This window comes from Agelaius phoeniceus, chromosome Z (assembly GCF_051311805.1).
Source record: "Agelaius phoeniceus isolate bAgePho1 chromosome Z, bAgePho1.hap1, whole genome shotgun sequence".
Lineage (NCBI taxonomy): Eukaryota > Metazoa > Chordata > Aves > Passeriformes > Icteridae > Agelaius > Agelaius phoeniceus.
This window is the reverse complement of record NC_135303.1, coordinates 27302628-27446806: the sequence shown is the minus strand read 5'-3', so window position 1 is coordinate 27446806 and position 144179 is coordinate 27302628. Positions and strand designations below refer to the sequence as shown.

Sequence of the window (144179 nt, the reverse complement as noted above, 5' to 3'; positions counted from 1 at the left end):
ATTAGCCTTAACAACTGTAATGCTAGACTAGAACAATCCCTGTGGGATTTTAAGACAGTTTTTCTGAAGATGGAGTTCCTTTATCTTGCCTGCATTACTTGCTTTATTACTTAGTACGTGCTTTTGTACTTAATAGTGTTAAAAAATATTTTAGTTCCTTGCACCAATTTTACCTGGGCATGTACATCATTCTTGAGCGGGACTTCACCTCTCATTTTGAAGAAAGTGCAACATGTGTTAGCCAGATGATAGAAAAGTTAATAATGAAAAAAGAATAAGTAAAATATCAAATGAAATTAATTATTAACAAGGAGAGCAGAAGTCAGACAGAAAGAGATAACATTATTCTCAGAAAAAAGGGACTGGCAAATTCATGTAGTTACCTAAGAAGAGAAAATAGGTTTTTGTTTGATTTAAAAAGAATTAGCTGGGTAATCTAGCCACTGAAAAACACAGTATTTGCCAGTCATTTGTAGGAAATTATTTAAGCAACAGAAAAGCAGCTCACCATCAAGTAAGTAAGCACTATCATTCTTTCAGCACTGCCACATCACCATATAAATGGAAACATGGTAATGAAGACACAATAATGACACCAACCCTCCCTTCTACAAAATCTGCACAGATATTTATGGAAATTGCATGGAGTTTTGAGCCATTTATTCAAAACACAAATCATCCTTCAATTTTACTTGGTGATGCTGTCTTAATCTACATCCAGCATATTATACAAGTGTTTTGCAATAGCCCGTGACCCTTGGTCTTGGGAAGTTTTTAGGTATTTTATATCCAAACTTGGAGATTTCTCTTCATTTTCTTACCAACAGTGGTTTAAATTGACTGAAGATGGAGCTGCATTGTTTTAAGGTTCTGCTTCATATCACCAGGTAAGGTATTTGTAAGACATTTGTTCCTTTCTTCTGTTGTGGGTGCAGAAACAGTGATGTGAGAAAAAAAGTTTGTACATTTGCAACTGCTAGGTTAACCAAGCAATAAAACATGGAGAGTGTAGCAACAGGTCATATTTAAGTAACCTGTAATTATGAAAAATTTCTTCTAAACTTTTTAAAGCCATGTATAATTTTCCAATTCTTACATAACTCTTCACTTGCTCATGCACACACATACATAAAAAAAAAAAAAAAGAAAAAAAAAGACTAAAAGAAAGAGGAAGGAGCTGACAAAATAGAGCAGCTCTCTACACAAGGCAGTTGTTAATTTCTGTCTTTTCTTAGAATAAATTGACCCAAAACCCCATTCCTGTTAACTCTGAGAGTACACTCACTTGATCATCAACTGCTATTCTCCTTGGAAAAATATGTGTCCTAGTAGAAGCACTTTGGAGGAAAAAATACCCAAACAAGATCATGAGCATATGGAGTTTTTTCACCAAAGTTTAATCTTCTAATCTGACATAAAAATTTATTTAGATTGCTGTCTAGATAAAATTCTGTCCTGGCTTTTCCAGCATTGCCTCTTAGCATATGAAAGTCTCTCACCTCAGAAATATTTTGGCTCTTGGGAAGTCATGGTTTGCAAGAGACAATAAATATCTGTGCTTAGATTAAAACCACTAGTAATTAAAACACAAGCTTTTAGGTTCCAAGTCTCCTTTGGGTTTGGAGAACCATAACATTTAGTTTCTTTTTATTATCTGCACTTCCTAGTTGGTATAATTAGGGTTTTGGTTCATAGGATATTGAGGTCTTGGATAATATTTCTTCTGAGCGTGAAGAGCTCCTTATATCGAACTGTTGAGCGGCTTTTTCATATTTTCTCTTTTCACTGTTTCATTTGGATTTAGATAGATAGACTCTTGAATTAAATTCTAGTTATTTCCTAAGTATCAGGAATTAAGAGACTTACAATAGTCATATTATTGTTATATATTGTAGTAATACATTACTTATGTAACTACTTCAGCACTGTTATTACCTTACTTATGTAATAAATGAAGCAATGCCTTAAACACAGAAACAAGCAAATAAAACTATGCAGTTTTATGAGTTCTACATTGCATTAATATGGTTTTAAATACTTCTCATTTGTGTGCCTAAGACATGAGCTCAGGAAAAAAGGCTTTTCCATTCCAGGAGAGGTATGCAAATAAAATTCATCTCTGGGCTAAGAGGGAGCATGCTATCTGTGTACAGTGTAAAAACCCATTGTCCATATTAAATAAACCCATGTGATGGCTCCTTGAGGTGAGTTTCATCTGCACCTAATGATACTTACACAAAATGCACAATGATCTATTAAATATTTGACCCCGATGTTTCCAGGAGTGTCCTACCTGGCTTCATCTAGCCCTCGCTGCTGGACCAAAGGCAGCAGCTGTGGCGTTTTACCCCAGAGATACCTTTGGCCAGCTGGATGCTGCAGCTAGGCACTCGGAACAAATCCAGGCAAAGTAGGAACTCAGTTTACCTCTGGTGGAAAAGGTTCAGGCGACGGTGAAGAGAAAAGGAGCGGGTTCTATCGTAGAGTCTTAATCCAGAGTTTTATTTTAGGGTGGTAGACCTCTGAGTGTTGTAACAGCTCCCAATAGAACTCCCAGCCCCATGGTCTCGTGTCCTTTTAAGCCCCAGGGACAGGGGGAGGGAAGGGACAGGTGAGGAGGGGAAGGCTCAAGGGATATAGATGCTTGGACAGGCCAATGAACCCAGACCTGAAGGGCATCTTTTGAACTTATGCCAATCACACGACGCCTTGCTGGAATGTTAAGATTGATTGACAGCTCTTAGGCAGGAGGGCAAAAGGGGGATGGGAAAGGTTGGCACACCTGAGAAGGTTGGTATAGGTAAAATAGGAAATTGCACTGCAACAATGATCCATTACTGACACCGAAAAGATATAGTTATTTATAATTATTCTCTTAAGAAATTACACAAAATTGCTGATGTGGAGTACTGTACTGTGGTCCATTTATTCTGATTTTATAGAGTGGAAGACCACCTAGGTTTAATGACAAAAAGAAGTAAGTTCAGCTATGTAGTGGAAATCTGGAGTTTTAACTTTGAATACTCCACACCACTGGGTTGGTTTGTGATGTTGCCAAATAGCACCAGGAAATACAGGTTTGACCAACCCTGCTAACTCTAGGAAAATTCTGTTTGAGCTGCAGAAGGAAACAAAGCAGAATTGCCAACAGCATAAACAGAAAAGCAGGAATTGCCAGTGAAAAGGAGTGTAAAAAAAAACTGAAAGAAAACAGCAAACTCGGAACACATTTCTGTAGATGATTCTAACAGCACTTTGATTTGAGCCACTTTCTGAACTGAACATGGTCTAAAAATTACGTTTATCTGGGGCATACAGGATGTGTGTGGTAGCTCACAGAGGGAGACTGTACATCAGAGGGAGAGCCTGAAGCAACAACTAGAAGGAGCTCCATAAATAGTTATATGGAACATTATACATGCTGTAGCTAGGTCTAGCATAACTGAAACCTTTTCAGAAGAAAGATTTTTTTAAATTCTTATGGGAACACCCAGCTTGACTTTTCAAAAGGGTCTGCATTGAGGGGGCATATGCTCAGCATACTTTGTAGGCTGGGACCTCTTCAGATTTGGTCAGTAAAACTGGAGCATGCAGATGACTTAGTCACTGCCAAGTTTTTGTGTAACCCTCTGGTTTTGATGGGATTCCTCACAGACTAACAAAGGACCTGGGTTGATAGACCCAATGCTTTGGCTCTTATACTTCAGATCTGGACTTCTTTCTCTGGATAATTACTTGTAAATAACTGCAGGTTGTTCGTAAAGATGAATTAACAGACTTATTTTTCTACTGAGTTGAACAAGATCTATTCCTATGTGTAATTCTAGCACAAGAAAGCACTATGCAATAACTTTTAAGTTAGCCTTTTTCTTTAAACCATGAATAAAACATTTCAGAACTAAGTCAGAATTGGTGACATAACCTTATATTTAGTTGTGAATTCAATGCAGTTTTTAATTAATTGGAATTCCCACCTTTTTGTCCAAGTGACTAAATCTCTCTTTACCCTAAAGGTGAAACACACTGAAGCAGCAAATTGGTTTAAAACATTTCTTTTTTTCCTACTAATTCACTACATCCACATTTTTTCCTGTGCTCAGTGTGGTTGAGTCTGAGTGAATCTGATTCCAAGGGAAAAAACATAGCAGTTGTCCAGCAGATTGGTAGACTTTTAGTTGTGTGAAATGGAGTCTGTCTAGACTGCTGATAACATAAAAAGCATTTAGGGTAACTCAAACCCTCTAAAAAGCAGATTGCTATTTCTCTGCTTACAAACACTACAATACTATATATAATTCTTGTAATCCTATAAATATCCCACTGTAAAATATAAAGTCTGTGAGACTGAAGCTATTTATCAGTGTTTTGGCAGTGCTACAAACAATGATGCTGCTATCTTACTGTGGCTTCTTAATAGTATGTATTGTGTCAAAAGCTCTTCTTGTCTCTGTTGGAAATAAATTTTATTAATTGACATATAATAATTAACATTGTAGCATATAGTACTAATGGTTTATTTCTTGTACAAGATGTTACTTATTTTATAATCTGCTTCTCTTGAAAAGGCAACTCTTTATCTGTTTTGCTTAGGATTTCAGAAATTTTGTGACTAAATTGGACTTTATATAATCTGTGGTTCCTGAGGGACAATTAATTTTTGTTATAGTTATTAATTCCATCACAAGTCCATCTCTCTGGTGCCAGTTACATTCACAAAATTAAAATGCCTCTTAGTCCATCTCAACACATCTGCCAAATAATAAAAATATTAGAGTAGCATTGTGCATCTGTCAGCCTGTTTTGACTTCTGTATAATCACACATTTTTTTAAAAAACTAGTTTTATATTATTAAATTGATTAGTTGGCTACTATTTCCTTTAGGATTGCCCAGTTCTTGCTCATTTCCATGCTATTTTCCTTTGAGACTAATTAGTTTTTTGCACAGTGAAGAGTACAAGAAATACAGTCTGTATCGGCAACATGAGAAATTCTGATAGATGGAAAATGCTGCCAAGGTGCAGTTTTGATGTATCTTTGTGAAGATCAATTGATGGAAAGAAGCAGGAAAGAAGTGGGAAAGAAGCAGATAAACTTTTCATTGTAACAGAATTCATTGTTATTACAAAAACTTACCAAGCAAGAAGAAATAAAACTTGATGTCATTTTATGATAGTAAACTAAGAAAAAATAATGTAGCTTTAGCATTTTGAAAGCTTTTATCTTTTTTCCATCTTTTGGCTGAAGTTCTTTATGACATAAGCCTTTACATTTTCCTAGAAGGCCCTCAGTGAGCTGCTTGTTAGTCTAAGTTGTTGTTCTGTGTTATCTACACATCCTCAGTCCTGCTTGTACCAGCATGGTGGCTCCTCTTGGCGCCACACAAGATGGTGCTAAGGCACCAAATCAGTCTTTGACCACTGCTGCGTCTTGCTGACATCTCTATTTAATGTATTTTTGCACCTTCTTTTTCTTTTTTTTGTACCCTGAGAGTCATCATTACTGTTACACAAATCCAAACCTCTTTTTTATATTCTCCAAGCAGTTTAAATGTAAAAAAATGGTCTTTGTTTACATGAATGCCAAAACTTAATTTGGCTGCATGCTCTGAAGATAGGCAGTGCCCCTTCCCCCCACCTTTGCTGGATAGAAAACAAATACTGATGCCAGTCCTGATCTCTGTCAAGAAGTATGCCAAACAATTTGTCCAAAAGCCATAGTTTGCTAAAACACATTGTACAGGCTGACAAAGCTCTTCTGAAGTTACATTAGATAGATTTGTAATCTTGAACAAGGTTACCAATTAGGTCAGGAGACATGACAAAGCCGTTATAGGCTTTTAACGTATTTTTGGTAGTTTTTGTGTTCCTCACTGACTGCAGCAAAGACTAAAGTTTAAATAAAGCCTTAGAGGGAGCTAAATCTTGGGTCATCACAGAACACCACATTACACAGAAGGATGTTTGAGAAATAGGTAGGAAATGGATTTAAAAGAAGTTTAGGCTTGCAGGTTTATTTTCATCTCATTCTAGAAGGTTTTTCTAGACCATGGTGACAGAGGGGATCAGAGCTACAGACCTACAGACAAGGTTTTTCAGGTGACAGTTCCAGTGGGGATGAAAGGATCTAATGGACACAAATGCTGTGGAATTTCTTTCCAACTCCTTTGCACTAAGCTTTAAACTCAGTTTCTCCTAAGCAGTAGATTGAGCCTTAGCTTGAATTCTTAAGCCCAACAGGAATCTATGAATACTTCCTTTTCCATTGTTTTCTTACATTCCCAGGATCCCAACCTCAGTCCCACTTTGAGATCTATTTCAGTAACCCCTTAAAACAAAAAACCCACAAACATAAGCATAAATTTTGACATCTACCTTGATTTCTTTAATATTTTAAAATAATTGCACCTCATTTACTTTTCCCATTTTTAACCACAACCATGATGTAATCCAAAATCTGAAGCTCTTTTCATCAGCCCTTACCTGCCAAGTCCTGGTAAACACTTAAGCACAAAACTGACACTAGAGTTTGACAGGCTCTATTCTCATCCTTTCTAAGCCTTAATTGCATATGTTATGTATCAAAATTATATATCAGCAATTAAGTTTCTTTTCCCCTTTATTTTTAGTTTCAAAATCATGTAGAATGGATAAATATCCATTTAGAAAGGGTTCTTTAATGCAAATGCTTTGGATTTCCAGTATTTGTTTAAATACCTATTAAAAAGCACCTAACACTGGAAAAATTGTTTTAAACTGTGGTGAAGTGAATTATTTGTTTTAGAAACACTGCTTCAGCTAGATCTTTGTGAGCCGTGTTTTGTGAAACACATGGAAAACCTGCATTTCACAGGTTTTGAATGCTCAGCATAGATTATTCCAAGATATCTGAGTCATAAAGGCTTCTTATATTCTGTAAGTGTTGGGCACACTAGGATACTGGAAACAATTTTTAAAATGGCAGAAAACACTTTACAGTGCTTTAAAAGAATTTAGCCTACCAGATGTAAGACTGGTAAAGCTTGCTTTCTGGTAGAAGAGAGTCTGACATGCCGTTTTTCTCACTGAAGCATTCCAGTTGAGAGTAACTTGACAATATTTTTAACCTTTAGCCCTTAAGTGTTTGCCTGCAATGATTTTTAGATGTAAAAATCTGTAGTGAAATATCAAACTTTGGTCTTTTATATTTTTCTGTGGCCTCAGCTGAAGATAGTGATTGATTTAGCACAATGTGATCCTTTACAGATCCACATTAATGTGAATGAAATAGCTAGAGCTTTAACTGGTAATTATTCTTCTAGTACATTGCAGGTATTGTTTGTATTGTTTGTGTGTTGTAATAGTTGTAGACAGTCCTAAGAAAAGGGATCTTATCTTGCAAAGAATTTTAGAGTATTTTCTATAGGGAGAAGAACAGTATCTCCTTGAAGAGTGACTTGCCCCACCAGTTGGCTCCTATGTATAAGCTGAATATCATTGTTGGGCTAGAAAGAGGGGGAAAGAGTTAAGTAGCACACTAAGAAAGCAGTAAATATAATATTGCAGTATTGCATAGTTAGCTGTTCCTTATGAAATGGGATGCAGCAGCAAGAACCATTAATCCTTTCTAATTCTTTGCCAATCTTGATGCTACAGAAGTGGTGGCAGTAGAACTAATGGAATTTGGATATGGGTATTAATTCCCCTTTTGTAATTTCCTGTTTAATTTGTTTTCAGTAGATTACTGTTGCATACAAAAGAGGAAACGAGACTTCTACAAGATATAAAACAAACAAGGATGCTAAAAAAAGAGATTAAGTAGTTCATAAGAATGAAGAACCACTCAAACAGAAGTAATTTTATATCTCAAACGAGAAATGTCTCATATTTATATCAATTTATGACAAAGAATTTTCTTTTTTACATATGCTTTTGTTGGCTCCTAAAGTGTCAGAAACCATGTACAGAACTCTTCCTCCTTTTTATTCACCCTACTATTCTCCCATAAACATAATGAACCTTGTATCATCATGTCCTCCAAATCTTTTTTCTCAGTCAATTTGCCACAATCCAAAGGGGATACCATAGAATACATAGCCAGCTTGGATTGAGTAGCTCTGTGATCTTTCTTGTAAGATTTTGACCCAAAAGACAACGTATCATCAAGTTCATTTGTTGAATTATGTTTAATTCAACCTTTTTCCTGCGAGTCAGCTCTGTTCTGAGAACTTTTGCCTGTTCCAGCTAGCAGCCAGAGGCAGGCAGTCAGGGGTTAGAAGTTAGAATAACAAGCCAAAGCTTGATCAATCAAGGATGACTTTGGAAGTGTCTAACATTATTTTAATGTAAAAAATTAACAATCATGAGTGGTTTTGCATATTTCCAAGTCCACTCCCACTTTTTTTCCTTCGATTAGGCGAGCTGGGTAGAAAAGAGATGCTAGCTGTCCTCAAAGGCTTGTCTTTTAGTCATGTCTTTTACCCACAAAGTTACTGACTTTTACCCACAAAGTTACTTTATTCATGTCTTACTTCATTCATGTCTTTTACCCACAAAGTTACTGACAGCATTCTGTGTGCCTGGCTCTCAGACCCAACCAAATGGAAACCCTAGCCTCACTCAAAATGCAGAGTTCCTAGATGCTATAACATTCTGGCTGAACTGTTTTACCCATTTGTTTTCTAATACACCTTTCTAATATGCTTTATACAAATAACAATTATTGGCTTTATGTCACATGTTATGCTTATGCTCACCAACTGTATTTAATAAGAAGAATCTGCAAGGGTTGTATTTGGGAGGATGGATTGTAGGAGAATAGATATAGTTGATAGATAGATAGTTGTAGGAGATAGATATAGTTGAGAATAGATATTGCTGAAGGCAATCTCACCCCTGCAGACTTGCAGCTGTACAAATTACCAAAGAGTAGGAACAGCCCTGCCCTTAATAGGTCACAGCTGTGTCCAGTAAGGATGGGTGTTATAAAAGAATGGGTTAGCTGGTTGAGAGGAGAGTTGGTGTTTGTTGGCTGTGCTGTGAGGAGGGGTGAGGATAAGGTGGTTGTGCAAGGGGTAGGGAGGAGTCAGCCAGCCATGCAGAAAGAAAAGGAGTCAGTGTTGTGAGAAGCTGCCTGTGGGAACTCACAGAGAAGGTATGAAAATTTTACAGTAATGATAAACTGATGGTAACAGTCAGATTGGTGCTAAACACTGATGCCAACAATTGGTGGCTTGTATGGGGATGAATCCTGACAGTTGTACCTGGAGGAATGCAAAAAGATAGCTGGGGAGGAATTATTTACAAGAGCATGTAATGGCAGGACAAAGGGGAATGGCTTCAAAGTGAAAGAAAGTAGGTTTAGATTAGATACTGGTGTATCTAATTGTGAGGGTGGTATGGTGCTGCAACAGGTTGCCCAGAGAAGTTTTGGATGTTCCACACTGAAAGGGTTTAAGGCCATATTGGGTGGAGCTCTGGGCAACTTCGTCTAGTGAAAAGTGTTTTTGTCCACAGCAGTGGTGTTGGACTAAATGTTCTTTGCAGTCCATTCAACAGAGGCCATTCTATGACATGTTTTTGGAATCTTTTAGGTGCTGTTTGTGTCATTGCATTGATCACTCATATCAGGATTTCATTGCATTGTTGTATCAGGTTTTTCAACCAGAAAGGTAATGTCAAAACAACAGGAGGATTTTGGGAATGTCAGTTTAGGGTTGTGGAAATGGAATACTGGCATTAAAAAGGTGAAAATAATTGTGTCCTATCTAGCATAATTTTTTTCACTCTGAGAAAACAAATTACAAATCATGCTTGCATCTAAAGACTGAAACAATTAAAAAAAGTACTTAAACACTGAAATAAGTATTGTCACTCAGAGAGCTCGATCATATTTCATCTTTAGTTGGAGGTATAAAATATGCTTTTGTTTGTGGAATAGCCCAGGGCCATGGTTCAAAAAGGCAACTCTTTAATTAGGTTTAATATGGGTGGACATAATACTCTGTAATGGCTTAGACAAGATTCACATAGGTAGGAGAGGTATTGACAAATCGTAGAGATGAAAAGGAATGAAGGAAGTTTTTTTACTTTAAATAAACCTGAAAGATTATTTAAATAGTTGGCTGCCTAACCATTTATGTTTTGAAAATGTTTGATAAAATATAAAATTTTATATCATGGACCCTAGATCCTGAACCAGTATCCTGAACACAACTTTTGGTTGTGTTATAACTTCTTTTGTTTTTGTTATATCTGTTTCCATTGTATGGAAGAGCTGGTTCTTGACAGACATTTCCCTAACAACTGATAGAAGATTTTTATTTTCATTTAGTTTCATTCACTGTATCCACACTATTACACAGAAATGGATGCTATCAGACTATCAAATACTAAGATCTTTCTGACCAAGACACCAAATATTTAGTATAAAATGAAAAAAGAACTAAGTTTAATTTGCTTTTAGAGTTCAGGAGAAACACAAATCATCTAATTATATTTGAAATCTCAAAGGTGTCAAAACCCATTTTCTTTTAAGATCTCTCACATTGATGTGTAGACTCCTGAGATCTGAAGGTTTAATTGTTTTACCTGACTTTTGCATTTTCCCTTTCATTGATGTCTAAAATGCAGATACGTCTTTTCACTAGGTGATGCTACAGAAAGCAGGTAAGTGTGCCCAACTGGATAATAAGAAAAATCAAAATTAAAGCTACCATGCTAGTAAAGGGATGTTTCAAAAAAACCCAAAAAATCAACACAAACAAAAAACAACAAAAACCCCCAACAAATCCAAAAAGAAACAAAACAACAGACAAGAAAAAAATTACCAAAATAACAATATTAAAGTTTTTCCAGCTTGGGACTTCTTTCAAACTAAGAGCACTTAGATACATTTTAAAGGCCCCTCATCTGAAAAAGAAACCCCAAATCAGTTGGATTTAATAGTCAATAAGTGTCAATAGAAGAAATAGACTTGTTGGACTACACAGTGAAGCATTGCAAAGCTGAATGCAATGTTACAGAAAAAAAATTCGTTCTTAAGAGCAAGGAGCTGGAATTTAAATGGGTTTAGTAATGGGCAAATCCTTCAAAGTTTACCTTTCGCATATTTTCTGTTACTAAAGAAGTAGTATTTTGGATATTGTTGAATGATGTTTTTTCTCAGTCCTTTATCTACTTAAGAATATCAGTTCATACTAATAACCATTAAATCTGGCTCTTTTCTCCATGTTGCCTTCAGGAGTAGCTCAGTAGAAACATGCATTTTAATAAATGTTCTTCTCTCTTTCATTTCTAGAAAAGAAAAGAGGAAATAAAGAAACTCTGCAATTACTTTGTACCAACTGTAGCAATGCCAGAAATCTTTGTAATCTAAATTACTTTCTTCTATGGGTGAAAACAGTTAACGGGGACTCCCTGTAGCTAACAGCAGACTAAGCACTGGAGCAGAATATTAAACAGTTGTACTTCTTTGTGGAATATGAAGGGTTTTTTTAGACCACAAAGCTAGCAGTACTGTACCTGTCATCTACTGTCTCCCACACACAATGTTTGAAACTGGTACCATACGCAGAGATGTCAAAATGGACTTACAGTAGCAAATTGTGATTTATTTCTCTCTAAATGAAGAAAAGAGCAAAGAATTTCTTACAAAACCCCAAGCTAGGGAGCACAAAAAGCAAGCCCTGAATTACCCTCCTTGTGCATGAGCTGCACTTTCCTACAGTTGCACTTCTTGTGAAGCAAGCAGCCACCACGTGATGCTGATGTCCATGCTCCTTCTGAGCACTCAGTGGCTGAGCAAGGAAAGGTGTTGTCTTCCTCTGGATCTTCATGTTTTCTAGATTGTTCTAAGGAAGCAGATCTTTGCCACTGTCCAGACAAGTGATAAAAAACTAACATAATGACAACACGATGGTTAAATTTTCCTCTTTTTCTCTTGGTTACAACTTCTCTACCTTCTTTGGAAGGATAGCTGGAATGATAAGGGCTCCAAGACAAGATCAATTTTAAAGACATCTTGTTACCATGCTATGTTGGAATGTTGGGGGACACAAGACAGGTGATGGACTTTGGACCTGGTTAACATAAGAGATTTGATAACATGATGCCTTGGCAAAAGCAAATGGAACTTTGAAAATTAGACCTAGATAGCAAGAAGATTTAATTACACAGGTTTACCGGAAAAGAAAAATCCTATTAAACTCTGCAAGCAAAAGATGTTGTAATATGGATAAGTTTATGTATGTGATTTTAACCGAATCATTGTAGTACACATTACTAGTCTCCCTGAAATGGTATAGAAGTGTTTTTATCCACAATAAAATTGAATTCTGATCATCAAGTCAGTCTCCTTGTCTCTCTCCATCGATGACAATGCTATGCAGTGAAGCAGTATCAGGCTTCATAAATCTCTGGAACACCTTCAATTATTTGTGAATGAGGTCTCCCATTAGATTACCCCCTGAATAACAGATGCGAAAGTGGCATCCAGTTGGCTCCAGAAAAACAGTGAAAATTGAATTATGTTATATATAATATTACATATTATGTATAATTTATATGTCTATATATGTGTGTGTGTATGTGTATATATATCTCCCAAATGAAGACTGCTTCAGTCAGGCTCCAGAATCTATCCTGTTATGGAAGGGAACTACCAGTTGTGGCTTATAAAATGTCTTTGAGGTGCTTTATGAGTAGATTTAATCTAATACCAGACAGAGTTTACAAAGTGTAATACTACAAAGTATATACCACGAATGGAGATTTGACCTGTTTCACAACAACCACAATCAGTGACTGTAATCCTCCTTTGAGGCTCTCTTTGGCTTTGCTTCATGAATGAATCTGATGGATAAACTTACAATTCTAACCAAGGCTTATTGCTATGAGAGATGAGCTATAGGGTACTGGAAAAACACCTGCATTTATCAGAACAGGGCTGATTGTTGATAGTTTCCTTACTGTGGACTCAGCAAGAAAAATGAAGGTTGATATAAAAAACTACTATGTTATAATTTTCTGGTAAAGAGAAACAAACATGGTATATAACCGAGGAAAATAGAGGAAAAAGTCAGCAAATAATTTAGTGGTTATTACTGCATTTAGAGGTGATTAATTAATTGCTTTACTAAAAAAGTAAGCAAAATAATAATCAGCAATATATTAATCTAATTTAACAATGCAGATTTTTCTGCATAACTGGCATGATAGATTTAACAAAACTTATCCTGTGATAAGTATCTCTGTGTATGAGCACCTCAGAATTCTCGGCATTTTGTTACAGTACTGAGTGTGACTTTGTTCAAATGTTGAAAATTCTTTAAAATTTGGAATATTTTTATTTCTTTCCCTTGGTGACATTTTTCGCTGCTTATTTTTTTACATTATTTGATTGCTCTTTTCCATATAGCAGTAGATATGAGTTTTTCCCAGACCAAGGAACCTCAAGATTGGAAAGGCACTTAGGAAGTGAGAAAATTTTTTCTTTTATCTTTATAATAAATTATAATCAGTGGATAAGTGGTTTTGTCATTTGAAGTCTGGAGATTATCAGTAGGGACAAGTAGGCTTGCAGAATAGAGGTAGGAATGGCTATGTCAACTGAAAAATATCAGAAGAGAATGCATCAACACTACTAATGAAGAAGTCATAAGCAATCCAATTGCAGCACTGGTGCTGTCATTATCCATGAAATTTCATTGTTAATTGCCCCCCTGTCTCTGTTTTGAACCACTAAAATGGGGTCCATCACAGATCCTCTCTTCCAAGAGCTAAAGCATCAACACTGGCTTTAGCACCAGTGAGCAGTACTTGTCCCTCTTTCATCTAGTGGTATAGACATAATGAGCTTCTTGAATTTCACCTAAGCTTGGTGTTAGCCCCAAGCTAACTTGTACAAGCCCCAAGCTTGTACAAGTTGTCCCCAAGATTACTGCTGCATTTTTTTTATAACACTTAGGGATGTATGGGTGAGAAGTGCTGTTCAAGTGCTGAATGCTGACTTATTGCTGTTATTAGAAACATTGCAAAGATTGCTTGCTGGATGTGTTCAGTGTGAGGGCCCTAATCACAGATAATGGGAGATGAGCAGGAAATGACATGGATTCCTGTGAAGCAGTGTATTGTGGTATGGAAAATGGGTTTTTTTTCCCCCTCCTAAAAACCTAATAGCTCTGTGTTACTGTTTATCGTCCCAAAATTGCATGTACTTTCAAAGGAAAAATAGTTGTTTTCTTTGGGTTTGTGTGCATTTAGAAAGGGCCTAATGTGAGACTGTGATAACAGAGGAAAGTAGAAGGAAATCCAAGGGTTACATATTCCCTTCTTAGAGAGCGTGAGCTTCCTAAGAGTAAAGGAACATAACTAACACAAGTTATACATATACTGTGCAGGGACTAGTATCAAAACCACAGTATGCTACTATAAAAACACAATTACTGACTATGCGATGTTACTCTGTATTGATTTGGGACTGAATTCCAGATGGAAAACAGTAAGAAAGTTTTAAATATGTCTTTGTAGTTAACAAAGTTGCAGTGATGGGATTGTGTGGAAAAAGATACAATAGAAAAGAAAGAGAAGCTTATAATGGAAGTAGTCATATGCAAAGAGAAACAGTTTGTTGCAGACTCTTTTAATAAAAATTAGAATTGTGCTAAATATGTTAATATTACTGTTTTCTCCACTTTCTCTTTGGTTGTTTTTTAATACAGTATGCAGTTTTTATATATAGTCTGATATGGAGCTGTTTTGCTTCAGATAATATCAAACAGTCACTTAAAGAGCAACAAGTGAAGGTAACACATTGTAGAAATTAGGATAATTAGCACTGCTCCTCCATGTCAGCACATCCTAAAAAATTATAACCAGTTGATATGAAGGTATAATGCCTCAATATTTTTTAAGAATATGAATACTTACAGAAAAAGGGTGTGTTAAAGAAGGTCCATTTTGAGTTTGAAAAGGCTAAGTGAAGAAATAAAGATATGTAAGTTCTCAGACAAAAGTACTACTAAGGAAAGTCAGAAGGCAGATTAGATATGCCAAAAATACAACCAAATAAAATAGAAGAGCACATGCTGATGTTAAAGAAATAAATGTTTCCTCAGGGCAATGTAGGTAGAGATTCCTTTGTGCCAAATGGAAAAAAACTCTGTACTTTTTGTTACTGCACTCACTTCCCTGTAATCTTACATATTGAATTTAATATTAGACCTTGTGCTCTTGCCATAAGAGGTCTAATTGTGAATTAATGGGCATGCTTGTAAGCATTTTGCAGAGGAGTATGCATTGAAATTCACAAATGTGCATTCTCATTAGTTTCAGTATTTTATATTTGAAGGAAACTGGGTCTTACACCCCCACCAAAACCTGCCTGTATATTCTAATATTCTATTCCATATTCAATACTGCTTAAGAGCGATGCCAGAGAAGAGCTAGTTCTCAAAATCTGTAAAGGCAATATTTCTATCTTTAGAGGTGGATGTTAGTAAAAGTGGGAACTTTTACATGTAGAGAAGGACTGTGGAGTCAGACCAACAAACTTGGGCTTATTTGTCCTCCTGACAGTTGCTGTAAATTCATGAAAACCACAGTGTGCCTACTGCAGTCATGGAGAGCAGTGGTGTCTCTAGGACCAAGCCAGCTCCTCTGTGGCCTTGTCACACAGGCAGACCATCACTTTTTGCAGTGGAGCAGAGAACCTGCTTGAAATTCCAAGAAGAAGAGAAATATCAGCCCAAAACTTGTTCTTTTCTCTTTTTTTTTCCTTGAAAGAGAGCTTATGAATAGGATATGAGCACAGGCTATACTACAGCTACAGCTATTAGCTCACTTTTTCCAGATATTAGTAATCCTGGTGTATCCTGAAAGGGAATTCAGAAGTTCCTGACATCTGAGGCACCTCATAAGCGTATTTAACAGTCCTTGATGCATAAGAAGGCAAATTGAAATACTTGTCAATCTTTGGTAATAGATTTGTTTTTGTAGGAGAAAATGAACCTGGAAATCTTCCATCAGTCCTTTTGCTTTTCAGTAATTTTGATTTCAATAATTCAACTATGAATGAAAAGTGACAGGAGCTTCCATACAGGTGTTTGTAGGGACGCATTCCAGATACTTTATTCTTAATTTCCCTGCATTTACTGTGTTTCCTCTTGTTTAAAGTTTGGTGGGAGGGTGAAGAGGAAGGAGTGATTGGCAAAGAAGACAAAGATTAACCACATCTTAGGTCAGTACAAATCTTTATTAAACAAATTTTTTACATAGTTGCTGTAACTAGAGCTTTCATTCCAGTGCTATGGACTTATTCCATATAAGTTAACATAAGACTGTTATTTCAGCCTTTCTTGCCCTTCAAATTGTACTCTTTCTCCCAAGAATCACACACATCTTTATACTTCCATACTAGAGACTAATATGTGTCATTTCAGCCCCATTTTTCCCTAAGAAATTATTTTTTTTTCACAAATGTGACATCCAGTTTTCATTTGAAATATATTGCTCTTTTCCCTAAACTTTTTTTTTTTTTTTTTTTTTTTTACATTGGACAATTTCTACTGTATTGTGCTGCCAGGTTCAGTATTTCTTACATTATGGTTTAGTTTTCTTAAACATGATCCACAGAGCTGTGGCTGAGTTTCTGGTTGGGTTTTTGTCATCAGTTTACCATCACTACAGGCTGCAAAGAGCATGTGCTTTGATGACAGAACTGCTTACTTTGCCATGTGATTTCTCTAGGCATGGTTTCTTGACATCATTTCACTTCAGAAATACATATTTACTTGTCGTGCATCCCATTCCCTTGTGTTATAAAGGGGACATTTTGTACAACAGATGATTTACCGAGTGCTTCACTGTACCTTTTCTCTTGCATTTTTACAGAATTTTCTGTTAGAGACAATTAATGAGCAGAAACATTCTTTGTACTTTTAACTGTGGCGTCCTAGACATGGCATGAGGAATAAAAGAATTAATATTTATGATACTAAAAAAACAATTCTGAGCAGTGCATTCAGAAATTTAATTTGGCCCAGTACTGTTGCGGTGTGAAGCAATATCCTGTTTCACATTTCCCAGTCCCTCAGGTGTGCCAACCTTTCCCTTCCCCTCCCCCTTGCCCCCTTGCTAAGTGCTGTCCATCAATCTTAACTTTCCAGCAAGGGCGTTGTCTGGTTGGTGCAGTTCAAAAGATGCTTCTCAGCCCTGGGGTCATTGGCCAGTCCAGGTGTCACTGTCCCCTGAGACTGCCCCCCTTCCACTTGGTTGGTGGCACACCTACCCTTTCCCCTTCCCCTTCCCCTTTCCCCAGGCTTAAAAAGACCCGGGACCATGCGGTTGGCTTTCTGTTGGAGCTGTTACAAGATTCAGAGATCTGTGACCCGGAATCAAACTCTGGATTAAACCCTACAGCAGAATCTGTCTCCTTTTCCTCTTCACCTCGCCTAAAGCCTTTCCACCAGAGGTAAATCTGAGTTCCTGCTTGCCAGGACTTGTTCCAAGTGCCAGCTACAACATACAGCCAGCCAAAGGTGTCTCTGAGATGAAAACACCACGCCTTTGGTCAAGCAGCAAGGGCCGGACGAGCCCAGGCACATTCCATCTTCTAATATTGGGATCATATTCCAATACAGTACATTTACAGGGAATAGTCTGGGGCTAAAGAGTTATGATGTGAAAATTTAATTTGGAGACATTGATAAGGGTGTGTTTAATCTCTGTCTAACTGCAAAGCTTTCTCACATAAAGATTGATCTGACTTTATTAGGCAGATCATGAGAACAGCTGAGGTCAGCAGAGGTAGCAACTGGATGTCTACAGCCAGAGTGTGATTGAATTCCTTCCCCAAGGAGCAGTGGAAAAATAGTCTGCAGGCCAATCATCTTGATTGGTGCAGGCATTCTTCCAAGCACAAGAGAAATTTTGACATACTAGGGGCTAGAGGCAAAGTAGGGAGATGATTAGAAGATAAATAGCCATTGGATGAGATCAGGCAATTTTTTGTATCAGTCTTGAAATCAAATGTTCCTCTGGACATATAAAATTAATTTCATCCTGAAATAGCACGGAACCCAGGTAAGTAGCTAAAAAGTGTCATGCAACCTCTTTTTTTTACTTTGGTCTTGTACTCCCTCTTTTAAAAGATATTTTATCTATGGATGAAATAGCATAATATAGATTCAATATAGTATCAGAGTTTTTCAGAGCTGCCCCTGGAAGAAAGGCAGAGGAGCCACCCATGGGCATGTGTGAGAGAATATTTACACTGCTGCCATTCCTGTGCTGGATGGGCATGCTCAGCCCTGTCTGGGAACTGGAAAGCTCAGCTGGCTTTCTGAGGAAGAGTGTTTGTCATGGTCACTGTATCTGCAAGTGTTTAAGTGTTCAGTCACTGGTGTGGATACACAGCCTCTGCACAAGAGCTGGCTTCAACCTGGCCAGCCTGAATACAGGTGGAATAGAATGTTCTTCACCCACACTTGACTACTAGAGGACCTATTCCTAACAACTACATATAACAAGTGGAAGACAGAGAGCTCTGAAAGGAGTGAAGTAATGGAAATAAGAGTAAATATAAGTACCTTGTAAAAGAGGAGAAGTAACTATAGCTTTCCAGTTCTTTCATTTCTATATTCTTTTGCTAAAGATGACTTGTAATGTTTTTCTAAAACAATTTGCACACAAACTTTAAATGGCTGAGCTGTTACTGTCTGGTGCCTTCCATGAGACAAACAGCTTGGTTCTTTATCAAGTTACTTGGTGAAAGTGTTTTTTCTTGGAAATTAACTATCTCCTATCAGGACAAAGAAGCAACTTAGAGGAGTTAAATTTTTTTGAGTTCTTGGAGGTTCATGTAGTCCCCAGACAGGTTCTAGACCACCACTCACAGCGCTATCAGGCTCAGACTTGGCATTAGGGGTAAAAAGAAGTTTTGTACAATAAAACTTGTACTATCACAAAGTAGTTGAAAAGCAATCAGGTTTGAACACTGATCATTTGGTAAAAGCTGCTTATTCACTCATTCTTTCCACTTCATCTCTGTAGCTGCTGAATATTTTTATATAGAGATAACATATCTCTGCTGCTTTATTATATCACTTCTTAGTCTTTAACCTGATTTCCATATGTGACGCAACAATCCAGCAATTATTCAACACAATTTATAGGTTAAGGTGTTGCATTACTTGCTACCACTTGGATATTGGAAATAGAAACAGCTTTGAGTACATTATAGACATATATAGACTATATTGTTAAGGGCAACTCATATTTTCATTTGGGACTTTAAGAATCTGGAGATTGCAGAAGTAATTTTCTTGATTGCCTAGATTTTTATATAACAGCATTTTTCTCATAGTCAAACTTATACCTCCATCATCATGTTGGTTTTTTTTTTTTAAGAAATTAAATATTGTACAATCATAGAGACCTCACTTAAACCTCTTTCTAAGTGCTTTGGTTTTTCTATCATATACACCACGGTAAATATTTTACCAGTGTGAGCTGGATTTATGCAGCAACAGTAGCAACTTGTAGTTGATAGTACTCTCTGCTTCTAGTGGAACAGTGGGAGTCCAAAAACTCAGAAAACCTGTGGATTCATTTCATTCTCACTTTTGCTCCTTTGGTGTCATCTGTTCCTTCTCTCTATTTTGCTTTTTGCTAGCAGACAGGAAATCCTTGCATTGTGAGTGGAAGCACTTCCTGAAGATTTTTCCTCATTCCTTTGTCTCCAGCTGAGAGGAAGTGTTGCTGTCAGGTAGATTCTCTACACACCACCTACTGTGGAACAGGAAATAACCATACAGATGTTTATTTGAAAGGCACATGAAACAGAAGGGAAAGTTTTTGAAACAGTACATTAGCATACAAGTACCAAGTAAGGATATTTTGTTTTATAAATAATGTCCTTAATGCTTCTGCCTCATTTCTGTCTTGAGGTAGTCTATACAGAAATCCTGGAAAATGCGTACTTCACATTCTGAGGCTATTTGTAATAAAACTGTTACTTGATGGTCATCATTGCTATCAGTTACCTGCTGGCCATCACACAGTGCTAAACATGTGACAGATAAACCAATAGAATGCTGAAATCTTGCTGTATGGTGTATTAACATAGAAGACTGTGAGTTGTATTCAGGGTGAAGACCTCTCTAGTGTGCCATGGTTGTTAGATTCAAAGTAATGTTGATTCAGATCAGTTGTCTTAGCTTCCTGGGCTTATTAGATCTCTTTAGGATTAGTATTGAAGAGAAAGATATTTTGACAATGTTTCTTGACAAATTGTCCCTCTTTATTTTGAAGCACATTCTTCAGCTTTGGAGGTCTGCTTCCTATTTTACACTTTTAACTGATTAAAAGTTCCTGCCCAGGAAGTGGTATTTAAAAGACCCATGCTTAGGGACGTGATTTAGTGGTGGACTTGGCCTTGTCAGGTGTACAGTTGGACTGAGTGAAATTGTGTCCCTTCCAATCTAAATGATTCTGTAATTTTGTGATTCTAGGTTTTCATTTGCCTACCTCCATTTCTTTGGTCAAGCATCATAACTAAGGTTTATCCAAAACTCTGCATGTATTCCTTTTCAAATAAATTACTAAGCTAAGTTCCCTGTAATCTGGATAAACTGTCAAGTGTTATACTGAGATGCCTAGGAATTATTCGTGAGCACTTACAGTCCCAAGGCATTCTGGTTTTAAGTATGTCACTGGCAACTGTAAACTCCATTGTTTTTTTAACCCAGCCATGCAGTTGGGTTTTGTTGAATTTTCTTTTAAAAATGCTGGTCTGTGCAATCTACTGAACAGCAGTGAGAAAACTGATTCAACATGGGACTTGAACATCTGCCTGACAATAAGCATTCAGTAATTCCACTGATTACAATTAAAGGGTTCATAGGTTTAAACTTAAGCATATTTAAGTGCTCTTCTGAGTGGTACATATTTTAAACTGATGTCACTCATCTACCAAGAACATAACAATAGGCCCAGAGATCCTTATAATTAGACTTATTAAAACAAATTGCTTAAGTCTATGATTTCCTAGGCAATGTAATTTCCCAGACTGTGCTTCTAGTCCTCTTCCCTTCAGTACAACAAAATCAGCATTGGAATTCCCCAGATTTCTCATTACAGACTTGTAGTGTTTCTGCTTTTTTATATCCACTTTCTGACTTTACAGTGTTAAGGTGCTGTCTACTTTTCTTTCTATAAAAAGCCATAATGTATTTAATTAACCTATTTAAATGTGCTTGTTATCTAGACTCGGAAAGGCCTCCTGCTTATTGTCAAAACCAAGTAATCATTTAGACTTTACCCTCCAAGTTGTCATGCAGGGCATCCTACAGCTGCAGAAACAAGCAGGGACTTCAGTTAGAATAATTCATGTATGCCATATGCCACCTTTACTTGGAACTGCAATTTTCTGGCATGGGATGCTTGGTTTTTGTTCTTTAATGTCAGCTTCCACCTCCCCACATACCCCCAAATCCCAGGATGTCTAAAGACATTTTTACCTTTATGATACTTAAGCAGGAAAATTTGGAAGAAATAGGACATATGGTGGATTTATGGAAAATTGTAATATTTTAAAAGTGTATATACTTATTCCAGGTGTGTCATAGCGATGTGTACTTCTTGAGCTGAATACAATTTTCAGCTCAATACAATTCACAGTCTCATATTTTTTTAATTTAGGATGCTACTCAAACTATAATAATCAATGTCTGTAGAAATGTTACTAATGAATGTCTATTATTTGTTAGCACCTAAAAAAACAATTGTCTAGTTTCAGACCACAGCTTATTACAGCAACTCTTCTCATTTGTGTTTAGTGATCATAGAATAAGCTTACACAACTCTATAGCTAGTTATGAAAGCGTGGTACCCTTCTCAGCTACCTGCATAATTCATTTGCTGCCATTTTCTTCCTCCAGAGCTTGTTGGGCATGGCTGGAAACTGCAGAGATGAGTTCCAGAAACATCTGTTTATTTTCACTGTCTCCACTTACTTAAAATGGGTTGGTGTTTCCCCTCATAAAATCCTGCTATCTGGAGGCTTCTGCCATTGTGAAATGTGTGCAAGTAGAGAGGCAGGTTGAGATTTCTCAGTCCATGAGAGTCACTTTAACATGTGGTCCCCTGGGGCTTGTCTTCTGCTTGGAAGGCTGCAAATGTTACAAGCCTGATGGGTGTTATGATGAAATTTGATGAGTAATTCTCATTAGATGAAATCAGGTATCGACCTTGATCATCAAATGTGATTATTGGTGCTAAGTTCATACACTTTTAAAGTACCTTCACTATATAAAGCTGAAATTTTGCCAATTTTTTTCTTAAACCTTCCTCACTGAGAAGGAAATCAGAGGGTAAATAATCTAGAGAGGGAAACAAATAATTTTTTACCTTGCATCAAATCAAACACAAGAAGTTACAATTACGTGGAATTATGAAAACTAAGCTGTACTTAGCATGTGTAAAAGTGATTAATTAAAGGCCTGTATGTTGCTGTACCAAGAAAAGCCCACACAAACAATTAGATGTCAATTTGCCTTTCCACAAAGAGTGCCTGATATACAATCTTCTATTTTCCTCTTTTCTCCCACATAGCCTTGGCTTAAGATTGAAAGCATGCACAGAGTGGAAAACTTTGTTTTGTGTTGGATGGTGACTTGATGGGTAATTTGCACACTGTACTGTTGATTAATATATTTAACAAACAACACCAATCAACAGAAGTTTACAATGAAACAGTGATAGAAATCGTGTTTTGGAAATTAAGAAAGCTGCTTCATCTGGAAATTAGTCATAGTCAAAGTCTGGAAGGAAAAAAATTATGGATCAAAAGGGTTTTAAAATTCAGGTACTTTCACAGTAACTTAAAACCCCTCCTACAAGCTCACAGCAAGGCAAATATCATAATGTAAATAATTAATTTGGTTGGAAAGAAAACTGCTACTAAATTATTTTAAATCACCTGGAGAAAGTCCATCTTGAAATAATCTGAAAGTCACTGGAAAACTCTTCTGGCCTCTCCAAATTCCCCTGAGTCGGTTGTGTAGAACACACAAATATGAAACTCTCCAGGCTTAGAAGAAGGTTTCCTTACGGTCTACACAGCCAGCAATTATTTGTGCAGTTTTATTCAAATTACCGTAATTTTCACAGTTCAGTTGATTTTATGCATAAACAAGGATCCTGATTAAAATGGCATTTCTTTCCTGTCTTTACTTGGCAATGGCTTGACTTGTTGCTCCTTGTTTGCTTTTTTCCCTCACTGTTTTACAATGTCTACTGCAGTTACATCTTTTAACTCTTTCTCTTGATGTTTGTCTTGCTTATGTTCATCTTCTGTGTGCATTTCATTTTTGGGTTTCTCTTTAATTTTAAATTCCTTTCAATTTTTTTTTTTAAAGTTGGGTTTCTTGAGGATATGTATTCCTTTGGACTGCTTCAACTTTGAAAAACTTCCAGCTTCATCACTGAAATTGTCCTCTTGAAATGCACCATCATATACCATTCTTTTTTTCTTTCCTCTTGAACTTTCCTTTCTTCTTCTCATGCTCCTTTTCATCATCAGATACTACATCTGGAGGCTCATACAAGCAGTTGTGAGGTGGTGAAAGCTCAATGGTGCTGTTCAATGCAGGGAATTTTATAGGACTGATTTTTTCAGAGCTGGAAGTATGAGCAAGACTACCACTGAGTCTTACCTGACAATATTCACTAAGGCTGCTAGTGAGAAGCAGGAAGCACTAGGACATTCTGGTTCCCTGACTTCAAAGTCAAATCTTCTGCTACCTGTCAGTGACACCATTGGGGTCTCTCTTGATGGCACAGCAGCTCCCCCTCAGCCTCACATGTGGGATTTTGAGTCACACCACTTTCTACCTCCTCCATCTGGCCACAAGGATGGTGAAGAGTTTGGGGTGAAGCTGTGTGAGGAGTGGCTCAGGTCACTTGGTCTGTTCAGCCTGGAGGAGGCTGAGGGGAGACCCCACTGCAGTGACAGCTTCCTCCTGAGGGGAAGAGGAGCAGGCACTGATCTCTTCTCTGTGCTGACAGTGACAAGGGAATGGCCTGAAGCTGTGTCAGGGGAGGTTTAGGTTGGATATTAGGAAAAGTTCTTCACCCAGAGGGTGGCTGGAACAGGTTCCCCTGGGAAGTGGTCACAGCACCAGGCTGACAGAGCTCAAGAGGCATTTGGACAATACTTTCAGGCATATGATGAGGTTCTTGGGGATGGTCCTGTGCAGGACCAGGAGCTGGGCTTGATGATCTTTGCAGGTCTCTTCCAACTCAGTGTATTCTGTGATTCTGTGATAATTTCTGCCAATTTCACCTCTTTATTTTCTCTTTGCTTTCTAGACTCCTATTCAAACTGTATATAATAATGCCACTGGATGTGTGGATCATACTTTCTAAATGTTTTGTAATAGCTTGAAGCCACCATCAACTGAAGGGCAATTTACATTAATTTCATGTAGCAGTAGGGAGGAAACCTGCTTTGTGTGCAATCCGTAGAGACAGGTTCTCGACAGGTCTGACTTCTTTCATTTAAAGCAGAGTACATCCTGCAGAGAAAATTCTGAACACATTAATCATTGCTTCTGACAAAATTTTTTCAACTACATTAAACATTAGAAATTAACATTTTCCCATCAGTCTTCTAAAGTCACTGCTTTTTTAGCAATAAGAGATTATGGTTTTCTATTTAAAAAAATAATCTATAAAACCAAATTCTGTTTACACAGATGGTTTGGCTGAGTTGGATACTCAGTACTCTGAACTCTCAAAAAAGATGCAGGTTCACTTCTAACACACAGCCCTGAATGCCTTGCAATTCAAATACTGGCAGGCCTCTGCAGAAATTAATCACAGACCTTTTACATTCTGAAAACTGTAGTCTTCTTATTTTCCTCTTTTTTCATGTACAGTCATTATTTTGCAGGATAGTAAGGGTAATAAGTCAAAACATCTTTATTTTTGAATCTTTACAATAACTAACTTTTAGGGGAATATCATCCTGAATGACAAATAAGCAAGACTTATTTTACTTTGAAAAAACCATATGAATGTTCAAAATGAAGGTAAATATTGATTTCTAGGGAAAAGAAATAGAAAAAACAACTTGTAGAAAGTGGCAAAAATTTTCAAAGTACCCAAAAGAATTTAAAACATAAAATAGATCAAGATTTTGCATCACAATTTATTTCTGAAAGAGAAAGAAAATAGTATCCTGAGGCATTTCACGTGCCTTTTGGAGAGCAGAAGATACATGTTGTGAAATCCTTTTCTCTTGAAAATTTCCTTGAAAAATTGTGTGCTTCCTGTATTTCATAACTCATTTTATATTGATCATGAACCTTCCTGCATAACTGGGAAACACACATTTTTTGTTTTAATCTGTGAATGGCTTCTATTTCCATTTGAGTAAAGCCAGTAAAGAACAATTACCTGGTTACCATTGCAAAGAACATCTTCTTTATTCTTCAGCAGTCTGACTCTGAACTTAAATCTTCTCTGTGAAAATCAGCTTTGAAGATATAAGTGAACATTTGATTTTAGTTATACAATTATTTAAATTGCAGCAGAAAGTGGCTGCAATTTACTGAGCTAAAGTGAAGATATTCTTTGTGAGGTATACTTTTAAAAAGACACAACAGGAATTATACCATAGTCATGGATGTTAGTAGTAAATATTTAAGTAAGGAAAAAGCAAATTCTGCTTTCTGCCTTGTATTAAATGACCTTGCTCTAACAAGGGTACCAAACTAACTCTGAATAAACACTAGTAGAGAAAATTTCCAAAGAATTTAGATCAATACAATTTTTTTCTTTTATATAGTCCTGCCATAACTTTGCAAAAGCTGCAGGCTAGATGACCAGGCTGTGGCAATATGACTGTGACCAGAGACTTAAATTTGTACCCTGCAAACCTCAAAATGATACATGGGCCTGAGGCATCCCCAGACAACATGCTCACTATAAACAACTCAGCTAGAAGTTGAATACATTATCTAGTATATCTATCTTTGACACTTTCTTGGGAATTCAATAAAATATGTAGAAATAATTTAAATCTGCGATTGTATCACAGTGCTTCACAAATATGAGATCTGGAACAAAACATTTAATGGGAGCTATAGGCATAATGTAAGCTGCTACCAAATTATTTCACCAGTCTGAAGCTTTAGGCAAACAGTTACAAATCTTGTGGAGGCTGAAAGGTAACAAAGAATTTGTCACAACACAGACATGACCTTTCTAGTAGGACATGATCTCAATGACATCCAGAGGAATAGATATACTATATCTATTAAACTATAGTTTAAATATTATGACATAAGCATTGCTGTCCTTATCTCTACCTGTTTTTCAGGTGATCTCGGAAGTGTAAGACATGGACAATTATTTGAATCAAAATATATAGCAAAGTCTTGCTAAAACAATCCCTTATTAAAAAAGTGAACTCAAAGTCTGGCAGTTAGACATTAATAACATTTAGGTTATTAAATGAAAGATTTTTCAGTTCAAGCTCATTTCTCTTTTTAATGCAGTCTAATGACTTGATGCTCATTCTTGTTCCTTTTTGTGTAAGTATTGCATCTGCTAATGCTAATAAATATTGCATTCATTTACAACAATAAATGCATCTTAGTGGACTAATTTATCCTCTGTTGGGGTATTTCCAAGTGGATGATTCTTACTAACAGTAATGAAATTGCTACATGGCATGCAGTGTTGGGGGAGGCCTTGACAAAAATGACAACCTGAAGTAGTGTACCCTTTCATCATGTAAGTATGTGGTTAAATTTAAGAATGCAGCTTAAAGAGCTAACTAAATTAATTATGGCATCTGCTAAATTCAAAAGGTGTACGACCCTCTTAAATTCCCTGCTACACAGTCACCACACAAAACTCAGCTTTGCTGAGTTTGCTTAGTTCATCATGTTTTTGTGTAATAAATCGTATGTAATTAATCTGCCTCTAGTTGCTAAAAACAAATCTTAGCAATTTTGAAATGCAGAGAATAGTCATATCATGTATGATTAATATAGATAGATATACTAGATAATAACAAAGATAGAGATACTAAATAATAACGTATAGCAAGAATATATGTAGGCATTAAGGCATCAGAGAATTGTATTTAAGGTAGCAATAGTGTGTTTTGCTATACCTCATTGTGTTGTTAGGGTTGTTTTTAAAGTTTGCAGTCTTCCATCATCCAAATATGGCACATAAAATCCATAAATGTCACCAAAGAACTGCACTCAGACAGGAATGGTGGTCCGTGCAAGGTACGTGTTCTGTGGGTCATTTCCTTTAATAATGTTTTGCTTCTTGATCTCCATCTACAACATACAGAAGTCCTAACTCTGCACATACAAGTGCAGGAATAGCAGTCCATTGCTTTTACTGAATTTCTGAATGCATTCAATTGCTGAAAAATCAAGGGTTTATAAAGGTACTTCTATCTATTGTATGAAATGCCTATGGGAAAAACCTTTGAGAGTCATGACAAAAATAACATATATATAACACTAATGATTAAATAATCATATTGATATTTTTTTCAAAAATAAACAAGGACAGCTTTCAATTTCTCAATACCTTTCATAACTCAGCAGAAAGGTTTTGACCAAGAATCCTTGTTCTCTTTGTACTTCTGTGAGAAATATTATCTGACAGACCCAAGAAACAATCATGCCCTGACATTTGAACAGGGTCTCTGGGCTTCAAGCTATGCCTCTGAAATTCTTAGTTATCTTTAACCTATATATCATTTGTGTGACTTATCACTATACACAGTTTGGAGCTGGTACATATTCTTCTAGATACTATTGTTTAATTGTAGGGTGTATAGGCATTTATAGTCTTCCTACAATATGAACATCTTTTAGATGTTCATATTGTGGGAAAACTATATATGCCTTTACACCCTACAATTAAATATTGTAGGAATATTGTAGGAAAACTATAAATACTCTTTTGGAAAGGGACCATGGAAGTCTTCAAGTCATCCTGTGTGTAAAAGCAGAGCTTTAAATTTACTGGTTTAGTGCATTGTCTATTTTTGCTGATGAATTGAAATTACCATAAATATTACCATAAGTATTACCATAAATAAAATATAATAAAACCAAGACTCCAGAGATGAAAATTACCAAAAAAACCAGAGAATAACTTTTGCATCTGTAGCTGGCTCTGCACAGTTTGTTACTGGGATTTTTTGGTTTTGAAGATCTACCATTTTTCTTGGGACTGCATTCCACATGCATAGTGATGAATTGTCACCAGCTATCGCTTTTACATCTCAAACACCCTTTTTCATTTGAACTATTATTTTTGAATTATGTTTCTCTTTACTGTTCTCATTTTATGTCCATTTTTGCAAGCTAAAAATTTCTCAGATAAGCAGATACGGGAAAAGTTTGGCCATGAAAATAGTAAAAAACTCCCTTATTTTTAAAATTCCTTGGAGCACAGATTCTTTTTGCATTTATGGTTATCAGTGGCAAGTGTGGTGGGATGTTACCCACAGCTGAGTTCCTATGTAATATTGCAGTTCAAATTAAAAATTACCTAATAAAAGTACCAGTCTGTAAGAACAACTTTCAAAGTGGATGTGTTACATAATGTAGGAATTTTCCACTAAAAGGATTTTTAAGTTTCATTGGGGAGGTTTGACATTAGTGAGCAGAGCTCAACCTACGGTATGCATAGCAGAATTATAGCAGAGGCTGTGTATGTCTTGGTGTTATTATCCTAACTGTTCAGCTGCAGTGCACAGAAGCCTACTCAGTGATACTTGACTGATGAAACAAAAAGTGGGCATGGAGAATTACCAAAGTTCTAAATTCTTAATTAAAAATTCGAGAGATTTTTATTTTAAAGCAAACTGTTTACCCAGTTCCATGGTAATTTGCTAGTAAATATAAATTCAATATTTTCATGTGTTATCTTTTATAAAACCTGGACGGTTATAATTAATAAGTGGTTCTCCTACATATAACTTACTTGAATACCTCTGTATTTTTAGAGTTAACGGTTATACTTTGACTCAGCAGTGATTCAGCTGAATGATTCCTTTGGAACAATAATGAACATATATATATAAGGCATATTTAATGTGCTATTTTTTATTATGCACTTATATTAAAAAAACCAACAAACCACAACAATATGCTGGGGATAAATGTGTTGCACTTTATAATTTCTGGATAAAATGAAACTTTATTACCATTTGATCTCTGAGAAAAATTATAGACAATTATTCTTCTGTAATTCTTTTCACTAGTCACATCCAGAAAAGTACATAATAGCATCTAACAATTCGTATTACAATGCTAGATTTACTGCAAAACTTCTACAGTAGTTTCAGTGTAAACATGGTTGTGATGGCTTTTCCTGGTCCTAAAATCAGGAGCCAGACGCAGTTAGGTGATAAAATGCGATTATCTTTATAAAGGTTTTTTATGGTACACAACATGCCGAAATACACACCAAGAACGCGCTGAAGATGCACACCGTAACATAAAGCAGGCACAACTTTATATGTTTAGCAAGTTAGCATAACTGACAAAGATCCCCAGTTAGAGACACAAGTGATGAGGTTATTCCCCTTTGGTTCGACTCTTCTCCAAAACTCTGCCTTTAGATACTAACTAAACTTTGTTTATGAAAAAGTGTCTCTAGAAGCTGTTTTAACCTTGGTTCCCAGAGGAAGCAAGATTAGTATTGGAGGTTTTAGGAATGTGTTTTGCCTTTCTGCCTAACAGAGTAGGTGAAATGCTAGCTATGAATCTATGTGGTTATACAATAATAGGTTACAGAGCTACAAATATATATAAAAATATATATAAAAACAAAATGGCAGAAGTCAGTTTGGCATCATCTGGACAGAATCAAATGGTGAATTATAAGATTAAAACATATGGATAAACCTCCAAGTATCTTCTTAGGAGGTTATTGAATAATAATTAAAATGATACCTGAGCACTTACAAAAAACTACGAAACTCCAGTGGGAATGCACCAGAGGCATCCAGGACCAAGAGGACACAAAGTGAGTTCAAGCACAATTTCCTAATCAAATAAAGAGGTTCCATTTCCTGTCAAATCTGTCATTTCCAGTCATAATGTGCTTGAGGCCAGAATGGATAAGGAACCAGAATCCCCCTCCACAATACTCACCTAAGAGAGAGGCTAACTGGTGACAGAATCAGAGCTCAGATCCTGTTAAACCAGCAAAATTGTTCTGACAAGTTCTGACACTCTGACAAGTTTGTAATGTTCACTTGTGCCACCTAACAACCTGGACTAGTAGATATACATATAACATGGTTTGCTATGTTTGTAGCTGTCAAACACAAAGATAACTCCTTTCTTTTAACAGAAATTAAATTATATGTATCTTTGCCAAATCTGGCTTTCTTTTAGTGTGGTTTTGGTACCCTGCTCAATACAAAGCACAGATATGACATCTCTTTTTTAGCTTAGGTCTGGCTTGCTGCAACTACTACAGTTCTACTCTGTCTTGGCAGTGCAGCCTCCATCAGGAGGCTGGGAATCCCACTGAAACCAGCAGTGGGTTTTAGTATCCCCTACAAAGGAAGGCTTAGCTGAAGTGCGTAAGGAGAGAAACATGGATTTGTTTTGTAACACAAAGGATTTATTAGGGTCCCTCAGGTAAGAAAGAGAGAAAGAAATGGAAAAAAGATTAAAGTCTGGTGTCTTATAGTTTCTACAAGCAGAAAAGTATCCTTTAAGTGAATATAATAGTGATGTGAGATTTAGGGTATTCAAAATGTAAGTAAAACATTAGTGAACAAGTGAAACATTTAAGAAATTTATCTCCCTCAAAGAAACATCCCACATATGAAATCTCTGTCTTTTTAACTTCCCTGAACTGAGCTTTTTACAGCAAAATGAACAGGAGTTCTATGAAAAACAGTAGGCTATGTCCCCATAACACAAGTATAACCTTTTGAGCAGGATTTATTAATGAAATACCTTGAAACAGTTCTCATTTGGGAATTAGAGCAAAACAGTGCAAAATGTCCATCAGACCATGTCTGTGCAATAGAAATCATTCAGCAACACCATCCAGGATGGTGTAGCACAGACTGCAGGCTCTTTCTCACTCCTCTCAATTTCAGACAAGGAGTGCTACCTGCTCATGCTGCAGTGTTTCAGAGGCACGGCAGAGTGGAACACCATGCCTCTCTGCTACCAGCTATGACTTGGCAGGATACAGACATACATTAAAGCACTTCCTCTCATCAAGTGCACAGCTAAGTTGAAATAGCAGTTTTTAGTAACATAAGAAAGTCTTTGAAAAAAGGACTTTTTCAATATCTGGCTCATCCTTTGTTTTTTCTCTCTTCTCAATGACAAATGAAGGACAGCTGGGCTTTTTCTGCACTAAATAATTTAAATCTCCAGGTGATTTTTAAAGAAAGTGTTATTGTGAAGGTTTTCAGATAATCTTTCTTTATAACTGAATTTGTTATCATCCATAGTATTGTTTTTTAAATTTCCTGCGCATAAAGTAATATGATCAATCTCCAAACCTCTTTTTTAATTACAATAAATTAATGGTCCATGTGTTCTAGTATTAGCTTAGAAATTAATTTTGAGTAAAAATGATGCAGTTTTTTCATTTTTTACATATACAATACAGTCTTGGAATTTATATGTGGTATTTGACCAATGGTTGTTTTTCAGTTAATTCAATTCAGTCTTCATCAGCTTCTGCATGAACACTTATAAACCTTGAAGACCTGTAATATCATTAGAAATGTATCACCTGTTGTGCTCTACTCTGATAAATAGGGTACTAAGAAATTACTCCAATTTACCTTATTTACCTTAACTTGTCTAATTTTTTATCTATCTATCCCTACATATACATATATATATGTATATAAATATATATCCCTCTCACCATGGTCTTAGTGGCAAGTATATTTCTGGGCAGAAGGGATGACAGTCAAGCACCTATGTATTCAAGTAATTGCTTGCAATCAGAAGAGGCAGAAAGGGCCAGGATACAGCTGCTCATGAGTGAAAACAATGCTGAGTAAGCTCTAACTAATCAGAGAGACTAGACTTTGCTTTTTTCCTTATCCTACATCTATGAGGATAAATCAGGGGCAAATGCAAGGATTAGTCTTTGACAGCAATTTTCACCAATGCATGAATATCTAGAGTCCAATCAAAGTACAAACACACTTCTGTTTGAGTGAATGGCTAAAAATTATAATTAATGCCCTTTATTTTACCACTGTAAGTGTAAAGCCTGTTTTTACATCTAGAGATATAGAACTGTTCAGCACAGCTGTATCACACTAAAGTCTTCTGGAGGAGGAAATGACCTCATACACTTCTGTTATGTCACATTTAGGCCTCTACTATGATACTGTGGAGAAAAAAAGTACTTTCCTTTCTTATGGAAATTATGAAATTTGAGATTCAGAACCTTAATCTGCCTTATGTATATTTAAAATAATTCTTAACTTCTATTAGTTGCAGTTAATGAATGTGCTTATTTCTAGAGCACCTGCTTAAATATGATTGATCTGCACAGCTCTCAGGTTTTCAGTGTCTGAGTGAGATATGTCTCAAACATTTTTATTCCTTTTTCTCAGGTGGGTAAAATAATTTTATTCAGAGTCTATAGTACCTTTTTAAAACTGCTGTCTTGATATATTGAATTATTGTTTGCATCCTAAGCAGCAAAAGTCTGACAGATGGAAACTTGATTTATAGTCATAACTTCTGAGAACAAAGTAGTTAAGAAAAAATGCCTTTTATTCCCTGTTATTTCAAAATTTAAAGACCAAAAATACCTGATTTTTTAATCTGTTGTGGGAGAGGGAGGTTATGGTTTGTTTCAAAAATGAATGTGTGAATAAAAATTTTTGAAAAATATATTCCTTTGACCTAATAGAGAATAAAACACTTTTTGCTCTTTCCTAGTTGTTTACCCTACTGGGGTAGATAGGATAATCAAAATACTATGTGCTATAAGGATAGGAGAGGCTTAGTGTTTTCTGCATAAAAAAATCTTTAAATAGGATATTTGATAACTGAGTCTTTTCAAGACTCCCATGCTTGTCCTTGAACTTGCTAAAGAACACAACTATCCTTTGTATTGAAATACATGTTGGAGGTCTTTGTGAATGGAAGTTGGAGGTTTTCATGTGAATGCAGAGAATACTGGATGAAGAGTAAACAATCTCCATAGACAGCCATCTAAATATTTAGAGGGATTGTGATTGCATGTTTGGAGCCTGTGGTCCACGTATTGCTGTGCAGTGCCAGCCTGTGCCCCTCAGTCTGCTGAGAGAAGTCACTGTAGGAGACAGAGCTGAGCCAGCAGGCAGTGGAGCTCATGCTTTCCTTCAAGTAACTATGGCTGTGTACTAGAAATTGTCCTTAAATGCCATAGAAACAAGATTTTGGGGCCTTCTTAACAAAAATAGCTGTAGATGTGACATGGTCTTGAAGAGAAATGAAGAAGCTATGCTGTGAACTTCTGTTAAGTATGAAGATAAACTTTAATGGCAGATTGCTAAAAGGCTCTTATCACAAAAAAAAAAAAAACAACCATGCTGAGGTTTTCAGTATGAAAGTGGCAGTTATTTTCCCAGTAGAAATTACATCAGAAAAAAAAAATGCTGAAAGATTCCTTATGGCATTTAGTCTACTGTGGAAAATGTATGTGGAATAGTTTAGTGCCAGTCTTGCAAGACAAGTCTTGTTGCGTGTTCCAGAGAGTCTTTCTGAAGTTGGTATGGCATTGACTTCTAGAATAACAATCTCTCTCTTAGTCTTTTCTTTAAAAATGTTGGGGGCATTAGTCTCAGCTTCACCTGGGGCTTAATTACTCATAGACTATTCATTCTCTTTCCAGCATACAAAGCTAAAGCTTCAAATTCACTTCCTTCCTTCCTTCAGGATGTTGCATTTTAAAAAAAGAAAAAAATTGGTCCTTTCGCTATTTTGTCATGTTACTTGGAATGCAAAATATAATGACTGTTGCCTTTTCTCTAATGACTTCCTCTTGTATTAAGGATTTCTTTGAATTCCTGGTGACATCAAACCAGCAACAGAACACTGGTTACGTAGCAATGGGCTTCCTAAGCCTATTCAATTTTTTTCCCAATTTATGCTATGGCCTGTTAAGCACACAGGTCCTTGAAGAAAAAAAGAGATCAAAAGATAGTAGTAACTTTAGGAAAAAGATTTTAGAAGTAATTCATTTATTACCCTAGTAATACAAATATTTTTAGTAGTAGTGCTTAAGTAGTGCTCTGTGCAACCTAATTTTAAATCCCAAAGATAACAAATTTTAAATCCCACAAGATAACAAATTCCTCTTTTACTGCTGTATGAATTGCAATATGCCCACCATCAGTTATTACTCCTATGGTGCAATGCTTCATTGTATAAAGAAAAATAATAAATATGGGAATCTTGTCATATTTGAAGGGAAACTTCTGCCTATCAATGGTACGCAGAAGCATGCTAATTTTTCCATAGGTCACCTTGTGCTAGAACTCAGCTACGGTCTTCTCAGTTTCTCAAAATTAGTAGTAGTACTACTACTAATGTCCTAAAGAAGAGGCACAATACTGAGTGATGTAGGCTGTGGTTAGGGCCATCCTTGCAGAGACGCTGGAGCCTTGGGGCAGCACAGGACTCTTTGTCCTGAATCTTGCAATCTCTGCAGCTCTTAGACCTTCCTTGAATTTTCCGTATCTGCCTTTCCAGTCATTCCCTACTCAAAGTAGCTGGATGCTTTTGTTTCTCCTCATTTCTGACCTGAGCTCTGCCTGGCTGCAGCCACTGGAGGGGCCCAGTTGTTGGTTGTGTTCACATTGCTCACAACTGGCATGAAGGTACAGAGAAAAGGAAACTACTCTGTGGGCAGCTTGAGCCTTTCTAGTAAACAAGGGGAGCAGAAGAAGGAGGTGCAAGATGTTAGCCATGTATGAGTGTTTCACACATAGGACTGCCTGCAAGCTGAGAAGTAGGTTAAAAACTGAAATGCTGAAAAAGATGCTGACAGCAGCTAAATTTATGAGGAGGAGTCGTCTGCATGAATGAGAGGAGATATGGAGGAGAAGAGAGAAGGGTAGAGGTGACTCAGGCCTAAGCATGTGACTTAACCTGTGGGACAAGACAGATGAGGGTTAGTGTTTCCTCCTTTCTGCCTCCCTCTCTGAGCACTGAGTCCTGAACTCTTCGCTGTAGCAGCTGCCAAGGAAATGACAGTGCAAAACAGAAACCTGGGTGCTTCTAAATTTTGTTACAGTAGTGCACCTTTAAAAAGGGTGGAAGGAAAATGGTAGAGAAATATGATTTTTTTAGCAGTGTGGCTGGCTCTGAAGCCTGCACCCTATCTCACTATCTGCTTTATCAGAGAGATATTTCAGGATCAACAGTTCTTTCTTATTTTTCTGTTAGATCAACTTTGTCCAAAGTTCTTGTTAAACTTGTCCTTTTGCTTTTCCTTCTTATTTGCTCCAGTTTGCCTCTATTTCCCTATAAGGGAATATCCTAGAAATAAATGCTCTGTTTTACATATAGCCATCATAAATCTGCTTAGATGGAATTTGTGACTTCCTTTTCCTCTGTATAGAAATGGAAACTGTGCTGCTCCTTTTATAATAACCCATGGCCTTGTGCTTGCCTGCACTCGCAATTTACTATTGCTGATACAATAAATCTTTTAGCTGCTTAACTGCTCAGGTTCTCCTGTCTTTTCAACATCTTTTCCCTGTACCTTATCAAGAAAATTGTTCTTATTACGAGTAGCAAGGAAAACAATTTCATGCCTGTAGTCTTTTTAATTTATGGAATTTCTTATTCTTCTTCCACTATTTCTTGGGCTCCAGCTTGTTAAGTCTTCCAGAACTATCCAGAAATAGCATTACTATTTTCAAATTAATATTTCTGCCTTCCCAGTTTTTATAGATGGAGTTTGACTAAAGATATCAAAAATTTAAGACAAACATCAGAACAATTTCTTCACTGATCTGTCTCTAGATCTTCCAGCAGTCTTTATGTGAGAATGAAGGCCATATTGTTTTAAAAAAGTAAATAAAATAACTTTATGTCCCATCCTCCTTTGTACTCCTTGTTTCTTTGCGGTGAAGACTTCTTAGTTCAGTAATTTTGCTCAGAATTTATCTTTCTTAGATATTTTGATGGTCTCAGAGTTTAATCTTATTTTTAAGAAGCCAAAGGTGAGGATCCTGAAGTTCTTCATGGATATTCATGAGCATTTGCTATTGCTTATGGATTTAAACAAACCTTAAAGAAATCTTATTCTATGGTAATACCAACAATTTGAATAGTTCTGTTTCATGAGGAATCTGTTTCTCTACAGTGTTGTCCTACATATCAGTCAAGATATGGAGTCTTTATGAGTTCCAGGTAGGAGCAAAACAACACAAGGTTTTTATAACAAAGCTATGAGATGTGATATTGAATAGGGTCAGTATGCGAGCTGCTGTGTCAGTAGACAAGGTAAGAGTTAGAGAGTTTTATAACAGGACCTTGTGATGGTTTTGGGCTGGTGTCATTAGCAAAGGAAATATTGGCTCACTAGGTCATCAAGGTGATGCTTCTAAGCATCTCTCTAAGGGTTTAATTCTACACATGAGAAAACAGGGCTGTAAGAATTGTGGAAAAACTCTGCTAGGCTCTATGTGAGAACTTTAAATAGCAAGACAACTTCTTTCTGAGATCTGTGAAATCCATAACAAAAAGTGGTGGCATGGATAGGGTGGAAAGAATTATATGTGCAGAGGTGTATGGCCTTAAAGTAATCAGTTAAACCAGATGACACAGCCAGGGCATGGAAAAAAATTTTTCATCACATATGCCTTATGAAACAGCAAATTTAAAGTGAAGTAAAATTTAAGTTAGCCTGTTACTCAACTAGATGTTGTCAGGGATAGGAAGTGTATGGGGCAGAAGGGAAGCTGAGCAAAGAGAAAAGTGACTTGGAATCAGCTGTAGCTTGAGGAACTGTCATCTCCAGCTGGCTGCACCCTATGGCTAATACAAGTCTTCTCAGGCAAGTGTCCAATGCAAAGGGATGGCCAAAGCCCTTCAGGAACACACAGGAACAGTTTTCAAGATCTTAAGTCATGGCTGCAGAGCCAGCTTGCCCAAGTGAAGATCTGAATGTGTTGAAGACCTGTAAGCTTACAAGAGTAGGTGTTGAGAAGCATTAGTATACCTTTTAAATAAGCATCATCATCTGTGGGACCATCTAGCTCCTTCTGTGCTTCCTTTGCATCTTTGAAGATGTGAATGGAAAAAGGAATATCTTTTCATTTTGGTTGCTGGCATATTTCTGATATGTTCATTTTATTGCTATGCACAAAGGTGAAGATGGCATTTCTCAGATCTTCCTGCAATCCCTGTATGACTGTTGAGCAAAGAGGATGAACACTACAATTTCAGCACTTATATGGTGGGTCCTAAGTTTTAGTGCTGCTGTTTTCTAACCTGTGCCTTATGGTGAGCTTTAAAGGCAATTCAACTATGTGGATAGAAATAATAATGTGGAACAAGATAAATAAAAGAAAAAGGAAAACTGTCTTTTGTTCTGGAGAGTCCTGCATCACCCACCTAGCCTCCTGTCTTCCTGAATGAAGAGATAGGAAAAATAATTTTCTTTATTTCACGTTCATTGAAATATCAAAATGAAACTGTATCATAGCCATTTCTCCCAAAATAATGCACAATCATTTTAATAACTTACTGAATAAATAAAACCAAAAAAAGTTGGCTCACAGAACTGTTCCATAATTGAGTTGTTTACTGTGATATAAAACAGAATAGAAGTCATAGAGGTGCAATCAATTCTGTACTGAATACTTTGGAAAAGCTGGCTAGTATCACTTTCTGCAGTGCTTAGCTTGGTTTTCAAGTAATACCAGTCCTGAGACAACTTATTATTCTATGAGACAAGATCATTGGTAGTGGTGACTTGGTTGCCATGGAAAGAAGAGTAACCCAGTAAGAGATGAAAATGAAACATTGGAAAGCAGCAAAAAAATGTTTGAGCATTGTGAGAAAATTTCTAGAAGCACTAAATGAACACTTATAGGTGAAGAGACCTACTTAGAGCTGAATTGTGCTGTGGGATTCGAATGGTGCTGATTTTCAGGCTACAGCATTAGAAAAACAGACATTTCAGGTATCCAAATTAGTATTTGCCTTCATGATACCTGAATTTACAGTATGTTGAGTGTCATAACATCCAAAGGCAAATTGTCATCAGAGAGGTTAAAAACTGTCATAAATAATCAGTGTGCTGTAGGAAAAATCCAGAATTTCATTGTTCTCTATGAAAAAAATTAAATGGGAACCATGTAATTATTCTTGTCTCTAAGTGACTGTCAGTTTCCAATTAGAGAGGAAAAAGTTTTCATGCAAAAATATTTTGTTATCTGCCTAACTAGAAAAAATTAACTTTACATAGTCTACAACTACTGCTGTAAGTAGTGTGAAATGCTAATTTACTGAGAACTTCTAATAAAAAGAGATAATCTCCCCTGAGACTTCTGGAAGATAGATTAAAAAGAGCAACAGAAGGACACAATCTCAAATCTTAAAATAGCTGAAATAAAATGAGTACCACTGCTTAACTCTGGGGTAAAAGAGATTGAAAAGTCTAGGATTTTCACACTCCTAGGAGCCAGGAGCAAGTGTTGAGGGTGTTAAGAAGGTTGGCAGGACTATGCCTGCACCAGCCCACATACAGACCCATCACATCCCGACAAAGAGAGTGATGTAGGGGATGTAGGGCTGCTCAGTGTGATCAGGGATGGCCAAGGGATCTGTGGCCACCACAGCTGCACCACAGAGGAGGATGCTCCAGGCACAGCCAGGAAGCCAAGCCAGCAAGTCAAAGATGGCCAGGGTCTGCCTAAGCTGTCATGCAGCTCCCAAGCTAGGAAGGTAGAGGAGGTCAGCAAGTCATTGCATAGCTCACTCTTCTTTCTCTCTTGGAAAACACTGTGTTTTCCCAGCAGTTCCATTCAAGGTTGCGCCATGGTAGGGAGGACCTTGAATGCAGGCATGTAAACACTTGTGGCAGAGGGGGACAGCATTTGAGACATTGACTTTAACAGTGCCAGGCCATTAAGTTATGGTTAGGTTCTCCTCAGTGTAAATAACAATCTTATGTTAACTAATGTTAAAGCAGAAGGCTCTAGAAAAAAGAACGGCTACAGTTACGAAAGCAAAAACCAGTGGAGACATATTTATTGAAGATGTTAGAGTTGGTTATCTCCCAATAATTTTGCATGTGCTACACATGGAACAGAACTTACTCATGAGTGTAAGGTTCATTGCCTTATAAACATCTCTTCCATTTTTGACTGCTGCTTCCACAATCATAAAACAGGATGGGAACACTACAAACTCAAGTCACTCATGGATGAAAATCTGAATTGGGCATGGCATGGGACCACAATTCTGTAGAACTTGTCAAACAATGAGGTAAAGAAAACAGAACAGGCAAAACCCTGTCTTTCATTTATTAGCCAGGATAAAACTAGCCCAAAGCCTGCTTATGCAAAATTGACATTTTGTGAGAATGCAATCAACCCACAATGGTTTATACCACATCAGGACTGTGCACTTCATGGCTGCAACTTCTTCTGGTCCAGCCCTGGGAGTTCAAGAGCTAAAGGCACTGTATTCCTAGCATTGCAATGTAAATACCATTGTTATCCATGGATTCAATGCCACCAGAATCTCATCTAGATCATCTCACTCAAACCTAATGTTCACACATTAATTCTATCCCACCTCGAAAGAGAAAATGTGTTGACTCTTGTGCAAATGGGAAGTGTATTTAGAAAACAGGTGGAATTTTGTTTTCATGAAGTTATAAAATGAACTGCCTCTAGTTCACTAGTGTGAATTTGTTTTTAAAGAATGCATTGCTTTCATTATTTTTTTAAAATGCTCTCTGAATTATGTACGACTGCAAAACTCTTTGGAACCCTTAATCTAAAAGGATGATGCAGGATGATTTCCTGCTGTGATCCATGAACCTAACATAACCTGTTTGTCTCTACAATGATGACTGAATCTTAGTGTGAAAAATACCTTGTATTTGAGTTTCTCTTACACATTTTATGTAAGCTGCAAGCAATGTAGCATGCAATACTAAAGACACCTCTCAGAGTGGAGTGGAAGGCTGAGCTCATAATCTAAGTCTTCAAGCACAGCAGAAGCCCAGACCCAGAAAAGACTTGTTAATTTTCATATGCCTGAAAGTAGTGAGCAGGAAATATCCTGCAATGCTAAGTTCATCTATGTTGGCATTTATATCCCTGTGGTGGTTCTTGCCTCCCTGCCCCTTTCCAGGCTGCAGCGTGATCTGAAAAATTCTTGTTAGGCCTTGAAAACAGCACCTGGGCTCAGCTCTTTCCAAGTTTATCAGAAACATTATCTGTCCCCAAGAATTGCTAACAAGCTCCTGTTTTCCTTATGAGAAGCCTTGGAAAATATTCCTCAGGCCTGAATGGCATAATGTTCCTGTTTTCACACTTTCAAAGGAAGTGCAAACCCAAACTGTGGCTGCAATGTAAACATTGTTCTGACTGAAGCCCACTCTCTTGTGATCCTATAAACAGCAGTCCAAGGTGGAGCCCTTTGAGTTCTCCTGGACCACAGTGAGCCTGTGACCAGCACTGTGGGACTCTCAGAGACAGCAAACCTTCAGGTTCTCTTCACTTGAAGGATGGCTGAAACATGACGTGTCCTGGGTCTATATTCACTCCTCAAGGCCTGATCCTTCTCCTGCTGGGAGATGCAAAATTTCATTGACCTCTGAGGGGAATTTTTCAGAGATTACTATGCCTGCACTGTCTATTTCTGTCTGTGCACATGCCCCTGTGCGTATGCTACAGCAAATCTGAGAGAAATGCTGCTTTCTTAGATGCTTAAGTACCTTGGATATCAAAGTAACTTAGGCCTGTAAGTAAGATTAAGTTATAGTTATAAACTTACATAAATGCTGCTAAGTGTTGTTTTTCTTCTAAATTGTTAAACATAAGTCAAACTAGGTGTTGCTGAGTGTCCTTCTGTTAAGTTGTGAAGTTAGACATTGAAGTAATTGTTATAACTTAGGTTAAATGCTGTTAAGTGTTATTCCTCTGTTAGATTGTTAAGCTATAAATTAAGTTATAAGCTAATTTGTGTGTCTGTTAAGTATTTTTCCTATGTTAAATTGCTAGGCTTAAGGTATAAATTAAATTAAAGTACTGCTAAGTTTGAGTGTTGTTAAGCTTTTGGGCCGTGTTCCTTTTTATCCTTGCCTGCACTGTCTTTTGATGCACACACACACACACACCCTCCTAAAAACACACACCAACCCCCCTACATAGTTCTCAGTTAATTTCTGTTTGATTGGATATTGTTTTTGGCTTTTTGTTATTCACCTTCCCTTGTGCCTTAGCTCTCCTGTAAGTAGTAGAGGGAATCTTGCCAACAATCTCGTTGTGCTCTGTTGCTTAAATATAAAATCTGATGTTTGCTCATGCCCTTACCTAGGATTTTTTAAAACGATCTCAAACATTCTCCTTTGTAACAACTTCTAATCCTAACTCTGGACCTGTGCAGTCTCGTATGGAAAAAGACAACTGTTTGGATATCAAGTCACTTCAGTTTTTAACATCTGAACATCTGGGAGGTCTGTAAGCAATTCGGAACAATTTTTCAGCACAGACTAGAAGCTGAACTGGGAAAAGATCAGCACTAATCTCTGGAAGGGGTGAATCTGTACTGGACAGTGCAGACCAGGAAGCTGTTTATATAGAGGTGTATGATAAGGACCTAAGCCTTGAGCTTGTTTCCTGTTAATTTGGTGAAAATTAGCATGGGAACTGCCTTTACCTGTCTCCTAGGGGATTTTGTTCTTAAAAGGCAATAGTAGTTTCTCATAGAAATAACAATAGTAAACAATAGCAAAGGAGAAGAGTAGTGAGTATGCCAAAAGACAAGCAGAAACTATATATATAGGGATGGAAGAAAGTGGATCTGAGTCGGTTTTTCATTTTGTTTTTCATTTGTTGCTTTTTCTGCTTTGTTTTTGGTCTTTTCTTTAACTTTTTTTTTTTTTTTTTCCTGCTGGGGAAGAAGATTGATTGTGTCAGATTTCATAGCTGAAGGGTATATCTTCAAGGAAAAAGATATATGCCTACTTTATTTGCACACCGAAATCCTTTTCCTACAAGCTTACAGGTTCCTGACTCCTTTTGGCATTTCTTTCCACATGTGTTCTATTCTGACACCAGATATATAGACTCTCAGTGGTTCTGAGAGTTATTTCATGCATTATCCATGGAATCTGTAGAAAGTTAGGGAAAAAATGCCCCAGTATTGCCCCAGTAGTTTGCTCTCTGAAACCACATTCTACATGTGGCATTTGAAGAAAAAACCAAAACCAAGACCAAACAAAAATACACAAACAATAACAACCTAAAAACTACAATTTAAAAAATCCCTGGCTTTTATTTCTCTCCTTTCTGCAAAAGCATAAGTTGAGGGAGGGAAAAGTAATTCTTAAATGCTTGTTTCCTTCAGACTTTTCGTGCTATATTCAACTACACTTTATTTGCATGTTGAATAAACTTTATCAGTAGTTTTAATTCTAGTTGTTATTTATCTTGCCTTTTTATGAAAGTTTTGGGACTAACTAAAGTGAGGAAAGGCAATGCTTTAATGTAGTAGACTGATAGTGTTTGATTTAATTCTGCAGATACTCAATTAACCGCAGATTGCAACAAAGATTCTCAGAACTAGTTTGTGAACACTATGTAACAATCGTGCTCAGCAATATTAAAAATCATACTAATTCTATGGTTGCTGTCTTGGATTTTTTTGATGGATCTGATCTTGAATTTCTGAATTTCTATGAGGTTGAAATATGCAGTCCTGAAAAATCCTCATGACTACTTGGAAACACACTCAAGAAGCTAAATTTTAGCTATAAGGGTTTGAGCCAGAAGCAATGCCAAAGTCACTTGCTCTGTAATCACTGTGATGCTTTAAAAACACCTGCAGAGTAACTCTTGCTTATCAAAGAATAATTAATAACTAGTAGCAAGTTGTGGTCGATACAGCATGTGGAAGAGGTGATGGCAGTGGTGAGGAAAGGTGGTTTTGATTCATTTTTGCAGCAGTGTGGTGGGTACCTTTTAGAGCAATTCACTGAAAAGGCAGGTCAGAGTATGCTATGAGAGTAGATGAGATGATTTTGTTAAAGGAAAATGGATATGATGGTGTGGAAAGCAATATAGAAATGATCAAACTAAGGACAGCTTTTAATCATGCTGGATAAGGTGCAGTAGTGACAGACCACAGAATCTAGTGCTGCTGGATATATATATAGATTTTGAAAATAGAATCTTGCCCAAAACATGTGAAAAATTTAAATATATGACAGAACTGGATTGTAACATGTGTGCTATTAAACAAGTATAATCCTAACAACTGTTTTCTTCTGGAATGCAAGCATGAGTGTGTGTGTACAACTCACTGTTTATACATGAAGAGATGCATTGTTTGAAAATTTAGCATTGCATGGTAAAAGTTTCTATTCCAGATGAAAATTAGAGTAAAATAGAAGGTTTAATTTGAAATATGAGATAGCTCAGAGTAGCTGCATTTATATGCCAGCAAATTGCAGAAATTTGTGTTTTGTAAAATACAGTGCACATTTTTAATAAGCGAAAAATGAAATGTTTGCTATGCAAAAATCTTTTGCTACGTAGTTCACATGCTAAAATGATACATGGCAACTTGCTTAAGAAACTCCCACCAACTGGTAATGTAATATTATGTATTTCTAAAGGTTTTTAAATTTTTTTTTTAAAGAAATAATGCCCACTATCTTAGTACAGCCATTGGGTGAAAGAAGACAAGCAATGGTTTTCTATTCCTCCTATTCAGCAAAAAACCTATTTCTTCATATCACAACAAAGGGTAAAGAAGCCATGTCCCAGATAACATTTGATTTTTCTCTTGTGCTATATGAAAGTGAACAGCAAAGCAGCAAATGCCTGATCCAAGTCAACAGCACTTGGCAAGTGCTCCAGATTAACCTAACCCTCCTTCCTAGACAAACCTTAGAAGCTGAAGAAATGAAAGTCCCCAAATGGGCACTTAATTCACTGGAATGATTGCAAGCATTTCACAGTGAGTGTTTTCAGAGATTTCTGACATGTTCTGAAAACAGAACTGAAATTACAATAATTTGATGCCTAGGGGCTGCAGTGCAGCAGAGCTGAACAAATATGTAAGAAGGAGTACCCCTTCCCTGAAGCAGATATAATTTGTGAATTATACATCCTCCAATATGTCCTGATTTCTGGTTTTTAGCACCCCTGGGATCCCACGCAGACTGCACAGGATGATTGGCATGCGATTTTACAGGGTGAGTGAGAAGATATATATGGTCTTCATGGATTTCCCCACCTGCCATCCCCACTCAAACATGAACAAATTCTGAGGGAATTCATCAGGCTTTTCTGCTTTCTGCCCCTGGCACACTGGCTTAGCCTTGTGAAAGAAAACAGGCAGGGAGGGCAGGAGAGCAGCCCGTTTGGGGGTGGGCATCCCTGAAAGAAAGCAGAAAATCAACTGCGGAAGGGGTAGCTTAGTGCATCCTCCAGTTAAGTTTGTGATACTAATAATCCAGTAAACTGGATATACCTCTGGTTCAAGAGTTGTTTTGTTTTTAAGACAGTCTTTGTCAGGGAGCAGCTGCTGACAAAGGCAGGCAGAGGGAAATGTGTATCTGCACGATGGCTCAAGCAATGACCAAGGAGCAACACCCTGAGATTTAATGTATCTCCTGAGCCAAGGGGTGAGGGGTGCTCCAAGAGTCATCACACAGCTCTTTCTCACAACAAAATTGTTTACACCCAAGACTGCACTGTGGCAGAGCCAACCATAGACACAGGCAACTAAATAAACCCTGAAAAGCAGCATGGAAGATTGCAGTGTCCCCTCCTCACAGGGCCCTGGCATCCTACAGCATTTAAAAAATACTTGTCTCAATTAATTTATGAATTTAAATAGCTCTAGCCTTGTGGAACTATTAACATGATATTTCATGGGTTCTCTTTTATAATCATCTTTCCACCAACTGGAATTCAGATTATGAACCAGGAAAACACTGCAAATAGCAATGTATCAGGCAGGCTATTAAAGTTGATTTCTTTCAAATGTTCAGTTAGAAGTAAGCAGAACAATCACAAGTTATGAAATTACATTCTCAAAAGAAAATTACAACTGTAACTGCAGAAAGTATTGGAAATGGAAAACTCTTAACCTTGTCTTGGTTAACTGCCTTGATCCCAGTATAACATGCCACCAGTGGAGATCTGTGATTCCCTCTCCCCATTCCTGTTGAGTCTGTTCTCCAGTTCCAAGAATTAATGTGGCAGCCGCACAGTCTTCCTCCGAAACCTTCCCTTTCATACCTCCTTCTGGCACTACTTATTCCAGCAAACCAAACAGAAAGGGATGAAACAGAGCAGCTGCAGTGATGGGGGTGGAGGCTTCATGGGGTTATGTGAAAGAGGCAACACTTTCCCCTGGCCCCAATGCTGTGCTGAGTATTAACTCAGTTTGGTACCATGTGAGTTTGAGACACCCACATTGGCAGAAAAGTGCAATATTGTGAGAACTGAGTGTGAAATGCTGTGAATTGTTCAGATGAGACATCTTGTAAATGGAGAAAACACCTCTCAAGTTATACTCAAAGGATCTTGACAGTTCCCAAGGGTGAACTTGAGACCATCTTTTAGTTTCCTCTCTCCTCCCCTCCCTTTTCAACCTCATGTAGTACCAAAATGACCAAGAAAGTAGAAAAGTCAGTGTTTAGAAGCATGCTAAACTGACTGCTCTGAGTTTGTAGGGATGAACTCAGATTTGACCTGAACTGGTCAAGAAAAAATATCCCTCTTTTCCTTTACTAATGCGCTACCTATTATTTGGCTGCTATTTTTTTAGCTTTGGGTTTTGTGGTGAAAGAAGTTGGATTCCTTAGACCTGTCTAAGGGACATCTTCCCATAAATCCACCCAGGAGCAGAAGCAGCTCTCATGTTGGTGAGCCAGCCTGTCCTGTCATGTCTTGTGACAAATGACAGGTGGGAGACTGCCAGCATGGGTACAGACAGCAGGCCAACCTCTTCCCTGAGGAGTTCTGCAGGTCTGGTTGGGTGCCCTCCTTCTGGCTGGAGGGACAAAAAGGCTGGGGAGTTTATGAGAGTTGCAGGGAGAGAGCTAGGCACCCTCAAAGTGTTTCTGTGCCATCCACTCCAATGGCGAGCTGCAGTTTTGGGTTACAAGCTGGAAAAGGGTAGAGGAAGGATTAATGCTAGAGTCATGAGGGCTGTGCAGACCTACAGCAGTTTATTCATATTCCTTTTAAGTGCTATCCTCTTGAACACACCAAATTGGGGCTAGGCCCAAAACTGCCAATTTGCCCTACCCAAATACAGCTAAATACACTTTTACAAATATGGCAAAATTTGTGCAGCCCTTTTATGTTCACATGATATTTTTTTTCTGAGCAAAAATTTGTTGCTTGGGCTATAGATGGCTTTATATTCTCTTTAAAATAAGTTATGCAGCTCTATATGTGCCAGGAGATACAGAGGAGAGAAGCCATGTCAGATGAGCTAGCTAATGTTCAGAGTGAAACAGCTGCTCTTGTCTGGGTCTTCCTGAGATCTGGGTGCATTGTGTCTCTGCAGATGTCTTATTAAGGAGTTCTGACCTCCTTTCCTCATTCCTCCAGTTTAGATTTTAAATACTCTTTTATAAAAGTGAATTACTTGCCAGTACTACAAAGCTAATATGGTTTATGAGTAAAAAATTCCCTATTTTTATTAATCACATATCTGAAAGCTCCTGAAAAGTAATGTGTGCTGTGATTCTGTGTGGATCTTTTGTGGCAGCAACCAGAAAAAAAAATTGCTCAGAATCTGGCAAGACTTTTGCAATGTTTATAGTTGCCTGTTTTCTACTCCTTGGGGAAAAGCAACATTCGGGGAATTTCTTGACTCTGTCCTCTGTAGCCAAGGGAATAGAATACAGGGTGGTTTAACTTGCATTGTAAGCAATCCTAGATTTTTAAAAATAGATCAAGTGTTGTCTCCCTGATAGTTACTGGGTTGGTTGCTTCAGTCCCTTCCTAGTGAGAGGGATGTTATCAGTGCTTGAAAGTAGGGTGGGTTAGCAAGAAATCAAGAGATAAATGAGCTGTCTGACCCAGAAGGTTTTAAAAATTTCTCTGACCCTTGTATCAAGAGAATCTGTTCTTGAGCCTGGAAAAAGCTCTCTGCAAGGAGCTTGCAGTTTAAAAACACTGAAGCTGAACTCCTCAGGCACAGCTGCTCATTATAGGCTATTTTGTTTCACAGTCTTGCCTCCAATACAGTTCAAGTTTCATGGTGATTTCAACAAGCCCTTACAAACAGCTGCTGCATTTTTACAGAACACTCCTGCTTTCTTATGCTGCTGAGCTTTCCCTCAGAGCAACTGACAGAATGGCCAATTTAAAAAAAAACAAAAAAACCCCAACAAAATACCCACAACGTGGTGCTTCATCATTTCATTTTCAGAATATGAATTTGGGACCAGCCTAAGATAATTGAACTTACTATTATGACACTGGGATTGACAGTATTTATAGCAACCTAATTTAAGTTTTCCCTTCCCCAAATGGATATGCTGTCAATGTTAAGTTTAAAGAAGTACTTGGATCTCCCACCAGGCTCAGTTTTCTAGTCTAGAAGACTGTTGTAAGTGGTTTTCAGGAAGCTGCTGGAAGACAACCTTGTGCTCTCAATAATAAGTTTGCTCATGTTCAACTGCTCATGGAATTTCAGTCTTTTGGCAGAAATTAATGTCTCCTCCTGCAGGACTGTGGATTTGTGAAGTTAAAAGTTATTTTTAGGTGCTTCTCATGGCTGTGCTCTGAGTAGCAGGGAAAGTTCTTGCACCTTATGATTATGAACATTCTCTCACTATTCATCTCCACCTCTGCCTCCCCAAACTTCATTAAAAGAGAGTTAGGCTTCCTCTGTGGGTATAGGTGTTTTCAGATTCCATGTTTGTATTATCAAGTCTTTCATTGTACACAACAAAAAACCTGCCTATTGGTAGGAGAAAAGATAAAACAATAGTTGGACAACAGGATTTCCTTGAAGACAGCTCAGAAGATGGTCACAGTACCATCATCTGCATTATTTTAAAAAGCCTCTTCATCTTCCTTATCTTTTCAACTATACTTTACCTTCCAGCTGTGACCATAGTTCAGACAAATAAGTCATGCTGAAATTTGATGACCTCAATCATAAAACAGGAGATTTTCATGGACTCTTCCTAAACCTATAAAAGATATTTTATATAGTCATAAAACAAAATAATTCTAGATTGTTCAGTATTTTGTGGGCAAAAAGAGAGAATTTTATTTAAAAATTTATATCTTTACAGCTCCTCAGTTTTCTGACTGAAAGCAGCCGTCATGCTGTTTTATTCAATTTTCTTGAGTGTGTCCACTTTCAAAAAGGACAGTGAAATGGCTGCTATCAATAGTTTAATGATAGCCAGCAAAATCCTGATACTCCAGAAAATTTCCACTAACTGTCCTTCCAGATGGTACTTAATTCTACTTCTGTGGCTTTTCAGGAAAAGGATGCTGAGAGCTGTAGCCAAAACATAGCTTGAATGTTTTGTCTAATCTTCATGACAGGTCCAGAGGTAAAGGATCAAGCTGTACTGAGGTCTCACTCCTGAGGTCTGTTATTTAGTTGATTTCTTTGCTGTTAATGTGAAGGCTGCAGCTTACACCAGTACAAAGACAGTTCACCCATGTGAAAGCCATCTTATTTAGATAACCTAAGCACCAGAATCTGTGTTGCTCAACTGGAGTATCCAACATCTGTGGAGAACTCCTGCAGCTTCATGTGAAGATGCTGATCATGCCAGAAACACTGCTATCATGCAAGACAACAAAATCCAGTTACATACTTCATTTGTCCCTCCCACACGCCCAGCTGTTGTTGGGCACATGCCTGTAATGCACACAGTATTGCTGCAGACTGCTGAACATTGTCTTTCTGACAGCAATAAGTCTAAACCAAAGCCCTTACTTGCATCAGCCTCTGATCAGATCTCTCAGCAGCAAGATAGAATTGCATAGGGCTGAGACTGTATTTCTGCTTTGTGGTAAGAAAGAATGGACTCATTATGTGTTTCCTGCTCTAGCTGCCTGCTGTGAAGCTGTGGAAGGCTTAACACTTCACAAGGATCCTCCACTATTTAGTGGTACTGGGGGAAAAAGAGAAAAAAAAAAAAAAAAAGAAATTCTAGTTCGTGCCAGAAGACAGTTCCCAAAGGAACTCAGTGCCACTGCAGCCAGAAATGAATTTTTATTCCAGTGTCATCATGGTGAGAAATATGATTGCCCAAAATAGTTTAGACTAAGTTAGTTATTTGTTTAGGAAGTTAGAATAGCATTCAGTAAAAAAATATCTATTTTAAAATACATGACCTTTGCACTGGTGTAAGAAATATATTTCTGACCCATGCTTTTTGAGGTACAATTTCAGAATTGTAGTGCTAGTGAACTGTAGCACTCAGTTACCTTTTTCTTCATTATCTCACATAGGAAGCACAGAGAAAAAGGAAAACCTCCTTAAAGATTTTGGTCCGTATCTCTTCTGACGCAAAGAGTTTAGGAAATAAAACCACACTGCTTTTCATTTTAAATGGAATTAACTTAAATTTAAAAGAAGTTTTTGGTTGAATTCATACAATTTTGAAAGAAATAAGTCTGGGATACCATATTCCATACTGGTGTCAGGCACTAAAGAGGACAAGCTGAGAGTCCCCAGAGATATATGATACTGGCTGAAGCTGCCTGTGACACCAATATACCAGGGGATCGGAGGCTACAAGAGAAACAAGCACATTTGTTCCCTGTTTTGTTTGCTATCACTGGATTTTCACATTAATTCTTGTTTGTAGTCAGCCTTGCATCTTGCCAAAGTAATGCTTCATATGAGAAGTAGAGGGCTGCTCTCTACAAGGGACGTTGCACTTGATATTCATTTTTCAGTATGATACTTGAATTTTCTTTGCAATAGAATACTTAAAATTCTTGACTAGTATGTACTTAATATGAACTACATATTTTCCTTTTAGCATTAACGTATTTTAAAAAAACCCAATGATTCTGCAACACAAGTGGATTTGATTATATCATTTTGGCTTTCAATCACATTTGAGAGAAATTCCATTTCACTGTCAGAGAATGCAATAATTATGGCCAAACTATTTATTTTCATGTCTAATTTCACCTTATCACTAAGGTCTGATTTTTTCCTTTTGTTTTCTGTTTTTCTTCACTCAGGTGTTTTACCTCCAAGATTCATTGAAGTTACTGAAGGATAGCTGATCCTTCTTCTTCCTGCAAATAATCTTGATAGCAGAGAGAAGAAAGCTCCCATTTCAAGAGATCATGCAAGACAATGTCTGTCTTCCTTATGAATTGTAGTGCTAAGCAACGCTGCCTCTTGCAGCGCTGGATGTCCTGGATATATTTTGGAGAAAAAAAATTACAACAAACCACCATCCACCCTATCCCTTCCTATTTTCTTTACTACATCTCTATGAAATGAGATGCCTACAGTGCCTCAAGTAAAATGTAACATATTTAAGAGAATGGAGACTCAGTATCTGCAAATGCAATAGCAGATGATGCAATTACAGTTCCATTTTAGTTTTTTGGAGGGTGCAGTCAATTATGTTGAAGCTGATCAAATTGGACAACGGTATTTTTGTTTACACAATAGGCAGCAGTTTCACTTGTTCCCAAAACAAATATAATAATTAGTTTAAACAGACAGTATGTTTAGAATTCAGGGGGGTGTGCTGTTGTTTAGGGAGGCAAAGTACTTTACAAATATTACTATATGTGAAGTATCAGGAAAACTTGATCAAAGTTAATGCATTCTCAAAGCTCTAAAACTAAGCTGGCTGTTTCTGTACTGGCATATAGATTTAGGAACTATATTTGGAGTCTTTTAAGGTGTAAAAACTTATCAGCATAAAGTCTATATTTCTCCCCAAATTACACCAAGTAATGTGTAACCACATAACTGTGTACAAAGACTAATACTAGGGTCTGCTAACAGCATTAAAGCGTTGAAATTTATTTACTGTGTTTAGGAAAATCAAGGTGTACTATATATTCACCAAGAATTTGGTTTATGTATTTTCATCTCTAAAATTATTTTTCACATATCATCATCCAGTCATTTTTTCTTTTTTCAATCTATGGCAAATAAAAGCTGGACAGGTGTTCAGATTTAACGAACTCGGCTCTTTAGTAAAAGCTATTTTGGAAAGAATAGTCCTAGAGGAAGTCCTAAAGAGGAAACATGATAACTAATGTGCCAAAATAATATTTACAAGGTTTCTATTTCCAGTGAAGAAATAATGCTAACTGTTTTTTGGGAGACGAATTTTGGTCCATTTTAGTTGTTGCATGTATGAATGTAATGTACATCCTGTGGATTGAAGTAATGCATGATTAGTGGCTAAGAACTGTGGAGTCACTCTGCAGAATAGTAAGTCATGGGCATGACTGCCAATATGTGCAAAAAAGGTTGAATTTAGTAGTAATATCTGTTCATTTTTTTCAGTTATGTGTGTGCAATAAAATATCTGAATACATAGTTATTAAAGACATGTTTATTTAATATAAGTGTCTTGGAGGGAACTACTGTGGTGTGGGCTTTCTTCTCCTATGAAAGCACAAATTTAGGGTATCTGGTAGAGTGGAGATGAGGAGGGAAGAAATTAAAATCTTTGCCATTGTTGTCAGGCTGAAGACAACTGCACAATTTATATCCCTTCCATTACCTAGCCTTCATATCTTTTGTGATTCTGTGATCTCTAGGCAGGGTGGGTTGAGGTGTCATACCATATCAGTGAGCATACACACACTGAAATATCACTAATATTACATTGTAAAGAGAAGAAATCAAAGCATCAGGGGCAAATGTGGGCTGAGAGGAAAAAGTATGCTTCTTTTTGTGTACATAAACAAATGTTGGTTTGCTTCTGTATTTATGTGGCCAGGTAACTCTGGCCTGAAAAACTGTATTATAAGGTAGTCAGGGTCATTCCAGATACTGTGGACTCCAGCTCCCAAAAAACTGACAGTACTTTCTAAGTAGTTATGTAGTTAATGCATAAAGCATGTATTAGAAATTTACAGGCAAAAAATTTCCTTTTTTTACTCCTCCACCTGCACCCACCAGCTGCCTCTGAAAGGTGATCATGCACATCTTCACCACAGGCCAGCCAGGAGATTTAATTAGCAAATGCCTGTGTGTGGAAGGAGCCTTAGGGAGACCTCCATCTGAAGATTCTTTGCAGTCGTAGGGGAACCAGATTTTGTTACTCAGGCAACTACCAATAACTGCAACAGCAAACTAGCTAGCTAGTTTTGGTAGAGATTGCTACCAATCTCTACCAAAGCACTTATATACTGTGTACAGTATATAAAGTACTTAAACCTGGGTTCTGAAAGCAGGGAGGCATGCAGGGTTATAAAATTAATCAGTCCCTCCTTTCTTCTTAAAAGTGTTGCCTAATTTCAGAAAAAAACCCTAACATTGTAGTAGAAAATTAAAACTAAATATTTTTAAAAAACTTCTAGGATCTTAGCAGCTGGAGAAAGAGACGATCTGTTACTACACTGCTCATGGAAGAGCCATTCCAGTGGCAACACTCTTGCAAGAGCTGGATCCTCAGACAGTTTCTGTTGGGCAACCAATTTTATGGTTCCACCACTCAAGGAAATCTGTCAGTAGTTGTGAATTTTGTGGAGGGTGTTGAGTGATATGTTTGGAGAAGGGTAGATGGGTTTGAGTTTGGGGTTTATTGTTGTTTTTTTAATTGGTTTTGTAGAGGGTTTGGGATCTTTGGATCTTTCCTCTCTCTCTCTCTCTCTCTCTTTTTTTCCTTTTTTTTTTTTTTTTCCTTCCTTTTAAGAAGACAGTAGGATCATCCTGACTCCTGACTGTTTTGGAATCTTGCACCAACTTTCTTGCAACAGAGGACACATTTTAGTCTTTTAGACAAGTTTGCAACAACCAAGCTAAAAACAACTCTCTGAAGTTTGGTAAAGCTTGGCAGAGCTTACCAGCTGTGCAGATCCATCTATGCATGAGCTGAAAGAGTTCTGAGGTTTAGAAGCATCTGTGAGAGCTCCCATTTGATAAAGCTGACATTCAGCACCTTCTTTCTTTGTCTCACAGCTATACTACAACTTGCAAGTATTTGGAAGGAAGATCCAGACATCACAAAAGGATTTTCCAATATTATTCTTGTCTAAATGGCAACATACTTTTAACCAACATGGACTCCTCTCTTTCCTTTTCCAACTGCATGTCTTGCTACAAGCATTTTTGCATTTGCCTCTGTGGAATTCTCCATGGAAATTTGCCACTTGTTTGGTCTCTGGCTGCCTTCTTTCATGGGGAGATAACTGTGCAGGACTGTAAGGACTGAAGTTCTTCAGTGAGACTTACAAACCAAATAGAGAAATTGCAGAAACTCTCAGGAATTTAGGAACAGAAGAAAAATAGTAAAGATTAAATATTCAGGTAAATTCATTTTAGAAATACATTATTTTCATCTTAAATCTTGCAAACAAGTTGTCTACAGCATTAGATTTTTATTTAACTTTCTTAATGCTAGATAGAGAACAGCCTTCAAATTTTTATGGTCTTTGGTACCCATCCAGGTACCTTGAAACCAACATAATAAGGAAAGGGGTAAGGAAAACTACACATAAAGAGGAGCATAAAAATCCAAAGTCTTAATAAAAGTTTTCAGATGTTTTGCACTCTATCTTGATAAAGCTGCAGAGGTTACTTTGGACAAAAGATATTATGGGCCAAAGGCACTATCTCAATATAGTGTAAAAATTGTACTAATAAAACTAATACACTGACATTATCAACCTTTTTAAATTAACATATCCCACTCAACACAAATCCTCCCCATCAAAAAAAAAAACAACACCCCCCCAAAAAAAACTAAAAAAAAAGCAAAAACAACCTCTGAAAAAACACCAAGAAAGAAAGGCAGGAACTGTCATGACAAAAGCTTTGGTTATATGAGAGTTGTGCACTTCCTTGTTTATCCTGTGTGACCCTGACTGCCAAGGTTGTGTCAAGGATTTGCAGGCAATGTATCTGAAAGGTTATGTCTTTTTGAAATGTGATATGCAGATTCCATATGCTTAGCGGAGAGCTGCCAAAAGATTTCTGGTAGAAGTATTGGTAGGGCAGCAAGTAGCTATGAACTTAGGGGACCAGTCTAAATTGAAACCTTGAAATTCCATGATAGCTTTATGATAGAATCCATTACTTGGTGGATGAGTTTCCCCCATGCTTTTAAACTTGTATAGACTGAAGTGCATTTGAGAGAGAGTCGGAATTGTCTCACTGTGTTCAGTGACACCCTAAACACAAGACAGCCCCCATCTTTTCTAACCAGAGTAAACTGATCTTGCCTTATTGTCATCACAGATATTCACTACTAATAATAAAGAAATAAAATAATGAAGAAAACAGAGAAGAGTGTATTGAACCCATGGATTTCAAGAGCCTGTTGCTTTAATATGCTTCCTTCTGTTTAATTCTCTGATGGATGTCAGAGAGTTTGAAGCAGAGTGACCAAGGTAACTGCAAAGATGAATATATTTGTGTAAACAAATGTGATTTTGTCCACCCCAAACAAAATCTGGAGAAGTACTCTTCTGTTACTGAAGTGAAGAAAAAGACCTAATAATGAATAAACACCTTACATTAAGTACAGAAAAAATATGTTAAGGGAAAAAAGTAAGTTGCACTTAAATATTAGAAAGCAAACAGAACTCGATGGGGCAACTGGTGAAAATGAAAACCTTTAATTCTGGCTCCTTATGGGATTAGTCTCCCAAGTGCTGAATAATTCCATTATTTCTGGAAAAAAAATTTTTGTTCATTCTTTTTGTTATAGAAGAACTTTAAAAGTAATTATCTTTTTCTTTCCTCTTTTAGGAATGCTGTAGGCTATTTTTTAACACCTCTTCCTTTCCCACAAAACCAGACTGGGGACAGGATGAGCCCAGGACTAACTTCACATGAGGTATTTAACAATGGCATTAGTTCTCAAACAGTGTCTGGTACTTGCATCTCTGCCTGGTTTGCTTTCAAACCCCACAAGAAACAGCTTCATGTTTTCTTGGTAATGTTGCACTTGCACAGCATTGCCTGATTGCAGAAGTTGAGACTGTCTCTGACTCACAGAGAAAGAAGCTAAGCACCAAGCTGCCCAGACAATAAGACAAGAAAGAAGCTGTAGGAAAGTACACATTTACTGCTTTCCAGAGGGATCTGAGCCCAGTTTTCCTGCTTTCTCAAGGAGAGCATCCTGTCACTAAAAGAATGAAGGTGATGAATGGGAAGCATGTACCTGGAAAGGAGCAGGAGAAGAAATCTGCTTGCTGGTGCTTGGTCTAAGTGTCTTTATATTTCAATCCTCTGAGGACACAGAGAAAATTAGGTAGCTAAACCTTCCAGAAATGAAAAGTATCATTTTCCTACAAACGTCATTGCTACCCTGCTTTGGCATTAATTCAAATGTTCCTCCCCCCTCATCTGCCTGAAAATAAAAGGAAATATCTATTTACAGGTGTGCATTATGTACATCCATCCCTGATGGGTTAGAAATCAAATCTCAGGGAAAAGGGTAGTATTTCCTATAAATTACTTTGGATAAATAACTTCATTGTTCTCTGAGACTTCCATTCCATATGAGAGTTATCTAGCAGAAATCCCAGGGCTTACAACATAAACAATTTATTTCTATCAAGATTTTCTGATATAACTTCATCTTGGAAGTTATTTGGAAAAATAACACACACAGAGGGAAGCTTCTGGCTCTCTTTAAGTGAATTAAATAGAGTTCTGGGCAAATGCTTCTTCATTCACAAAATCAAATCACCACACTCTTTGCTGGGCTCATTTGTGCAGCTGCTTTGTACCTAACTGTGTTGCTCAGCCTTTTGCATTTTTTATGCACTCAGGTGAACTGAGCCAGAGCTGTTCAAAAAACTGTGGAACTTGAGTAGTGTGTGGTGTGCTACTCTGTAGCTCCTTGCAGACCAAATAATATCGAGCAAATCACAGGGGGCAGAACTTCATACCCTGAATTGTGCATTCAAATACCACCAGTGTGCCTCTGGCCATTTCATACACACATAAGAAACATTTTTTTCAAATTTTTTTTTTTTTTTGTGTAGTCCATTATGAATATTGTATACTACAGCTGCAGATCTTTGAGCAGAAAGCTGGGGAAGGAGAGGTTCACATGGGTGAAATGTGAGCAACAAAGGAATGCCCTCATGCTGCTACCAGACACCAGACTCTTGCATTTTATGCAGATATGGCCTATTTCCTCTCCATGACAGATGTGGGCACAGCCTTCAAGGGACAACCCAGATGTATGCATAGCCCACTAATAGAGAGGCTGAGGATCAAACCCTCTCTGTCCTATTTCTGCCTCTCTAAAATTCATTGCAAAAATTATTTGAAAAGCCTACCTGCTTTTTTTCCCATCTCTCTTCTGTTTTCCTGCAACTGAAAAGAGTGTCTGCAATTCTGGAAATGCATATATATTCATACTGCTGTATTACAGCAATTGATTCAAATTGAACATAAGTACAGCTGAATTACTAAATGCATTTTAAAGGCTGGATAAAACAGGATGGATGGAAAGGCAGGAAATATAACCCTGAATATATAAGCTCTGGAGAAGCAATCTATTTCTTATGTTAAATTTTTGTGTTCATTTTTTTGCACCTGATAACTGAAAGAAATATGACCTAAATTCCTACCACTGCGCTTTCAATAACTGAACAGCTTCCTCTATGTATAGATTGCAACTAAAATGTCTGAAAGGAAAGAAACTTCTCTGGCTGTTCTTCCATTATTTTTCAAAGTAGCTTGGGAAATCATGAAAGGACTTCTTCTCTGGAGACCTGACTGGGGATGATGTCCTGAGCTGAGAGGAAGGTGTTACAGTACAGCTGACCAGGTGAATTCAAAGGGCAGAAATGTTTTCTGCCAGGTCTGTGGAACTGGCTGGGCAGAAATGCCAGCTGAGCAGCCTCAAGTCAGTGCAAGGGTACTGAGCTCTGCAGCAAGAAGTGCTTTCAAGCATGTTGAAACCACCAGAATTGTGATGTGTTTGATCCACCATTACTAGCTATACTGTCTGAAAGCTCTGTTTCAAAGAAAGCCAGTGAAACTAGGTAGTTTGCTAGCACATTTCAGCCTTGGGACTGTTTTCTGAACTTGCGTGATTAGGAGCCAATCTACAAGTCTTTTGGCCAACACAGACAGGGCTAATCGACGTCTCTTCTTCTGCCATTTTATCCCTCTGTTTTTTTGGTGGTTTTTTTTAAGTAGATTTAATTTTAACTACTGAGAAGACAAGATTCCAAATCTCATTGCCAAGCCAGAACACTTTTCTAATGTTTATTCCCCTTGAATCCTGATAACTGAAGCTGTTGGAGTGTTTTTGTTTTCTATCTTGAAAGCAGGTGTCGTGGTTTGAGATGTCAAACCATGACAGCAGGTCACTGTCATACACAGTCTCCTGCTGAATGGCACAGCCTTGTCCTTGCCCACAGTGGAGAAGCAGACCCTGTGCTTTCTTCACAGTGGTAGCACAGCCTGTCGCAATGAGTGATAGCATGTTTCAGATGTGATAAGAAAAGCATTTTTCAGTGTAATAGACCATTTAAGAAACAGAAGAATGTAGTGATACAGTGGTGTGGGAAGAAGAGCAGAGGTTACACGCTGCTGTCCCCCTGAGGGGCCAAGGCCACCTTCAGGCTGGGTGCTGCTATCTGCTCTCTCCAGTAACAGGCACCAGGCCAGTGGCCTCTCAGGTGCCCCAGGGCCACCTCCTTTCAGATCAGTCTGGGCAGCTTTGTACCAGGGATGCTGAGAGGCAGCCACAGTTCTCAGTGCTCAGCAGCTGCAGGGGGAATAAGCACAGAGCAAAAGGTTGAGGGTGTGCTACAACAACAGAGGGGGTGGCATGCACCCTTCAGAGGCCTCTTACCCAAAGTGCATTCATTTGTGCTAAGTATTAGGAAAAAAAATAAAATTGGAGCTCTAATTGTTACTATTATACTACCTAGGGTGCCATACTATTTGAAACTGCAGGTTAAATTAAAGAGTCATTCCAAGATAGATTTCTTGTTCTCCTACATGCATGTCCTGTTAAAGTGATTATCATTCTAACTTCATCAGGAAAACTGATCTGCCACATTTCATTTTGTGCAGATTTGTGGTACTGACCACAAACACAGTGATGTTTTGTAAGTCCCAAACTATTCCTGAGATATATTTTTTGCTTAATTTTTGCTTGAAACCACTTGAAACATCATCTCTTGCAATTTATATTAACCTATGGAGTCTAGGAGCCTTTTAAGAGAATAGTCTAGCACAGTCTCTTTCAGATCTCCACATTTCTATTAGAGTTTGGAGTTCTTTGTTTAAAAAAAATCCTGCTTTATTTCTGTGTATTTATTTCTGTATTTCTGTGATGATCAGTCTTCATATTTCTCACATTTGGAAAAATATTCCATATAAGGTGATAAGCTGGTATTAAACACATACAGTGTGTCCCTACAATTCACTTTCAGGAAATATAATTACAGAGTCTCTTATATTTCATTGTTCCCCATGAATTTCATACCTGGAGTGAGGCTTCACTTAAACCTTTTCTAAGCTCTGAACTGAACATTTTGACTCCATTTGCTATATAATGGCTGGTCATTTATCTGGACTGAAAATGCTTTTTTGTTCAGAGACCTACTTTGCTGTAATCCACATAGGAGAATATGCATGTCCTCTTTAGACTCAAGGTACTTTGAAATTCAGGTTAGAAAGGGAACAGTAGGTCAGAATAGGCATAGTCTTAAAGTAGAACCTTTTAATCTAACTAAAAGCTTGTAGCTCGCTTCATGTATAATTGAAAACAGTATAGGTTCTCCTAAATATTTGAAGATACTAATGGATTTAAGTGAATCTGAATGAAAGGGAAGTCAGCACAAAGCTTCAGTTCTCCATCTAATTTTGTTACTTGCCATGCTAGTTTTCAACAGTTTCAAGACTGTTATGTTTTTCTTTTCACTGACACTGTGTTGCATATCCTTCAATGCGCAGAAAAGCTTTGCAATCCTCTGCAGGGGAATCTTCTTCACAAAAAGGCCTGAAATTTATTTATCTAATAGATCTTCAGCTATATCACTGTAACAAAGTCTAGTATATGGCAGTAGGGTGATGCTAATTCTGGTAACTGCCTCCATTTCAGGATGTCTGCATACCCTGGGCCAGACCACACTGCCACCTGCTCCAACCACGTGCTGTACTGTCCAGCTGCAAGCAATTCTTGGCAGGGAATCAAGTGTCTGCATTGGGCTTGATGCTGTGCTAAGCCCTAAGTCTTGAGCAGAGTTGCATAAATTATCACAATCCTCCTCTCCTATTTTTTGTTATCATCTTGCACACCGGGCTGCTCTTGAGAGACAGGACTTATGTGCTCAGTGCTGTGCTAACTCCCTCTATAGTGAGAGAAACCTGTTTTTTCTGGAGTGAATAAAACCCTGTGGTTTCTGGACCAAAGTTGATGTGCAGTGAGGTACTCAGGCAAGTCAGAGCTAACCCTATGCGTGCACCTGACTGCAAAGCATCTTCTAAGCATCTCTTTTTCTCTATTCTCTCAGTCATGGAGAGAGATAAGATCTTACAGATACCCCTTAAAAGGTTCAGAATAAAAAGGCTAATATACCTTATAGCTTAGTTTTCTCTGAATTTGTGCCAACAGATATAGGACCACATTTGTAAGCCCTAACTGACAGCTGTAGGTTAATTTTATTATGCACATATAAGGTTCTGTGGACATTAATTTCCACACACATAAATGGTTGGCTTTGAGTGCGTGTAAGCTCCACCTCAGAACTTTTCAGATATGGCAGTGCTCTTCCCAGGCTAGGGCAGGCTTGGTCACCTGGGTAGCCAGCAGTGCTGGCTAAAATTTGTGTCCATTTCTACCTGAGCATTTAGATATGCTAATGCAGAGGTGGAATTCTGAAAATAACATATATAAGTGTTAGCTCCTTCCCACCTTCCCCTCTATTTCATTGCTTGCAACCCCTTTATAATTAATTTCTCACCCCTTAATAATTATTAATAAAAGGAAAAAAAGACTTTAAGGACTTTGATTTAAAAAAAGAATGGATATGAACACAAAGTTTGACAGATGGAGAAAACCTTCTGTGAATAAAGCTTAGTAAGAATTTTTCATAACTGTAGGGGAAAAGAGTTTACAAACAATTTTAATTTTTAGTATTGATAAGGGTTACAGATTTTATTCTGAATTTTAGACACATTGAACACCTTTTATTCTTTTATGCTTAGATATGCTCTTAATGTGTGGCATATCAGCTTGAATGTTTACATATGATCTGACATGGAAAGAGTCTTACAATTTGTAAAACAGTATACTTATCACTAATGTTTGCTCTAATGATGACAGTGATTCCAAACTCAGTCTGGGGAGCAATAGTTTTGAAATAGCTCACAAGGTATGAACCTCCAGAAGGCATTTAGAGCTCCTAAGCTGGATGCCAAACTTTTAGATGACAAATCTCTTTCCATAAAAGATACATCCTTATGGAGCAGCAGGAGGTAAAGAAGAGCTGAGTTGCACAAGTCTGTCTGGAAAGATATGCAAGCTTAAAATACATAATGATTTACAGAATCAAAAATTTCAGAGCATTTGCAAGCATAAAACATATGAACATATTCTTCTGATTCTGCAAAAAAATGTAAATGTAAGTAAAAAGTACTATTTAAATCAATGCATTTAATTTTAAGCATGGTGAACAGGTCTATTTGTGATCTTACATTTCAGTCCTTCCGAGCAAGGTATCTCTGCTCGGTGTCTTTAAAAAAGCAGACTAGCAACAAGACTCCCAAGAAACTTATAAATGGAATCAGTGTCTGGAATGTAGTGAAAAAGAGCTTAATAGCAACCAAAAGCAGAATTTTCCTACTGGTGAAACTAAGGCAATAGGTGCATGAAGCTTTACAATTGTAATATGGTAAATATGCCATATGCTTTGAGAAAGACTCCCTGTCATTTGTAAACAATCTTTACAAGAAAAGTCTACATTTAAATATACAGTTTCTATGATTTGTCATAATGATATGATTTCCATTTGGTGATTATATATGTTGACAATGATAGAGCTAAAGCTTTGGAACTAAACATTCAGTAATGGAATTTGTGATACTACAAAAGTCAGACAAGGGAAGACTAAAAGGAGTCTAGTGTCAAGAGTAAGAAAATCAAACCAAGAGTGCTTTGTGCTCTCCTGAATAAAAGTTTATATCAGTCCTTTCATGTAGTGTATCCCCATGCAGCACCTTAGTGCTGAAATCAGATATTATAAGAAAAAAATCATACGTGCTGAAAATGCAGATAAAATATCTGTAGTGGTCTTGAAGGTAAATTAAGATGTAGAACTGGAGTATATAACATGGTGACATCATTTGTTTTTTGCTTTAAAAAGAAAAGAAAGGAATCCAAAACAATTTGGCAGGTTGTTACAGAATGCTACTGATGAAAATAATCCTGATGAATCTCACCATTGCATAAAGCTGTGGCAATAATATTAGGTTCAGGCTTCTGAGTCCTAATGAGTAAAAGAAATTGAGAGGTCAAAGATTGACAGCTGCTCTTTCACAACAGAAATAGCCAGCCCAATACTTGTAGCTGGATCTTAATTAAAATTGACAGATTGACAAAAATTTTCAAAGTGGACCTACAGTTCTTTAAAAACCCAGTTGTGCAAAAATGGGTGTTATACATATATTAAAAAGATGTAAACAATGAAAGAGCTAGTTCAAGCTGACAGGAGAAAAAGGAATGTATTCAAGCTACAGAAAGTGTATTTCACATTCAATGTCAAGAAGAGTATTCTAAACTAAATGCAAAAAAGGAGAAAAAATATTTCTAAATCTTGACTATTAAATTCAAATATTATTAATCACTACTGGCCTTATGACCACTCACAATCTCATCTAATTAAGGACTGCACTAGAAAAGTATTAGGACTATATAATATCCGTCTTTTCCTTTGAAAATGATCTCCATAAAAACAAAAGCAGAACTGCAAATACTATGCATACTGCTTGTTATTTCCAGTCACAAAATACCACAGTCTGCAAATAAGGCACGCCAAAGGCATGCAACTGTCCTGCTCTAGGGGGAAAAATACTGAACTCATCCTCTTTCTCAAAGACATAAAAAGTTAGAGAAATTATTGACCTTTTAATAAGCATGCAATACCTCTGGATGTCACTTATACATTCATTATTTATACATTCGTAACACCAGAAAAGGAAGATCCTTTAATTTGAAAAGGCCTAAAGTGTCTGCTGTTTTTCAGATTATGTATTTGGTTTGGGGAATTTTGATTGCTGGAAAGCTCTTCTGTCTTGCCCAGAAGAGCTCTGCTCTGACTTCCTGCATTACTCTTTCCTGCCTGTCCTTGCTGACCAGAAGTCACAGTGTTTCATGGAGCAATGTGCATTTCCTCACTTTCTTCAATGAGCAAGTTGGTTACTTCCAGGCAGACATAGAAACAGTCAGCCATGTCTACCAGTTTAGCTACAGATGTTACCCTTGACTGTAAACTGGGGGAGAGGCAGACTGGACTGGCACATTTTGTAAATAGCAAGTACTAAAGATGTCTCATAAAGTCAAATTTCCTGTTTATAACTAGGAATTGTTAATGCAAGTTGCATGTACTGAGCATTTAAACTTACCTAGTTTTGCTATTCTGGAGAATAAACCAGGAAAAATGTTAGTCAAAATCTTTTCACCAGTGCCTACTGGTGATTATGCTTTGTGATTTCTTTGTTGTTGTTTTTTTTTTTTTTTTTTAATTTTTTTTTTGGTTTTTTTTTTTTTCCTTTAATAAGGTAGAAGACCTTATTTTTATGCATGAAAATAAAGTACTATAGATACCCTTCTGTTGTAACTCCAGTCTACAGCTGGCTTTTTACAGGAGATTTTGGAAATATTGCTAGAAGTGTTTTGCTAAGCTTAACTGCATAGCAGGAACCACGGGGACTGCCCAAACATAATGTATACTGTGCTGCCACCACACAACTGTGTGTACTCAAAGTCTGTGTGTCAGTCATTCACTCCAGAAACACAAAGAAAGGAGTGGAGAAAGTAGCAACCTAACACTTTCAAAACCCAAATAGCATTATTAGGAGACTTCTGGGTGAAAGTGATGCTTTTGATTTGGACAAACATACCTGGCATTGTTACAAGACTCTGAATAAGAAAACAGGACTTTGCCTGTGCTTTTTGCATGCCAGTAGCTTTACGAATAGTCAGTTTAAAAGATCATTGCTATGGGCATCACATAAATAATTTTATATACATAAATACATATGTATATATATATTATCTATATGTGTGTGTGTGTACCAATGCATGTTAAATAAAAGCCCTCAGAATATTTTTAAAACCCATAGCTTATTTTGAGATTTATTTTCTAGGATAAACTATATTTTTAATTAATCACTTCAGAAATCAAAGCCGTTCATGACCTTTTAAAATGACTATACATACACAGCACACTGTTAGATTAATATTGGTTTTTTTCCCCCTCCACTGCAAGCAAAGTTTAGACAGTTAGCTTTCATACTTAGAAATAATTATTAAGCTTCGATTTAGTTTCTTAAAAGTTCATAATTAGGTCTTTTGATTGTGATTTTTTTTTTGGTAATTAGGTCAAAGTAATCAAGTAACTATGTGCAGAAATTAACATTTTTATTATATTAGATTATGTATTGTAGTAGTAAAGCTTGTTTGAAGTGCATGAATAAAAAGTGAAATTACAGGAAGAACAATCTAATATAGCAATACTAGGTGCATTCACTGTGCATCTGAGAGGAGGAGGGGGAAAAAAAAGAGGAGTTTTCACTCATTTTGGCCTAAAATGTGTTCAGGTTTCCAGGATTCTGACATCAGAACCTAGATAACGCTGGCTAGAACCATAGGGCTTTACAATAAAAGCTAAAATATTGACCATATGATGGCAAAAAGTCTTTATTTTGCGGTTAACTTATTCTCTTCTAGCTACTCTCTGATGAAGTTGGTGGTGCTGTGGAGGATGATCTCCTTCTTCTTGACAAAGATCGTGATCGTTCAGCACTGTAGGCAACATGCTTATCGTAATTTTGTATCTGAGCCTCGAGGAATTCCCTCTGTTGCTGGCTGATTGTCTGGCTAATCAGTCCAGGAAGAGCTTGAATGCTACCAATTAAAGTTTCCAGTTTAGTTTCCAGAGTAACAATTCTCTTCTCAAAATCTTCACTTCTTTCATTTAAGTCAGAAATCATGTCATACATGATGTTTTGAGTCTGAAAGTAGAAGGATGTAAGTAAAGGTTTAGAGAGACCTTACAAGTACTGTAACAAGTAGCACAACTGTATAAGGGTTTGTAAAACAGGAGATGAGTATTATAACAATATCTAGTTTTGTGAAATAATTTTCCCTGTAGATTAAATTACAGTAGACTAAACTTTCTACTAGATTTCTTGAGCAGAAACTTAATGGCTTTTAGTAGCTATTTATTTTAGATGTCGAAGATGAAATCAATTAAAGATCAGACCCCTTTTGGAAATTCAGATGTTTGGGAGTGTACCAGGCTAAGCTTTTTGAACAGTCAGTGTAAGCCGCCAGGGGACTGAAGGCTCCACTGATGTATTCCATCCTTAATTGTTCTTGATTCTGGTTTTAAATACCTTCATTCTTCTAATGAACTCTACAGAGCACAAATGTTGTTCACTGGCTTGCTCCTTAAACTTGGTAGATTTTCTTGAATTGGCAGTAAGAGGAGTTGAGTGGATTGTTTTTGAAAAGTAGTTCAAGAAGTAAAAACTCAATTCTATGCTTTTTTACTTTTGCACTCTCCAATCTATCTGGCCTCTACAAAACACTGCTGAATACAGAAAATATATAGAGTGTACTTTAAAATGCACAATGGTCAGTAAAAATGTGATCCTTAATGTGTTGTTTTAAAGAGACTTGGTTAAAACATAATGGCTGAATGTCTGCCTCTTATAGATTGAGGGTTCAGATTATTTAAACTGGAGTCAAAACTGGATGTAATTCAGTAGAAAAAATCAGTTGAAATTTATGAACCATCCAAAGGAAAGGAAAATTAATTGAATGACTGCCTGAAGTGTAAGCAAACCACTTTAGTATCAGGTGTGTTATAACCTATTGCTCTGCCTTCTGTTTCAGGATGCTAGCATTACCCTTGAAAGTGAAGTAGTCTACACAAAATAGTATATTAAGTTGCCAGAAGCATTAGACTGAACTGTATTTTCACCTGAAGCTGTCACATGGTTCTGTAAAGCAAGAGGGGAATGAACACTGAAGAGTTTAATCTTTGCTTTGATGCACTTGAAATCAAGGAGGATTTTGAGGTAAATGAAGAGGTGTACAAGAAACTCTTAAGAAGAGCCCATCAATGTTTCTAATGTAGCCTCAAATTAACTCACAGTTACTGTTAAATATTAAGTTCTAATGGAAGTCCAAAATGCTATCAGCTCAGGTCTCTAGCTTTCTAGTTATTACATACTTATGAAAAATTCTAGCAGCAATAAACAAGCAGCTTACACCCGAATAGCCTCTTTTACCTCAACTCAAATGGTTTAAAAAATATTTAAAAAGCCTTATGATATATTGGCAAAGTAGGCAGCTACTATTCATTATAAAAACTTAAATAAATGCAGATCTAAATTTACTTGTCCAAAGTTACTGCTGCATAAGACACCAGGAACAGGAATCCAGAACCTCTAACTCCAATCTAGAGGCTATTTACTATGGTCTGTCATGGCACAGTCACTATCACCACATAGCAAAGTCTTCTTACTTCACAGCACTACACCACTACGGCCCACTCACAGTTCAGCATTTACCATGACCTCTGCAGTCAGCTCAGGAGCTCTCAGGATCAGCCTCTCAATTGTGAAGTCTTTTTCAAATGTACAAAAAAAATAAATAAATATGGCATGTTCAAACTTTCATCAGGATACTTGTTCAAGATGTAGGTGCTACCACAAAACACACACATATTTTCATTTGCTATATATAACACCTTGTTAACAATATTTGCACATATAATGCTTAACATTTTCACTAAAAAACTTCATTTTGAAAGGATGAATGCTGAAAAAACAGTAACTGCCTACTAACCTTTGCCAGGTCCACCAAAGTGTTGGCTTGATCATTCAGTTTCCTTTGTTCCATTTTTACACTTCTTAATCTAAAAAGTGGAATTTTAAGTCAGATTTTTTTTTGTATGAGGTCATACTAGGATTTCTAGAGAGCATGCACAAAATTTACAAGAGCAATTCACTGCATGGACAATGCCTTAACTACTTTGTGTAGAGTCAGAATCTTTCATGTGCCTGCTACAATGAGAAGCATGCTTCTTCAACACCGCAAAAAAGGAAACAGCAAGGAAATGTGATGTCCTTGAGAATATAATTTGCGATGGTCAAAGTTGAATTCAATAAAGAAGATAACAATTTATCCAGACTACATGAAAGAAAGCCAAAACATTCCTCAAAGCCTCAGTATCGTGACAAGTAGATATAGGAAGAAACATAGAACAACAGTTTTTTGTCATTATTGTTGTAGCAATCAAGAATCTTCCCATGCCTACATGACTAGATACAGGTATTAGCCCTGTTCTGTCGGAAATGGATTGGGTTAGCAGGTGTCGGAACCTGATGAACATACAGTGATAAGTGAGTTTCTCCTTACTTTAAACAGAACTTCCATCGGACCAGCAGCTAAATAACCAACATGCTTGCCAATACATTTGGTTTTTTTGGATAATTTGTGAATCTAAATATGATTACATTTTAAATTTACTATTTAAACTATAGCATTGAAAAACTATGAAAGAAGCAGCAAGGGTACATTTTTTCTTTGATGCATGCTTATCTGCATTATTGTTGGTTATGCACATTTTTCGCAAGATACAGGACCCTTCTTATACATTCTCTCATACAAACCCCATGTTTTCCAGATTGACTACCAGAGGAGTTGTTTGTAGATTTGTGATAAGATACCACTTCAGTCTACCAGTGTGCCAAGTGCCAACCAAAACAAGAATTTGGTTAGCTGTCAAATGGAAGTGAGTTTGGCAGCCTTTCGTGACAGGTAGGTTGCTAATGCATTCTCTGTCCATTTCTCAGTGATGGTATTACTTAGAAAGGTGGTCTAAAGAAAACCCTCTTGAAGGTATTCCAAAACCAAAAAGTTTCCTTATCTCTTTAGTTGACAAGCATTTCCTTTCATATCTAGGCTAACCGGTATGAGAAAGTAAGTTGTGGAGAGTGAAATATAATTTAAAAATATCTTTAAAATATAAATGGAAATAACTCTGTTAAGGTAGAAATGAACTGATCACATAAAACTGGCATTCCAGGAGATTGTTACTGGAATGCCATATGCTCTTCTTCCCCTGGAAGCTTCTTTCAGAGCACAACATAAATGCAGATGGTAGGAGTCGTGTTTTCAGAGGCTACAAGGTGGAGTTTTTCTAAAGCAAAAAAGGAATCTCCAAGGTACAGAATTGTATTATCAAAATGTCAGAACAATTATTCAAAGGAAATTATTTCACTAGAGAATGAAAACCCCAGCATTTTGGTGACCATTCTTTCAAATAATGTGCAGAATATGTGCTTTCTGCTTTTCTTAAGATTCATTGATTCATCTGTTTGACAATCAGTATTTTAATTTTAAAATTCCAGGAAGTTCATTATTATTGTAGTACCAGTTGACAACAACATGATAATTCTTCATAGTAACCAACCCAACACCTACCACAGGCTGTAAGAACGTATAGATATGGCAAGTCTTTAGCTGCAGCAGCCGGATTTAAAGAAAACCAACAGACTTTCTTAGTATAATTCATCAAGATAAAATTTTGATTTTATGAACTTCACTTATCACAGAAAAAGATCATGATTCTGGATCGCATTTCCATGGCAGCAATCAGACCACTGAAATTCACAAATAAAAACTCTATTTTTTGCATGCAGACAGTGGTAAATTCTGCAAGTTTAGAAAGGAACAGCTTATACAACTTACTTCCGAGCTCTATTTTCATATGTTGAAAAAAGACAAAACAAAAGAAAACAAAGTGTAAAATATACTAAAACGACCAAATGAGCACAGTGGGCTCGATTCAGCAGGTGGAAAGTCCTAGGGCGTTGCTACTTTTGATCAGTAGCTGCCTGAGGAGTCATCTAACTCGCATTCATGATGTAGGAATCTGCAATATCTTCAAGCCTTCCCATTAACTATCAACTGTAGATTTTCTTATTCATACAATACATAAAATGTTTTTTTATGATTTCACCTTCATCTTATCTAATTGCATGAGAAGCAGAACACTCAGACCACCTGAACACATTTCAGAGCTGTGGCCATGACTGTTATCATGATCTGGGATCATTTCTTCTATTAAATTAGCCCTGAGAGAGCCCAGTCTTTTTATTTTTGTCTCCAGTGAAATGGTTGAAGATGAAGGAGGGGGACTAAACAAAACTTAAGACTCTAGAAAGATGGAAAACTGTAAGTCACTTGAGAAAAAGTACAAAGATGCAAAGGGATGGAAAATTAATTTGCATCCATCTAATCAGCTACAGGAAGAAAGCAAACTGCTGATGCAATCTTTTCATTTATGGTGCATTCTTCAGCATATTGAAAAAATTATCTTTTGGGGTTTTTTTCCCTGAATACAAAAGTTTTGGGGCTGTAGTGCAAAGTGGTAAAAGACAGAGAGAAATTATTAAGATAGCTGTGCAATCTAGCTGTCACACCTAGGAAAAAATTACTGATGCCACCTTCTCCCCTCCACTTGATTAATTAATTTTTAAGGGAGATGCAGAACACACTTTATATCCTGAAAAGCTCTTCTGAGCTTGACTGATAAAAAAAGCTGGAGATCGAGCCTGCTGTGCTTTTTAGATTCTTTTCTGAACATATGTGCTCATACACACACAGACACACAACACACACACACACACACACACACACACACACACACACACACACAATAAATAGTAAAGTTAGAATGTTAAGAAACAACCTTTTCAATCAAGGATTCAAGTCCAGCAAGGATGCACATGACATGCTATCCTCTCCCCAGAACCCCTTCCACTCCCCTCCACCTCCCAATCCTTTAAGCTAAGCAGGGTGGCCAAACTGCTATATAAAAATATGCTTTTTATATTCACATAAAAATGCCTCAACTTCTGTTATCTTTTTATTCCTCAAAATATCTCCACAATGACTCAGTAACATTTAAACCTGCAAATTTGCTAAATGTAATACAGTAATCAAAGTTTACAGAATACTTCATAGCTTAAGCTTAGTTAACTACTGCTTTAAAACATTGCTATGAAAGAGAGAATGATTGTTAGTCTAAATTTACTAATAGGAAATGAGTAAACCTGGCCTTTCTTTCCTGTCTTTCCTGTAAGATGCTACATAGATATTCTTTTCATCATGGATGCCCCTCTCACATCACTTCACTGGTTGTCTCAGGCACAGACCTACACTCAAAAGTTATGAAACCATCAGTTTGAAACTAAACCTAATTTCTCTCTTTCTTCTCTGTAACTCATTGGAACTATCTTCATAGGCTGTACAGATGGCTGCCTCAGCTGAATGGGGATAACAGAACAAACAGACCCTGACCATTCCTCAAAATGGTTCTTAGGACCAAAATTCCCTGGTTCCTGAGGACAAAACTCTGAGATTTTTTTCCCCTCAGGTAGTTCAGGAATAGTAACCATTGAGCAATTCTACTCATTTGGATGTGCTTTATGACAAATACATACTGCAAATTTTAGATAAATACTTGTAGTTTGGCAAAACCATGGCACAGCTTAAACCTACTACCAGTTTTAGACCTCAGGCTTGTTTCAGACTCTCATGTAGAGGGGAAGAACTCATTTGAATAATGCCAGAGGTGCTCAATGGTCTCAACTATTGGCATACACTCCCATTTTCTAGAATAGATGGCCAGGACCAACATTTGATCTTATGCACTGAGAATATACAGTGGAGAGAGGCTAAATGCTGGTGGGCCATGAAATTATACTTGATGAATATTCTGTTCATTAAACACTACATACATACTCTCTTCTATCACATTGTTCTGACTTTACAATATTAAAACATTTACTACAAAGAAATTTTTTTTTTCATTTTCTTCTGTCTATTGTAGCTCACATCTTTCTACCTGGAAGAAAATGCATAAAAATAAAGGATAGTCTCAGTGGCATAGAACAAAAATAGTCTTAGATAATTCAAGAAGTATGGGAAACTTCTAAAAAACATTCACCAGTTTATATGGACATAAACTGCCAGTGTACCTTCTTATTTTGTTGTAAATAGATAATACAGTAAATGGCTATCTTTGTCTTACTCTGAAAGAAAATCAACCTCCAGAACAAGCTTGAAGGGAAGGGAATGGTGGGGGGAGAGGAGGGAGGGGGCAGAATGGGACTAAGAGTGACTGAGAGAGAAGGAAACTAACAGAGAAAACACCTTGGGAGGAAAAAGAAAGCAAAATAATACTTACTGATGAATAGCTTGCAAGAATTTGCGTTGATGTTTCCTTACTTTTGCATGGTCTATTTTTTTAACCAGCTTTGTGTTTTTATAAATTAACCATGTTTCCCTGAGTACATTGGCCGCTGCATTTTTCACCTGTTTAATAAAAGAAAAACACCAGGCTGACAAAAGTAGTACTATGTTATGTTTTTACTTTTCTGTTATTAACTTTTCCTAAAGCTTTTGAAATGCTGTCTTAACTGTGGGAAGTGGGTACCTCAAGTAGCTGAAGCACTGAGGGAAGAAAGCAACAACTGGATAAAGGGGACTGCTGAGCAGTTTCCTTTTAATATAGATGTGATGTTCAGATCAAATATTTTTGCATCCAGGAATAATTTTCCCTCTTCAAAAAGTTGAAACTGTTTGGTGTTTATGGCAATACCAATTACAGTGAGGAAATACTAATGCATTATCTGTATGTTAATTAAGTGTATTCAATAGGACCATAACATTTCTCTCTTTCTTATTCTATGGTTAGCACGTCTTAATTCTTTTGGCAATTTAACAGTCTTTTAAAGTTTCAGAGCTGTTTGAGCACTTTGTCCCTTTCTTTTATTTTTTTGGTTTTGGGTGGCATTTAGTTTTTATACTTGTTTCTTTTTTAACATCTCCAAGAAGATGAAAAAATATGTTGTCAATTAATGCGGGCAGAGTTCTATTTAAAAAGTGCTTTGATTTATTTTTTAAATTTGGCGTTCCATAAAATGTTAAAGAGTACCTACAGTTCCCTTTTTAGGCCCTCCAAAATTTTCAGAATGCTTAAAAACATACAAATAATTTGAATGCAATGTTGATTAATGGCTGAACAACTAGGATACTTGGAAAGAAAAATTGTCCTAATTATTCATCTTTATTTTCTCTCCTCCAGCTTTACATCATGCCAGTAACGGCAGTGTCAGAGCTAAGTCAATGGCTAAGACATTGCAGGAATGTCATGCAATAACTTGGCCCAGCAACAGCCTCCCCCCTTTGCACCTGTAAGTGTTGGAGAACCTTGTCCTGTCTTCACTGAAAGCACAACCATGGTTTAGAGACGTCCTCACAATTCCTAAGTAGCCCTTGCACTCCTGGAAAGTATGGCTGAGGAAAGATCCCCAGCATCTGCATGAATTGTGATCTGATGTGAATCTTAGATTTGTTTGCTTGGCTCACTTTTCATGTGCTTTGAGTTTCACAAGCTTAAAGCTTTGTTTAATAAAGTATTAGACTAACATTGAGATTTATATGAAGAATAGATGAACAAAATAAACTTCAAAAGGCATAAATAAAGACTAGACTCAAAATCTGGCCAATCTCTGAGACACATTTTGGGCTCAGTTGTCAGATAACACTAAAAAAAGTAACTATGTTATGAAAGGACAAATTATTTCCTGTGGTCTAGTATCAACAACACCTTAACTGACTGCAATAGGAATGTAAATCAACAAGCACAGAGAGACACCTTGTCAGACACCCTTTATACCTATACAGGAATTCTCTCCTCACTCATCCTTAGTCTCTCCCTGCTGTGACTCCTTAGAGGAGATACAGGCTGTTAGTGGTGAGCAGCACAGAAATGAGAGCCAGCACAGCCAGAGCAGTGCTGTGAGAAACACAGCCCTTGGGGACAGGACGGGGCTCTCTGCAACACAAGGCCCGCAGCAGTGCAGCGCTGCAGTGCTGCATGGAGCTGTGCTGGGGCAGCCATCCTCCTCCTCCTCCTCGCCTGGAGCAGAATGACTGTCTCTATCTCAGGCACCCACCACTAAGGAGAAACTCTGCTGAGTTCTGCTGAGCTGTGACTGTAAGCACCTTTTTCTTCACATTGGCTCTTCTCAATAATGAAGACTGAACAAGTTGAGTGCACTGTACAGTTACTACTCTTTTTCTTGTTCCCTCAACACTGACCTGTTTTATTTCAGCAAAGGATTTGTATTGCCTTGTTTGCTGCATTTTCTTTCATTTAAAATATTTCAACACCAATGCCTCCTATTTTGTGAAAAATAGTTTCTTCTAAAAATAATATATACAAATATCTTTCAGGGTCCTTCAGAACTGTGTGCCACTAAATAAACCATGTGTTGTGTCCAAAACGCAGTTGGAAATTCTGCCTCACTGTTATTGTTCATATGTTGCAACATATGAAAACATATGTTATTTTCTTAAGAATATCTCTCATAGGTTGAAATTTTAGTTTTTATCTGTAATTTCACCTATTTTAGCAACAAAAAATATATTTTCATATGCCATGCAAAAGCTTTTGGTTTAATGCAATAGTCTAGTTCCACAGCACTTAACTGCTAATTAACTAATTAACACCAAATACCTTCCAGTTACAGGGGCCCTCTATACAATATTCTATACAAATCCTTTAAATTTGCTGACAACTTGCAGTTGTCCTCAATTTAAAGGAAAACTCAAGGCATCCAATTTCTAATCTTTCAAAACAATACCCATGACAAAGTTCAGCAAGGATACCAAGCAGGAGACTACTTAAACACAAATGTAGAAATAAATTAATACACAGTATTCCTTTTCGGTTGTGAATATAAAGTGTGACTTACTCTTTTAGTTAGCTGGGTGTCCATCATGAAATTATGCACATGTTTTTCAGCTTTGGTAAGTTCTAACTTCCTTGCCACCACAGCTACCACCAGTGCAGTGCACCCAGCACCCTGAAAACAATAAAACAAACCCCCAGGATGTTACTACTGCATTTTGCAGGGTTTTTAGAGGAAGTTTCTCCTTTCCTGTAGAAGTATGGCAAGCATCAGGTGATTGATCCTAGGTAAATACAGTGAACATACTACAGCTGTTTCATTTCAGAGTATTAATTCAAGTCAGTATTTACAGGTTGGTAAACTATTAACGCACCAAAATAATTAGTGAGCAGCATCACTTAGAAGTTCAGTTGTTTGGTTTTTTTTCCCCTGCAGGGGTTGAACATTTCCCATTTCTAATGCATAAACAAAGGGGGTGATTAAAAACAACTTTTAAAACCCAGTAACAGAGTACTCTGTTCTTAAAAATTTTCTCAAGGTTATAACAACTGCTAAAGAGGAAATAAGATTAGATTAGTATTTAGCACACACACACACAAAAAAAAAAAGTTTCTTAGGATTTTCTTCAGGGCCTAAAAATAATAGTAAAATTATTATTTACTCACTTTAGTATATTTTCCTGTTGTTCTGAGTTCTTCAGTGATCTTTTCTGCTTATCTTATTACCATATAAAATAGAACACATACACCGGACCGTATCTTCAAAACTTGGACAGAGAAAATACCAATTTTCTAATTCATGCTGTGTATATGTATGCACATGCGTGTATACACATTGACATGCATGTGCACAACAGGCAAATTCCAGAAGGTGCCTGTCTCTTTGGAATGACAGTGGCTTTATCAGCATCACAAATACAAACGCTTCTTTATGGGGCAGGTGAAACAGAAAGGAGGTTAAAATGAGCCAGGTAATAAGCAGTGTCAGTTTTACACATCTAGAGGTATCATTACCTTTACACTATTTATAAATTCTACTGCTTTAATATTTTGTTTTAATAAAAATATTCTTACAGTTTCTTTAAAATAAAGTAAAAATATCTCATTAAATATACAAAGCTACATTTAACTTGCAGGTTCATTCCAATCTAGCTCTTACTCACTTGTGTCAGTTACTCTTCAATATAAAGCAATCTCTCATTGCTTCTCATTGAAGCTTAGCACATTTTGATTCACAGAGCTTTCTTCTACTTATTCTGTATTTCTCCCATAAATTTATTCTCTATCCCCCACATCTAAAACTGCCTTACCCTCTCCAAAAAATCCAGAAGAAATCTCAGAATTTAGCTTTCAAAATACAAAATCCATTATTAAAAACATAGAGACTGCAAAATAAATTACCTAATTGGAAACCTTTTTCCACACAGAGTCCTTAAAAAACTGGATCTTTTCTCTCTGTGTACTTACTGAGGCATACAATGAATTCTGTGAAAGCCTTGAATTAATAACTTTTCCATTTCTCTGGTAGATTGTTCCAAAAAATCCATCCAACCCTCCTCTCATTTTCTCTAGTTAGTTCTCATCTTCCATCCTCAACAGCTCTCAGCATTCCTTCAAATGAGCGTCTCATAAGTTTGCTGCATTTCTTGCTTCTTTCCTGTTCTCAATACTAAGCCTTTGTTTTTCTCCACCTCTCTGTTGTCCAGTCTTGCGATGATGGAATTACTGGGAATTTACTTGAAGTTTTGCTCTCTCCATGAGTCAAAATGGTGCTATAAATTCTTCTCCTTCTCAAGACCCCATTAACAGTTAAAGAGAAAGAATACAGCCACAGCTTAAGGCTATGCACTTCAGAAGCCCACTGAGCCTCCACTGGGAAGAGGACAAGGCAGAAGATGCTCTAACACATCCTACCTCCCCAGAAAACAGACAGTGCTCTTTAAGTCTTCTTCCTGTTGAGGTAAATGCTATTATGCAGAAGACTTCTCTGTAGGCAAATAAATTAATAAATTACCCCATATAATAGCAAGGAAGTGAAGATAAAAGCAGACACCTTTCGTTCAGTATGTCAGGAAAACCAGGGCCAGATGCTGATTTAATGACATAACCAGAGTTCTGCCTGCTCAAAGAATGGAAATGAGCTTATCAATACAGACCCCACTAGCAAAAAACCACCTATTTAAGCCAATTTACTGGGGGAGAGAAATACTAGATGACTCTTTCCCAATCCCCCTCAAAAAGGCTAGAGGAATGGTGGCAGGCAAAAGAGCTTGCTTTGAAGCAAAATCATTCCAGCCTTTCTGATTAAGGCATTTTCAATGTGGCACAGCAGCTGTAAGGGCCAAATGCTGTCAAAAGTAGGAGTTTTATGTCTCACATAAAATATACTGCCTGTGGTGTCACAATACTGTCACTGGTGAGCTGTGACAACCACCTCTACAGTGTATATGCACTGCTATCTTCCTCATATCCAAAACAGCTTATTGTGATGGTAAGGTATCCTAAATTCAAACTTAAACCTCTTCGTTTTGTGGTACATGATGGGATCTCAGGACACGAACATGAGTTCTTCTAATGTTTCTTCAGAAGCAGGAAGTATTATACTACCTGCATGTTTACATTTCACAGTACTGTGAAGGAAAAATAATCATTCATAGCAGCTTCCACAATGACTAAAATTCCACTTAACCTACATGATGCTAATTAATATTTCATGTTACAGCAACCTGCAGTATTACATGGCTCCCCTAAAGAGCTCAGCATCCTTAAAAATACTCATAAAGTGAGAATTATTCAAAATGGCAGAAATTAAATGGAGGAAATACAGTTACTTAAAAAATTGTAGCATTGTTATTTATTTATTAATAAATATTTATTTATTAGTAAATATTTATAAATAAATATTTATTAAAATTGCTCAAACTAAGCAAAAGCACTAATAATTATTTCATCTGCAGGAGGGGTTCTTTAGAGAATAAAATTCTACAAAGTCTTATATTTGGTTACTGTATTAACTTTCAACATCATTATTTTTATCCAGTTTTGAAGTAAATAATAAAATAAATCTTTGCTTCAAGCTCTTGTTCAGGAGAACTATATGTAAGAATGAAGAATATTAAAAAGGCAGGACCAAATATATTTTCAGGTATCAAAGCATTAATCAATTCTATCTGGAATTGACACTCCTTAATCAGCAGCCTGACCACCTCCTGCATTACAGAGTTATCACAGTGTGTTTTGGCTTGGTAAGCAGCCTGGTTTTAAGGGCACTTAGGACAGAATATTACAACACACTCAGTGTAAGCAAATTGATCAAGCCAAGGTTGTTCATCTGCTCCACTTAGTGGAAACAGGTAATAACAGAATGAGCCATTCATTAATTTGATGGTGTTCAAGTACTCTAAGATCAAGTATTTGCCAGCAACCACTGTTTTTAAAAGCTGATTCTGATACCTGAATTCTTCTGTTTTCCAGAAGGCACGTACAAGCTGAATGAAATTATCTACTAAAGCATGAGAAGCTCTTAAAGATCACAGATTGAAGAATAGGCAAGATTAGGACTCCACTGATGAGCGGAGCAATGCTTATTTCCTGTTTGCAAGGATCAAAGATGAAGCACATTAATTTAATCCTGAACACACAGTATTTCTTGCTTGATATGAAGTGTAGCATATTTGTCCACAGTAAAAGAAAGAAGTCTGAAAATAAACATATCCACAGTCTTCCACCTGAGCAAATCAACAAACTCTGGACTTCACAGTGGCATCAGATCTCTGATGGCAATTGTAGAATTTGCACTTATGAGCAGTACAACCTTTAGCATCGGGTTCACAACTGCTTACACAGGACAGAACTTGTCTTGATTATCAATCTATTTAGCCATTGTCCCTTATGAAAGCAATTTGATGTGACTGCAAGCGACTTGAGGACATTCTTTGTATGTTTAATTCTAAATATGGTGCTCCTGTTAAGGACAAAGAATGACACCTAAAGTTCAAATGCTCATGCAGGTATGCAAGTCTGTGAAAGCCATTCTCCTCTCTAGCCCTCTTTGATGCCTAGAATACAAAGTGAGTTTCCCTGATAGAAATGTAAGTGGAAGTGTATGTTGGCATTTTACTCATATATGGTTAGGCAGTTTTTAAACAGTAGTAGGATAATAATTTTCTCTGTTACATAAATCTAAATGATACACCTAAAAAATGAATGGAAGGATGGATTAAATTGAGGGGGAAAAAATAATGTCATCAGGCATTAATGTCAAGCCCATGTTATTTGAAAAGTGAAAGAGAAGAAAGATGAAATTAATTGTATTTTAAATTATACTTTAAATTTAGCAACTGAACATGACATGAATTTAACTTAAACGTGACTCTCAGAAAAAAACATGACTATTACTTGGTGTTGTCTTTCATTTTACTTACAGGTGTCATAAATTGCAACTTTCCCTATTTTCTGCACAGCCTCTCCTCTTGGGACTTAGTTCTGAATTATTGCAAGCCTTCTTTCAAATGCTTTAACAAAGCAAACTATGTCTTAGACACATCAGACATTGCTGCAATGGTTATTTTCTTTGCCTGTCATTCTTAAAATGTTACTCTGCTCTGTGTTGATGTAGTTCCTTCTCTATGGCATCATATACAGAATATTTGCCCTCAGCTGCAGTATTTTATGACTCCTCAGGGATTTCAGTTCTAACAAGATCTTTCAGACAAGATTCTTTGCATCACCTATTTACTTAGTAAAAGCTCCCAAGAAACATATAAATCTAATATATATTTTTCTTTTAAAACCTTCCCCTTCTTTGTTTAGGATTTTACTTACTACAAAGCCTAGCAAAACCAGTGAAGGTATGTCAGATTCTAGTATGCCAAGATGACTACTACTACCCTACATAATTCCTCCTTGTTTCCCATTGTATTTGCTCTACGGGAATGGTAAACTCATCAGTAAATTGGACTGTGTATTTCTACTCTCTTTACACAGCACTGGCATCAATAGGATCAGGAGTCCTGAAGGGCTACAGGAATATAAATAAGAATTAATAAAGGTGGTTGGCCTGTATTACCCAGTTATAGTATGTACATCATACTAGACCTGACTTTCCTTTTCTCTTCCTTGTCAAAGTCACTCATCAATATATTACTACATGCCAGCTGAGATGCCTTTTGCTGTCCAACCACAATCCTCTGTCCTCTTCACTTTTGCAATCCACACTGAGCTTTCTGCTGAAATCAGCAGAATCACCATATCAAAGCTGACTAACTAAAAGTTACTACAGAGGATTTTACATTACAGTAAACCACACCTGACACAGCCATGGCAGATGGAAGGAAAAAGCTGGTGTTTCCCACAGCACACAGTGAAAATGTGGCTATGGAATCTGGATCAAGACCGTGCCTTTACTACCACTCACAAGTGCTAAGACTGAATGTTCACACTGTGATTCTGCAAGACAGTGCTGGCAAAACTGCAGGGTTCAGACTTCAAGGGCAGTCTAGCATGTACATCTAACATTATTGTCAAGGTCCAGTTTTACTGACAGCGAGAGAAGCTTTCAGCTCTTCAACCAAGGGTTTATCTAAGGCAAATAAAGCTTAGCATTGGCTGCATTTTCAGTTAGAACTGAAAGCAGCATTTGGTCAGTAGAGAAACCCTGTTGTCCTCTAAGTAAATGCCTCGGGCATTGTCACTTGGTTCTTCTTTTGATAAGGTTCTGAAATACCTTCACAAGACTACAGTGAATTGAGTCACTCCTGCAACCACCTGGAGGGTGATGCGGGTGAGAAGGGAAGCAACACTGTGTATCAGTGTCTCTGTTGCAAGTCACCTGGCATCTTTGGTTTACTGGACTGGAATGAAGTGCAATCTTAAGTGGTGTAGGTGTCACAAAAATGTCCTGCTATACAAAAATGTCCTGCTGTACTTGCCTGTAGCTGAAAGAAGGCAGTTGCCACATTTCTTGCTCATTTCTCTTGGGATCCACTGAGGGAGAGAGAAGGTGTGCTTTGCAGACATATGGTTCTGGTGGGAAATTTAGCTCTGCACCAGAAAAGGCACAACATTCCTCCTGCTGCTCTGCATAAAATGAAAGCCCTGTAAGAATTTAAACAGGCATTTTGCTCATCTGGCTCTCTCAAAGGTGGACATATATGACCACCAGGGAAGGGGAAAAAATTTTTTAAAATTTGTTGCTTGAAGTAAAAAAAACCTCTCGAAAACAACACAGGCAGAAGCGAGGGAAGTGTTGCTGTATAAATGTGGGTTTGTATTTGTCACTGTTTACTGGGAGAGATGTATAACCTTGCAAGACTGAAATAAAATGAGTAATAGGACAACAACTATGTTATCTCACCAAAGAGTGATCTAAAAAACCTTTGCATTATTTATACTTTCTTGTATTCAATATTTGCCTGGCTACTATTGTCTTCAGTGGCATTTGTCTGCATCACATCTAGAATTTTACTGCAACATTTAAATTTCTGATCTATATAGGAATAGATGAGCAGGTTTGTTTACTTCTAATTAGTCCATAAGGTTTTTGGCAATGTTGCGAAAATAAAAATTATGAAGACCATTAAAATGTTATGTATAAATGTGAAATTGATTAACCAGTGTCACACATAAGAATGGGTATTCATAAGTGAGTGTGAAGTAAACTTCTTGAGAAATAAAAGCTGGGTACTAGGAGAGACATCTGAGACAACAGAAGACATAATGATTTATAACATGAAGACAGTGTCTCTTCTACAGGGGAACCTACAAAGGACTGTAGTGTTAATGAATGTAGTGTAAATGACTGTAGACTGTCAGAAAAGTTAGGACAATTTTCAGAATTGTCAGAATCCCTGGCAATTCAATATGGCCTGATGACTGGGCTTCTGGTAAACCTTCAGTGGTCATAACAGCTAAAATACCCCTGGACAGTTTATCCCAAAATGCATAAAAAACTTTTTGCTGGGCAAGGGTTGAAGTGTAATTTCCTTAAATGAGCAGGCTTAACAGCCTATAAGGCTGACGGGAAACATCACTTCAATAATTCAGGATGAAAGCTACCAGTGATGTTCTTGTTCTTCACCTGTGTTGCAAATACAAAAGTTTCATGAGAATATGTGTAAAAGTACACAAAAACTGCTGTATTAAATCTAAGGTTATTGCAAATGAAATTACATTTTCTCAGATCAAAGAAGTTTTGCTGCACCAGTCATCAGCTCTAGTCATACCATGTAAACAATGAAAGCATGAGACAACTGCTTCTCTTTCCAGCCAGGAAATAATTGCCTTTGAATTTACTGAAATGCATGCATAACTAGACCTTAGTGGGAAAAAGTTCCTGTGTCCTCTGCCACTTCAAAAACTTCCCTGCTCTACTGGTACAAATTAAAGACCTTCTGAAGAAGTCTTTTTCCCTTAATTTTTCTAGTTTTGAAAGAAGGTGAAACCTTTCAAGAGGTGTTGTTTACTCAAATGGAGTAAAACCTCTGCCATTGCCTCACTTTTTAGATTAACGCCCTCTCAACCACTGCATCGGGGATCATGTTTTAAAGCTTCTCAACTTGATTTTGATAATTTATGATTCTTTACTTCAGCTAGAAATTTCACTCCAACAAGCCACAAACATAAATAATCCCAAACTACCTTTCTTCCCTACCAAAGTTTTTGCAATTTGTTGTGCTGGAACAACAATAGTAGAGGAGCTGACAAATTTCTCAGTAGCCCAGCTTTTAATAGCTTTACCCTTAAGAATGCAGGCATCATTATCTGTCTTCTCCATATAAAATTTCTGCTCAATACGTTGTCTACTTAGATTCTACTATGATAGAAGGAACAAACACAGTCTGTTCTAAGTCCTGATGTCACTTATATTTACTACTGAATTATCAGAACCTACTGAATCACATTCTAGCATATATCTGAGACATGGACCCAAGATGCTATCAATTTACATGAAAAGCTTTTCATATTTTCTGTACTCTCAGAGAAGTAAAAACTAAACAGTGTTCTAGATGTTTGAGATATCTACTTATCAACAGAATGATGCACCACAGTGCTTTAATTTGATTTGATAATACCTTTTCAGCTTTTAAATTGTAATTCAAAATATATTTCTATATTTTATAAACCATTGTTTCTCTGACACACTACACAATTAAACAACATGAACAAAAGTTTTCATAAAATCACACATTTTAGACACTATTATACACAATAATTTATGACCTTTTTGTACACTATCCATAAAGTTCTATAAAATAATTTCCATATTTGCTCGAATCTGATGTTTACCTTATTTTTTCTCTTTTTCAGGACTCATCCCAGAAGACATGCAAACAATGTTAACTATGCAGTTAGAATCTACTTGTTTATCACCTCTTTTTTTTTACAATCTAACAAATAATAAATTTCAAAAATAATAGAGTTAAGATTTGCTACTCACAAAAAATAGGACAGTTAGAAACTGCTACTCTAAGTGCCACGTTCCTATGTTAGATAGTTCTCTGTATTTGTTGGTAAGACCAGGCTGTCTACAATTACCATTTGCAAAAACATGACAATTAAGCCTTAGATGAAGAGTTCTCTGTTCTTAAACCAGAAACACCTCATCATCATCATCACTTTTTTCATGATTCATAGCAAAGAAACAGTGATTGTTTAGAAATAAATGCAGACTTCCAAAGGACATAAAACCTTCAGCATGAGAGGATTTAAAATGAGATATTAATTTTTGATTCACCATTCAGAACTAATAGCTCCTAAAGCCAGATTGTACACACTGACTTCATAGCAACTACTCTAATAAGAATATTTCATCTACATGAGTGGTCTTCAAATACTGTAGTTAAAAGATGCCACTTAAAGTTTTTGCAAGGAAAAACTCAAATCTTGTCCACAGCCATTGTATACATTTAAGAAACTTTTTGTATTTTTTTGGTTCTTTCCTAAGCCTAATAATCTCTTTGAAGTTCATTTCAACAAGAGAAGCAATTAAAGTATAATTTCCACATTAGCAAAGCAGACACTTGAAATAACATCTATTTCATTTAAAGCAAACATCATTGAGCTATACCAAACCAACTGCATCCTGTGACAGGACAATTGCAATTCATCCATTTTATTTGCAGCAACATAGGTTTGGCTTACATGTCTGCTTCTAACTGTTGGTGGGTGGCTTTGCAGGAAGATTCTGCATCATAAACTTTGCATCATACAATAAAAGCACCACCTCACCACATAATGCTGGATCTAAAAGGAAAAATGTCCTTCTTAAAACTTGTAACAGGTCCTTGTATTTGCAGTCAGAAGAATTGATTGCCCTTGTTTTATCTTGTGTAACTCCAAAAGCTTACAAAGGTCTGCAAAAGTTATCCATCTCACAGTCCATAATTATGAAGTTTTCCATATCTTCTCACACTCCCCCTTACCAATTTCTACAGAACTTCTTTAAATTTTTGCTAACTTCATTAATCTCCTTATAATGCAGGGAAAATTTTGCAAACCACTCCAACGCCTGAAATGCAAAAAGCCATTAAAAAAGTGGAAGTGCTGCCTACACAAGCAGTTCCACTTAGAAACCATACAAGGAAAGTGTTCCACCTGTAGCAGAGATCACCTTGCTGATGAGCATCTGAGAGATCTGCCTGGGTGGGCATTGACAACCAGGCATGGCAGCTCCAGGAGGCACAAAACATATGCAAATTCAGTACACCAACAAGTTGCACGGCACGGCAAAGATGCCACAGGTCTCCCTCTTTCCTCTCTATCCTGCTCTGAGAACAGTGACAGCAGCTGTATGCATATCCATCCAACCCACTCTTCCAGACCTACCTAAAGTACACAAGGGGCAGAGAATACATTTGCTCTCAATTTATAGCCCACCTGGCCCACAGTCTGCTACTGCTGCCTAGTAAAAGTTTCATAATTGAGTTGAGGCACCCAGTTCAGTTTCACTTGCTTGACTGTAAAACATTTCTGCATTGACTCCTCTTTGTAATGTGTGTCAGTATTTTTATGAAAGTTTCATATATTTAAGTGCTTTGCAAGATCACAATGTAAATGGTTCATTTTTTTTCATTTTTTTGTTCACAGGGTTGTTTTTTTTGGGGGGGGGTGTTTTGGTTTTTTTTTGTTTTTTTTTTTAATTTATTTTGGGTTTTTTCCCCAATTTCTCTAATACATTTATCAAACTTCTTTGCTATCTTACTCTCAACAATTCTCAAGGCATTTTTCCTTTTGGTATAATCTGAATATGTGTAAATATTTTCATATTTTCCAGCAGTGTGCATTTGTAGAGTTTAATAGGTGTCACTTTACATCAGTGACCTAAGACAGCAGTAGTTACAATGTCAATCACCAACACAACTTGGTGCCACCAGCAGACTGCACAAAGCCCACTTCTCAGGCTGGAGTACAAGGCAGAGCTCAGCCTGAGCACTCCCATCTCCATTGCACAGAAAGCAATTCCTGAGGCAGAAGTAGGAAGGTAGACATGGCACCAGGGTCTACCTTCCTACTTGATCCCTAGGGATCGAGACACCGAAGTAGGCTTCCTTGGGCCACCAGTTCCACAAAGCCAATATTAATTCTTCAGTTGTCTGTGTAACTACTCTTGTACTCACAAGTATTTCTATTTATTCCCCCTTCCATCCATTTTAATAGGGACCTTACCCAAAAGCAAACACAAATACTCAGCAGTATTTGGCATTGATCACACTAATCCAATGCACTTGCTGCTTCACATGCTAGGGAATTACACTTTACCTCTTAAAACCAAATATATGTTTTTATTTTACTAGATCCATTTAACAGTTACCTTTGTGTGTCTTTTAATTAGATCATCAATTGCTCCTATTGAAATAAAAATCAGTAGGTCTGTTCTTTTAGGATTTTATATTTTCCACAACAAACATTAATTAGTTACTGTACAAGTTTCAGAAGAGTAATTGGTTTTAAAGAATGATATTCAAGACCTGTAAGCTTTTTGGTATTACAGGTTTGTCTAGAAGAGAGTTCATTATTATATTTACTGTGCCATACTTCATACTCCTCAGGTCCTTTATAAAAACAAAACAAAACAAAACAAAACAAAACAAAACAAAACAAAACAAAAGGCAAATACCAAAAAAAGTACCAGAATAATTCCAGCATCTGACTTTTTCTCATTGTTCCATGTTTTTTTATCTCAAAGATTACTTTAATGTAGTTAGTGGTTAGCCTTTCTATTGTTTTACCTATCATAACACAGCAGCTACTTGGCTCGTTTTCCCAAATTCATTACCACGACATTCTGATTGGAGCCTCTGCTCTTCCAAAGCCGCTGCAGAACTTATAATCACTAAAAAAACCCAATCAGAGACATGAAGGTATCATCCATATATTTTACAAGTCTTCCAGTTGTGAAAAAGAGATGCCAATGTGTGAAAACAGTATGTATAAATCCATACTTGACTTTTCCATGGAAGCCGTGGAAGTGACTTTGTATGAGGATTCTGTCAATTCTGCAATCCCTGCCCTGCAAGGTGGCAATAAACACTGCTTCTCCCATCCCTTTTTCTAGTGAATTTATGACCACATTTCATTCTCTCTGGCATCAATATCCAATGCAGAAAGGAGCAAAGGTAAACACCCCAGAAGATGGCACATTTGAGCTCAGCTAAGAGCCTTTCAAAAAGCCCTGTGTGTCCTTCCTCTGCTTTTAGCCTGCACCTTTCAACTCTACTGCAAACTCTGTATTTAAGGACATATGCATTTACCACCTTTTGCAAAATATACTGGAAATCTTTGTCAATCTTTATTAATAAAGGTCAATAAACTGAAACCTATCAGGTTTTTTTAAAAGATTATTTTGAAGCATTTGTAAAAAAAATCCTTAAACCTTACAAAAAAAAAAAAAAGCAGCTTTTTTTTCTCTCTGGACATAAAATGTACACTTATTATAAACCAATCTTCTATCAACCTATCTGCTCAAAAGGGACAATGCTTTGATAGTATTTGCTTTCAGCCATAATCCCAATATAGTTGTTTTAACAGAGGCAGATTACTTATACATGCATTACTTATAATCATTGGCAAAAATTCAGAAGCAAGTATGTATCTTATTGTTGCATACTGTACATACATGACAATCATTCAGCCTTTCTCATTCACAGGGGCATTTACACAGAAGTTGGTACAAATAAGGATGGCAGAGCCCAGAACTTGTTTACATCTAATTTACTGTAAATATCTGTAAATTTTCCCACCATTACAATACATTGCCTTACTCCCTGCCCAACTTTGACCAAATGGTGCAGTACAAAAAATTAAAAACAGATATGAAATACACTTAATAGATATATATTGAGCATGCATAACCTAACAATTGCTGCATGGTATCAATGGTAGCAAAAGGTCTTACTGTTCAAATAGCATAACATTATTCCACTTAAAGCAATGGACTGCTATGAATAATACGTTATTAGACTCATAAGAAAGACTAGAAAACTATGCTCAAACAAAAAAATTTTAAGAATTTAGCCACCATTATGTCTCTTTGTGATTAATTTTAAGAAACTCATAAGAAATTAAGAAACTCATAACTGAAGATCCGTTATTAGTACTGGTCCAATTATACATGACCAAAGATCATCAAGATGATATGATACCTTAACATTTAATGGAAAACTTTACTGAGATTTCTGAATTATGTCAGGGTGCAATTTGTTTCTCTGTATTTCATTACACAGTTGCTAAATTTTTGCTTAAAGAAAAAGAAAACTCTGTTTTATTATTAGGAATGAGAGACTTTGGGTATGGTCTGATTAAGTATACCCTCTACAAGACAGCAGATGAATATTTCTTTATGACTACCAAAAGTTTTTGGCTTAATTTCAAATTAATTAAAAGCAATCACAATCTCATATCCAATTAACAAATTCACTCACCATGATTCCAGTAAGTAAACAGACCCCTTTTCCACAGTATGTATTTGGTACCATATCCCCATATCCAATGGATAGAAAAGTTATTGAAATCAACCACATTGCTCCAAGGAAATTGCTAGTAACATCCTGTTGGTCATGGTATCTGAAAAGAAGAAGAAAACAATTTCTTTATCATGAAAACATTTGTTAAACTATTGCGCTCTCTGAAAAAAAATGCATTGACTGGTCCATACAACCATTTTTGTTTACAATCTCATTTTAAAAGGAGTTATAAGGAATTAAATATAACTCAAATACAAATACATGAGCAGTAATGGATCAGAAGATATAAAAACACCAGTAGTAGAAATAGTTTATAATTCAGTATTTGGTTATTACTGTAAAGCAGCAGAAATCTCTTTGTTTTTAACATAATCTCTTCACCAGGGGTACAAGTCCTGGTAATGCTCTGCAGTAGCATAAGACACCAGAATACCACAGTTGCTGCGGTCTGAGGCAAATATGAGAGTGAGAATGGGTTGTGTGCACAACCAGACAGCAGAGTACATCATCTCCTTGGCCTGAATGCACTCTATGATCAGAAATCCAATCCTAAAAGAACACATAAATGCTGACTTAGACAACCTATGGTCTCTCTCCTTCTACAAGTTCAAGGTAAATAAAAAAGTATGCCATTGTATTTCTCACTATCAAAAGATGTTTACCTTAAATATAGCAAAAACTCCCTTTAGTGTTTAGTCAGCTATTATGTCAAATTTCACAATGTGCTGTTTCTTGACTTAGTTTCAATATTATAGTAGAATATTTTTCCTTTCCAAAAACTGCTAAGTTTAGATAAATAATCTTGTTGTCACATGACATATATACCGAATAGAAGGTGAAGATAGATTTTATATTTAAAAACCTGTTGTCACCACTCAGTCTGTGATGGGGGGAAAAAAAAGCCTAATAGCCTAAAGTAGGGTGGAATTTTGCTTCCTGGACAGAGCAGCCCTGCCATAGAGACTATCTGCAGCAGCCACTGCAGACTCAAGATTGCAATCACCCCTGCAGCTGCTGTGAAGCCTCAGGTTCACTAAATGCTGTTAGATTCCCCAAGAGTATTATTTTAGCCAGTCCCTAAATCGGTGTCTCGCAGGGGGTCACAGAGGGCCATTTATTTAATTAGTTCACAAATCCGTAAACAACCTGCTTCCCACAACTGAAACAACTGCTTCTGTTTCCTTCCTTTCCGGACTGCAGTCTCCGTGACGGACCAAGAATGCATAGCAAGCACAGAGGCACTCTCAGGAAATTCCCTGTTCTCACACTTTTAAGATATTCACCATAAATGTCTGCAACATACTATCTTCAAAGTCCCACCTATGCTCTGATGATTACAACAACATAAAAGCTCTTTGACTGCCAGAGACCACAGCAACCACTCCAATCAAGTCTGTTCCACACTTCACCTGGATTTTCCTCTCTCCTGGTGTCAGTGTTGTCTCTCACATATTTTATGCAAATTTCTCTGTTTTGCCTAGAACAAAACTTAGAAAAATGTAGTAAAAGTCCACATTTGGAGGTCCTAAGGACATCAGCAATGATAACCACAACAGCAAAAAGAGTTAAAAAAAAGAACGGCAGATTTAGCTCATGACCACAGAGCTTTGCATGTAGCAAACCACAATCGGACATTGTTTTTTTTTTCTAGACTGCACTAAATGTTAGGGATTTTAGTCTCCACTTAAGATTCGTAGCAAGTAACAGCTGTGAAATAAATATATGGATACAGAGAGAGAAACACATTTGTCCCATCCAGGAGGCAAGAAGAAAGCCTGTGTATCTATCATGCTAATCCCTACAGAGTATCAAGTAAGAGATACGATCCATAGTGTCTGGATGAACTTCACAGAAGGGTACTAAAGCTACAATACATTCTAAGGTTAGCAATTCAGGCAAATATTAAGAAATGCCCACATAAATATTTACAATACATTTCTTTAATGCCTCTCTTTGGATTTTGAACCTGATCACTTCCATGCTTCATATGACTGAAAACAGAAGATTCAAAGACAACTCACTAAGTTCCAGAAATAAATAACCCATAAGAATATTAACACTACTTTCTTAAGTCTTGAAGAGAAAGGGAAGAGAAAATGGGAGTCTTCATCCACTTATCCTCCTTTACCCATGACAGAAAACACACAAGCCAACCTACACATAGGTTCTTTAAAAAAGGTGACATAAATTTTAAAAGGCACATCAGAAGTTTTACAAGATTCATTGGAGACATGGAGACAATTAAGCTTCCCTAGATGAACTATTCATTAAAGCTATCTACATCAATATTTGTTAGCACAATTCAAGGAAGGACCTGCTTAAATTTTCCATCCTAGTTGTTAGGTCAGGCATCCTGGATTTCCTACTCAGAGTATTTTCTTAGTTATGATTTTAACTAAGTCACTTAGTTATGATTTTAAGGCTATAGTTCAGCAATCAAATTTTGCATGCTTAATTTAAAAATCATCACCACTACTTATTAATGAATTTACTGTGATTAAGAAACAAAGGATATGGGAGGACATGAAATAGTTGCAGTTATTGCTGCAAATACTCAAGCACAGTAAAGCATGCAAATTACATAATTTGCCTAATTTAATATTTCAAAAAAAACTAAAAACTTTTTCTCTTGCAACTGTACATGGAAAGTTGAAGGGCTGACTTCTCAAGTTAAAAATCTGTAGGTAAAATTGTGACGGTATAAAAAGGTATCACTCTCATGATAATCCTGTAATTTCTCTGTAATATTTTTAAGCAGGTAGTTTAATCTTGTCTCATATATTTTGTAACCTCACTTAAGATTTTTTAATCTCTTTGGTTAGCAGTTCTGGTATATGTCTACACGCTTTGGATTTTCATAAGATTACTGCTGTGTCAGCAGGGATTTCCAAGTACTTTATAAAGTCCCTAGGCACCACTATCACCTGGGACTCAAGCCTGAACCGGGAAAGTCAGGACAGTCATCTGCTACCCTGTGTCCACAATCAGGTAAAAAAATATTATTATTTCTGCATCAAATCAGAAAAAGCAATATCTTAAGAAAGTAGTATTGCAGAATATTTATTTTTACAGTAATGGAAATGGCTAAAAACTAACACCAGAGGCATTTAATTGACTTTCTTTTGAAGAAGGGGAAAGAAATCAACCCACTGCCCTTAGACGTGTTTTCAAAGTTATCCCAGCATCAAAGAGTGAACTTCTCCATTTATGCAGGGAATAGCAAAATGGTCACAGCAGAAGTTAAACTTTCTCATGTTTTTCTATAAGAGTTTCTCTAATGTGTGGCTCTAGAAGTCACCAGAAGACCACATAAAAGCCATTCCTACAACTGTATCTTTCACTTCACCGCTGAGATTATCCCCAGTAGAGCCAATTCCAGTGGACATTATAGAGAGCAGAAAAGCCAACCACACAAGCACTGGAGCAGAGCTGTCTTGCTCTCTGTCAGTAATCACAAGCCACTACAAACATCTCCTCATTCCAGCTGGACTGTGAAAGACAGCTTGGGTGTAACACATTCCAATATTCTGTATTCAATATTCACATTCCAATAACTGTAGTTTTCCAAAAGTATCCATTCACCCTACATCTGAAACTTCTGAAACCCAACAGGAAAACAATTTACTATGAAAAGCTAGGAAACCTGAAAGCTCAGAATTAAAGAAATAGAAACAAAGATTTCCTTTCAGTGAAGAGTTTCACACAAAGCAGAATCTTGTCATTACCAACCAAATTCCAAAATGGAAGATTTGTTGTCATTAATTCTTATTTATATAAAGGTTTTTATTTTTATGTTTTTTTATTTTTTAAATTAGTCATGGCAAATATATTCATATAAATATTTAAAGTCCATTATTCTTAATCAATAAAAAGCTGCATAAGAAAGATTGTGAATCACTTGAAGATAAGAACTAGTATTAAACTGTATTAAAACTGCATCTATATACAGTTTGACTTTCTTGATTACACCCAGACTCACACAGCTGCAGAATAAAGGGTCATTTTGAAAAGCTATGTATTCCTGCAGCGTACAAAAATCATTGGCTGAAGTCACACAGCCATAAGAATTATTTATCACACTTCTTTTCTAATAAGGGATATGTCAGCAGGCAGGCAGTGCTGCAGCTGGAACACACTATTCACCAGGCAATCATCATCCTGTGAAACACCACCATCCAGTTCTCACCAATCAGCATATATAAGTCTTGACACCACTCTAATTCAAACCAAAAATAGCTGAATGATTATATTTGTGAAAAAATAGCATGGCTCAATTCTTTCTCAAGCCAAACTGAGTGGGAGTTTTACAACTCATCTCAGAAAAATATAATATATTCCTCAAGCGACAATACTGCAGTGGCTTTGTTTGTCAAAGAAATATTTCAAATTCTTTATCAAACAGCAGTCTCCTTCTGCTTTCACAGTTAGTGTCATGATTTTCAGTACTGCTTCCCTTCCCTGTTCGTATGTGATGAAGTTTCATTTAATTGGTAGAACATCTGCTTTTTAGCTGCACATAATTATCACAAATTCACATCTGGACATTTAAGACACATTCATCTTAATAAGAAGTAATCAAGTATAACATGAAGTTTGACCACCGGTGCATTAATTCACACTCAGCAGTTCCAATTAAGTTACTCTTGCCTCCATGAACAGCCTCTGATAATTTTGCTATTTTTGGTTTTGCCTCCTTGAACAAGTCAAGGAAAGAACTAAAAATTATTGAAAAGATGACCATTTCTGCTGCTTTTACCATAATCAAGAAGAAAGTCCTGGCAATGGCAATTCAGGCTGAGGTTTTTTTTGTCAAACGTTAAAATCTTTTAGATTATTAACAGCTGGAAACAGGCTTATCCCAGTAAATCAGAAACTTGTCAAGGCTCTGTTGAGGAACTGATTGATCTAACCACCTATTAGAGGTCCCCCACAGTATCAGACCATTCTGTTACTGTCTTTTTAGTCTCAGTTAGATGGTTAGTACCAGCAGCATTTTATCTGTGATGATAGCAGAGATGTCTTTGTATTCCTTCTCCCTTCCTCCTGTTTAAAAGAAAGGAAAGAAGAAATCCATAATGGCACATGGAAGGAACAGTGGGGATGACTCCAAAAGCCAAAGTCAATGGAAGAAATTTTGCCTGCCTTGATGGGCTTAGGATCAGAAGGGCAGCTTGGAAAAATGTATGCCGCTCCTTATCTTTTTCCTAACAATGCTGTTGAGGTCCCCCAAATATTTACGAAGGGCAGCAAAAATGTTCTTGTCACAATAACTGTTTAATGAAAGTGCAAAACACCACAACAAATGCCTGCATTTCAAACAGACTGACTCACAACATTAGCAGTTGTGAACCCAGTCAAAAGTAATGGGTAAGGTTCAGTTGACTGGATTGCTTCTACCACAGCCGAAAATGTTCATGATTTTTCTGCTAAGAGCATTTTCAGGCTATTTACAAAAAGCTAATAAAACCAAGAAATGTGAAATATTCTATGTAATTAGCATGTTATTTGCTAAGATGAATGAAAAATATAATCTAAAAGAAAACGAAAGGAAATGGGGAGAAAAACCAACACAAAATCAGATGGGTGAGGTAGTATGTTTTAAGAAAATTTTCCATTATTTTTAATATAAACTATAGTTTAAATATAAGGGTAAAGACATAAAATTACCCCTAGCCTATGTCAGATAGCCACCCATCAATGCCTGAGCAACAGATAACCCACCAGTAAAGAATAAGAAATAAGAATTAAATGCCATTTTTACTAAGGATGCCAAGCCTTTACTTGTCTTCCACTGGTGGCAGCCTTGTCTTCAACGGTGCTGTAGAGAGCTAATGCTGTGCTAAATCATTATACCTGTGAATATTTTCCACCTTTCCAAGAGAATTCATTCAGTTACAAGCAAAAAAAGCTGTTGAAGCTCCTTAAAAGTACCTGACTTTTTTTTTTTAAATGTGCTTTCAATAATAGTGTTAAGAATGTTAAGGAGAATTTGTTGAATCAATTCTGTAAGTATTGGGAAATTGGGAAAGGCTTAAATTTGTGACAGACAGCAATCCTCTAGAAAGAATAGAAGATACGAAAGCTCAGTATCAATGTATCAAAAAGTATTCCTGCAAATAAAGTGGTGACTACTGCTTCAGAAGGTCTTGACTATGAGAAAAAAATAATGTGTCTTATCAAAGTGTTTAGAGAGTTTAAGGAGAATTTTTTCTTGCCTCAATTAAGAAATGCACCCACCTCTCCTCAAGCCCCAGTTTTGGTACTTATCCCCCAGTACAGGCATATTCTTACTCCCACTGTGTTCTTTTCAGCAGTTACAAGCTATTTTGCTCCTGCAGTGGCATAACTGAAGTTGTGATTTGTTGTGACTCAGCAGAATAAAGAATATACCTAAAGCTCCTGGAAAGGTGTACAAAAAGTCCTAAGCTTTGCCTACAGATGTGTTTTTTAAACATATCATCTGACTGTTTTGAAAAACAATTAGGTTCACTGTGCCTAAACATGGCTTATTTTAATGAAGTTAAATGTGCACAACGGAACAGAATGTAAGGCATATAGGAATACCTCTGTATCTCCCAGAGGTGAAAGCTGGGACTAACAGTAGCAGCTGTCACAAAAGTTCCATGACTGATTCTTCTCATTTCAAAAAAACTTACAATAATTATTCTGTGTACAAAATTCTGCTTAATCTTAAGTATTTGGACTAACACATTCTATTATATTCACACCGTCTTCCTTTGGAAAGATCTATCTTCATGCTGCAGGGCAGGGTCAGGAATTCAGCATTTCCCAGCTCCGTTTCTTTACATTTGATAATATTCTGTCACCAAATAAAAAGAGTTTTGCATGTTCCAAAGGAGGGCCTTCAGATTTCAAAAACTCAACTCTCTAGCCTTTCCCGGTTTCTATATACACACCCAGACTGCAGAATAACTAAGCATGCTTCACATAACTCAAGCTTTAAGAGTCAAAGTCAGACTCTAATGGTTGATATTAGTTGCTGGATCAGGAATAGCAATCAGCACCAAAACAGTATGGTATGAAAAAATATCCTTACTCATGGACTTTGGCATATGTATTACAATGTGCTCCACAATTCCATAATCACATGTGACTTTTTGGTCTTCACAAAAAACACATTAGTATCTTTTCCAATGGAAAGCACAACTGGTCACAGCATAAAATACCTCACTGGCATAGCATTTTTAGCCTCATCTTTTTGGAAATGAAATAGCACATTTTAATTTTTCATAGCTCTCTGACAGACTCTTTGGATGAAGTTAAGGTTTGTTTTTTTTACAGCTGATGATTATTTTGGTGGCCTTCACCTTGCGAGCTCTCAGCTCCCAACCTCCCAGTTTGATTAGCCTGTATGCCCAAAGCTCTGGCTAAAACCCAATGAACACAAAGTCCTCTATAATGACTCGCATGTCTAAAAATAATTCTCTTAAATTAGACATTAAAAAATTGCATAACACCGAAATTCTTCATTTTGCCAAAAATAGTGGCATATCCAAAAGAGGCAAATTAGCCTCCTAAATGCATCAGGCTCTCCACAAAGCACAGCAAAAATGAGTTGTTGACACCCTTTTATTACTTTAGCAGCTTAGTGCAGAGAGCACTGACCATGGGGAGTGAACTCTTGTCAAGCTCTTCTTAAGCACAAAGCTGATTTACATCAGCATCTTCATCTCACTGTTCTACCTGTTAGTATACAGGCTGTCAAAGTATCTAAGAATATGTTTTTGAAGCTATTTGAATTTAAAATCAAATTTAAAATGATTCTTTAATCCAGTGGAGAGACATACTGTCTGAAAAGCTTGAGAAAAAAGCTGATAAAAGGAATGCGTATGTTAAAATCCTTGACAAGCCACACTTTGAGTAAACATTAACTCTGCTTTGAAAGCAAAATTCAACAAGTAATCCAGAAAGACAGTGACTGCAAACACACTAACTATTAGAAATAAAATCTGAAATATCCAAGAGCTGCTCCTCCTGTAGTTCTGTATATTATCTTAATCATAAATTGTTCTGTAAAGTAAACTACTATAAATATGCAGTTAATGTGATATTAAAATATATGAAAATGGAAGAAGGAAACTGAAGTGAGATAAGCAATCTTGAGGAAAAACTCCTGTTTTCCAGTACTTTTTAATCTTATTTTAAAAGATATGCCTGGATATTTATTTACACCCATATTTTTCACAAAGTCTAATCACTAAAATTTGTCAATACAATGAGAAGGAATTTAATTTTTAAAGTTTGCTTTGCTTTAATTTTTTGAGGTCCGCAAAAGTGCTGGCTAAAGCTGTGTTATGATAAAATATGAATCATTCAAAATCAAAGAGTTTCTTAATGAGCTCTACTGCGAATCATTATATTCACTGGCAACTAATTCTAACTCTTCTAAAATTTTCCCTTATCTTGCATTTTGCACTTCCTCTGGAGATACTCTGTTACTATTTTATACCTGAACCTCTCTCAGAAGGAGGAAAGATTTTTTTTTTTTAATTGAGATTATCAGAATCAACTGATATCTAAAAATTCTGAATTAGTTTTCTGAAGAAAAACCTTAAAACAAAGTTTTAGAAAGTACAAATAGAATTCATCACAACAGACTTTAAATGAAACATACCTTTTTTTTTCTGACATAAAACAGCAGAACAAGGTAAAAGTTAGCCTTTTATGGACGGAGAAAACAGGAGGAGGTGAAATTATATAGCAAAGATTAAGCTGAGTTCTTCAAAATGATTTTCTGACAAACAGAGAATTCTGAATGCATTTTTCTCTAATGGAACTGATTTACCATCACAAAATTTATTAGTTCTGTAGCTGATGTATTACCTTCTAAAAAAAGAATTGAAGCACAAGCTCATGGTCATTAAAGCCTGCTGGTTTGGGGTTTTTTGTCCAAAGTTCATTAGGATATCAACAATTTTACCAACATATGCAAGTTCTCTAATGTAATGGACATTGGAAACAGATGACTAAAATAAAATAAAATAAAATAAATAATATGCCAACTCCCTTTCCTTTAGAATTGAAAACAGAACACTGGATTCATCAAAATGTATGTTCTGGATAAATTGGAGAATAAAACTGGTTTAAATAGGACAGCAATTTACAAATAAACATTTAAAAAAATCTAGACAGAATTTATTTTTATTTTTTATTTTAGATCAGAGCAGAAGCCTGCAGTCAGTGCAAGTTTCATTGAGTTACTCAGAACTGGGGACCAGTTTACCACTCTGTATCAGGAACACTGCTGCAGCTATGTGCTTAACTTAAATCAGCCAAATTGATCTTACTGTTGATTAGATTTTAATTTATTTTATAAAAAGGAATGACTGTATTTACACTTTAGCTTCTGTAAGTCATTGCTTGAAACTAAACAGATTTTACTGAATATTTCTAAAGACAATTCCAAACCCAATGTCTATATACTTTTGAGAGTCAGCTGAAAGTTGTACCAGATCTCACAAACAGTTCATTAGTAAAGTATTGGGGACTACACCTTTAATGTTCTGAAGCATAAAGTATAAAAAAATAACTATGGATTGCTGAATGGGAAAAGAAACAAAGAAAGCACTTGTAACAAGTTTTCCCACTTACTTTTTACGTATGAAATTTCAGCATAAGATTGTAAATATTTAAGGAAAAAACCCCAGGGTTCTCCCTTTTGAAATTTTGTTCTCTTTGTCAAACCAATCAGAAGGCTAGGAAAATACTTTGGAGTTAATTTTTGTGATTAACATAGAGATGTTCATTTAGAGGGATTGAGAAAGGTTATCTACATAGAAGACATTCCTGTGACTCTTTTCACCATGTCTTACAGCAGACTCAGCTCACATGGACCAGCTGCCACAAGGTCCTCAAGGGAAATGCAAGTTGAGAGAATAGCATAATTTCAGATAGGCTAGAAATAATGCAATAGGGCAACATGTAGTACTTTACTCTGGCGTGGTAATAAAGGAACATCATCCTCATTTGCTTATACAGACCTCTGCAGTGTCACATTTGAAGACAGATGTGTTGCCCACCTAAATGTAACCAAAAAGAAAAGGCTTAAGAGACCTTCATAATATGTTATATATGCTAGATGCAATTACAGTTTTCTTTGCTCTGTTTTAGGCCTTGACATGTTGTCACCAAATTCTGTCATACTGTCAGTATAAGATTATATGTAGTCTGAACCTTGCACTTTTCTCCCCCCCTTAGTCATTAAAAAAGAGTAAAATTTGATGTTTTCCTTGTCAGACAAAAAAAAAACTTGCATTTTCAATTTGTTTTCCATTTGCTTTCAGTACAGAATAACTTTTGTAGTGATCATCTTCATTTTAATGACATTTACCAAAAATAAAGGAAGATCTTGTACTATTTTCTCTGAAGATTATGAACATGACAGAACACTTTCTAATGATATATATTTTTTTACCAAAACCACTTTGTTCCCTGATATCTTGGCCTTCATTCAAGACTTTCTGACCGCATTTTAACTGCTTTCAATGAAGCACTGAAGAAAGAATGAAATTCTGTGCTCCGAAGGAACTTAAGCAGATGACATTTTCAAAAAAAAAAAATCCACATATTTTCACTCTGTTTTTAATGGAGGGGAGTACTCTGGTTGGTGTGGCAGCAGAACTTACCTTTTGCGCTATCTACACTTGAAGCATGTGTCTTAGAGTCTACATGTAAAACATCTTGGAAGAGTCCACTAATAAGCCAGAAATTATTTAATGCCTATTGTTTACACCACTGGCAAATTCTATGGAAATCATACAGCAGATATGTGTGTTATCTATGTGACTTTCATGCTTCAACTCAGTTCCTTGGTCAAGATTTAAACAGGCAAGCACATAATCAGGGGCTATGCTTAACTAAGAATGTACACAGTGGGAACATTCAACTTTGGGACTGCTGTCTGTAACTACACTGGCTTGTTAGGAAAACTCAATTTAATTTTAACTCTTACTAATTATTTGTTTCTCAGAGTGTTTAATGCTTCATAAAGGCTGCCAACATAATTAGCATTAAATTACAACAACATGTTGGAAGATGAAATGTTAAACAAACTTGAAACTTAATTTACAGTGCTCTCTTAGCCCTAGAGATGAGATGAGTTCACTGATGGGACAAATACCGAGAAAATGTAATATGCACAAGCAGATCTTTTTCTAGCAAGAATGGTGCTCTTTGGGAGCTATTAAGCCTCCTCTATTCACTTGTTTGAATTGCAAGATTTACAAATACAAGAAAAACTCAATCCAGTTGAAAAAAAAGAATCCCAAGCATTTTTAAGAACTCCAAATGTGACTGGAGAGCTACAACTTTTATGGTATTTTAACTGTTTCAGTTGCCCTGCTTCATAAAAAGTATCTGAAATTATAACTTGAAAGCAATGCAAAAAGTAACAAAAAGAGATATTTATTTGGGGCTTTCTTCCCTCTTCATTTTAAATGAGAAATGAAAAATTTCTTGCAGGTCAAAGACACTTTATTCCATTACTGAAAGTCCATGACATTAAAGAATAAACAAGTCTGAGATCTCAGCATATTTGTTTTGGAAAAGAAAAACTAGACACTGAGCTGTAGATGTTTGTCTCATTTGAGTAGAGTACAGGCCATGTTATAACTAAACTGTATATCTGAAGCTACAAAACTTTCACTTTAAAAAGGTATAAACAAGGATATGTTGTAGACAGACAGATAGATAGATAGATAGATAGATAGATAGATGTATACACAGAAAAATTTTCCTGTAAGAATTCAACTACATTTGAGTGTTACCTTTTAAAGAACTCAACACCATAATGTGACTAAAAGAAAAATTATCTTTCACGTTTAAAATAAAAATTCCTTGGTTTTCTCTGGATGCATCCTTTGAGTTCCAAAAATTCAGTTGTGACTCCCTTAAAGGGGGAGAGGAAAAAAAATTCCAACTATATGGATTAAAGATCCCTGGAAAATACATGAAATCTAGTCTTTCTTTTCCATAATGTACAGCTTCAGTCAATTTGTCTGCCAGATTCTGGAGTCCTGACTAGAGAAGTACATATGGGGCAGTGGTACAGCCACAAGGACTTCAGCAGGGAATGGCTTACTTATTCTGAATATCCTATCCAAAACCATGAGAAAGAAAAATGTAAGCATGCAGAATTTACAACATTTCCTCTATTTTCATACTTCTCACCTGGTTTCTCAGAGTGAGTATATCTAGATTGCATCACTACCTGCACAATAATTTGAAACAATATAAAACATCAGCACTGCAATCACACTTTAGTAGAATCCTTTGCTCACAAAGTTCAAATAAATTTTGTTATTCAGAACAGGGACATCAGACCAAGCAACAGCAGTAAACATGATTCTATGCATGATGTAATCACAAAGAGCTTAAATGGCTTTGGTCAAGGTCACAACAGAACTGTAGGTTGGATTCTCTAGCTCATGCTATTTCAACAAACAGAACACCTTTTTTGTCAGTAAATAATGCAGTTTGTCACAAAAAATATGCACTGTTTATTGCTTTTGTGACTTTACACATTATTTGTATAATATACAAATTTACCATACAAATTTACCATACAAATTTACCATACAAATAATATACAAATTTACCATACTTTTGTTGGTATAATAAAACCTTAACTCCAGTGTTCTATACTACCAAAAATGCTACTACCACTCTTACCTCAATAATGGAAGAGTGCTAGGGTTGATCCTACTAAAACCAAGCTAACATTATTGCAGTCTACATTTTTGTTTTCCTTTGAAAAAAAAAAAGAAAATAAACCAATAGAATGTGTAATTCCTGGTACAGATGGTTGTGTCTCCTGCAGATACTAGCTCAGGACATAGCATCTGCTTCTTTGCCTATTATCTGTGATATACGTGATTTTCTAAAAATCAAGAGAAATCACAGCCCACATCAGAAATACGACCACTGAAGGACAACAGTATCCTGCTGAGGTTCACTGACTGCATCAGCAGGTTTTCTGCCTCCCAGCACACAAGGAACAAGGAAGGCAACTGATGTGATCTGCTTGCAAGGAGAAAATACCACTCTAAAAGCAGTATTATTAAGAACTATCATGCACATTTTTTTGTTAAATCCTTGTAGGCTTGAGAAAGCATGAAAATTAATGCAGAAGGTATTACTGAGAGCTGACAAGTATCAAGGTGTTCAATTAACTAAATGTAACATATAATTTGCCTTTAAACGCCTTGGAAAGAATCTACTGCGAAAGACTGCAATTTAACATCAAAGTTTAAACAGTCAGGGTTACAATTTTAGAAGCTCATTAGTCTGAAGGTGCATCGTGATTTTCTGAAAAGATGAATGATTAAAAACAGAGTTAAAAAGAAGAGACATTTGGGCATGAATACTTGATCTGAAATCTCTGTTCGATTTTAGGGAATGCTGTATCTCTGATTTCAGATTCTGAGAAGCTTTGCCAATTACATCCACTGCATTCTTTTTAGTACAAAATAATAAGAGGTCACCTTTAACTCAAGGAATTAGAACATCAAGTATCTTCTTTCTGAAATGCAGTGAAAAGATACATTGTTTTTATTAGAAGGCAATTATTTTCTGTAAATATTTTGCAAGGTCGTTTTCCACATGTACAACTGCATGCCCAAAAAATGCATAGTCTAGCTCCTGAACTGACACTAAGGTCCGTGTATATATTTCGGACAATTCTGGACAAGTCAGGCCAATTAATCTAGAGTGTCTACAAACACTGGTAAATTCAGGTTGTTCAATAAAAACAAAGAATGCAGTGACTGAAGAACGTGGAACAAAGGTTAATGTCATCCTTCTGTAGCTACCAAAAGCAAGCCTGAAGCTTGCACTTCCAAAGAGCACCTGCAGCAGAGTACACTCCACACCCTCCCACGCCACTGCAAGCCCAGCAGCTGGTGAGGCAGGTGTCACAAACCGACAGGCAGGTGTCACAAACCCACGGCCAGGTTCCTCCCTCAGGCATACTGCAGACAACTACTGAATTCAACACAAAACAACTGACCCCGCTGGCACAACTGATTATAACCAAAATACCTTCCATGCTCTGCTGTACTTTTTGCCAGAGCTGACCAAGACAGCAGCTTCTCTTCTCTAGAACTCATGTCCTACAACCCCTCTGTATGTACTAGAAAGGTTGACAGCCAAAAAAAGGAAAACATGCTCAGGCAAAATCATCTTCTCTCCTCAAGCAGCATTAAGTTGCAATAAGACTAAACTACTTTTTCTTGCTTCTACATAAAATTTTTCAATTTAACTTTTATACAGCAGCTGAGGAAACAATGCATTTTGACTATTAGATGCTTTGTTTCATTAAAAAAATATCCAGACCTTATTGGACAGCCAAAACACAGAGTGGCTCACAGTTCTTTCTGTAAACTAAGACAAGGTACTCCTTCTAGGTGTCTCTTGTGTTTATTAAAAAGATAAGAGATTTTACAAATAATAATTAGGCACTGGTTAAAGTCTTATTTAAAAAAAATGACACTTCCATATCACAGAACTGTTAACTCCTAAATAATTTATCAAGAGTTATTCAATCAGCACCCCTTCCTGAACATGGATTTTTCATGGTAGAAGCTAACTTATGAGATCACCAGGTTACAGGTTGAACCATATAGTTTTGACAGCTGAGTCCCAAACTTTTAAAGTTTTTTAGTCACATTTCTGTTTAACTGTTTGCTCTACTGTGCAATGACCAGAAGCTCACTACATTAAAACCATGTCCTTTGTATCCTTCCTAGTCTGCTGTTGGATATTTCCTATGAAAGAAAAACCCAACCAAATAGAAAAGGATTTAAAGATAACAAAAACAAAAATAAAATCCAAGTTCAGCTGCTGTGCTCAAGCAGCAAGATACAAGTGTTCCATCACGTTATAAAATGGGTATGCATGTGTTAGCAATGCCTTGGGTAATAGTCACTCATTTTTGCTTTAACTAAAAGGAACTGTATCAGCTCTTCTTGAAAGGTATGGTCTATAGCTCAAGGTTTCAAGGTCATTCCCAATGTGGAAAGGTAAAGTCCTAAAGAAAAAGAAAAAAAAAAAAAAAACAAAATAAAGAGGGCCAGCCAAGCAGGTTGGTCTCACTGGAAGCTGAAAGATCCTCCATCCATATCTGGAGAAAATATATCTGGACAAAAATACCACAGCAGCATGGCATGGGTATGCAGCAGCACAAAGGAAGCTGTGGAGAACAGACCTTTACTGCCTATCTCACTCCTGCATGGCCAGCAAAACCTCTTTTGGCATCTTACTGGGCTAGTGAGTGTCCTAATGTTTAGTCTAGTAGTCCACTAAATTCCATCTTAAGCTTTTGGATATTTTACTTCTAGTAAGTAAAAATTGCTTTGCAGTTTCAAGCTGTGTATACCTTGCTTGTAAGGTCTCTTTGCACCTGTTGAAGGTTCACAAATAACCTGCTGCAAAAGAGGAATGACAGCACTACAGGGAAGGGAAGTGAAGCACAGGTATGGTGTAGTAAGTGAAAGACCTTGGATTGCAGAACTACTTGTGGAAAAGCTGAGTTTTAGTATTCCAGCCTTATAGAAAATCCTGATCTTTGAAAAATTACGTTCATTTATCCAGTCCTACACATAACTTTCAAGTCCCAGGTTTTTAAAGTTCTTCTGCCTTGTACTCCAAAACTGCCTACAGCTCAAGATATTTTTAATGCAGCCAGTCTAATAAACAAAACAAACATTATGGAACTGCATTTATAGCTACTCAAGTTTAAAAGTATTAAGATATTCTTTAACATGACCAATGGCCTACTTTATAATATCATCAAACAAAATAAGCACTGGTGAACAATGTATCATTGTACTCCTAGCCTGGGACACACAATCTTGAAGTCTGGCATACCTGAAATATAAATCTCATTCACTTCATATTAAGTGAATACTTTTTTATACTTTCGGCTGAACATGTTTGTCATAGAAGACTACATTAACACTAATATTAATAAAAATCTTATGTTCTGCAGTTACATATTTAATAATTCTTGTTTATGTATTAGAATAGATTTTATTGTTTTAAAGACAGCATAAACTGGTTTTTATTGCTATTTTCACATTTTAGGTAGTTTTTTGCAAGTCAAATTTATTCGTAAATATTTACTTAATTCATGGAATAAATAAAATTTTTAAAAACAACCGCCCCCACAAGCAAAAAACCCCAAAACATTGCAAAACCAATTTGCAGGCCTATATACAATTCCTGATACTGATACTTAAGTTTGTACCCAAGGCTCATGCCAACAATTTGGCATGATTCGCGTGATTAACCAGGCAGATGCAATCATTTTAGCCCCACCATCAAAGGACTTTAAGCTAATGCAAGCTCACTGGTTTCCACAGAGTCTGCAACCAGGTTTCAAAGCAGGCTGTAGCCCCACGGCACTGACACCCTCTATTTCTGTGTGTTCTTAACCTATTCAGGTACCTGCTGCTCTGGAACATTTGGAGTACTTTTTACCTTCACTGTACCTTCCCAGTGATTAGGGACTGATCTCTTTTGCTGTCAGTCTTGGCAAGAGAAGATACCCTTAAGCCCCGAGTCACAAGCACCGCATACGAAGTACAGTACAGAGACTTCTCCTTAGAGCCCAGCTGTCCCAATGCAGCCTGAAGAGAGACCGCAGCGCTGAGCACGGAGCCTGCACACGCCTGGCAGGAGCACAGCTTCACTGACCAGACAGGGCACTTGGAGGTCCCACCACCAAACCAACATGAACATACTCCCCTCTGCAAGTGAGAACACGGAGGCTCTTGCCTTAGGCTTCTCCACTTGAGGCAGGGAGTACAACAGGGAAAAGAAGCCAGCTAGCAGGGTGTAAATTCCTGCCTGGGCAGTGTTCTCAGCACAAGCTGTCAGCACAGTCAGCATCCATCAAAACCAGACAGTTCAGCTTAAACTGCTCTATCAACACATGAAGGTATCATCTTCATCAGAACACCACCAGCCTTCAAAGTGTTTAGCTTCCCTTTTTCCTCACTAGAAATTATGACATTTATTAGTACTGCAGTATCATATATGTAAGTGTTATTCTTGGACACCACTGTGCTGAGCAGTGTGCAAACATAGTTCAAAGACAACCCCCGACCCAGAAACTTGCAACCTAAATAATCCAAGACACTTCTCCAATTCACATTGCAATGATGTCTTCAATACCCAATTAATTCCTGGTTTTCCACTGAGTGTAGCTTAACTTTAAATGTTAGGTTACTGTTTTATAAAACTGAATACTTCAATTCAGTTAACCACTCTTGTGGAAAGCCACAGGAATTTTGTCAGTAGATTTCATTTATCACAGAAAAAGGCTTAAAAAGAAATATTGGATATCAATCTGGGTTAGAGGAAAAACAACTGCAAGTAGAGTCATGTTCTATTGTCTCAGTAAGAAATGTTCTAGATTGATCAGCCTGAGATCTGAACTAGTATAATATCACTGTTTTGGGGAGCACAAGTGTAAATGAGGACACACACAATACTTACTACTTCTAAGTGATGGTGCAAATCACTTACTATCTCAAGATCAGCTATAGTAAAAACTATAGCTGATTTTGAACTTTTAAAGAAAAAAAACTACCCAAGCAAGAAAAATCTGCTGTTGAGACAACAAATTAAAAGGATAAAATCACAGAAAAGGAAAATAAAGAACATACAAAATATTGAAAAAGCACCTCCTCATGTTTCCTGCCATTAAACCACTAATTTCCTTGAATTGCACAATTTCACAACACTATCTATATCCTTGTATGGGCCTCATAAATTTGAATTTTTAGGGCTGAGTCGTAAATTCCCAATAGAACCCACTCTTCAATATCTAAGGCTAGAGTCAGCATATTGGAAGCTTATTCGCAGTGAAGTGATAACCATGGCCTATACTTCTCACTTTGCTCAAGAAGCAAAAGAGAACCAGTAGAAAACCTTAAATTCACACTTCAGGGTGCACTTTTCAAAGATGTTAAACTGTTGGAGCAACAAATTCTATTTTGAAGTGACAAGACACTGCTTTTTGCTTCAGTATGACCCTATTTTATAAGGATTGCTTTTGGGGTACTATGTCAAATAGCTTTTACTCATTTTGAAGCAAAATATTCTGAATAGTTTAAAAGGCTGGCCAAAAGATGGAGGAAAAATTCAATTATCACATCTAAAAATATGAGGATCAGAATATATAACTTTGGACCCAGTAATGAAATAATGATAAAAAAATTTCCATAAATTGCTTTCTTATCCAAAAGAATTTGGAGCACATACAACCATTTTTACTGACCAGAACAAAGACTGTTCTCTTAATAATTTTTTATAGATTCAAGATTAATTAAAAAAAAATCTTTTCATCCTTGAAAGCACCTAAGTACTGCCCTGTATTTTCACTCTTTTCAGACTTTTCTGCTTAGAAAAATAGTTTTCACTTTGCTTACTGTTTTTGAACTGTACATGAGCTCTTCTACTTCATTCTATTCTACAACTGATATACATATAAGTCCTTTGTAAATAATAGGGAATTTAACCTAAGAAAAGTTTTCTTGCTCTAGTTAATCTGAAAGAAAGATATTTTTTTCTTTAATTAAGCAAGTAGATTTTTTTTTGCTTGTTTTTTAACTTTTTGTCTTTTGTCTTCCTCAAAGCTGGATCTGCTATTTTTGGACTACAGAAACACTGATCTTCTTTGGCTTGATATGTTTTTGTGAAGGCATGACTATATCCAGTGACACTTCATCAGTTATTGCTACTTTCCATATTTATAAGGAAAATTCTAATAACCTAAACCAACTGAAGAGTATTCTTACTTATATCCCAAAGTTATTTTGCTGAGAATACACAAACAGCATTTTCAAAGGGAAGGAAAATATTAATTTAAAAAAATAGCAAACTCTACATGCATCAGAACAGGTGCATCTGTTTTTCCCCTTAAGTATACATAACTGTTTTGTTTTCAAGCAAAAGAACACATTATTTAGATATTAATCCCTCTGCATACACCTAGAAAAGGAATATTTTATTTAGATCGATTGCTCTTTTTTGGATCTGGGTTATGCATATCAGACATTTATCAATGTACTTCTATGAATAGATTCCCTTGTTGCCTTCATTGTATGATAAAATAATGGATCTGATGGTCTATTTGTAACTTTTGCAGCAAAAATACAATTGGTTACATGTGGTTTTAATTATTAATTGCTTTGAGATGTAAATATTATAAAACAATAACCTAACATTTAAAGTTAAGCTACCCTCAGTATGGAAAACCAGGAATTAAGACTAGTAGGCAGAGAATCATTCATTCACAGCACAGCTGCAAGTCAGGATGATGACAGGACATCATTGCTTATTGTTGTTTTGAATATTTAACTTTTAATGTTTTCCACCACTGAAGAAACCTGGCTGCCAGTAGGACATTCTAGTTTCAGTGAGCTGTGAGCCAAGGGAAGGTAAAGAATCATGATAAACAGCCAGCACCATCCACACACAAACACTATTTGATCTGTTGACAGTCATGAGACTGAAAAAAATGAAAATCATGTGTCATTGCTTCTGACCTTCTGAGCCTAAAAATAGCCTTAAAATAAATATCCAGGCTTGGTTTGTTGTTGGTGGGTTTTATATGCTTGTTTGTTGGGGTTTTTCTGGGTTTTTTTGGTTGCTTTTTTTAAACTAAGAACAAGAATCTTCACACTGGCACTGCAGAGAATGCAAAAAGCAATTTCCATTAGAAGGTGGCCTTGTGAATATGCATGCAACATACAACGTCAGATAAGGTCCTCAATACAAGTAAAGAACTGAAATACATACTGAGAGGAAATTAGATAGCTAAGAAACATTTTTTCCTTCATGAATTACAACTGAAGTGTCAGTGTATCCACTAGCTTGTATCAAATGAATCCTTAACATTTGCCTCCCAGTTGTCATGTGTGAGCTGCTTACTGGAAACTTTGTAATGGTATCATATTTCCAAGAAATAAGACAGACATTTATTTGTAGAAAACAAGAATGAGCAGAAAGCAGAAAAATATTTCGCCATCACACACAGATGGGATTTTGCATATGTGTGTGTTTTTTGAGTTTGTTTTTGTTAAAACAAGGAGAGAATACAGAGCAGAAACTGACAAGAGGGAGAAATGCTGACTAAAACAAACTGCTCAAACTGAACTGATTTCATTGCCAAAAGTCAAAGAGATGAACAAATAGAACAACAAATGGTGCCAAAAGTGTGGTCTCTGCAGAAGAAAATCCAGTTCTGTTCTCAGTTCTCCTCTGCAAATCCACAGAAATGCCAGGCATGTGATATGATATGCTCTGTACATACAACAGTGTAATGTGGGCATTTCTGGTTCATACTGCTTGGTACACAAGAAACAGGCACATTATACCCATGTGTGTATTCAGAAGACAATATTTTTTCTTCCTTCCATAAAAAACCCAGATCATAAAGAGTGGCGACCTTTCACACAACCTAGAAAAGTGGCCGACTTCTCACAGAAGAGACAAGAGACACCCATTCTACAGAAGAGTAGAATTCTTCTACTCAGATTCTTCTTCTAGTCAGATTCTTCCATGACTTAATGCTAAACATACTGACTTTCTTTTTCTTGAGAAACCAAACTTTTCTAACTGAAATAAACAACTGATGCCCATGCACAAATCCATTTTGAGTAACAACATATGTATGGGAAACTGCAAAAACTAATCCGCTTGTAGGGCTCATAATTCAAATGTGAAAGTAATATACTCATAAGTGTTCTAGATCATGTGCCTCAGAGATGTTATAAATACAAACATCTTTTGAGTTCGACCCAATAAAAAATTTAGTTTTTCATTATGAAGCCTAGACATGAAAACCAGCAATATACTACTACTGGCAATGAGAAGGCAAGATGAAACCTATGCAATGCAATCTTCCTCTCAAAATAGACATTATGTATACAGCAACACTTGATGCTTTCCCCACCTTTACCTTCCAAATTCCCTCATCTAGATTACTGTGCAGCCCTAGCAACCCATTTATACTCAGCTGGCTGTCCACCACCATTATCTGTACCACTTTCTGCCCTCATACATGACCTTACACTCCAATCATGGAAAATACCTTGCTCACCAACCCAAAATGTCACTTGCTATAATTAGCATTCTGGGAGCTAACTATACAGTCATTAAGGCACTGAGAAAGACACATGCCCTGTCTTAGTTCAGTGTATATCAAGTGATCAGTCAGATGACCATTAATGAAGTGAAGTCTTTATTCAGACAGCCAACTTGCCTGGCTCATCCCATGACCTGTCTCCACAGGTTATCTTTCAAGAGACGGATAATGATGCTCTTTCATGTTATCTTCCTATGAAATGTGGGGCTTTCAATCTCCCTTCCTATTCCCAGGACTGTCTGCAATATAAAAACTTAACTTTGAATAGAACAATCTGAACACCAGGCTTTCATTCAGCAGCAACAGCTTTTTCTGAGCACACACAACTCCACAATAAAGGACACTGCCTACTGTGACTTCCCTCCTCACTGAGAACATGGAACAGAATGAGAATCTTTCCTCTCCATTCCGAAATCTTAATATTTTAATCTATTATGACTTATCACCATCATCTTGTTCCAATTTGGATGGTCAGTTAAATGATTTAATACACCAAAGAAATATTGCTAATGCAAAATCATGTAATGCTACTATATAAGAGAAACTAGAGCATGGTGCTGGAGTGATGCAAAGAAAAAGTTAACACCATCAAATTTTATTAATATAAATCACCCCTTTTCAAACCAAAGATACCAGGTTGCTGCCTAATTCCTAATTTCTGTTAGATGTATTAAAATTTGTTATGTTTTCATATATAGCAGCAAATGGAAAAGACTCTTAATGATAGAATTTATTTTCAGGATCTGTGTACAAAAATTTATTTTTTGTGTACAAAAAATAGTCTACTTAAAATAAAAAAAGGTTCCCTTGAGTTAAAACTAAGAAAAAAGTCAAGAGTAGTTGGGAAAAAATGTACCTCATTTGTGTAAACTACACTTTTAACATCTAAGCAATTCAAAGCCATAAGGACCTTGGGACACATCTGAGGACTGTGATTTCTACACAGAACAGAAATTATTCAGTGGCCATATTTGTCCTTTCTCATGATAAATGGCTATTGTATGGGGTTTTGAGGTTTTCTTCTGAGAACTTTTATCTTACCTCATACCTCTATAAGGGCTAAAGATTTAAATGGTTTTGATGGGCTGACTAGTAACTGGAATCCAGGGTCAGTATCATCTGTTTGGCAAAATACTTACATATTCCCTCAAGCAAAAACTGGAAGCAAAACACAAAAAACTGGCTGTGCAACTAGCATGAATGACATAAGTATCTAATTCCAAAAACCAAAATATATTCTTTTTAATGTTTCTGAAACATAAAATTAACTTTTTTCCCTTTTTAAATATGAATCTTGGACTGGGATCCAGTGACAGAAGGCAATTATGCTAGAGATATATTAACCTAGTACTAATTTTTATATTTAACTTGCTTTTAGTTGTGTTGTGTTTCAGTTTTAGAGGAGTCTGTAGCTACTCAGCCTACTGTCCAAACTATTACAGTCAATTCAAGGACAGCAACTGCAAATTAAAATGTGGAAAATACATTACTAACTTAGCAGAGAGTTGAAGAAAATTCAGCTTTTTGCAACCCTGACTTCAGTGTACCTAACCAAATAAATAATCTTATTCCCAGAACAACAGTGATGCAGAAGTGTGTCACTTTCTAAATATAAATAAGCAAACTAAAAAACTCAAAACTTTACAAGAGTGCTGTCATCATTCCCCTTGATTGAAAAATCAGTGAGGTGGTCTTTGTTTCTTTTATTTTTAGTGTTACTTATATACTATACATTCTTGTCCTCCAGTCTGTATGCTAGCAAATAAATATGTTTTACAGACATGTATCAGACAGTAGCAAATATTTTTCAGTAATTTTCACTGAGTTGTACTAGCTTATTTTGAAAGCACATGTATAAAAAAGTTAATAAAAATTATTATTTCATCACCATCATTATCAAGCAGTTATATGTAATGATAGCAATGGATGCTGAAGTTATTCAGAGCCACTTCAAACCAACAGTTTGGGAAATGCCTGAGTAGACACTCAAGAATTCCTGAGCAGCGATTGTGTTGAAAGAAAACTGGTGGGAAGAGAAGTGGAGAATATGAGATAAAGAGGAGAGACTTTGCAGAATTCAGTTATATATGAAACAAGAACACACTTATGAAAACACAGCTGCTACAGATTGAGTAAAAATCTAGGGTACTCCTTCGCTGCCACTATGGGGAATATTCTGAAACTGTAATATGTCATTGTGTCTTAACATCGTATTTTCAGAATATTCTTAAACTATTAGTCAAGCTGTAATATGAGGAAACAATATTGATACAAAGAAATTTTAGCAATAAAACTACAAAATCATGATTCCTACAGTTATTTTTAAGATCAGGTATTTTTCCTTTTAACAAGTTGAAAATGAATGAAAGCAGTAACTTGAAAATGCAGAACGGTGTTTGATTTTACTGCTGACTTGAATCATTTAGCTGTCACAAGTAACTTCCCTAAACTGATTCTAAAATGGACAGACATGGAATAGAATAGAAAAAACAAAATGGTCAACAAACAGAAGAAGTAGAAATGCCTTAAATATGTTGATGATTTTTCAGCTTAAGGAGGAGAAATCAATTCCAAGATCTAAGAGCCTTCCAAGGCATTAAATCTTTTATAAAGAATCATTCTAATTGTCTTCTTAGAGTTAACCTATCTCATATTCCTAAGCAATCCTATCCAATCAGAAGCCCTTTTTTTTTCTTAAAGCCATATTTGAAAAATTCAATTTCAAGTTGTCAGCACTAGCCATTTATTCGGCACCTACATTGAAGTCTGTGGTAAAGGGAGGTTGGAAAACTAGCTGAAATTGAAAGTCACACTCTCAAATGCACTTTCTGATTTTCATTGGAAGAAGGAGTTATATTACTGTGAGTGTTCTGCCTGTTCCCCTTTACTGATCTTGCCAAGTACTCAACTGCATTTTGCACTCTCTTTCTTTTTTCAGCACAACACTCAAATTACACATCCCCCCAAGCATTTTCCCTGGCTATTTTTTCTGTATTATCCTCACTACATTTATGTCACAAAGAAAATAAATGAAAATTGGTATAAATGCAGAATATTAACAACTACTCTTAAAGGCATTTTGTGGTATCTGTCCAGTGTGTTAAATATGTCAACACACTGAAATGAAATTGTAGTGCTACAAGTAAACAGTGGGGCACAGATCTCTTTGCAGAAGTCCATCAGATTAAGAGGCAAATCACTCCTGACAATGTCTGTCACAGAATTCAACGCTACCAACACTCAAATTATCAAGGACTAGGGACCTGCATTCTAACAATGTTTAAGTCCCCTGAATTCAAAATTTAAGAGACAAAGCAGGAGTAAAAAATAGAAAAACAAACAGAAAGAAATGAAAAAAAAATCAACCTTACCTTTCACAAGCTCGGACAGTCCATGCAGCAATTATCCATAATGAGATACTAAAAACCAACAGTACAGTTCCTGGACATATTGTCATTAGAGTCTTCATAACAAAACGGGTATTGAAGTTTATCTTATTTAATGCTCCAATGCTTCTAGATGAGGCATCAGTGAAAAGTTTGCTATGCAAAAGCATAACTCTGGCAATAAGATAAAGTCTTAAGAACATTGGTATAGATAAAATAATATCCACATCAGCTGTTGTTGTGGATGGAGCGTAAGAAAAGGCGAGCCGGGCTGTCCATGTGAATGTGTAATTCCCAGGTATGGGATGTATAGCACACACCAGTATTTCCAAGCAGATAAAGAAAATACGCTCATAAGTCATGGCTATTCTCCAGTCATCTGCTCCATTGTCCACCATGAACAACTGAAATTATAAAATATAAGGTTAACTTTAGTACATTGTTCAAAAAACTGTTATAATTCCATTTTAAATTATCACAGTTTTCTATGCTGCCAAAGACCACTAAAAATTTTTTTAAAAATGCCATCTTAGAAAATGACATCACTATGAAAGGAAATGCAACTCTGGTTAAGACAAAAAGAATTTCTAATACACTATTTTTAAAACTGCACATGAAATTGAATTTTCATTCATTCATTATTAATTCAGAATTCCTCATATATTTTAAATTTTAATATTTTATTTAAAAAAAAGTCTGGACCCCTTGTCCATTCAAAATCAGTTGTTTACTCTAAATTCATAAAATTGAGAAGCATTTAGCTGTTTTTGAATAGATAACTAAATTACAAAGTAAAAATATTTCTTAAGATTCCTGTTAAGCTTCAGCCAAGGTGATATTATAGCTTCTGTAGAAGTACTCAAGCTTTCTTCACCAAGGCACCAATAATAATCAATAATAATAATAATAAATATAAAATATAAAACTACATGAGAAAGTGCACAAAGACTCAAGAAGATATCTCATGGTGAAAATATGAAAAATAATAGCCAGCAAATATCAGAGTGGCCCAAGGATATCCAGTAGCTGAAAATTAAATGCACATGTTGGCTGTTGCACAATCAAGGCTTTCAACTTGGCACTCAGGACAAAGGTACTAAAACATTTCACACTGTTTAGCAAATTATGTGCCTGATGATTTAAGAAATAAATAGCCAATCAAGCAGTACTTGCCACTAGGTGAGAGTGGAGATTTGCAAGACCTTGCAAACAGACTTTTAGAGAGGAACATAACCCATATGTACCAAGAAGATACAATTTCAGAGAGAAGACCTTCCCATCACTTCAACTGTACTTTGAATCCTACCAAGGCTGTTCAGTAAACAGGTAAGAGGGGAAAAATACTTTTGCAGAATTTTTAAAATTAGATTATTCAAAAATAATGGGGGAGAAGACAAAGTACATTATGTGTTCCCTAATGTAAGAAAGGTATTTTTGGCAGCCTGAACTCTATATACACACACTGAAAACCCATTCATCTGCACTGCTCTTTGCCCCCTTCCTTCTTTCAAAAGTTTAAAAATATAAGCTTGATTTCACTGTATATGTTTTTTAGTGATCAAAAAGCCACTCTACATCCTCCTCACAATACCTTCAGTTTATGTTTCATAAAAGTGCTCTACTGAAACTGTTTAGAAAAGTGATAGTCACAAATTAGTTTCATTGTAGCTGATCTGATACTAAAAGAAATAAAGAAGTTAACCACACTAAGGAACACAATAAACCAAAATAGTTTTCTGTCTTTATGGATGTGGTTTTTATCCCTTATTTTCTTTCTCTCTATCCTATTACACTGGGTGTTGATGACAAGGTTTTGGCTCTGGGGATAACTGCAGGGCTGATGTCAGCAAGAAGTGGTCAGGGTTGCTCTTCAATATACTCACTGCAGGGCACAGCTGAATTCACCAGTAAAGCAGGTGGTGCTTCTGTGAAAGCTTAGTTAAGAAAGGGCAAAACATGGCCCAGGCAGGTGAGAAAGAACACTAGAAATTCTAAGGTCAGAAAAGAAGAAGAGGGAGTAGGTGCTCCAGGCACCAGGAACAGAGAGGAACCCATGGAAAAAAAAAGACCATGATAAAAGAGAGGCAATTTCCTGAAGCCCACTTGGAGAAGACGACTCCAGGGCAAGCTGGATATTTGTTGAAGAAACGCTCACTTGCAGAGAGCTCATACTGCAGCAGATTCTCCTTAGAAGAACTAATGCTCACATAAGTCCCATGCTGGAGCAGATTTATCCTGAAGGGCTGCAGACCATGGAGACCCACACATCTGCACAAAAAAAGTGTGACAAAAAATGTGTGGCAGAGAGGAACTGTCATGGACACACTGTCCTTCCTCATGCCATCTGTACCACTCATGGAGGAGAAGATACCGGAGTTCGTAATGAAGATGTTGAACCTGAGGAAAGAGGGGTGGGACAGCATATTTTTTGCCATCCTAGTCTGCTTTTAAATATCAATAAAATTAATTAATTTCCCCCCAGTTTTGCCTCTTTTGCCAGTGCCAGTAACTGGCAAGGGATCTCCCCATCTTCATTTGAACTTGCAACCTTTTTCATCTTATTATCTCTTCTTGTGCTGTTGAAGAGGGAGAGCAAAAGCATAGCTGGGTGCAGGTCTCACAGCTGGCCAAGGTGAATTCACTACATTTACAGACAGTTCTTATCTGCTCTGCAATACTATTGAAGACAAAGTCATACACTATTGAATTAAGCTAAAAAATTCAATGTATGCACCATGAGCACATACCATTTCTTTTACCTGTGGTCACTCTGCAAGCTACAGATTTGTGAATTGATACTGGAAGGCCAATTTATGTCTGTCTGTACGTCTGTCTTACCACAACAATGCAGGTTTGCACTTAGCAAATGCACTATTTGGTATGAAGGGACAAACTTTCAAAGTACTGTACAGCTCCAGTGCATTTGATTCTTGTGATTAGCCTGCAAATGCAGTGAGATCTTAGACGTGTTACATCAGTCATGAAGAAATCTAGATATTTAGAAAACTCAGAATAAAGATTAATAGTAACCAGTGTGACTGAAATAAAAAATATGATAATATCAGATTTCTCTAATGCTGTGTGGGTTTACAAAAAAAAGAATAAATTTACAATGGATTTAAATATTTCAATTGTAAGATACATATCAAATACATGTCAAAGTTTCAAAATCTGCTGAAAAAAGCAATGGTCTTTTCTCCTCCATTTTTATGTACGCTTTTCATAGATTTCAAAAAGAATTCTATATGCAGAAAGGCAATTCATGAAAAATTATACCTTCAGTACTGATTCAATTTAAAAGGTGAGAATAGAAAACCGTTGAGCTAAACACAGGCATTAAAATCTGATTTTTCCATTTTAGAGGAGGTAATGTTATTTTATGACTGAATTTTTTAAAAACATTGAGACGTCATTATGGAATACATACTTGATAACATTGTCACCTGTCAGCAGAAGAAATCCTAAAGTGAAACATAGAGAAAAATTTCTCTGCAGATCTCAGTGGAATGGTTATGCTTATGGACACAGAAGATCCTTATCGACCTCCTGTGACCTTAGCTGTGAGAATTTATTCCATGAAAATTAATATATATGTTTTAAAGTTATAATACCTTTACCTGTCATATAATGAGATTTAGGAGGTAAAAACAGGAAAGGCAGAAAACACCGCTAGTCACAAAGACACAGATACAGTAAAACATTTCTATTTCATAACAATATTGACAGTTCAAAATTGCATTTATGAGGATGACATTGTTACAGTTCTTTGCCTAGGTTCAAACTATGATGGATATCAAACACTGCAGAACATGAAAAGGCCTCAACCACATGCTGTGAATAACAATTAAGGTCAGACATAATAAAATGACACAGAAACTAGTACAGGATTCCATGTACATTTTATATGCTTGCAATATTGAAATCTATTTAATGCAAGCTTCACTTCTAATTTGGAAGATACAGTGGTATTTGTCCATGCCTCTGTGCTTGGCTATGTATACTTCCACTCCAGAAAGTGAGGAACATAAATGAAGGGAGAAGAGAAAGGACAGCTGAACAGCACAATTCAAAGGGTATGTACGCACACTCTTGGCTGATTTCAGACAATCTGGCTGTAATAATCATGCATTGATTTCAAGATACTACTCCTCATCTGAATGGAGAATGATGCTAGCAATAAAAAGAGAATTTAATAAAAGAGTGATCAAACCTTTCTGTAGATTTGAGTCCTGCACTTCACAGAGAAGGACAAACTTCAGTCAAGGTCACATATGTTATGCCTATTCATAGTTTTAAAATTTTTTGTAATTATTCAGAGTTAAAATCTAATGCAAGTACTTCATCAGTGTTCTGCAAGGTTCTCCAAATATAGAACTCTCATATACTTTTACTATGTCTCCACTTCATGTGAACAATTCTGAAGGTATTTTCACCTGGAATTATGTGATGTATTTCTAGCATCTTCTATGTGAATGTAAGACACAGAATTAATGTTCCACTTTAAAAACATAAAAATTACAGATATTTAGGTATGTGTATATTTACATAACACTTGTGAGTTATACAGTTACATTCATATAACACCAGACTGAAAAAACCAGAAAGGCATTCTAAACAGACAGATTGCACACAATGACAAATTGGATCAGAGACTCCCTAAAGGAGAGAAACAAAAGGAGAGAAGTTAATTTTCTAAATGTTGCTGAATGCAAAGAAAAAGGAAACTAGTCATGTTTTAAAAATGCCTTTGCAGGCAAAAGAAGAAACCTGAGAACTACATCGCTACCCTGCTGTAATACTGTGGGGATACAATAATGCAGGAGTAATAGGGAAGCAATAATCAGTGATAAGGCAGCATCAGCTGTAGTGCTGGAAGCATTCCTTGGAGAAAGGAAATCAACTTTGCTTACAGGTAAATTGTTGCAATTGTTTAATTTAAGAACCCAAATTAAAAATAGTTAAATACTGGAGTCACTTAAATCTTACAAAAGAACTGATAAGACTATGATTAAGAGTAGCAAAATATAGCCTCTGGGATTGATGACTTACAGAATTTTTGATCCAGTATTTTTCTATAGTGTGTATTACACAAAGTATCATTCACACAATCAAAAAAATAAAAACATTATGGTAGACAAAGAAGATACTCTTTGTCTCACAAGTCCAAAAGCCAAGTTAGTGTCCCAGAGCACCTCATTAAGTAAAAATTATTTAAAGCCATTTTCAAGTCATGACAGGAGATTGCCGTCTTAAGCCTTTAGCAGAGTCGCCTCTAACTAGGAGATGGAAATTACTTTCTTACATCATCAGAAGGCATGTAATCAAATGGTTTGTAAGTCACCCAAATGCCTGTTGACCTTGAAGAGCCTTCCAGGAGTTTCTGGAAGCTGCTGTACTCCTTATCTTAAGTACAATGCCCTAGATGAAACATCTTAGTGGGTTTAATACATATGTAAAGTCATGAGGCATCAAACTCCTGCACATACAAAGCACAGAAGGCAAATAATACATTTTTTCACAAATGACATGGGGGACTGCCTATCTTGTATTTGCCAGAATGTTTTCCATATCCAGAATAAAAAACAAACTTTCTAGGAGGTCACTAGAAACTAATCCACAAGGTCTAGTTATCTACAAAATGAAACATGCTTAGTTCATTCAAATGAGGAAGCCAGACTGCTCTTTACTTATATATGTACACATGCATGAACACACATATTCCCCTCCCAACTATAAACATCCCAGTTTAAACAGAAGATCTTAAAAGTCTGGTACTTAGTTTCAGCCCAAAAATTATTATTTGTGTAGTACATTTAAATTTGACATCTCTGTGCAAAATTTTTACAGTGATTAATATTTTGCTATAAAGAAAGCATGTATGTAAAGCAAACTTCATTAATGATTCGTTAATGATTCCTGATGGCTAAACATGCCCCCTTCTTAAATACCGCATTTAAATGTTATCATCTTGAGAAGAGATGGGGAAAAGAGGCTCAGAGAATTTATAGTCTTTGTGAATTATATTTTCAGAAATGCAGTACCAAAAATTTCACACTAAAATACATCTGAACAGTACATCTTGGTTACTCTGACAGGTCACTAATAACCACAATCATTCAAAAAAAAACAGGTGTGTGTTAAACAATGCTCTTAACCAGGTTTGTCTGTGTCTTTTTTTAATATCTATCCCTCAGATCATTATTAAAAAAAAGGGAGAGATTTTAGAAAGAAAAGAATTTAGAACCAATGAATAACATAGGGTTAAACTCTGCATAAGCACACAAAGTTAAATTCCACCTACCCATATTTCCCTTCTGGTTTAATCCACATGCTAACAGTATTCTTTTTAGCTTTTTCTCTCTAAAGATATTCAGAAGCATTCCTCAATATTCTTAAATGGTACTGTGCAGATTTTCAGCTGTACTCTTCATCCCAAACTATGAAATAGCTTAACACCCCCTCCTCCCCCCACCAGCCTACAATGCCAAAAGACCATTATAGCACAAGCAATTGCTGGGACGTACATAATTTCTTTCTATATAGGTCTCTCCATATACATATATGTGCTCTAGGCACTCAAAGAAGGTGAGACACTCCTGATAATGTCCTTATTTTCTATGCAGAATTAAGAATCTAAATCCAAGGACTACAAAAAGAAATAGAAAAGACATTCCAAAATATCAGGATTCTTTCCCAATGATACAGAGAACCCCCTAAGAAAAGCATAATTATGGACTGAGCTAAGAAATCATCAAAAGCTCATAAATATATTAAAAAATCAAAGTAATTAGATAATGAGCTTACTATTAATAATAGATTGTAAACAAAATTAAAACAAAACCAGGGGTTTTTCACTTTCATTATTAAACAGATATTTTACACGACAATTTCCTAGTGTAATTCTGTTTGGAGTCTTGCTTGAACAATCACAGCTGAGCCTCCTCAGATCTGTAATCAACAGAGAGATATTTAGTTACATGAATTTTTACAAACTTTGAACAAATCAGAGCTCCATAAATAAAAGTCTACCACTCAGGGTGAGTATATTCATTTGAGATATTCAGCAAAATTAGCACTATGTGACTCAATTTAATTGACTGAAACAGGAGTTTCTACTTGTCAATGTCTATGAAAAGTATTCCTTCACTTTAACAATATTAATTTAACAGCTATTTCATTATGCCACCATTTCAGATCCTACCCCCTGTGCTATATAAAACAATGAAAATAAGTCCCTAAATTACCACATGAAGAAGACTTCCATCCAGCATCAGAAATTTCCAAAAACTGTTGTGCCTGACTTTGAGAATCAATAATGTCCTCCAGGCAGATACAGAAGCAGCATGGTTTATCAAAGCTCTGAACATCACTGAAGTGCAAGAACAATAAGACAGAAAGGAAAAAACTGGGAGAGTGGCTGATACACCTGAAGGCTGTGCTGCCATTCAGTGAGACCTTGACAGGCTGGAGAGTTGGCCAGGGAAACTTCATGAGGCAAGTGTGGAGTGTGTTGCACCTGGGGAGGAATAACCCCAAGTACCAGCACAGGCTGGGGGCTGACCTAGTGGGGAGCAGCTCTGTGGAGAAGCACCTGGGAATCTTTGTGGATGACAAGCTGGCCATGAGCTCGCAGTGCCCTTGTGGACAGGAGGGCCTATGGTGTCCTGGGGTGCATTGGGAAGAGCGTGACCAGCAGGGTAGGGAGGTTATAAATGGTTAAATCCTGGAGTATCCTCCGCTACTGGGTCCTAGGGAGACCACACCTGAATGTTGTGTACAGTTCCAGGCTCCTCAGTACAACAGAGACAAGCAGCTGCTGGAGAAGGTCCAGAGGAGGCCCAAAGAGCTGAAGGGTCTGGAGCATCTTAAAGGCCTGAGCAAGGTTATTTGGATGTAGCCAGCCCTTAAGAAACCTACCAGTAGCCTAAGCTAGCCAGACCACACCTTGTTCTGAGTTCAGCTTCCATCAGCTCCCAACCTGCACTGCCCTGTGCTTTTGCTGGCCCACTCTGGCACACTCTCTCCCTACTAAAAGAGTGCACAAAAATTGTGCCAGTTTTGTTACATCTAAAAAGGAAATTTGCAAAGTAAATGGATTGCTTAGGTCTACTTTCACAAATTTAAAAAAAAAATCACACTGAACAAACAACCATGCTAATGAAATAATCTCTAATAACAATAACAAAAAAAAACTCTTCAAAAATTTCTTCTGGTGTGTTAGGTCTGCTTCAACTACTACAGTGAACTTGGTATGAACAAGGATGGAAACATTGATATCAAAGTAAGGGATTGTATTAGCTTTGCACTGGAGCAACAGTTAAAAAACTTTGTACATGAAGAACACAGCACATCTTTGTACAAAGTAACTGTGCTATTTTGCAGAACTAACTTTAAAAATATATATCAAGAAACATAGTAGTTTGTGATATGTTTTTCTCCATTTCGAGTACCTGAGAAATAAAGTAATTCTAATTCTACATTCTTCTTGCAGATGCAAAAGTCACTGGAAGAAATCTACATTTCAATATATTTATGTTATTAATTTTAAATAATTATTTTACAATTCTTCATTTAGGATTTGTTTTTCTTCATTCAGAACTAAAATAGTTTGTTCTATGGATCACTGCTTGAAGAAATCATCATCTCCCAAAACGACTGCCATCTGCCACTGTGAGAGAAGCCTCACTCTCTTCAGGGATGATCAGCTTCATTACTACTAGGAAAACTGGAATCAATTTTAAAAAAGGACTTATTTTCTGAAGAAACCAGCAATATTTTTGCAGGGGAGACAGGAGTTAAAGGAAGAAACACTGAATCTGAGGCTAAATAAGTTGAGCTAACTCATTCATTCTGCCAAAGGAGCACAACACTGACTCTAAAATAGGAAATTGTTTTTAGGAAATGATGAGTACCAACACATCATATACACAAGAATCTGTCTTCTCAGTTCCTCCTCTAGTGTTTACTTATACCATAAATACTTCATGTATGTGAGAAAGTTTGAATGTCGAGGTCATTTTATACTAATTACATTTTTATTTACATGACAGTGGGCGAGTACACATCAGCACCACAGGAATCATGAGGTCTCTGTGTTTTTACTATCTTGGAAATAGAGTTTAACCCAGAATTTCATTCAAGCGTATGTTAAAAACAACTACAAATATAGAAATATAAAATCCAAGTATTGTCCTAAAGCATGACCACTAAAATAAGGAAAAGTATGTTGTGCAGAAGGAAAAGCAGAATGGAGTTAAAAGTACTTGTGTATTTAAAAATCCTAATAAGCATAATTATGCTCTAACTCCAAGTGTTTAGAGGCATTTGGTCTTATTTAAATGTCTCTGTAATACATCCTGACAAATAAAATTTTGAGAGGGCAGCAATAAAGAAGGTATGTACTTAATATCTTTTCCTCTAGAAAGCCTAAAGTGGGCTTCTGGCTAAACTGTATAGCAGATGAAGTATTCAAACTGCTTCAAAGATCAACCTAAAATATCTTTAAGTAGGGCAGTTTTCAACACTAGGTTAAATAAACATAGGCTCAAGTTTCTTTACAGGCATTTATTTGCATTTCTTAATAGGTAAAATACCATTTTACTTGGTCACTATTAATTATCAGTGCACCTGCTTCCTCAGGGAAAAGAATTGTCTCAGCCTATGTCTTAGTACACAAAGTTCTTTTTGCTACCCAAAAATTATTTGAATGTTACAGCTTCATCGAATCTGGTTTACAGCAGCTCTCAGGTAAATGATGCTCTGTTCTCAAAGAAACTTACTTCTTTTATATCTCTGAAGACCAAAACCATCAAACATGCTTGCACTGATTGCAGCCAAACCCCTTATCATCCACAATTTAAAAATAAAATTGCTGTTCAAAATGTTTCAGAAAGCTTTATTTTCACAACCCTTATGCTCAATGGGACACACTAGAGCAGCAAAAATTCTGATGTCCAGCAGTTGACATAGGATGTTCCCAGCCACAACATACATACAAAAGCCACCGGTGAAATGCAAGGACTATTAATTTTGAATTTGCTGACACAAGCTGTATACAAAAAAAACCCCTGTCCCCTCTTTTCCTTTCCAGTGCCAAATGGTGGGGGAGAAGAATGGCCTGCCAGCTGACAGCCACACTGTTAAATTTCTCATCTGACTCCATTGCATCCTATTCTATTGCTGGGAGGTAGACAAATGTCTAGTCATGTACAGCTCCCCATAAAGAGAACCATTTTCTTTTCTGACAACTGAATATGAAAACCAGACTGGCCATGGGTAGTCTTATATCAATACCTTTTCAAAACATTGTGCCATTAAACTGTCTTAAAACTACACTGAAACTGATCTGGCAATTCATCAGGTCTAGCACTCGTCTATCATACCACATGAAGTTTAAATTATTCTAAACTATCATACTGCAAAAATTACAACAGAGTGCAAATTACTGGCTTTTACTATAAAGCTTAATCCTGAATATGGGCAAAAGAATGGAGTGGTCCTAGTGTGAACCCACTTTACCTATGACACCATTCAGATAAGGATTATATTCCATAGCAGCTGCCATAAGTACCTTTTCAGTTATACTTGAATTTGAATGGACATGAATTTCTGCTCTAGCAGTCCACTTCTTATGTAGTGCCCAGGAAAACAATCATGGGTAGTAAACTATGAAGAAATTTACAAAAAAAGAACCCACTACAATCTCGCTATAGTAGCTGCATGGTTAAAACTGAATTTTATTGCTACTGCAGAGAAATGGCTAAGGCAAAGTCAGTTAAGAGAACTTTAGCATATTCATAAATCAGTGTGTGTTCAAGAGTTTTCAAATCCCCCTGAAAAAATATTTTAATGATAACAAAGGTGTTGAGGATCAAATCATTAACATATAATAAGGCTGCTCTCAACTGAAATGCTTTAAAGCATTTAGATACTCCAAAATATCTAAATTTAGATACTCCAAAATGCAGATGCACTTCTGAAGTCAATTGTTCATGACTGGTGTAAAAGCAATAACTAGTACTTGTATCAGAAACACAGTGTAAATAATTTTGGTGAAAATGTCATTAAACTTAGATGCTATCAGTGAATGCTCAGGATTATTTCTAATTATTTCTAATATTTTTTTTAATATGTCTAGGTAGAAGGTAATTTATTTTATGCTGTCAAGCCACACCTGGACATTAAGTCTTTCTCCAGGTTCCCAGACTGAATTCAAATTTCTTATGCATGTGGAGTTTATTTTGTATTTATTTATTTATATTGTGGATATGATGGTGCAGCCTGAATCAAAGTTACTGCGCCATTTTTGTTTTTAATTAAAGACGTGCCTTATTCTCTGGCTGCAAGAGACCATATTCTTAAAAGCTATTGACAGCTATTAACAACTGTCACAAAACAAGAAATACCATTCACCAACTAGAACAAATCTTTGTTTTGCTAAGTGACTGAAAATGAAGCATTGCTTCGTAATGCATTACTCTACTGAAAGACACTACCATAAGAGGTCAGTTATAGGGCAGGTGAAAATGACTGTGTAGATCTGTAGTAATGCTACAGAACTTGCAGAGCTATGAAAGATGGAATAAAACTTTTAATAGGAATAAAATGCTTCATAAAGAATAGTATCTCATTAGAACATATTGTGGAACACTGCATTCATTTTATATTGCAGGTTTTGGGACATCTGCTAAAGTAGGCATATAATTCTTGAAAATAGATGGATGGCAATTACAATGTCTTATTTACATGACAAATGACTGATCTGATCATAAAAGTACAAGATAGACAAGCCTAAGCTTCAAGTTTAGCAATGAAGCCATCCCCAGATTTTAACCACAGCACTTGAACTCTTAATCTCTGCACTCCCTTTCATGAAAACATCTTTTATGTGACAAAAAAAAAAAAAAAAAAAGGTGAGGAATTGTCCAGATAATTGCCTTTTACAATGAAATACTTTAACCATATAAATACTTGCTGGAAAAGTTTTTCCTTCTTTTCAGACTATCTTACACCTTCTCATCAAACCACAGAACTGAGGTATAACTGTTTATGGAAGACACACAGTTGCATAATTTTTTGCAGAATACAGATAAAGGTCACAAAGCTCTTCATACAAAGGTGAAAATAAAATCTGTACTTACGAGCCCACATATATTTACTTCTCAATTATTTTTTATTTCAAATATACTCTTTCACAAGCAGGGGTTTTGAAGATGACCTATATTTAAGAAAATACACTATATAGCCTCTTAAAACATACAGCCATTGCTCTTCAGAACCCAATGCTCTCAATCCTTCATGGAATATATAATACTCATGCCCTTCTATAAAGTGTCAGTATAAAACTATGCTTATTAACAATTGTTTTCACATAGATGAAGGGCACAATTACAGGGACTGTTCAAGAAGAAGTGAATGAATCAGTTAGTTACAAATGTGCGATACTCTGCAACTATGAAAATATTTAGGCATGACATTAAATGAGCAATTTTGTTTGCAAAAGTCTGGGTTCAGACACACCAGTTTAAAATATAAGATGTTCATATTTGACTACTGCCTTTACAAAATATTTATTTCTAAGCTGTAAAGAGTGTCCTCATGACAGGTTCTTCTGATCATCTGAGAGACACAGGAAGGAATCTCTTAATATGGCTTTCATTAAAACAGTGGGACAAAGTCAATTTACACAACTGAATCAAGAATACATCATAATATTTCTCTAAGAAGAATAATCACACTAAGGGAACGATATCTGCAAATATCTAAATTAACTGGATCTTTAGAGCATTTCAATTTAAAGCACTCATTATGTGTTAAGGATTTGATCTGGATTTCTCATATCACTTTTACTGAACAAGTTTTCCCATTCATATTTTTCAATGTAATGTTATTAAATTTAAAAAAAGGCATGAGAAAAATTCAATTCTATTTGTGTGTGTTATCATGATATGCAACTTTTCTTTTTTCCATAGGAAAAAGCTGTGAAAACTTCCTCACAAAATTCCTGAACACTTTATAAATTTTTTAATTAAATTTTTACAGTGATCAATATTTCCAGCTTACCTGAATGCTAGTTACAAGATCAGTTACAGCCTCTTCTCTAAGTGGTAATTTACATCTTAAAAGGAGCTTTATAGTCTCAGAGCAATATTCTGTCCTCTCCTAAGGGAAGGTGACAACTTTCATCATCAATGGTGAAAACAGCTGATTGAAAGAGAACCTTTTAATTCTCCAGAGTCCTAAACAGCAGCCATTCCTGCTCTGATCTTCACTCAAAACAGATGTCAACTACATCTCAAATCAAACTCAAAGCCCAAGATACAACATTTAATAGATCACTCACAAACCAGAACCAAAACCAAAAAGGCATTTATGTATACTCGTCAGTTCTGGCACACTTTCACTTAAAGTCAGGCAAAAAAGAGCTGTAGTCAAGTACCCAATAGAATTTCCTAATCTGAAGGTCCCACAGCTGAAAGATTGGACATGTTTCACATTAAGATGGGCATGCAGAATGCCTCTAACACTGCAGACAAGAGCATCTGTTCATTTCATCTAAGCTACACAATTTATACAAATCCAGAATCTGATTCCTGGTTACAAAAGTTCTCAATGCTCTCTCTCCTCCAACAGTGACAATGACATACCTTCTCACACCTCATAACGCTGTTGAAAAACTTCTAACAGCTTCACTAAAAAATGGTTGGAACAACACCAGATATAAATAAATAACTCTAGGTATGGCTGGACCAACCACTCAGTGTACTGACCACCACGTACCACCTCCTTCTATGATTTAATGAAGCCTGTTGGAAATAGAGACATAATATATGTTTAACCTTATTGCTCCTTCCAAGGCTGATCACCATTAAAGGATTTTCAAGCCTGCCTTCCATGCCATATGCATTCCACTGCTGCTTCTCCGAGACAACAGGCACATGCAGCGTTTCCTACCTCAACAGGATCTGCACATAAAGCTATAAAAAATGTACTGAACAGAATTGAAACTTAGCGTTTTCACAAAAATACTCTACAGTGTTAACTTGACAGATATGCTGTTAATTTGTCAAATATGGTGACACTGGATTCCTGTGTGATTCCTTGGATTCCTGTGTGATTTTCTGCTGTTCATTACAGAAGTGAAATGTGTATTACATTTAATTGGTAAAGGGGAATTTTTGAATCTGCACATGAAGTTATCGTATCCTTGATCAACTGCCACATAATGAGTTTGTTGTTGCTTGACTCAAAATCTATTAGAATAATTAGAAAAAAAAAAAATCACTAATTTCCAAGAGACCTCAGATCAGGCTAAGTAACACTCTAAGTTTATTTCTTGATAAAGCAGTTTTTCATTAGACTTGCTCTCTGTGCTCTTAGTCTAACTCATTCATTTCTTAAGCTGAAGATTTACAGTCTCTGTGAGCAATCCCTGATGCTTCAATATACCGAAGCAAAGACTAGTTCAACTTCACATGAAGTCAAAAGATTGCCAGCAAGACAATGAAATACACATGTACCACTCCAGTGAAGGTGAAACAATTACATGGATAGAAACAAATAAATAATAGATAACTAAAAATAAATAAGTTTGTCTGTAGAAGAAGCATTACTTCTTATGACAAGAAACTGTAAGGGATTTAACTGTTCACAAATGCATAGTTTTTACCGTAAAACTTTCCACTGATGCCAGCAAAATAATGAAACTCCCATAAACTGTGCTTATTATCATCATGCATGATAGGATGTATTTGCATAATGAACAGGTATTATGTTGTTATTTCCATATTTTCTGTTACCTGATACTGCCTGTTCCATTTTTTCAAGTTTTCAGGCACAGGGAAAAGAAGATTCTTGATTCATCAGGAAGACATTTGGGGTCTCAGCTGTGGTAATTTTATAGAAAGGTAGTGACAACTGAAAATGTTTCACTCCAAATCTATCAGTAGCACATTATTATCCCACCACTTCAGAACCATTGGGATTGATGTTGCTTTCTCCCTGCAGCTCTGTGACGCTCGGCTGTGCAAGCAATAACTTAAGGTTAACCTTGGAGTTTGCAAGCCTTTCCATGGGTGTTCTATCAAAGTATGAACTAGCAATACATTTCAAATGTGGTTAGAAACTTTAGCGGATAACACACACACATACATACAAGACTTCTATTAGCTTTAATAAATACCAACAACTTTCATGTTTTTGCATGAGTGACAGCATCTGTATCAGGGAAAAGAAAAAGAAGCCCAGATGCTGTCTGAGACAGCACAGGTTAGCAATACTCAGGTTACTATTATTCAGGAGAGGCAGTATGTTTATTTACAGAAAGGGTACACTAAGCAGTCCAGCATTAAAGAAGTGTTCCAGTGGATATATTCTTCCACTGACCACCATCTCTCAAGAGATACTCAGCTGTGGTGGAATGCCTAACAAAAGACATTAAAGACCTCAATGGCAGTCTCACAGACTTTTGATTTAATCCTTTTGCTCTTCGTAATACAAGAAAGTGTCAGTACTGGTTCAGGGGTGCATAGTTAAAAAGCATTTCTATCTCTAACCATACTAGAGATAGGCAGAAAGGTCCATTTTTAAATAAAATTAGAAAAACCACAGATTTACCTTGTAAACTGCCACTCAAAACTTTCTTAAATTCCATTTTATTTATGAATTGAATTCCACTAGAGAAATGTGGAATGGAACAGTAAGTTCTAAAGAATACAATTTTAATTACTTTACATACTGCCTCTGCTTTAATTATGTAAAATAGTATTAAGTAACAAACTGTTTATGCATGAAGTGGATAATTAATCAAAAAATATTATGATAATTGGGTAATGTTGTCTTTTTAGCTCTTCCCTCTTTCACCTCTTCAAACTCTCAACTGGAGTAACAGTCAGAGAAATACCTGTTCTAGGCTGGGATAATGATGAATTACATTTTTCCTGTTGATCTTTCAAACACAAAGCACTTGTTCTGAAGAACTGAATCAATAACCACACAGGCCTGGAGAGGGAGTGATGCATATTTCATTATCTCCCAAGTGTAATGTTTTTAACAGCATTATAGGCAAAACAAAAAATGGAGCAAAAAGTGAACACACATTTTGGGGTTATCACTAGCCTCAACTCCAACTCTGTTACTGTTGCTCATTAGGACTTTTTCTAGAAGGGGGAAGGATGTGAAGCAAACTTGCTCACAATTTTTATCCCCTTTTTGGGAAATGATAAATTAAGCTACGAATTAACTATTGAACCCAACTGTTTTCAACTGACTTTGGCTATATTCTTAACAGTAATTCACATTTATTAAAATTCATAACAGCTCATATTTTTACTCCTGGAGTCTGGCTAGTACAGTGCCATCCCTGAAAATGTATTTGTGGAGAATGTTTAAACAGTTCCAGTATTTCACAAAGATTACTCAGCATCCCTACAGTTAGCCTTGTCTAAACACTGCAGTTACCACCCTTCTGGAGGCTTTGGTCTGCCAGATGCAGAGCGATGTGTAAGTTCTGGGGAAGCCCTGGGCACGGCCGCGCATGTCCCGGTTCCGATGGCCGGGCGGGATGCGCCGCCCGAGCCGGGCGCTGCGCGCGGAGCTGTCTGCGGTGCTGAACCGGCGGCGGCCACACCGCCCCAGCCGCCCCCGGGGTGCTCAGCACCCCACCGCACACACAACGCGGTCTGACTGCGGGAAGGGACGGAAACTCAGTTGTCTTACGCTGCTGTATCACTTCTCGCCTTGGGAAGAATCTTGGCAAACCTTTATTAACTTCCCTACCAACTCCCTTAAAAAAAGAGGAGCAAGTGTGGGGCAGACAAACTTCAGAGACTGGTTTAACTGGCTGACTTTTCAAAACAAAATATACGAGCAATGTCACTTCAAGAGAAGACTAAAGCCACCTGCTGTGCTTCTAGGCACTGTCCCATGGACATCCTTGCAGCATGGCTGTTTGATCTTCCTACCAATAAATCAAGGTCAAAGACTACTGAAAAGAATGAAAAAGATTACTTCCACTTGCTAGCATTCTAGGTCAACAGTAGTTTTTCAGTCAGTATTCATCCTGCACTCAGTAATAATCACTAAACTGTCAGCTCTGTATTTCCCAACATTTTTCTTTGCCTCATGCTTTGTAAAAAAATCCACTTACGCAAAGGTTAGTTTGCTCCCGTATGAAAGACACTACCATTCAGCTGCAAGCTGAATACAGCCACCTTCTTCTCTTCTATGGAACAAATTTTCCTCTCTCAATGAATTCCTGCTTATTTACACTATAACAAATACTTAAGTATGTTTCAGACAATAATCAGAAAAGAATGTTTCAACGGGAACAGGACTGACTAATAGCTGGTGCAAAAATCCTCCAGGACACAACCAGCCAGCTGTGGGCCCTGTTCTACAGACCTTATTCATTCTTCTGCACAGAGCAGAACGCTTGCTTGAATTAATGACACATCTGCCTTCAGAAAACAGTCTGCTTTAAAGACTGTTTAAAACATTAAAAAACATTACATTATCAGGGTTACACAGTATCTTCTTTTGCCTGGAGAACATTATGTACTTAGCCAAGGAATTTTAAAGATACCCTTTCTCCCCAGGTGTCTAGTGCAACATAGATTTTACTACCATAGAATTGACATAGCCTTCGTCCTGCACTCTCATCATCATATTTTTTAAAAGTCAAGTGTGTGCAGAAAAACACACTATGCTTAAATTCAAAAGAGAGCAGAAATCTAACAGCTACAGAAGGTACTACATCCTTTCCTTCCAAACTCCTTAAAACAGAGAAGTTCTCTTCATTTTTGATGTGAATGACAGAACCTCTTGAAGCCGCAGCTCCCCCAGGCACTGTCATGACTACTCTCATTCTGAAACACGGGGTATTTCAGTTTTACAGGCAGGTATACTTGTCCTCTGTCCGGCAGCACTGGAAACTACATTAACCAAGATTAAGCCATATGATTGCACAACTCCTGCCATGAAGTTGCATACATGAGGAAGTTCTTTAAAATGATCAGTTAAAAAACCAATGAAAATGGAATGACAATTTAAAAAAAATATTTCTTTTCTGATCCATAAGGGATCTGATTACTAAGACAGTGAAAATTTTTAAATCCTTACCTGAAAAACCCAACAAACTACTGAATCTTGGAGTAACTATTCAGTATAAGCTGAGGTACCTGCACAGACCTACAACTATTTCATTTTCATTCAACTATTTCGTTCAACTATTTATCTTCCATAAAATTCTTCATTTAAAGTTTCTGAAAAATGCATAGAATATTTTAAACATTTAGAGAGGGCTTGTTTTAAGCTTTGCTGTTCATGCCTGAAGAAACATTTGTGGGAAGATACACCAGATAAGGCTCCCACACTGCAGGAGTGCTACTTATTTATTTTTATACTGATAAAGAAACCTGTTCATCAGTAGTCCTGTAGTTTATAAATTTGCTCTCTCTCCAGAACACTTTTTTATTCAATATAATATAATTAAACAGCTTTTAATATCTTTGACATTAATGCAGAAAAACTGGGTTCTGAGCCAGGAAGAGAAGTTTTGCATGTGCAAAGACTGTATAACACGATTCAATTTGGCAAAAAGTCTTCAGTGATACAATACTTTTCAAACACTACCCTTAGTAGACCATGTACCATTTCATGTTGAAACTACATGCTTTCATTTGCACAGAAGAAGAATTGTACTATACAATGCTTAATTTTTTATTTTTTAATTTAACTGAATGGTACCAGTGGAAAAGTCTTCATTGCCCTTGAAACCTGACATTTCAGTCTTCAGCTCAAGGAGTCTCTGAAAAAGCAAACGCACTATATCTATGAGTAAGGTATTTTTCCCTTCAAAACTATGAATTCTGTCTGTTGTACCGTTTGGTTGAGCTGAAATGCTACATTTTAATTTCTTGGTCGAAAAAAATGCAACTGAAACTAGGACTAAGTCGCCTGGACAGAACCTGCAACAGTATCTGTGAGATTTATTCTATAGTTTTGACCATTATGTTCCTCTTACCTTTAGCCCTATCCTTCCTAACACTTTTCTCTGGTCACATTCCTAGACACTACAGCATTAAATAAAACAAGTCAAATATCAATCATCCCCCTCCTTTTAAACACTCTCCTAGAGTATACTCCTATTTCAGACGGCTCACTGAGGATTACATACCTTGCACAGTGAAGACCATTAACCTTACTGTCAAGAGAAAACACACAACATGAAATTTAGTCACTGAAAAATAAAAGACTATTGCTCCACATCTGCTGCAGGAGATGAGAGGCACATCACCTAGAAAGCAGGTTATAACCTTAAGGCTAGGCAACCCTATAGCACAACTGCAGACAACAGTCCCTAGCAGGCAGAATTCCTTAGCAGGCAAAGCTTCCTGGCTGCTCTCTGCCCGTCGTCTGGTGCCCGTCTCCGGGGCTGAAGTCCATTCACCAACTTCGGCAGCCTTGCAGAGACCACGCTTGCTTTCTGAAGCGGCAGGACGTGCCCAGTACTTACCAGCACAGCTCCCCTGGACAAACCGTGTCGCACCCCCACCTAAGCCAGCCACGCTCCCTGACCCACAGAAGGAAACGTTACCTGGATTTCTCTTGCGTGGTACACGATGATGAGCCCGAGCAGGATAATCGTGGAGAGGCTAATAAGGCATTTCAGAGCGAGGGAATACAGAGACTCCTGCAAGAAAAAGACACCGCCGTTCCTCAGAGAACCCACGCGCGGGGCCGCTCCGCCCCACCGCCACCCCGGCCCGAGGAGGCGGCCGGCGGCACCGCGCCACCGGACAGCGGGGACACCACGGGACGGGGACGGGGCGGGGGCCGCGGGCGGTGGGACCGGCTGCCGCCTGAGCTGATACCTTGGTGTAGGCGCCCCAGGAGAGTTCGGTCTCGATGACCATGACGACGATGCCGAACATGCCGAAGATGAGCGCGTAGTCGCTCAGGCGCTTACGCTTCTCGAAGAGAGCCCGGCGGTGTCCGAGCTTGTAGCCGATGTTCTGGTTCTTCTTCTTGCTGGACTTGCCCCCGCCGTTGTTGGAGCTTCCCGTGCCGGGGCCGGGACCGGGGCCGGCGGAGCTGTACAGCGCCAGGTTGTTGGAGTTGTTGTGTTCGGGCTTGGAGACCACGATCTCCGGGGCGGCGGGGCTGCCGGCGGCGGGGGCAGAGCCGGCGGCAGCGGCGGCGGGGCTGGCGAGTGGCGCCTGGAGCGGCTGTGACTCGGAGTCCAGATCGTGCAGGTTCCTGCGGGACGAGCTCAGGTTGCTGAGCGGCCGCATGACGCCGCCGTTGTACCTGCAGCTGCTCATGGCTATTTCGGTGAAGGGGTTGCTCTCCCGGCGCTGCTGCTGCTGGTGATGGTGGTGGTGATGGTGATGGTGATGATGATGGTGAGTGCTGCTGCTGCTGACACTGCTGCTGGGGCTGGCTGCCTGCTGCTGCTGCAGGCTATGGCACTGGTGGTACTGGGAATATTGGTGAGGCTGTCTGGACGCGCCAGCATGGCTGGACGGGGTGAACTCGCTGACGTTCAGCTGGCTGCCTTGCCGGGAGGAGGCGGCGGAAGACAGCGGCGAGGAGTGCGTCCGAAAGGCGCCCGAAAGCGGCGAGGAGGCGCGGAGCAGCAGGGGCAGGTTATCCCCCGCGGCTGCCGCAGCAGCCCCGTAGTAGGCGCAGTTGTTGCACTGGAGGCACGGGCTCTGCTGCTGCTGCTGCTGCTGCTGTTGCTGCTGCTGCTGCTGCTGCTGCTGCTGCTGCTGGAGGAGGCTCTGCTTGTCCTGGCCGTGCTGTTGGCAGTGCGGCGGCGCCGGCGGGCGCTGCTGCTGCTGCTGCTGCTGCTGCTGCTGCTGCTGCTGCTGCTGTTGCTGGTGCTGCTGCTGCTGCTGCTGCTCGGGGCCGAAGCCCGCCGGGAAGTGGCGCGGCGGGTCCATGCCGGGGCCGTTAAAGCCGCAGGAGGACCGGGCGGTGGTGCACCCTGCGCAATGCGTGACGGTCGGCAGGGGAGCGTCCTGCTGCCGCCACGACGGGCCCATCCCGGCTCCCGTAGAATCCAGCCGCCGCGTCCGATTGGTCGGGCGCACCAAAACAACGGGCATCACGTCACCTGGCGGAGGCGGAGCGGCCGCGCCGTCAGCGGGGGGCGCGGGGCCCCCGCCCGCGGGGATCCCGCCTCCCGCCCCCCGCAGGTGAGGGCTGCCCTCGCCCCCCGCCCGCCCCGCCCGCGCCGCGGAAACCCGGGGCTTCCCGGGGGCGGGGAGCGCGCTCCCTCCCGGGATCTCCCCCGCCTGTCGGCGAAGGGGCTCCGCCGCGGCTCTCCCCGGCGTCTCTCCCCGGCTCCCCACTCACATCTGCGCCGTCTCCGGAACATGGGCGCCGCGTCGCGCTCCGGAGCTGTCCAGCAGCGCCGCCGCCGCCGCCGCCCTGCAAAACACAGCGTCGGGCTCGCTCCGCGCCCGCCGCTCCGGGCCGCGGAGGGCTGAAAGGGGCCGCGGCCGCGGCGCGGGGTGGGGAGCCCTTCCCGGCACATCCCGGGCCTGTCACGAAGGACGGGTGGGGGGGACGCGCGGCTTCTGCCGGCTGCTCCCTCTTCCCTCAGCCGGAGGAGGGAGAGGCGCAGCCGGGGCGTGAGGCCAGCGGCAGCCGGGGGTGGTTCGAGGGCTGGAGACCTGCTCCGCCGGGTCGGCAGGAGCTGTACCGTGAAACGGGACCGGTGTCACTAAGTAGGTCCTCTCCGTCTCCGGCTCCCTGCCATGCACTGCCTGCACAGTCTTGAAGTTGTTTGTCCGCTGCCATTTTGCCTTTTCCCCTTTCTTTGCCTCCCAAGCCCCCACTGAGTAATCTGCTCTGGCAGCTCCGTTAGGCAGAGACATGTCTGCATCAGGTAAAGTCTGCTTTCTGCATTTATTTAAGGAAAGATTATTTAAGGAAAGAATTATGAAAATGAGAAGTAGTTTACCTTGTTACAGATGTGTCATTCTTGTCAACTGTCAACTAGGCAAGACTATAAGAGAGGGGTTTTTTGTTGGTTTTTTTTTTTTAATTTTTTTCCCAGTCAATATTTGATACCATGGAAGACTTCCTTACGTCTTTAATTTCTTGGCAATGTTAAAGACAAAATCCACCAAGCCTTTCTAGGATAAAAGCCTGCATCCTTATAATTTCTGTGTCTCCTGTGACATTCAATTTCCTTTGAAATCCTTAGATGTAGGTTAGAAAAATGAGTGAGGCAGTGTCATTAGCAACGTTTTTAAATATGCTCTGTTATAAAATTTAAAGTTAATTCCGAATCAAGATGTAGTTTTTAAAGCAAGCACATGTATCACCCACACAATGAAACAACCCTCACTAATGTAGTAAATATCATGCGTTACAGTATAGATAAATTATTTACAGACAGACCAAAATTTAATTATGTTTACATCGCATGGTATTTTGAAAAAGAAGTCATAAGTGGGAATATATATGATACCAAAAATCATAATGTCTTGTGATAAAAAAAAAATTTGTCATACAACCAAGTTTTGAATAGAAATCTACACACACTTCATTACACAAATGATAAAATACTTTCCGTTTTTAAGTTACACAGAAGTATATCTGGATGCTCAATATTGCACTAATTTCCCTGAACACCAACAGCCAGATAAAAGGTGCTTTTTTTCTTAAGAATGAACAGGCTGTTTAGCGCAGCTTCAGATATTCCATGTTCTTTAAAAAAACATGGTGCTGTAATTCTGTCCTACTTGTCCCAATTTTGCCTGTTTTTTGAAACACATGAATCTCAGGAATCTTTGGAAATTAAAATCCCAGGGAACCTGGGCTTCTACTGTTCTGCTTCAGTCTTGCTGAACCATGCTTTCAAAATACATGTTTTGTGAGCTAGTTAAAAATTAGATAGGCAAGGTTCCATCTTTCCTTTTCTGTTCATGCTATGTCCTTAATTTTTCTTAAAGGCACTTTCTTTTAAGCTTTCATTTTACCAGGATATAAATGCTCATGACCTAGTTTACCTTGAAAAGCCTTTTAAGAAATTTGTAAATCTCCATATTTTATCTAGAAGTCACCAAAGCTCTATCCTGTAACTTCATCTACTCTGATCATGGAAGCTTATATTAGAATTGTGAAGAAGAAGAAAAAAAATCTTTCTAAGGTCTTGTTATACTAAAATATCTGATATCTTTATGCTGTGTGGGGAAATGATTGCATTTATTTTTCTAATTCATATATAGAAGTCACAAGTCCCAAATGTTATACCTCTCCTTCTGCTATCCTGTTTATTTGTTGAAATGCAAGGACAGTGCTGCTACAAGCTTTTAGATATTTAGTCAACTGTCTTGGTTGTTTCATTGTGTGAATAAAAAAAATGAATATTCCCATGTCTAACACAAGAGGTCATACTCATCACACAGCTTGCTAGAAAATGATAAGCCAGGTTTTCACTTTAGTCTCATTGAGCAGTCTGGGATATTTTATCACAATTTCAAGGTATAAACTAAGAATTGTGGAGAGTTTGCATTTTCAGAGCTAAATAAACCTTCCCTCCTGTGGCATGATTAATGAGAAAGAACAGAAATTAGCTATTTGTTCTATCTTCCATTGCTAAATAATTTTGAAGTTCATTTTAAAGAATGAATGCGTTTGTTTTCTGAAAAAAAATCTATTCTTCATGCGAACTTAATTGTTACATTCTTTCATATACCACACATTAATTAGTGTGGCAGCTCCGAACTGCTCAATCACGCTAACATGGCAACGGTGAACACCTACGACAGAAACATTTTCTGTTTGGGATAAAACTATAGGGTTTTTTCTACCTTTTCATTATATACTGGTGGAACTGCTCTTACTGATTGTCATAAGGCCTGTATCTGCTGTGCCAAAAAGGTTGATTTTACATGGGTATGTCTACATGCATGTGCATGCACACCTTAATATAAAGAGAGAAGCAGTTACTGCAGATCTCACTTGATAATTATGATTAATGGAGATATTCGGAAAACAGATTTTCTTTTCCTAACCTCTCTAATTGCAAGAACAAGATAAATACTGCCAAGCGGTATTGAGCTAAACTGTATTAACAACAGGACTGGAAACACAACAGACACAAGAAAAATTAGATTTTTGGGAGGATAAAAACCACTGAAATATTTGAAGTGACGTGGATCGGCCGGTCATTTGAAAAGCTCACATAGCAACATACAACGGAGATACAACACTTACAGACAGCAATAAAAGATATTAGAAAGCTATGTTGGCCGTTACCCTATTGCCCCTACTAATGCCAAGCTCCTGTAAAAATAACTGAGAACTCTGAACTCATAATATGGTCAAAAATATAGAAATACAGTAAATAAAAGGAAGTGAAACAAAGAAAAAAAAAGCCAAGGAAACTCCATTCTCAAAGCATATTCTGCACAACACCCAGAGTTTTTAAGAAAGTAGCAAAGGAAAAAGCCTTGTTGTCCAATGACAAAAAAAAAAAAAACAAAACAAAAACAAACAAACAAACCAACAAAAAAAACCAGGCATTGCAGAACTCAATATTAGACTGAAAGGTGTCATTCAGTAAAGGCAGAGTCACATTAATAAAAACAGAGATAACACCAGGGTAATATAGGGTAATACAAGATCAAGGGTATCTATACAGCAATAAAAATGCTCTTGAGACCATACCAAATGACTGCAGTATAGCTGCTGAGATGATGGGCATGGAAACTAACTGCATGAACCACGTGTGTAAATTACCTTTTCTATACCATCTGGCAGGGCTTTTACCCACCAGACCCTAACTTTCACCTCAGCAACGATGGTGTCATGTAATTATATACCCTAACTGGAATACCACCTCTCCTGTACTTATGCTTATTTCCTAGACCTTTTGATAATGTTCCACATTAAAGGGACAAGGAAAATACTATGACTCCATGCAGATAATAAAATTGCATATTAGGAGGATGGGTGCTTTGCTGTTTCTACTTTTGATTTTATACAATTTGACTATTTCTGCACTTTTTCTTCTCCAGCAACACCACCAATGGAGCAAGTCTGCTCCAGTTTAAAACCTTTTGTAATCTGGGATGTGTAGGATATGGCACATAAGGGCACTGGATTGACAACAGCTCTAAAACAGTAACGAAAGTTTTCAAGGCTGGGGATGTCTTCATTCATAGGGATGTAGCTTAAGAGATATCTAGAATTGCTTCATGTCCTTCCTCCAATTAAGGGGCAGTAAGGGATGGGGGTTTATTTTTTTTGTTACTAAAAGCAATTTTTTTTTATTATACATATTGAAAATATTGACTGTGGTCCAAAAAATACCTGGTAAAAATAGCTCTTCACTTAATTCACTTTCCATCTTTTCTGGATATTTTTATAGTACTTGAAGGTCACACACCTAATGACTTCTTTTCTTTCCTTTGTTTTTTTTCATTATCAAGGGATACTGCCACCTTTAAAGAATTTCATAGCTAGCTAAATGCATCAACATTAATACTTTTTTAGCCAGCTGATTCAGGTGCTCAGCAGGTGACTCTTAAATTATGTTTAATCAGACTGCCTTTTATTATTCTCACAAATTGTTGCAGTTTTGTAACGGAACTCAGATAACTCAGTACAATTACTGAAATGCTAATTTAATGCATTTAAATAGTTTTTCCTATTTCAGCCTGTGCAAGAGCACAGAGTGACTTTTAGCTTGTATTGGATTATCAGGTGTAAGAATTTACTTTTAACTGTGCAGAATGTTTTTTTTTGCAGCATTTTGATCTGTTAAATCCAGTGAGACAGCACTTACATCTAAATATAGGATTATACCTTGCAGAGGTGGAGGTTAGCCATGCTTTTTCTCTCTGTAAAATATGTCATCTGTGATTTGTGTAGCAATTGGTTCTAAATAATTAAATTTGCCCATGTTTTAAAAATAAGGTTGTTGGGGTTTTTTTCCCCCATAGGTACTTAATCATTAGTGCTCTGTTTAGCTTTAAGAACAGAATTGCTATAGATTTGTATTTTCTTTGTTCTATTAGTTCCTTCAAGGTTACTTAATAAGAGGTTCCCTTATTAGGCTGTAAAATATGAAAGATGGACATTGCTTCTATCAGGTGTGTATGAATGCTTTCAAATCTGTAATGGTAGGTTCTTCCAGCCAGTAACCCTCACAATTCAAAACATATAAAATGTAATCTTGCTTCTTTGTGTTTATTGGAAGATTTTTTATTTGTTTCTGCATTCCTGATACCCTGAAAGTCTGCAATTTCTGCAGCATATTCAAATCTCTTGTCACAGAAGTCTGTTTGTTTAGTGCTGTCATCATCACACCTAAAATTTTATGGATGTGCTCATAGTACACACAAATATCAATGTATACTGTGGTCCTGCTTACAGAAATTCTCTCTTTAACAAGTCTGGAAAGTTTATGCACTTGCAGAACAAATGGAAGCAGAGAAAAGATGAAAGCAAATGTTCAATTTTATGTTACCTGCAGTTACACTTCCTACTCAATATACCGTCGATTGTATTTATGTGCTTGTTTTTCTAATTTATTAAATGGCTGGTTTGAGAAATGACTTTGGGAAGAGCATCTCCTTCCTTCCTATGTCTGCCGTACTTTATTTTCTTCCCTTCTCTACCTTTCACATTACCCCTCCTTCTCACCCTTCCCTGCTGCCAAGGAAACAGTACACTTATGTTACTTGAAGGCACTTCTGAGGTGGTAGAAGACAGGGAAGCATTTATTAAAATACAGAGTTACTCAAACACCCTCTGCCTCAAGCTGCCCTGGCCGGGTAAGCTGTACAGCTCAACAACTATTTGAAGTGATATTCCAGAACTTGATGGGAAATTTTATAAAATTTGCATTCCCTGAAGTATAATTCTTCTCACTTCTCTACTTTATCTCTTATTTCAATATTATTCAACCAAAAGTTTGCTGTGTTTTTGAGGAAAAGACTAGACAGTATTAGTTATCAAAACTAATTTTAAAGTGAAAGGGCTTAATACATTTGTGCTGTTTTCAGCTGGGGAAGAGTTAATTTTCTTCACAGCGGCTGTGTTTTGGATTTGTGCTGAACACAGATTTTTTTGTTGTTGATAACACAGATTTTTTTGTTGTTGCTCAGCAGGGCTTACACAGAGCCAAGGCCTTTTCTGCTTCTTGTACTTCCACACTGGTGAGGAAGTTGGGAGTGCATGGGAGACTGGGAGAAGACACAGCTGGGACAGGTGACCCAAACTGACCAAAGGGATTTCCAGACCATGTGACATCATGCTCAGGACATAAAACTGAGGGGAAGAAAGAGGAAGGGGGAAAGTTTGAAGTGATGGCATTTGTCTATCCAAGTAAGCACTGCGAATGATGGGGCCCTGCTCTCCTGGAGATGGCTGAACACCTGCCTCCCCATGGGAAGCAGTGAAATAATTTCTTATCTTGTTTCACTTGAGTGCATGGCTTTTGTTTTTACTAATAAACTGTCTTTATCTCAACTCATGAGTACTCTGGCTTTTACCCTTCCCATTCTCTTCCTAGTCTCTCTGGTGGGGGACTGAGCAAGGAGCTGCCTGGGGCTTGTTGGCTGGCTGGGGTTAAAACACAACAACTTTTACATAAAAATCCTCCCCTGTTCAGAAAATAGAATTTCTACAGAATTACAATTAATTCCTTCCAGATGGGTAAAAAATATCTTTGCAACCCAGTATATGAGATTAGTAGCTATTGTATTAGCAAAGTGATATTTAAAATACGTGTAACACGGTAGACTGCTTTAAGGAGTTTGGATAACCAGACAATTTCTCAACAGAAAAACTACTTTTTAAAAATTATTGTTGTTAAATTAAAAAATTATTATTCTTCACACATTCAAAATATATTCTACATTAGAGTAGTCTGATGCAAACATGCAAAATATATAGATAGTGTGGTTTCTTCACCCTGACTAGTATGTTAGATTATTTATCTTTTCAGAAAATCAAAACCAAGTTCAATGTGGAAAAAATCTTCCTATTTAAATTATGAAATCTCTGCTGTTACTGTTACAAAGTATGACCTGAATGTTCTTTCTCAGAAAATTTTACTAGTATCGAAAATTTATCAGTGTTGAAGCTGGTCTAAATAAAACTAGCTTTTTCTATCTCAAAGAAGCCTGTCTTGTGGAGTAGAAAGCCTTTCATAATAGGAATCCATTTTCCCATTTGTGATCATTAGATAAAAGGTCTTCCTGTACTGTCTCAGGAAACAGCAGTGCAAGTGACAGTGTTGAAAGCAACAAGTCATCAAAGTGTTACACACTACTTGACCATGAAAAGTCTTTTCAAGAACAGAATTCCAGTATTCAGCAAGTCCTGTTCTCTGAAGGGTGGAGTGGCAACATCTACATGCACCTCCATGTACCTTCTTTCTAGGCCCTTGATCCCCACTCTGGAGTTCAGGGATGTGGATTACAGCATGCAGCAACCCCAGTGTGCAGAGCTTCAGCTAGTGAGAAGTGTGAACAGAGGACAGGGACACGATCACAAATCCAACACTTAACGAATGGTTCTATTCAGAACTCTCTCCATATGGGGTGGGAGCATAATATTTTCCTTTAAATACCATCAGCTATTGTGTTTGCCTCTTAAATCTAAGGCATATGTATCTGGGTATTCTTCGCTTAAACACAGTAGGGAAGAAAAAGTTATTTTCTTTTCTGCCAGCCTGGATGAATTCCATCTTAGAAAGCAGGTCCTAAAAATCAAGCTGTATTGTAACTGAGGGAAGAAACAACCAGTCTCCTCCCTTTACAATTGTCAGCTTATGAAATTTGAGATGATTCATCGGGTCACTGAGCAAGAAAGTACCCAAGTCACATGTCTAAAAAATCAGTCACTCTCATCAGAACAGGAACAGGATCTCACCTCCACTCCCACAGAGAGGTACAGAGAGGCCCTTTAACAGGCACCTTTCCAAAAGCAGTGTGCATATACTCACCAAACAGCAGGAACATCCAGTGCTGTCCCTTTTGGATGAGCCAAAGGAACCAGTTGGTCATTTCCAGACTTTCTCATGATCGGGCTTCTGTGTCTGCTTCAGTGCAGTATCAGCATTTGAGTGCTCAGGGAAGCACACTTTGAGCCCCAGATCCTAAAGCTACTTTCAGAATTGCCCTGAAATTTTGAGGCTTGTATAGTATTTGCTAGAAATTTCTGACCATCTCTGGGAGTTTAATCTGACATTCAAGAATTGCTTATACTTTAAAACATGCCAATCTTTAGTCACCTGTAGTGACCTATAGTCACTGTTATTCTTGCATGTTAAATTCAGCATGTAATCTCTCCTATGTATGTTAGGTATGTGGGAAAAGGAGGATTCACTACAAGCTAAATGCCATCAAATTCTTTTGTCATCCAGCTAATATACATGTGTCAGTTTGGATGAGTTTTTTGCCCTGCTGCCCTTCTCATGCACATGCTACATAACTGACAGGACAGTTTTTCCAAGAGGTGGAGCTGCTATATTTCTGCTAGTTTAAAAGAATTAATTTTAAGTCTCTGTATGCACTCTTTACTTACTCTGAAGACCCACTTCAAAAAAATTGTTTTGGCAATTTTTTTTTCAACTTCAGCAGGATTTTTAGGAATTGTGCTTTATGAGCACATTTTGCATAACAGAAAAAGGAAAAAATACTTTCTCTTTGACTCAAATATCCACAAATTTTATTTAGAAAGTGAAATGTGGCATTAATGAAAAAAACCCATATTATAAAAACTTCGTCTATGCTTATTCACAAAAATAAATCAATAAAGCCCATCTCTGCTTTCTCAAATAATCAACTGTAAGCAGTGCTTCTATGTTCCCTTTTCATGTTCCCTTTTGTGCATGAGGGCCTTTGAGGTCTGGCAGCTAAGACTTGCAGGTGAACACTGTTGTTTCTGCTTCTGCACTCATGAACAGCTATCTATCCAATGCACAAAAATACCAAAAGGGTGGCACAAAAATGTCTCTGCTCAGACCACTTTGTGCTGCCCTGTAGGGCTGGATCTCCCAAACAAATGCAGAAGTTTGCAAGGTCCTTGCTGGCTTAGTCTAGCAGTAAGATTATGGAAGAAGGAAGAGAATAATGACATCCATGAAAATATGTGTTTATCTATTTTCTTTTATTTGCAACCACAAAACCTCTTTCAGTTTCCAGTTTCATTAGGGATTAAAAAGAATTCCTAAATCTATTTTGATGTAAACCTAAATTACCTAATTACTCTGTAATAAACTAATTACTAGTAATAAACTATTGAGTTTTACTCCTTCTACTCTAGCTCAACTGCTTTTTAGTATAATGCTTTCATTTCTGCAGGCAAGTATTTACACAGATCAAATGTATATGACAGATAATATTTGCTCATGTCTTTCTACAGAAGTATCTCTTTGCACAAGTAAACATGTATTTTGTAGACAAAGTCCAAAGGCTTACTTTTGAAATCTGTCCTAGAAGACAGTGGCAAATGTAATTGCAGATTCTAGATGAGGATGATAGATCTACATCAAGCGAAATACGGGAGGCACTAAGAGGCATTAATAAAGAGACATACAATTATAGGTGTCATTTTCTAATGGAATGTAGTGATTTACATTTGCAGAAGGGCGGCTGCTTTTGGCAGGCACAAACTCTGCCAATACACATGTTTATTTCTACATATGTACTTATGTAATAACAGGGCTGTGGGCAGGCTGGGAAGGTCAGCACTAAAGCATTGAAAGTGATTGCACAGTCACACACTGGAGGGAAGAGGGTAATTTCTGTTTATTATGATGCAAAGTGTGAACTTGCATGAAAATGCCCCCTAATATGCTCATAAACAATTTCCTTGTAAGCAGGTAAAAGCCTTTTAAGGCTTTTAAGGCTTTTAAGTAGAACAGTATTGCTTACTGGTCTCTAGTCTGTAGTATGAAACTGACTCATGGCAGCAGAGCTAGAAATGAAAACAAGACAGCAGTCACTGTGAAGGAATAGTGGAACTATAGAGATGAATTATGTGAGGTGGAAAGAATGGCAATGAGGGATAAAAAAAACTGTAATTCCTAAATGGATGTGACAGCAGATGTTTAAAAAAATATCTGAGACACAGTGTTTGGAAAGTGTGCTTAAAAGGAGAGGTGATGTTTTGGCCAGAAATACAATACATGAACAAAAAAATTGTCTCAATTTGAGTGTCACCATGTCTGAATTTCTTAAATGCAAGAATGCCTGTAATTAAATGCCAGTTTTAAATTTTGGGAACACATTTTATCTCTGTAGAATACAAATACCGTTTTAGCCTAACTCCTGAGCAGGGAAAACTGGCTAATCAGTGTAAAGTACTTGCTCTTTTAAGAATAGTCATACTAGTGAAAATTTCTTGTCATTTTTACGAGCTTGATCTAGGTCCTCAGCAGATGATAGAGATGGCTGACATGTCCTTCCTCTCAGCTGCAGAAAGCAGATAAGACCTGTGAGCACCAGGGCTGCCCCTCTTTGTAATCTGTGAGGAGAAGGCAGTGTCTAGACCCCAAGTTTAGGAGAGTATCCTATCTTTGATGGAAGTTGATCAGACATTTGGTATATAGATGGTGCTCAGGACTTGGCAGTAAATAAGGGGACAATCCATTTGCCTTGCTAGGGCATGTGTTCAGCATGACTTTAAATGCTGTGGGTGACAGAAGCCTGGTGATTGATGTGGCTGGATCAGTGGATATGGAGCAAGGAAGCAGCTCTGCTTGTGGCAGGAAGAGCATCTCCAGAATGCAGCAGGCTGACAGGGTCTGCAGACCTGTCTGGTCTCAGATGTGCCCTGTAACAGTTCTGGCAGTGATTGCTATCAGATAATAGGTTGGATCCCTCTTCCAAGGTCTCTTATTTGAAACACTAGTTATAAATCTAAATTGATGCCCTATACACATTCTAATCTTTCTGACATTAGAGATCAGACTCCCCAAGATAATAATTTGTAAAGGTTCAGGAAAAATTTTAGAAAAAAAAAACCAGTTCCATTATAAATTTTGAATAATTCTGTTTCTAATATTTCATTCACTTGCTGCTAACTTTTCTGATAAGAGAAAGGAGACACAGGTCTTGTTCCTTTTGTTCTTATTACATTTTATTTTTAGGCTCTTTTATTTTAAAAAAACCTATTTTAATAACATTGTGTTATTAACACAGAAGGCCATTTTAAAAAGTTAAGAAGTGAGAAGTCCATGTAGTTTTTTCTTTCAAAAGTGTTTTCTATACCTGGCCTATGTATATTATCCATTTCTTAGTCACACTTAGGACTGAAACACCTCCTTGAGAAGGAATGGCCAGGGCAGCATTTCAGAGCAGAATGCTTACTGATGTGTCTTCAAAGTTATTAAGCTATTCTTGTTATTCTTCACCCTATTATTTTTAAATGCATCTTTATCTGTGACAGCATACTGAAGCTGTTCACTGAGTTACCCACAGCGATGTCTAATATTCCTACCTCAGGTGATTTTGTAAAAGAACATTAAAAATTCTTCATTTATTGCTACATTAAAGCAGTCGTTTCCTAAGGTTCCTAGTTTTATGTCATTTGTTGAAACCAAGCTTATCTCCAAACTCCAAGCAATGAACACAGGATTAGTAATGATGAGCTCATTCTTAACATCCTCTATCCTGTTAAGGCATGAGCAAGGATTAACCCAGTTTACTTTTCAAGAGGCTTGTGAATGTTCATGTTTTTTAAAAATACTTGTGACAGAGCACTGTAGTCAAGGGGACAGATTTGGTTCTATTATACCTGTGAAGGATATGACTCAGGTACTCTGCAAATTATGTCAAACTCTTGGAGGTGGTGTGACAGATCTTTTGGAACTTCTTGACTGATATATTTTGCCAAACTGACAATTATATCAGGTGCTTAGGAATTCTGAAAATGAAGCCAATTACTATTGTGCTACCAGATTTGGTATTCTTTCCTATTTCTAGTACAAGACTTTATTTTTCAGTACAAGGCAGAAAAGAGTATTCCAGCCTGAGTTCAGGTGTTCCCCTGAGTGTAAAGACTTTTTTTCTAAAATTATATCAATAAGATACATTAAAGGTAAACTATTGGAATTAGGCTAATTCGGGAAGAAAAAAAATATATGAAAACAGGCATTTCATAATTAAATGAGATGCCCTGAAAAATTGGAGAGTACTTTCTCAGTAACAATATCACAGTGGACAAAAATATGCCATGTAGATGAGAAGAACTTTCTAGGAGAAATAGGAAGAACTCTGCACAGTATTACTGAGTTT

At 37.1% G+C, this 144179-nt stretch overlaps 1 protein-coding gene and 2 long non-coding RNA genes across 4 annotated transcripts; 1 reads left to right on the top strand and 2 right to left on the bottom strand.

Annotated features, from left to right (window-relative positions):
• Positions 1–16209: 16209 nt before the first annotated feature.
• Positions 16210–48926, bottom strand: LOC143691977 (uncharacterized). Its single transcript, XR_013179804.1, has 2 exons — positions 25435–48926; positions 16210–24551 (listed from the first exon to the last, which is right to left on the bottom strand). It is a non-coding gene; the product is annotated as an uncharacterized LOC143691977 (long non-coding RNA).
• An 11573-nt stretch (positions 48927–60499) lies between these two features.
• KCNN2 (potassium calcium-activated channel subfamily N member 2) lies at positions 60500–132017 on the bottom strand. 2 transcript variants are annotated; one of them, XM_054652029.2, is made up of 8 exons: positions 130782–132017; positions 130505–130600; positions 110896–111314; positions 86311–86452; positions 73455–73565; positions 70880–71007; positions 66469–66538; positions 60500–64625 (listed from the first exon to the last, which is right to left on the bottom strand). In XM_054652029.2, the coding sequence occupies exons 1-8, from the start codon at positions 132015–132017 to the stop codon at positions 64338–64340; spliced, it is 2490 nt and encodes an 829-aa protein (XP_054508004.2). In that variant the 3' UTR covers positions 60500–64337. The 2 variants fall into 2 exon arrangements, 1 of the variants encoding a protein (XP_054508004.2); XR_013179798.1 differs by having other exon boundaries at positions 64554–64625; positions 68377–71007.
• Positions 132018–132113: 96 nt separating this feature from the next.
• On the top strand, positions 132114–138402 carry LOC129132651 (uncharacterized). The gene is made up of 2 exons (XR_013179799.1): positions 132114–132802; positions 138042–138402. It is a non-coding gene; the product is annotated as an uncharacterized LOC129132651 (long non-coding RNA).
• Positions 138403–144179: the final 5777 nt, after the last annotated feature.

Coding starts and splice junctions, on each gene's coding strand:
- KCNN2 (XM_054652029.2), bottom strand. CDS start 132,017: ATGCCCGTTGTTTTGGTGCGCCCGACCAATCGGACGCGGCGGCTGGAT. Junction 111,315..130,504: donor ACCACGCAAGAGAAATCCAG/GTAACGTTTCCT, acceptor TTATAATTTCAG/TTGTTCATGGTGGACAATGG. Junction 64,626..66,468: donor CTTTGGTGGACCTGGCAAAG/GTTAGTAGGCAG, acceptor TTCTACTTTCAG/ACTCAAAACATCATGTATGA.